The sequence below is a fragment of the Dermacentor silvarum genome, chromosome 8, assembly GCF_013339745.2.
Source record: "Dermacentor silvarum isolate Dsil-2018 chromosome 8, BIME_Dsil_1.4, whole genome shotgun sequence".
In the NCBI taxonomy this organism is placed as follows: Eukaryota; Metazoa; Arthropoda; class Arachnida; order Ixodida; family Ixodidae; genus Dermacentor; species Dermacentor silvarum.
The window spans coordinates 82,677,496-82,789,767 of record NC_051161.1 but is presented as its reverse complement, the minus strand read 5'-3'; the positions used below and the strand labels follow the sequence as shown (position 1 = coordinate 82,789,767).

The 112,272-nt window shown below is 46.0% G+C and overlaps 4 protein-coding genes and 1 long non-coding RNA gene across 7 annotated transcripts; 2 read left to right on the top strand and 3 right to left on the bottom strand.

Annotated features, from left to right (window-relative positions):
- Positions 1-6,655: 6,655 nt before the first annotated feature.
- On the bottom strand, positions 6,656-54,872 carry LOC119461504 (uncharacterized). The gene is made up of 6 exons (XM_037722842.2): positions 54,712-54,872; positions 35,228-35,901; positions 34,538-34,817; positions 26,456-26,486; positions 11,050-11,461; positions 6,656-7,100 (listed from the first exon to the last, which is right to left on the bottom strand). The coding sequence occupies exons 2-6, from the start codon at positions 35,899-35,901 to the stop codon at positions 6,656-6,658; spliced, it is 1,842 nt and encodes a 613-aa protein (XP_037578770.2). The 5' UTR covers positions 54,712-54,872.
- Positions 22,739-29,762, top strand: LOC119461505 (sulfotransferase ssu-1). Of its 2 annotated transcripts, XM_037722843.2 has the most exons (4): positions 22,811-22,940; positions 26,123-26,493; positions 26,906-27,211; positions 28,723-29,762. In XM_037722843.2, exons 2-4 carry the CDS (start codon positions 26,147-26,149, stop codon positions 29,024-29,026), a joined length of 957 nt encoding a protein of 318 aa, XP_037578771.1. In that variant the 5' UTR covers positions 22,811-22,940; positions 26,123-26,146; the 3' UTR covers positions 29,027-29,762. The 2 variants fall into 2 exon arrangements, with proteins under 2 accessions (XP_049529085.1, XP_037578771.1); XM_049673128.1 differs by lacking the exons at positions 26,123-26,493; positions 26,906-27,211; positions 28,723-29,762 and adding an exon at positions 23,854-25,530 and having other exon boundaries at positions 22,739-22,940.
- Positions 33,058-33,702, top strand: LOC125947791 (uncharacterized). Its single transcript, XR_007468484.1, has 2 exons — positions 33,058-33,201; positions 33,460-33,702. It is a non-coding gene; the product is annotated as an uncharacterized LOC125947791 (long non-coding RNA).
- Positions 54,873-59,471: 4,599 nt separating the features above from the next.
- On the bottom strand, positions 59,472-63,052 carry LOC119462729 (sulfotransferase 4A1). The gene is made up of 2 exons (XM_037724015.2): positions 61,731-63,052; positions 59,472-60,753 (listed from the first exon to the last, which is right to left on the bottom strand). Exon 2 carries the CDS (start codon positions 60,647-60,649, stop codon positions 59,699-59,701), a length of 951 nt encoding a protein of 316 aa, XP_037579943.1. The 5' UTR covers positions 60,650-60,753; positions 61,731-63,052; the 3' UTR covers positions 59,472-59,698.
- A 5,054-nt stretch (positions 63,053-68,106) lies between these two features.
- Positions 68,107-87,810, bottom strand: LOC119461503 (sulfotransferase 1C4). Of its 2 annotated transcripts, none has more exons than XM_049673129.1 (2): positions 87,598-87,810; positions 68,107-70,025 (listed from the first exon to the last, which is right to left on the bottom strand). In XM_049673129.1, the coding sequence occupies exon 2, from the start codon at positions 69,953-69,955 to the stop codon at positions 69,002-69,004; it is 954 nt and encodes a 317-aa protein (XP_049529086.1). In that variant the 5' UTR covers positions 69,956-70,025; positions 87,598-87,810; the 3' UTR covers positions 68,107-69,001. The 2 variants fall into 2 exon arrangements, with proteins under 2 accessions (XP_049529086.1, XP_037578767.1); XM_037722839.2 differs by lacking the exon at positions 87,598-87,810 and adding an exon at positions 76,019-76,318.
- Between the last annotated feature and the right edge of the window lie 24,462 nt (positions 87,811-112,272).

The following is a 112,272-nucleotide window of genomic DNA, read 5'->3' as shown; positions in this document are numbered from 1 at the left end:
CACTTCAGCCGGATTTCTGCCGTCGCCGTCGCCGTGAGGTTCCGTATCGACTCTTTTCGCGGAGCAGTTTGTTCTAGAGAAACGAGGTGGCGCTTACGGCGGCGCGCCATACGTCTCCTCAGCGACCGCGCACGAATACGAAACCATTACCGCTTCTACCTTGCTTCTGTGCGATAGGATAGGAATAAACTTTATATGTCCAACGGTTATGGCTGTTGGTGCCCGGGGCTAGGCTGCCAGGGGTCCATCGCCGGAGAAAAATCTCTCGAGATCCTCGGCAATAGCCCTGGCCCGCTGGACGGCCCACTCCTGGTCTTCGGGTGCCTCGCTGACGAGGGCGGCTTGCCATCTCTCTGTGAGGCGCCCGCCTTCAGAGGGTCCTGATGTTGTCTTCTGCCTTCCTCTTGGTGCTTCTTCCTCATGGCGTTGACATTCCCAAAGCATATAGGCCATATCAGCCCGTTCGTGCTCGCACCAGGGGCAGCCGGGCGATGGGTGCCGCGCGGGCCACAGGCGGTGCAGGTGGTAGGGGTTGGTGAAAGTGCCTGTCTGCAACCGCCTCAGGTCGACTGCCTGGGACCTGTCCAGCCGCCCGTGGGGTTGTGGATATTTCTTACGTTCGTTCTGTAGTGACCAAGAACCTCTCGGTACGAGGCCGGAAACTCCGTGATGTCGCGGTTGGCGTCCCCGTGGCCCCCAGCTACGTCCGCCGCGATTTGGGTTGTGTTGGTAACTCCTCCGTTGGGGGGTCCCGCACAACAACGGCGGCGGCTGCCCTCTGGGGGATCGCGTCGTGGCGGGTAAGCTGCCTCGCGACGAGATGGGCGCGCTCGTTGTGGTTGGGCGGAATGCCGGTGTGTCTTCGGCTGTTGGTATTGTTGTTGTCGTTGTTGTCGCGGCTGTTGTCTTTGGTGGTGCCAAGCTCCCCGACGTGCGCGGGGAACCATTTGAGGGCCTTGTTCGTAATCGTGCCGGACACGAAGTCCCCGACTCTGGCGTTGAGCATGCGCGCCACATCCGCGGACACCCAACCTTTGGTGTAGTTCCGGATAGCTGATTTGGAGTCGCTAATGATCAGGCTATCCTCCGTACTTCCGTGAAGTACCGCGAGGGCTATGGCCATCTCCTCCGCTGCCTCGGCCGACGGCAGCTTCGCTGATGCCGTGACTCGTATCCTTCCCTTCGTATTTACGACTGCCATGGAGAAGGCGGGCGCCGACGCCGTCGGCCGGCCGTGTCGTTGATGTTGGCGCTCTTGCTGCTGCCGTTTTTGTCGTAGTAGTAGTAGTGATGGTGGTGTTGGCATCCCCGGTTCGTCTCGCACATTCTGTTGTAGTGGCGGTGGTGGTCGTCGTCCCTCTTCGCCGCCAACGTTAACGGCGGGCCGCGGGTACCTGGCTGCATCGACGAAGAGGACGCCTTCTCGTCTTCCGTGCTCCTCGAGGATTGCTACCGCCCTGCGTTTACGTCGTTGCACGTCATGCACCGGGTGCATGTTCTTCGGCATGTTTTCCGTCTGTATGGCGTCCCTGACTTCCGGTAAAAGCGTTTCCTTCAGTCCCCGTGCCTCGTGATATCGAATCCCGAGCAGGTCGAGGATTCGTCTTCCCGTTCTGGTGCCTGACAGCCTCTCCAGCTGCGTGATTCTCTGCGCCTCGGCGACCTCCTCGAGCGTGTTGTGCACGCCCAGCTCGAGGAGCCTGTGGGTTGGCGTGTACTGGGGTACCCCCAGGGCGGTTTTGATCAGCTGTCGAAAATACAACTGAGTTTTCGATAACGCACTGTGCTCCATTAATGCTGGTGTAAATAATGTGGATTGAAGACGTGTGCAGTAGTTGGCTGCAAAAATAGTGACTGGCATATTATGGAATGTAATGAATATGTGGGGCCAAGTTGGCGGACCGCTGCTGCAGCTGTCCGTACATTTGTGTTCCTCGAGGATACACAAATTTGCTCATCCGCCAGCGTTGTATTGCTAACCTTCCAAGAAAGGGCTTCAGCCCCGGTACGTCGGCAAGAGTGATTACCGCTCGTTAAACATTCATAACGGGAGTAGCGCCGCAGGTTTGGCGCACAGTATCTACACACATCTACCGCAACCAGCACCGAAACTTACACCCACTCTTTCGCCGATGTGTCAAGAATAAGTGAAGGGGCGCACACTTGAATATATGCGCACTATATACGCACAATACGTGACGGTACTACACCGATAGCGCACGAATGGTCGAAGCTGAATGTTTCGTGACGGTCCACAAGAGTAAGCGAGTTAGTACCGATAATACGGATTTGCTGCAAGGTATTACAATGCGCAGAACAGCTACGTTTCAAGCCTTGTACGCAGCAAGAACAAATCTATCGGAACTGAGCACACCTGCGAGCGATTAGGCAGAAAATTATCAGATAGTGACCACACCGAGGAACGTTATTGAGTCAGAAACGTGCCGAATCGTTGCTTCAAAATATTTGCCAAATAAAGAATGAAAATCATAACACCTTAATCCTGATTCAATTCATGAGCTGAAAGTTTGGATAGCTTCGAATACATATTTAGCCCCGCTTTTAATGCAAGCACTATATACGCTGCTCGCGCCGTTTGGACGTAGCTTAATCAGCTCCGAAAGCGCTTTTGCATGTTCTCTGAAGCTGCGGCCAAAGCTTCGTGTCCTCCACCCAGTCACCGTCTACGATATCGCCCGAAACAGCGGATTTTCTAAGCCGCACCGGCGTCATACACATCCATTGTAAACGAGGAGGCAACGGAGGCAGTTGAGGCAAGCAATGGACGCCTCACCGCGTGATCAAACATGGCAGCGCCCATGGGGTCGCCGAGAAAAGGGTCAATAAAGTCCAAGGGCGATAAATCGTCGCCGCGCGCCGTATGCGCGAGTGAAAGCGCGCGGGGGACTTGCGCTATCACGGAGAGGGAACGCACGGCGGAAAGCAAACGCGACCGTCGCGCGAAAGGCCGGGGGGGGTATGGGAGAGAGGGAGGCGGGGCGACGCTGTGCTGCGGCACGAAATGCGTATATTGCAACCGGGCGCAAGGGGAACTGGCCACTCAATCTCCCACGCGAAAGAAAGAAAGCGGGAAGGCAGCGCGAGAGGGAGGGGGGGCAGCTTCTACTCTGCCAACAACTGCGTTTGTACTTTGCCCGGCTGTGGCGGTCGCCCACACCGTCTCTTATCTCCACACGGCTCTGATCTTTGTATGCGCTGTGCATTCGCCGCTCAGTTTCCGTTGAAGCGATAGACCGCACGAACCTTCGCCCGCTACGGCGGCTGCGCTTGCTGCCAGCGTTTTGACAGTCGTTGTCTGCGGTCATTCAGTGTGATCTATTCATGTTTGCTTGTGCGCGCTTACACCACGCTTGTTAATTCAGTTAGTAAGCGAATGTGTCCAAGTTTATGCATCCGATAAAACTACTATCCCTACTCCGAATAGCTCTCTACTAATTTGATATTGCAATTGATGCTTCGCCTTTCGGGCGAAACTGCGACATTTTTTTAAACAGCGTCTGCTGAATCGAAAATGTGGGCCGAACCTGTGGGTAGTGCAGAAAGGGTCCAAGCGCAATGGCACAAACTCCTGTGAACTAGCGAAGCTGAACCTGGCTAATTCTAGCTAAGCATGGTTGGGACTAGTTAAGCTTAATCAGTCATCGATAACCAATCGATAGCCAATCAATAGCTAATCCGGAAAATTCGGGAAAATGCTGGGGATGACTTGGCAGTGCTTAGCCTAGCCCAAATACGTGGCCAATACCATGCAATAGCCAATCGATAGCCAATCAATAGCTAATCAATAATTGATCAATAGGGTGTTTTAGTATAACGGAAAACGCTTACGTTAGCGTTAGCGTGCGACGCAACGCTAACGCAAAGAAAGGCTGCACTGCGCGGTATAAGGTAGTGTTTTAGAATAGCGGAACGGAGCAAAGCGCTAACGCTAACGCAAATACACTTGGGAGCCATCCCGAGGCGGATACAGCAAACATGAGCAAACCCTCTCGTTAAGCCTACTGCGCAGCTAATCGAGAACGTATATCGAAAACAATGCCCATTTGTCACCTGTACGCCGCTGTCGAAGCATCATCACAGAAATCTAAAGCAAACACGAGCATTAGTGGGGAACGAATGAGCCGAACAGTGCAGGCCGACGACTCGATAGATCCGAAGTGGACGGCTCTCGCTTCAAGAGGCGCCGCCATCTTGCCCTACGTACGGAATCCCTTGCGTGCGTTAGCGTTGAACACTAAATTCGGGAAATGGCGTACGTACGTAAGAGTTCTGGCCACGCTTACGTTCTGCGCATGCGTAGTTTGCAGCACACAACGCTAACGCTAACGCTAAATCCTTGCGTTTGATGTTTTCCGCTATACTAAAACTCCCTATAATCAATAAATTCCGGAAAATGCTGGGGTTGACTTGGTGGTGCTTAGCCTCACCCAAAAGCCAGGACTGGCTAGGAGCCCATCAGCTCCGCTGTCTCTTTAGCATTGCTCCTCCAGTGCAAGCTACGCTAAGTTTTTTTTTTTTTAGTAATTTAGCATTTTGTGTTGGGCTGCTGAGCACGAGGTCGCGGGATCGAATCCCGGCCACGGCGGCCGCATTTCGATGGAGGCGAAATGCGAAAACACCCGTGTACTTAGATTTAGGTGCACGTTAAAGAACCCCAGGTGGTCCAAATTTCCGGAGACCCCCACTACGGCGTGCCTCATAATCAGGTCGTGGTTTTGGCACGTAAAACCCCATAATTTAATTAATTTAATTTAACTTAGCATTTTGCTTTGTTTAACAAAACACTTCAGTGATGCAGAACCTTGCTTGAAAGTAACTGAATACTTTTCTGAGTATCTTCTACAATATTTCAGCTACCAAAAAGCATTTGCAACGCCTCTGGCTCGGGTATTGCTCGCAGTGCGTATGAATCAATGAATAAATGAATGAATAAATAAGCTTCATTTTCCACTCAGAAGAGTAGAGGTAACATTACATGTCAAAGTTGTCGCGATCACCAACAAGCCGCCGATTACCGATGGGAATGGTGGATTGGCAGCCGCCGCCACATGACGATGCGTCATCACATGTAAGTGCAGATGTAGATCCTTGGGAAATACTGGTAAGTTTCATCCATTCAACAAGCGTGGGAAAGGCATGACAAGACTTCTGCCCCTTCTTCCTTCTTTATTCAAGACGGTGTACATTGGAAATTGTCTTAGGTGACATGGCAAAAAGTGTACAATGCCTGACGAGACCATGCCACCTTTACAGTAGCGTACGTGAAGCATACATGCAAAACATATAAGAAGGTGTTTAAAGCGAATATATATTGACACGTATACATTTTTATCTTTCACCGGTGGCCGCTTTCCACTGGCTAACAAGTGTTAAACGTTATCGCTCGGCGCAGGACGCGCCTGCATTGGAAGCTTCTCGAACGTTATCGATGCTTCTATCCTTCGTCTGTGGTCACCGACGCTCATGTAATCTGATTGTATGAGCGATGCGAATTGTCTAGAACTTTCTGGAAGACACGCGGGCATCAGGGATTAATCTGGAACCTTCGATGACTCAGGTATAAAAGCCGACGCGTTTCGCCGCTGATCAGATTTCGACGACCGTCGACTGTGTTCGCTGCTTTCGTTGTGCTTCGATGTAGCTTGCTTTTGTGGGCACAGGTTCGCCCAATAAAGAATCAGTCTCGTCATACACAGTTTTACGACTGTTTACTTCAGCGTCACTACTACGTGACAATATATAATTCTAATGTGTAAACATAAACGGGCAAAAGCATGGTATTCCTTACAGCAAACAAGCAACATCGAAATTACAGACGGTAGAAAAACAACTTGCACGTTACCTAAAATACAAAACATGAAGAGGAACTTGAACGAATATTATGAAAAAAGAAGATAGTTGACTAAAACTCTCAGTGGGTAAATTTTTATTTGCATTACGCTCCGGCAAGAAAACATTCCTTCACACATTTGTTATATTAGTGCATGATAATTCCTTCACCTAATTTGTCTAAAATTGTAGGATGCTTGTTTTAAAGGTTTGATGCCTGTGAAATGCCCTGGTCGCCGTAAGTCAACGCCAAGATGGACCGACCATGGGAGAGATTGCCACGGGCCATCGCAGCAAGGGCATGCGCGTGAGACGTGCGTTCGGCTGGGGCCAAGGTTAACCAGCCAGCAGTCGGTGACGACAGCTGGTGGCGCGGCAAGTTTGTTAGCTAGTGTAGACTTCGTTCGTTGTGCCGCGCAGTCTGTGTGTCAGGTTGTAAAGTTCATTTGTTAAATTGCGTTTTGTTTACGCCTGCGACTACCACTGCTGCCTCTTCCTGGAGTTAACCCTCCTGCCTTTCCTTGCCTTTCTCACTCTTCCTAGAGAGGGCTACCGCGTACCATGCGAAGAATAAATCAAGCCGCTTTAAAGCGAAGTAACTCAATGCGCATTACGAATAATGAAATCATATACGTAGTTTATTTGTTTCATTGGGTCGTTATACCTTGAAGGCGACGCGAGGTAAGAGCGCAAGGCATCTCGAGGGGCGCGTTAATGCATACCCTTTCCTCTATGGGTGACCGCAGCAGAATTAGGTGTGTCCAAGAAGTTGCCACGCAAGACACTTGTGACATCGGGTTCTTGTTCAGGTCTTAGGTTCGTCGAAAAGCCAGCCGGCACCTTCCCACAGCTGCGGAATGTCCGTACCGTCCATCTCGCGAAAGAACCTCTCCTCCAGTCTTCGTGACTGCTCCGGCGAGAAATAGTTCCGCCAGTCTCCCACGGTGCCTTTCCTGACGAACTGCAGCGCGAACTGCTTCTTCATGCTGCTGAAGCTCGAGTTCTCTAGGACGGTCCTCACCTTGTCCTCGTCCCGTGCAAGTTCGTCGGCGATGCCGGCGTCTATGAAGCGCGTTATCTTCAGCACCGATCCCCTGACGTCCGCGTGCATGCCTTCGTAGGTGAGGAAGAGCACGTTGGGCTCGTTCCGTTTGGAGTACCACGAGCGCAGGCTCTCGTAGTAACTGCCGAAGGCGTTGCGCCCGTCCAGGAAGACCTCGAAGTATTCGTCAAAGGTGCCGTCTTGGAACCTGCGGGCGAGATGAGGCGCGGGGTAATAAGTCAGATAGTGGTGGTCAATTGCTCATACTCAAGTACACGCGCTAGAATATGCTATAGATAGTTGAATAGCTGAAAATACTTTATCTGTCTACCACTCGTATCTTTCTGTCAAAATCTACTTGCGAATTTACTTAACACGTCTCAATGGGTTGTGGTGTGTCTTTAGAGAAGTGTTTTATTGAAAAAAAAAGAAGTCGCAGTTTCAGGCGGATCATTGATAGCGATAGCAATGTATTAGGCAACTAAACGAAGTAAGAAACGAAGTAATGACTGTGCGGAGCCGTGAGTGCGTGTTACTACGTAGAAAGTACTTGAATTAGTGTATCTGCGTGCACGGAGAGACTATACGTGCCGCGATTGTACGCCAATGCAGCAGCGGCATAATAGTGAACTGCGCGGTGTCGCCGTCTTCTTTTGTGAGAAGCCACGGTGCAAGCAACCCGCCGTGGTTGCTCAGTGGCTATGGTGTTGGGCTGCTGAGCACGAGGTCGCGGGATCGAATCCCGGCCATGGTGGCCGCATTTCGATGGGGGCGAAATGCGAAAACACCCGTGTACTTAGATTTAGGGGCACGTTAAAGAACCCCAGGTGGTCCAAATTTCCGGAGGCACTACGAGGCACTACGGCGTGCCTCATAATCAGATCGTGGTTTTGGCACGTAAAACCTCATATAATTTTTTTTAACGGTGCGAGCGGCTCTTCATTGAATGACTGTGAATGACGAAGCTGCGAGTACAAACAGACAGCTTAAGCGTCGAGATCTAAAAATTTGAATTCAATTTGAAAATTGTGGTGGCTGCAGATCGATTTGGAGCACTTCATCATCATCATCATCAGCCTATATTTATGTCCACTGCAGGACGAAGGCCTCTCCCTGCGATCTCCAATTACCCCTGTCTTGCGCTAGCGTATTCCAACTTGCGCCTGCGAATTTCCTGACCTCATCATCCCACCTGACTTTCTGCCGTCCTCGACTGCGCTTCCCTTCTCTTGGTATCCATTCTGTAACCCTAATGGTCCACCGGTTATCCATCCTACGCATTACATGGCCTGCCCAGCTCCATTTCTTCCGCTTAATGTCAACTAGAATATCGTCTACCCCCGTTTGTTCTCTGATCCACACCGCTCTCTTCCTGTCTCTTAACGTTACTCCTAAGATTTTTTGTTCCATTGCTCTTTGTGCGGTCCTTAACTTGTTCTCGAGCTTCTTTGTTAACCTCCAAGTTTCTGCCCTGTATGTTAGCACCGGTAGAATGCAATGATTGTACACTTTTCTTTTCAACGACAGTGGTAAGCTCCCAGTCAGGATTTGGCAATGCCTGCCGTATGCACTCCAACCTAATTTTATTCTTCTGTAAATTTCTTTCTCATGATCAGGGTCCCCTGTGAGTAATTGACCTAGATAAACATATTCATTTACAGATTCTAGAGGCTGACTGGCGATCCTGAATTCTTGTTCCCTTGCCAGGCTATTGAACATTATCTTTGTCTTCTGCATATTCATCTTCAACCCAATTCTTGCACTTTCTCGATGAAGGTCCTCAATCATTTGTTGTAATTCCTCTCCATTGTTGCTCAATAGGACAATGTCATCTGCAAACCGAAGGTTGCTGAGATATTCGCCATCGATCCTCACTCCTAATCCTTCCCAGTCTAAGAGCTTGAATACTTCTTCTAAGCATGCAGTGAATAGCATTGGAGAGATTGTGTCTCCTTGCCTGACCCCTTTCTTGATAGGTATCTTTCTACTTTTCTTGTGGAGAACCAAGGTAGCTGTGGAATCCTTGTAGATATTTGCCACGATATTCACGTATGCCTCCTCCACTCCTTGATTACGCAATGCCTCTATGACTGCTGATATTTCTACTGAATCGAATGCCTTTTCATAATCTATGAAAGCCATATAGAGAGGTTGATTGTACTCCGCAGATTTCTCGATTACCTGATTGATGGCATGGATATGGTCCATCGTAGAATATCCCTTCCTGAAGCCATTCTTCCATTCGAAATAGTGATGAACCGGATACAGAAGCTCCTTCTATAACTAGCGATGAAGTTAGAAGGGCCTTGAAAGACATGACCAGGGGAAAAGCGCCTGGAGAAGATGGAATAACAGTAGATTTGATCAAAGATGGAGGAGATATCATGCTTGAAAAGCTTGCGGCCCTTTATACGCAATGCCTCACAACTTCAAGTGTACCAGAGAGCTGGAAGAACGCCAACATTATATTTATCCATAAGAAGGGAGACGTTAAAGAATTGAAGAATTACAGACCCATTAGCTTGCTTTCAGTATTGTATAAAATATTCACCAAGATAATTTCCAATAGAATCAGGACAACACTTGACTTCAGTCAACCAAGAGAACAGGTTGGGGCACTTACTACTTTTCAAAATAAAACAATGTTAACGCTAATTTGCACGACGTCAATGAATGGCACTTACGGGACTACGTAAATGCTGACGGTCATTAAAAAGTTACAAATACAATATACTTGTTTCTTTCGAAAGCTGCGCGTCTCTAACCAGCACATGCGCGGCACGCAGCGGTTGTGGAGGTCTAAAAAACCATTTGAAAACAACCGCTGGCAATTGCTGCATCTAATCCCTCTCCGACCGCGACATCCCATTACCGTGGTCATGGGATGCACAGACAATTCACACGGCTATTTCACACACACACAAAAAAAGAAAAAAAATGCGAACAAAAATAAAGGACGGACGCTTGCTCACCTTTCCGACAACAACAACAATTTGTCGAACGGCTGCTGCACCCAGCCGCTCGTCAAATAATTATGGCCTTCCATGGATTTGTATAATTTTAGTTGCTCGCGCGACACAAAACTTGTTCCGTGCACAAGATAGCCCTTGATGTCGGTGAAATCCACGCGAGGCAGCAGCCCGACAACGCGCTGAAGTTCAGCGTCTTTCAGCTCAAGTGGGTCGACGCCACCGCACAAGCGCACTTTTTCTTCGTAGCGCAGTCGCTCACGTTTATCTAAACCGCGTGCGTATGCACTTAAGTGCATTATAGTCACCGAACACACCAATTGATTATAAATACTGAAGTGCAACCTTCCGTTGAATCGTCCGTTACGCTGCTGCCAGCGCCTAGGCCTATGTGCCGCCTAAGGACGGCGACCGCCAAGATGGTGGCAACCGCGGACGACGGTATCGCTCCTCGTGGATGACGTCAAGTGCATACACCCTATATGTATTGTAGATACTTGTTAAGATAATTATTTCATTGTCAAATACTGCGGGGTACAGTAAAGTATGGATACAGCCATTCAGTATGCCTATGTTTACAAGTTTATACGGCCGACAAAACTATCCTTACTTTGTATAACTGTCGACTAATTTGCTATCGCAATCGGTGCCTCGTCTTTTGGGCGAAACTGCGAATTTTTGTCCAAATTCATTAGTAAGCGGGCTCGAGTGTATTTAATAATGCAAAGTGTTAGCATGCGGTTGGCCTAAGCTTTTACAACGTTTGATGTAGCAGCACAAGAGATAGTGTTGCTATCGTTCACACACATATTCGACAATGCAATTTTAACACGTGAGCGTCAGTACAATTTTACCTATAGCTAAGGAGCGCGTAGGACAAAGCTGTGTTGGCTACTGTATTACAGTTACTGTATTACGGTGTTGGCTGCGGCTATCCGCTTTCTACTTTTGTGAAAGCGGCAATTATATTGCGTAGCTGTAGATTATGTAATAGAGGTTATTAGGATACGCAGAGCACTATTAGAATAACCCCGTCCATCACAATGCTCGTAAATTACAATACTCTATAATATCGCTCCGATTCAAGCAGTCTGTTGGGGAAGTGGCAGAAATGGACAATCTTGCAAGCCTGATCGTTGTACTTAATAAAGGCTTCTTTTCATTTCTTTCGTAAAGTCATATACTCACTTGTAGGCTGGATCGGTTTTGGTGTGGTGGTAGAAGGACACACAGCAGTCTTTCGGATTTCTGATCACGTAGATGTACTTGGCCTCGTCTGAAAAAGGCACCAACTGGAACGGCAGGTGCGTGATCACGATCCGAGGCCTGGCGCACTTCTCGATGGCATCGAGCCCGAGTTTCTCCAGGAAGGCGGATCCTGGAGTGATGCCCCTGCAGACTTGGTAGGCGGCCTTCAGGATGCCCAGGACCCAGTGGGTGCCACACTTGGGGAAGGTGTCAAGGACCACGTCTCCCGGCTCGGGCCGGTACCGAAGACCACTGCGATACACTTCTTCGGAGAAGTAATCCGGAATTCGGTGGCCGTCTACGACCTTACAGTAAGGCCTCTCTCGTTCGAGCATTGTGCTTGTATCCCGGACTTGCGTTCAAAAAAGAGTGAGTAAAGGAAAAAGTTGTCGCAGTTTCACCTGAAAGGCGAAGCATCAATTGCGATAGCAAATTTGTAGAGAGCTATACGGAGTAATGATATTAGCTTTATCAGCTGTATAAACTTGGACATGCAGCAGCACCGGCAACACGCAGAACTGTTGTCGACGCCGTCGGCGTTTTGCCCGCGTTCGCTCAAAATGCGTGCGGCGTTGGTGACTGTTGCCGGAGCCTCTGATATAAATAGGCACTTGGTGCCGCAGCTAAACGTCGCCTCCCTTCCCTCCCCCCCCCTCCCCCACGGCCTCTCGCGCATCGGAGGAAGGCGCGTTTGCTCTACATATATGGTGATTGTAAAGGAGGAAAGAGACGCCCACTTCTGCAGCCCTTAAGCGAGCACGGCGCAGAACGCGCGTTTGTTCTCCGCCGTGCGTTCACTCCCCGTGAAAGCGCGCGCCCCTCGCCCCCTTCACTCGCACATACAGCGTTCGGCGCGCGGCGACGATTTCATCTCCATTGACGTCATACGGATTAACCTCACGGCGACGGCGACGGCGACGGCGACGGCAGAAATCTGCTTTTGAGTGTCCATATAATTGCTATCGCAATAAAAGCAAAGGTAAAAGAAAAATTACGCGACTCAACTCCAGGTGACATATAAGTAATACGAAGCATGCTTAATAGTTTGGTAAGCTCTTTCCCTCCCCTCTCACTCCTCCCATGAAGGATGCACTGGAGGTTTTGCTGAATTCAATTCAAATTTCCCGCGTTCGCGCTGCTCTCGCGCCATCTGTTGGGACCTTTTATTACTGTTGGCTTAAAGCCGGCTACAGAGCCGCGGCTTCAGTCGGCTTGTTTTTAATGCGTAGCGTCTCAACGACACCATTTATAACGCGGTATTCTTAATTAAATGAACGCTGCGGCTCACGGTTATGTACATATATTCTGCCTCAAATAGGCTTGAGGTTTCCTTTGCGCTGTATAACGTTGACGTGTATCACCCCGTGCCACCAGTGCTAGTATCTTGGTTGGTTTTGGCCGTGCGGTTGAATCGGTTTTGGCCGGGCGGTTGAATCGGTTTTGGCCGGGCGGTTGAATCGGTTTTGGCCGGGCGGTTGAATCAAGTGACAGACAGACAGGCAAAGTTTTTCGCGTTTAGGTAGCCCAAGAAAGACTATCGTCTTTAAAATCGTTTTGCAAGGCCGCCTCAGCCAAGTGCTGCTTCAATGAGGTGAGTACGCCGACATACGCACGCAAGCACTAACCAACGCATTCGTCTGAGACGTCGTCCAGGAAGGTCGGGAGCACATACATCACCACGGAGCATCGGGCTCTGCTTAGCCTAACGAATTTTTTTGTGTGTGTTTCCAAATCGTCGTTTTCTACGGGAGTGAATTCCTAGATGAGGTCGCAGTCAGAACGCGCATGTCCTTGTTTTATATGTGCTGCTGGCTTCCACGGTGTTTTGAAAGCTGAAACGGGTTGAGGAAAGCTCGTCCTCAGCCTTCGCCACCTCGAAACATAAGGGTTTAATTACAACTCGGGTGCAAGAAATGTAAATAGGCCTTTTCCCTCCGCACTCCGATCTCTCCCGCTTGCCTACTTGGCTACACACGCGGCGACGTACGGTGACATTGACTGGTGAGGTCGAAGAGGAGCATTCATTTGAGGAACGACAAATAGGTATTCCTGAGCTGGTATGCTCCGGCCTGCTGCTGACGGTCAACATCGTAAACATACTTCAAGAGACGCTGTTGTGGAGAGCTCGGGATTACTGTCGATACCACCTTGGATTCCTTGCAATTCGCGCATAAACCTAAAAATACGAGTGATTTTCGCATGGCGCCTCTGTCGGAATGCGGCCACGGTGGCCGGGAATCAGAACATGTGCAGACATCGCCTCCAGCAGCTGATTGACCAGGCTTGTACGTAACGAATGAGATGTAATTAATTACTTGTAAGCTATCACATTTTTTTAGTAATTTGTAATTTTACGATTGCATTTTTTACTGGGCAAAGCTCACTGTAATTCACTTACTTTTTTCAGTAACGAATTACATGTAATGAGTTACTTTACTGACGAGTGGCTTCACTTTAAGTAAAGCCACAAGGACGTCTCAAGCCACGAGGTCGAAGATCAGAAAAGTCCATGAACTAACCGTCATTCCCATACCAACTGAATGACCACAGAGAAAGAGTTCCCTCTAATAAATTTAGTATGAAACTGTGCAATGCACGAACCATAGAGTTTCTTACAAAAATTACTAGATGACATTCGAGTTACCGAAAGCCAGGCGCGCACAACCGTGTAGGACACAAGAAACAACGAAAGGGACAACGCAAACACACTTTATAGTCGCCGTTTGTGCTGTATGCTTTTCGTAACGTGAACCCCTACCAACTTGCTAGACGTCCGGTCGTTCTAAAATACTAGATGGAACGCACTTGTTCAACATCCGTGCTTCTGACTTCAGACGTTCTTGTGTCGTTATGTTTTAATAAGCGTTATCTTCTTTATAAATTTCCAAACGACCATATAGTTTTATAAACACGGCGAGGCAATGTGCAATGCGCACATGCATAATTATTTCTAGTCGTTGAAGCTTATAACGCGATATCCTCTCGCAAATAATCGAGTACTTGCAAAGTTGCAAAGCCAATTCAAGCCAGAAGGAGCGAGTCTAGGCAAATTCATTCACTATACGCATCCTTCGGTGCTGACTTTACCGCCATGCAGTAATTGCAGGTCCCGTATATACACGAGTGTCAGAGCTTACTCTCGTAACGTTTGTAGAAAATTCTATGGCACGAACGCTGTGCACAAAATGCGAGGTAGCTAGCTACGAGGGGCGGTCATACAATTCGCATTATCGGTACCAAAAATTTGGGACACGCGTACGCGATAGGCATTGAAATGAGCGCGTGTCTCTCTAGTTTCAGCCGAATAGGTAAAAATTCTGTTCTACATGGTAACCCGGAACACCCTACAGGCCATCAAAACAAAAATGGTAGCGTCCGTCGGGAAAGTTGGCTGAAGCACGAGCGGTGATCCGCTTTCTGTATTTTACGGGGACTCAATGCCAAGGAGATTCATGCCGAGCTAGTGGTAGCGTACGGTGACAATGTCCCAGCTTACGACACTGTTGGGAAATGACGCAGCCGATTTCAGGGCGGTCGAACAAGTCACGATGACGAACAGCGGAGCGGCCGACCGTCGCTCGACGGCGATAGTGCTGAACAGGATAGTTCGGCGCCTTATATAGCGTAAGTGACGGGCTCAGAATGAACTACCAGCCGAGTCTCATCCCGTTATCTTTGTGGCAACATTACAAACTTTATAAACGCCCCTAGTACATCGCGTTAAAACGCAGAAAACCTCCCTCACCGCGACAGCGCACTGTATACGGACCTATGCGCCGGTGTATTGCCTCTGTCGCTTCCGTCTCGTCGCCACGCCCCAGCAGGCTCCTCGATGAGGACGTCTGGCTGTGCTCAGTGTGTCTACTGCGTCGCCAGCGTTTGTTCCGGTGACAAAACCCACCAGTTGCCTCCGATGTCGCGTCGGGGCGTCCTAAATTCCAAACGATCGAGCGCCGTCGCGTCAAGGACCCTTGGCGCGTGGGGCCTCTGTGGGGGCTCGCGCCCTCCTGCATGTCTGTTGACGCTTTTCGGTGACGCACTGCTCGAGTTCTAATTTCTGGCGAAAGCGAAGCGCATATGCAGGTGCGAAGCTCGCTGCCGCCGATCGAGGCTGTTTTCCGCATCGGTTCCTCGAGCGAAAAATAAATAAAAATAAAATAAATATAGACGATGAAAAACCGGGTATCTGTGTCACGCGTTTGTAGTATTCGCGCGGATAACGCGGAGCTGCTTCCTTTGGTTTTCTTTGGAATCGAGCGATGATTGCGTGACAAGTACTTAACTTTTTGAGTGAATTGGTTAAGTTTTACTCTCTAGCGTCCCTGTCCTGGCCTCTCTCGACTCATAAAATGGCTCAAGCTCGTAAAATCCTCCGCGACTTCGTAGAAAAGTCGGGCCTCCCATCCCAGCTGGTATGCATGGACCACATAGTTTCATACAATTACTAGTGGGAGCTGTTGCGCTTAGTGTCTACGGGAGTGGCAAGTAGGGCAGTTCAGCCAGCATGATAATAATTGGTTGTAGATTTATTTGCCTAAACTTAGACCTGCTGGCTTTAAACGGCTGCGTGATTTTGCAGAACTGATCACTTTCAGGAAAGTACCGAGTTACAAATAATCAAATAAGCATCAATAAAATTGTGCGGCGGCAGGATTCGAACACAGTACCTCTGTTGCAGAAGCCCGATGTTGAAACCATTACGTCGCGGACGCACCGACAAGCGAAACCACTGCAATTAGCAGCGTGACTATGCGTGTTTGCAGTCTTATTACCTCATGTATTAAAAAAATGTCACAGTATCGCCCTAAGGGCGAAGCAATGAATGCGATAGCGACACAGCAATGTCATACGAAGTAACGTGAGCGGCTTTGGTAGCAATAGGAATTCTAGTAAACATGAGCTGATTAAGTAAGCAGGTGTGCTGCGGCGTAAGTAGACCGACATGAAGAGAGACTCGATGACCTCGAGAAGGCGCGTGAGAAACTGTGGTGTTGATGAGAAGCGCTTCCCGTGGGCAGCGCGTGCGAAGGGACACACCTGTAGCGCTGCACTGCCGATCCGGACAGCATTGCATGTGTAGCGTGCGTTGGAAAATGTGGCCCGACTATTACTAACTGAAAGAACAAGCGTGGTGTGAGCGCGCACAAACAAACACGAATAGATCACACTGAATGACTGCAGACAACGACTGCCAAACGCTGGCAGCAAGCATACGCCGCAGCGGGCGAAGGTACGTGCGGTTTATCGCTTCAACGGAAACTGAGCGGCGAATGCACGGCGCATAAAGGTCAGAGCCGTGTGGAGATAAGAGACGGTGCGGACGAGCGACGAGCGCGGTTGTTGGCAGAGTAGAAGTGCCCCCCCGCTCCCTCCGGCGCTGGCTTCCTGCTTCCTTGCTTGCGCGTGGGAGATTAAGTGCGTTCGCTCTCCGTGATAACGCGCGTCCCCGCACGCTTCCGCTCGGGCATACGGCGCGCGGCGAAGATTTTATCTATAGGGAACCTCACGGCGAAGTGTCCATATAATTGCTATCGCAATAAAAAAGTATAAACTGCTTCGAAAGTTAGCTCAACTTAGGCCCAGATAAAGCGTAATAAACGCATCCACAAGAACGTTTGAAGCCTCAAGCGCGAATATACTACGCATCATTCGCATGATGACTGAACGATAGCATCGCCAGAGTTCATTCTAGTAATTGTAAGAAGCTCTGTGGCACGGACTAAACGGTGCCGGTTGGCGGCGCCGGGATAACAAACACTTCGCCAAAGTGGCAGCACAAGCGAACTCTATTTTCAAATGCATTCACGCCGCTTAAGCATTTAAATGCGTAAGCGGCGAGAACACAGCGCACAAGAAGCTATCAGCACTCGGCGCACTCTGCCCCCATCGCAGATCACTTTCAAGATATGTCCCTCGCGGCCGCGCCGGACGCCGCCGCCGCCGGAGTGTGGTTGATCACGGTTCACGTAATAGTTAGACGCAGCGGATGGGTAAGGCGCTAAAGAGCAATAACGGCTTATAATGAATGGAACGTCATCAAGCGCACTTGGCGCTGCCACTAGCAGTAGTTTGCGTGCGTCATCAATTCGGCTTGCATTCGCCGTCCGCAGCAGTTCGTGTCGCCGCAGCGCTGTCGTTTATACTGGTCGGATCAAGCTTGATAACATTGATAATGACACCGGGCTGTGTGGAGAAGAGCAAGTGGCGCAATGCTTACGCGCACTTAGACAACTCCCAGAGTAGCTTCCGCGTGAATTTTTATTCTTTCACGTCAACATACACAGGCGCTTTATTTTAGTTATATACCACATGGTGATGTAAATAGTTTCCTTCCTCCTAGTCTATCATCTCTTCCTGTGCCACTGCGTGTATGTGCCGCTCTGCAATGAGCCTATATGACGTCAACTTGAGTCACCGGACACGTGCCAATTGCACTGGGTGTGTGTCGCTCTTCATAATATAATCAGCATACCATATAAAACATATCATCACCCATCAGAAGATAGATTGCTAATCGCATTGACGGCGCCAGTCATCTCCATAGAATGGATGGGCTGCAAACATTTTTATACATCGAAGGACTGCGGCGGCGTCAATAAGCCTGCCACACTTCACACACAAGGTGTCGCGTCCTATCTCAAATGAGACAAGCATCTTGTTTTGCCACCATGGCCGCACCAGCAGAGAGATTATACGGAAGCTTTGTTTATCGAAATAGAATGGCGCTCGCGAATCGGGAGTCCTTCGGTCGCGCTTGTTCCCGTGGCGTTACAGTTTTTGCAGGCCCATGTGCGCATTTAGATGGCCTTGCTGTGTCGGTATGTGCGGTTATCTTTTTCCCGCGGTTGAAGAGATGCTATGAAGCCCGATAAAGGTGCGAACGCATAAGTATCTCGGGTAAACCTTACTTAAACCCCCATGATTTCTGTAAGTATATATGCTATATTGCGGTGTACGATAGTTTTTTTTGTTTTTTGGTATGATAGTATAAGGAGATGTTGACGCACAAATAAGGCGCTGGCTACTCCTTAGCTCTGGAACGGGTCTAACCTACAAAATACATGGTTCAAGATTACATGTCAAGGAACCTTCTCCTACAAGCACGAGAACATAAAAAAAATACTTGTGAAGCAACGTTTCCACAGTAATACGGCAACGTAAAGAAATACATGGTACATACAATACACAAGTTAAATAACTCTACGGCACTCATCTCCCACTAAAAGAGCAGGATGAATGGATGAACGTTGTATATATATATATATATATATATATATATATATATATATATATATATATATATATATATATATATATAAACATGTATATAGTCGCCCTATATACAAACATGTATATAGTACGCCACCTGTGCCCTTGGCGGGCACAGGTGGCGTCCCCTGGTGGCGTCCCCTGGGCACAAGTGGCGTCCCCTGGTGGCGTCCCCTGGGCACAGCTGGCGTCTCCGCAGCGGCTTCCCCCTGGCCGCTGCGGGCCGTCGCGCGCATTATGGACGCTGCACATTTTGTTGCTCCGATCGGCGAAAACCACGTTTCGTGAAGCACGTAAATAAACAGCTGTTTCATTATGAACATGTGTTACTGTATCTATAATTGTAGGACACTTTTGAACATTTCACCGCCTACAGGTTAAACATCTTGCAGTATACTTTGCAACGACGCTTATCCCTGGCACATTATATTCCGTTTGGCTTCTGTGCCAAGAATCCCAAACCTACTTTTTCATTACAGTGTATTAGGATGCGAAACAAAATGAAATAAAGCCAGGACAGGAAAGTGTGTCTTGTTTCCCTTTGTTAGGCGCCCTAATACGCCGCATTTTTTATGAACCAACTGTGTTATGTGTTCGACCCTCACCAGTCTGATCAGTCGTGAATCAGTCCAGCGCCGAGACGCACGATTCATGGTGTTTGATTACTCTTTCATCATCAGCACATGGCCAGAATTTCGGCTTTAGCATTTTGAGCTTGATCTACCTCCGCCTATCCCTCGCCGCAGTATTGCCCATCATTGCCTCTATCACATGTGCTTATCGTACTTTCTCCTGATAACACGTTCATAACGAGCCCACCACATTGCCAGAACCAGCCACGTGAAATTTTCTTTTTCTTCTTTCTTTTGACTGCGCCAGACTGGAGCACTCTTCACGCTCCAATCGCCACTAAAATCGACCTTGCTTCCTTCAAATACCGCCTGTCCCACGCACAATCATTATCACATAGTTAGCCTTCATCAACGCACGTCTTTGATGTAATGTCACATATTGATACCACTGAGGTGATAACAAAGAAACAAAGAAAGAAAGAAAGAAGGAAAGAAAGGAAGAAAGAAAGGAAGAAAGAAAGGAAGAAAGAAAATAAATAAATTAAAAATAAATAAAATTTAATTATGGGGTTTTACGTGCCAAAACCACGATCTGATTATGAGGCACGCCGTAGCGGGGGACTCCGGAAATTTGGACCACCTGGGGTTCTTTAACGTGCACCTAAATCTAAGTACACGGGCGTTTTCGCATTTCGCCCCCGTCGAAATGAGGCCGCCGTGGCCGGGATTCGATCCCGCGACCACGTGCTCAGCAGCCCAACATCCTAGCCATTACAAAAAATAAGTAATAAATAAATAAATAAATAAATAAATAAATAAATAAATAAATAAATAAATAAATAAATAAATAAATAAATAAATAAACCAACGCCTACATTCTTACATCCTAACAGGTGCGACAAGGGTGCTTCTGATTTTCACATAAACTAGCACATCTTTCCGACAACCATTTCGTTCTTCTCAAAAATTTCAGGAAAAAAAAACACCATGAAAGAAAAAGAACGCTGAAAATAACATTATTATGCGCCGTGTATGATTTCCACAGAGGTCCTTCAAGTCAGTAGTCGTTTTCACGAAGCTTTTAATGTGCTCCCTGCCCGCTGCCACAGCGCCCGCCCGCGGTACCGCAGTTCATTGTAACTTCTGCAACCAATGCAGGCTTTTGAATTTCACCACGTACTCTTTAGAGATCTCACCAATATAGACACAAGGTCTACTCGGTGCCCGCGCTCGATACGTCTATACTGGTCTGCCGTGGTGATATCTGAATATCGTCCGCAGCTGTTGCCGAGGAGCCTGCAGGATGAGACGGGATGCGACATGACAGGCCAGATTTTCGGTAAAAGTGCTGGTAGCAAATGACGCTGCAAAACCTTGCAGGCTAGAAGCGTATACCCTATAAGGTTTCAATACATGGGCGATCGACCTTCCTATGTTGCGGCATGTCACGTTACATTCCATTTTTGATAGCTAGTAGGTGTTGAAGGTTCAAGCAGACAAGCTTATGTTCCGGCATCGTTAAGGTGTAAGGACTTCGGGATTCGGCGTTATCCTTGAGTTCTGCCGCCAGCTTTCCCGTTGGTAATGGTTGAGCTGCGTGTAATGACCCGTGTAATGGCTATGTAATTGTGCCTGTTTCTGGGTCTCGACTATCTCTGAGATACTTTTTCGTTGCTTTTTGCTCTCCCTTCATTTCCTGCCTTGGAGTGGGATGGATAGAACTCATACGTTGCCATTATTAGCGTCTTTGTCACTGTGGTGGAATTCTTGGCCGCCAGCGTCGCCTTCGTTTTATAGCTTGAGGCAATCCATTTTCAGTGATAATCATTTCCTGATTATCACGCTGCCCACAGCAACTGCGTCACATCGCATCACGCACATAAGCGCATACATGACTATCGCCTGGCGACAAGGTCAAGTTGTGCTCCCGACAGGCGCTGTATGGGACCGTTGCGACCATGCCGAACAATGCTGTATAAGAGTCCCGAAAGGCCTTTTGCGAACGGGTCACTTCCAGTACAAAAATTTCAGGTTTCACACGTATACTACGTTGGATGTGGATAGAAAATTCCTTGGTGTATGCCACAAGTTGCATGCAAACACCAAAGAACACGCCCATTGAGATTTTTTTTTGTAGAATCAAGACTCATATATAGGAGGATTACGTTGAATAAATTCTGTCGTTTTACGAGCCAGAACCGCTATCTCATTATGAGGCACACCATGTATAGTGAGGCACTCTGGATTAATTTTGACCGCCTTGGGTTCTTTATTGTGCGCCTAAATCTGTAAGTACGCGAGCGTTTTTGCACTTCGCTCCCATCGAAATGCAACCGCCACGACTGGGATTGAACCCGCGACCTCAAGCTCAGTAGCCTAACGCAATGACCACTGAGCTACCGCGGCGGGCCATATAGGAGGATGGACGAAGGCTCCTCGAAGTATCCAGCGTGATGTGGAACGCGAAACATTGGTTGACTGGTTTTGTGGTGTTTGCCGTATGAAAGCGATTCAGAGGTGAAAGATTAGGGAATAATTTTAGATATATACCTGAGATTATTTAACGTGGACCTAATGCTCGGCACACGAACGTTTTTTTCTTCTTTCTTAGCTATACCTGAGATTATTTAACGTGGACCTAATGCTCGGCACACGAACGTTTTTTTCTTCTTTCTTTATGCATTCCACGCCCATCGGAGTGTGACCGCCGCGGCCGTGGAATCTGAATCGCGAACTCACTCTCAGTAGATTAACGCCAAAGGCAACGCGGTGGGGGCGAAAGTTTGTACAGTGCATGCTCTGAGCTGCACACATTGCAATGTAATGAGCACTTCAACCCAACAGTCGCATCTGTCTGCAAAGCACGGCGTTATAATGGGACCTCGCAAAATGTTATGACCATCGAGAAGCTCGCGGTACCCGTTTTCACTCGCAAACAGGGGAGTTTTGCAAAACAAAAACAAAAACAAAAACAAATGTGTGATAACACAAAAAGGCAAACATGCAGAGAAAGGCATATATAATGAAGTGTAACACGCACGCACACACGCACGCACACACACGCGCAAGCACGCACACACACACACACGCGCAAGCACGCGCGCACGCATGCAGGCGCACACGCACACGCACAAGCGAATTGGTGACAATGACAGCTTCAACAACGGTAGGTAAAAACCATTTGAGGCTGCTAACACCACTGCCGCATTCTACGGCACATGAGCCCCACGTTTGCGTGAATTAAACCCTCAATGGGAATTCCCGCAGCGCACCTATCCGAGTGTTGCCCAACCTGCGTAGGGGCGCGCCGTTTGATGTGCTTGTCAGAGCAGGCTCTGCAATGCAACGTGGTTCGATTCATCCGAAGACTAAAAATATCCAGAACGATTGCTTTCTGCTCGCGACGGTACGCGTACTGGCGTCGTCATGTTCGCGTGCGTTCCAAGTTGGCACTGTGCTCGGGAGCCGTCGCATTAAGCTTTTGCGAGAGTTCTTACTGTGCTTGGCCACCCAATGACACTGGAGATAAAACCTGTCCCCGGCGTCGGCATCTCCACGCGCGTCCTCACCGCGAGGAGTTTCTGCATCAGCCCAAGCGCGAAAGCGTTACGTTGCCAAGCGCGAAGGTTGCGCGCGCCTGCCTGCGCGACTGTTGGCCATCAGCTATACAGCCGAGCGTCGTCGACCGATTATCTAAAGGGTCCGTTGACGCCCTCTTTATTTCTTTTTGCGCATGCTATTTTACGGCTCCTGTAGCGGATCGGGAAAGAGAGAGAGAGAGGGGGGGGGGGGGGCTTCAAGGCCTTCGGAACCGGAAAAGAAAAGCGGTTGCCTGGCGGTTCTGTTGAGGCAAGATACGTCCGCACTGCGTGCGGCTCTCACTTTCTGTAGGCCGGTGTCGAAAGTCGCGCCGTCGCTCCGTCCTCCCTGGGACGCCGTCACAGCTGATACGACGCTCGCGGAAGGAGGACATCGCAGTGTTTGCTAGCGGTGAGTGGACGCTTTATCTTGCTCGTCTCGTGCAACGAGGGTAACCTGTGCGCCGCAGTTTCAAAGTAGCAGCCCCTGCAGTGCAGGAAATCAAGGTATGCAATGTTTTGTGAATGTGACGCGAACAGGAAGCGTACGAACCTTGATGCAAAGGAATTATAATTTGACCCGAAATTAATCTTCTTTAATAACGAAGGTTAAGCAGCAAGGATTTTGGTGGTGTTAAACTGCGTGAACTGCGACAGAATGTAAGGGGTAAACCACTTTAAGTGGAACCAACTTGTTCATCAGGTAACGGCGACCGGTCTGTCGCATCAACCTGCGGCACCTTGTTCAACGTTAACAAACGGAAATGGCGCGGACTACGAGGGTCAATGAAGCGCTGACGAAGCTCTGTGAGGGTCACTGCGCGAATTGAGAATGTTCGGCCTTCTCCATCCAGATGTCAGTGCTGCTGATTAATCCTGGCAAGACGCATGGGTTAACTTGCGCGGCTTGTAAAATTTGAGTACACCTCCTTGTGTTTCTGAGGTGCAATAGTCACATAGAAACATTACGAAGTTGTGATAGTAGTTGCAGCTTCAGTGCAACGACCAATCACGGAGGGTGTGATCAAAACGCAACTTTTGAAATTGCGCCTGCAGGGTATACCGAGACAACTGAGACAACAAGGATACAAACAGCGCTTTGACATCATTCCGATGTCAATCAAACCGTTTGCTACCTGATAAACCGCTTCTTAGCTTGACCTCATCTTTCCAGGAACATGAATTATTGATGGCGCGTTGCTAAAAAGAAGTTGGCTTTTGGAATTAACAGAGTGCAGGCGTAAGTACGAAAGCCGACACTTGAGGCACTTGTCGGACATGAAAGCCTGTGACTGAAAAGAAACGTACTGGTTTGTTTCGCACAGACAGGACTTGAAGACCGAAGCAGCGATGAAGGACAGGGAGAGACCCTTCTATAAAATTTTCAATGGCCACCGGATTCCTGGAGCGTTTTCGGAGGAGGTACTTCAAGGATTTCTGCGCTACGAGCCGGCAGATGACGACATATTCATCGTCACCTTCCCTAAATGTGGCACCCACTGGGCCCACATGATGCTGTCGACTACCCTGCAGGTCTGCCGAGGCCTGCCACCGAGACCGTTCATCCTCGCGGAGAGGGAGGGCGTTGACGCCATCTTGGCGGCTCCGAGGCCTCGTATCGTCTGCACTCATCTGCCTTTTCGTCTTACGCCCCGCAATGAGCAGACGAAATACGTATACGTTGCAAGGAACCCCAAGGACTGCTGCGTGTCCTTTTTTCATCACACAAAGGCCTTCCCCAGCTACGAATTCGCGGACGGCACCTTTAACGAGTACTTTGAGATTTTTGTCGAGGGTCTAACGGACTTCGGCAACTACTACGACAATATCAAATCGTGGTACGCTCGCAAGGATGACCCGAACGTCTTGTTCATGACGTACGAATCTATGAAGCTTGACAGCGAAGGTTCAGTCATCAAGCTGGCCAAGTTCGTGGATGAGCAGCTTGCCGCAGCGCTCGAAGAAGATGGCGACAAAATGCAGTCTGTATTGGAGGCGTGTAGCGTGGATCGCATGAAGAAAAAAGTCCAGGGGCCCTTTGTAAGAAAAGGCGTGGTAGGCGACTGGAAGAACTACTTTTCGCCAGAGCAATCGCGAAGGCTGGAAGAGAGATTCATGCTGGAAATGAAGGGAACGGACATACCTGACCTCTGGAAGGACGTTGATTGGAAACTCAACGGACCGAACTGCGCTTAAAGGCTTTGCCGAATATTTGCTGGAACTTGGTGTTAGAAAGCAAGAGAATGTCATCCAGAAAAAAAAAGCACGTCGGATGTGATTGACATTTCTGAACGGCACTTATAATACAGAAGCGTCGAGACAGATTGTGCCAGATGTAGACTGTGATTTGTGCGATTGTACTGTGTTGTTTGACAGCAAATACTGGGAATAATTTATACTCATTTTATGTGCTAGCGCCCAAGCAGGAAATATCTTCTAGTGTTGTTGGTTTTATAGACTTCTTTTTTTCCGGCTTGTTGCTTTGAGATAGCCCTGCGACACTTGCTCAGCCTAATATACTTGCTCTTGCTCTGTATTTTCATCCAATAAACTTCACTGCTCCGTGCCAATTCGCAAGACAGTTGTACAAGTCATTTTTGTTTTGTATTTAGGAATACGGTTCCGCCTACTAACTTTCTTCCAAGTTCACCTACAGTCTATATTTTGCTTTCGCATATATTGAGGTAATGTTGGATATTGAATGCAGCGCCTTAAAAAAAAGATGCCACGTGACGTGTCAGAACAAAAGGAGAGATCAAAGAAACAAAACTCACTCTGCCGCAAATTCCCGAGACTCGACTCCATTTCTGCCTCTGTTGAGCTCTATAGCTTTGTGATTAACAATGATGCCTGAACAATAAACTGCAGCCCAGATGGCTCAAACGCGCCTCATTTATCGAGCAACAGCTGCTCCTAGGGGCTGCGCTACGGCGTTGCATGTGGGAAGATATGCCTTGAAGGAAGAAACGATTGCTCAGAGAATGTCGAGGGGGGCACACGAAGGCCCTGCCGGCGTGTGTTTGAGACCCCCTGCTAGGCAGTCGCGTCTCAGAGTATGCCCTCGGATATTGAAAATAGGCTTTGAAGAAGACGATCATTCAACACCTCACGCACTCGTTATTATTTTTTTTTGCATTACGATATTTTCTCGTAATAGCAAGAGCCACCTAGTTTAACTTTCCTTTCGAATTTGTGCCTATGTGGAGATGCATGTTCAGCGCCGTGAATTTATGCCGCATATGCTAGCCTTCCTGACACATGCACTGAGTTCAGTTACGATAGGGAAAAGGGGCAAGCTACGATTATAGTTGACGCTTCACGAGTCTTAAGCGAGAACATGCTCATGTACGTAAATAACCTAACAAAACGCGTCGCGCGCATACAATTCGTGGTTCATATTGCAGCGTGACTTGATATATGTTGACTGCATCGTAACGTGTGTCCGCTGTGCTTTATTTCCCCTTGCTGGAAAGCGTCGGCAGCGAATGAAACGTGTTATGTGCGAATCCCTCTAATTTGCCCTATCACATTACCGATCCAAGAAGCAGCACGCGATACTGATTAATCAAAAATTGTTTTTTTTTTGGAATCCAGGCGGAGCCCACAGACATCGGCACCATGACCACTGCCGCCAGCAACAAATTCCAACCCATCTTCCAGTTGATTGACGGCATCAAGATTCCGCTCGGCTTTGACGGTGACAAACTGCGTTCGGCGCTGAAGTATCGGGCCTCGAGCGGTGACATATTCATCGACACGTTCCCCAAGTGTGGCACCAACTGGACCAAGCGCATTGTGGAATTACTGATCGGCGGCAAAGATGTTGCGTCTCAAAAGGACGGCTACGGCCTAGCGACCACATTCTTCGAGATGGTGGGCAAGGACACCATAGCAGCACTGCCCGAGCCGAGGATTGTCACTACGCACCTTGCATACCAGCTCGTCCCGAAGCACTCAGCTGCAAAGTAAGAGATGCCAACAGCTGCTGAAACAGATAGTCGATATTGTGTTGGCATTCCTCTGGTTCTTGTAGCTTGTGTATGTCCTATTTCAATGCATTGTCATAACGATTGGTTTCTACTGATTCAGAGTAGCGCTCGGGAAACGAATAGTGATGCTGCTGCGGCGTTTAGTGGTCATTGGCTGGCGACCGGTCACTGTAGTGATCCATTATGCTGTTCAGCGTTGGACGCACCTGAGAAACAATATGGCTAGAGGGTGGAACTTGCTTTTACCTCTAGGAAAACAGAAATTAAAAAAAACGCGTCAATGAAAAATTACGACGTTATACGCTTAAAGGCTTGTATTGAATTTAGTTTTAGTGTGCTTACAGCATTGATTACTGCCGTTTGATATTATGAAACTTGTTGTATTCAGGTACATCTACGTGGTGAGAAACCCCAAGGACTGCTGCGTGTCCTTCTTCCACCACACTAAGAAGACCAAGGCGTATCACTTCGAGCAAGGTACATTCGAGGACTACCTGCAGCTGTTCATAAAGGGAGAGACGAGCTTCGGTGATTACTTCGAGCACCTGGTCTCGTGGTACCCTCACGTCGACGAACCCAACGTGCTCTTTCTCACGTACGAGGGCATGAAGAAGGACCCGGCGGCTGCCGTGCTCAAAATAGCGAAGTTCCTGGACGTCCGCGACGCAGAGCTACTTGACGCTGACTCAAACAGGTAATTTTTTTGTAGCGCTTCAGAGAGGAACTGTACAGGCCCACGACAAACACCAAGTCAGGATAGACTGTCACGTTTGCCTTCAGGAACGGTCTATGCATTTGCTCGGTGGAAGATGGCTTATTCATCCATCTGCCACCGATCAAATGCTGCGGAAATAGGCCGTCGTTCAGCGAAGAAAACAAACGCGAACCCATTCTTCCTTGAAATTTTCTCCCACACTGCAGACACCGCGACGTCAGTGCGACGTCACGATTTTGACGGCATCGCTTCTTGTTCGAGTCCTTTGAACGCTGAAACAGTTTCCAAGAGCTGTCGGTGGAGCAGTCGGTCGGTCGGTCGGTCGGTAGGTCGCGCAGTCTATCGATCGCTTCACTAGAAGGTTAGATATATAGAAGGGAAGGGTAAACGAACAGATAGGAAGGTTAACCGGGACTACCTTCACTGGCTACCTCATGACATCGGGGCGCTAAAGCCTGCAGTAAACAGCTCGCACGTAATGCAGACACGCGTGCGAAAGTTCGCCACTCGCTCACGGGTATTGACCAAATTATTCTTGTAGCGGCGAACGATGTAATTCTGCCAAGATCCTCTTAGGAGCGGCCTGAGAAGGAGACTCTCTCTCTCTCTCTCTCTCTCTCTCTATATATATATATATATATATATATATATATATATATATAGTGGTTCTTTATGAAGAAGAAAACTGAAGGATCAGGAAGGATGAAAGTATTGCTGACCACGGGGTGGAACTGTCGAACCTTGAGGTTGACTTGACACCTAAACAGTAGGCAAAGACTTGCCGGCAATGACTTCTCCCAAGAGCCGCTTTTGGTCGAAGTATAAGGACACTAAACCTAAAGCAAGCACACAAGACAACGCGCATAAGTTGTTGAACGGCCTGGCATATGTCTACATAGCGCGCAGCTAACGTTTTCAAGTCGCTTAACGCGTTTCTCGCCACATTGATGACAGATACGGATCATCCGCGGACACACGAGTAACAATGCCCGCTGAGAGCTTCATGTCTGACAGAAGAAACAGCGCTTCAGAACAAAACAAGAGCGCTCGTGTGCGTCGTCTCCCCTTGTTCTGTTGTAAAGCGCTGTTTCTTTACCCAATTATGTACCGGCAACCGGCCCAAATTACCACACTGCTTTATGTTCAGCAACGTAGAGGGCGCAAGACCCCCGTTTTCTATGTGCATTTTCTACTCTTATTTTGCTGTAGTGACGTGAATTGACTCGTCAAAATCAATCTAGCTCGTTCTGGAAGCTGTGAAGCTGCGACTTTGCTGCTGCGATTAATTAACAGTCAGTTTCTTCGACTACTCGTACTTTTTCATTGACGGCGGTTGTGCGGTGCACACTGCATTGTTCTACACAGAGTCGTTAACGATCCGCGTTAACGACCGTACCTCTTTAAATACTTTCAATGGTATTAATCAGAATTCATGAGATAGTTTGCTTTGGTATAATTTCGTACTATTTCATGCGCATCCATCTTTAAAGGTTCAAAGAGGTCGTCAGGGACAGCAGCATCGACGCCATGAAGGAGCACTACAACGCGAGCTACCAGAAGGCCCTCGGAGGCAACGGCGTCGATCAATGGATCGAGAGGAAGGACTACCCGCTGGCCCGGGCCCCTCCACCGCCAGACGTCATGGTGCGCAAGGGCATCATCGGCGACTGGCGAAACCATTTCACGGCCGACCAGTCGCGGCGCATAGAGCGCGCCTTCGTCGAGAAGTGCGGTCACGTCGTCGACCACAGGAAGATCTGGAACCCCGAGGACTGGATGGAGAACGTGGCCTAACTCTGGGAGGTCCACTCAGCGTGGTAGCAGTTGAAGTGGAGCCAACCCACTGTTCCGATGCCCCTTGGTTAACCTCTAGCTGTCCAATAGAGAGACCTTAGAAACGCTGGCGTTCGGTCAAGCCACTCGCGAAACTAAATAATAGGTGTATGACCTCTACAGTGACCTTCAGAAATGTGTCCCGAGGCTGCCCTTCTATTCGCTTACTTTAGAGATGGAAGACATCCTGGCAGTAAATAGTTGTGTGGAACAGTCACATGAATTCTGTAGGGAGAACCTAAGCTGTTTGTGAAGGCTCGAAACATATGAATTCGCAAATGTTATTTGTGATTCGCTACTCCTTTCGTAATGTTTAAGTTATTCATTAAGGTGATTGTGGAATTCGTTATCGATTTTGCAATGTTTAGGCTATAACGTAGCGAGGAGTCGGTGGCACTATGCTTAGGGCAAGTCCTTATGGCGTTCGCATAGTTTTTGAGGACGTAATGTATGCATAGCAACCAGAGTATTATAACTTCATACCATCATGCACACTCATAAGAAAATGTGTAAGATAATGTAGCGATGTAATTTTTTTACGGAACACCATGCCACAAAATTCAAAGAACAACTCGTGCTGTGTGTTACTAGCAGCGCTATACCACTCCTTTCCTCCAAATTGTAGGACTCTGACTCGGGTATCTCGAAACTACATAGAAAGAAGAGAGAGAAGAAACTGTAACCTCTTCTTACTCGAGCGAGATACAATGCCTTTTTTTATTAAAAGTAATGAATCCGCGCTCAATACTACTGCAAATGAGTTCTCGCCTTTTGTATTTTCCGATATTACCGCTTCGTTATTTTAGATTTAAAAATATGTAGTTTACTACAATCTCATGGCCGATAGTATGTATTATTTTTATTTGCGGTTGCAATAAATTCATCAAAGTAAATACGCGTTTACTTATCCGTTTCTGTAACGACGCTTGAAAAAAACACCGCATATCCACGGGGTGAATGATGATGAGTGGGCGAAGCTCCGGGCCCGAAATGTTGTAGCGTTGGAACATCTGAGGATTGAAAATCTTCGCGAGCGGAATATGTTGATGCACCACGCAGACCATGGATTGTTTGTTATATATAATAAAGTACGTTAAACAGACAACGACCAATCTCTATCAATGGACGAGATTAAAGGAAAACAGCCTTAATAACTGAGCAAATATACATTTCGATGTGTAACGTGATACGTTAAAATTACCCGCCGTGTTGGCTTAGTGGCTATGGCGTTGGGCTGCTAAGCACGAGGTCACGGGATCGAATCCCGACCACGACGGCCGCATTTCGATGGGGGAGAAATGCGAAAACGCCCGTGTACTGTGCATTAATTGGGTGCACGTTAAAAATCCCAGGTGGTGAAAATTTATCCGGAGTCCCCAACTACGGCGTTCCTCATAATCAAATCGTGGTTTTGGCACGTAGTATTCCAGACTTTAACTTTTATCTTAAATGTATTGTTCACGCTCGGGAGACACCGGGAAAAAAAGCCAGTATTAAAAAGCGGTCGTCTGTGACGTAAACTGTTCAAAAGCACACAACAAAGCATGCTCTTAGCTTTGTAACACTAAGTACCTGGCGTAATGCTGCATCTCGATAGCGACAGGCCAACCTAATACACAGCATCAATAAAATACAAGCAAGAAAAAAAATCGAAGGAGCTCTTCGCAAACGTAGATTAAGGCTATAGTGATCTATAGTTCACTATAGATCACTATATAGTTCACTGTAGTTCCCTATAATTAAGGCACACAAAATAATATACACCTTAACAGGACGATACAGTATATTTATTAGCAGCTCGACAATTTTGAGCATTCACATGAAGAAAGCACAGCGAACAGAGCAGAAAAACTGACGTTTCGCAGTATCTGGGTCAGTCGGGCTAGAAAGAACACTCTTGTCAACGGAATAGCCCTTCGTTACACCTGGCAGACTGACAACTATCTGTTCACATTGACGACATCGGCGCATTGGTCCCACGAGAAATAGCGACAATAAGTTCCGCACACGAGCTATGATAAGATTGAGCACCATTGAAGACATTGGCAAGTACTGGCTGCAGCCATACATGGATATGTAGATATATAGGGACGTTATCACAACAGGCCGAGCTTTAAACTTTGGATAACTATATAACTATAACAGGGGGAGATGAATAAAGCTTGATCCTGTTAGGTATGTTTTATCTTTCGTTCTTTTTCTATCCAGATGTCTGTGCTGCCTGAGACGATGAAATAGAGTTGTAAAACATGGTTGCAAAATACAATCAATTGAAATGGTTGCATCAGTGATGCTACCTGAGCGCCTTACTGAAAGTGCTTACTGAACAGGACAAGGCCGTCTGCTCGGTTTGATATAGAAGCAGTGACCCTCAGCTGGGATTATTCGGAGCGAGCGGGTGATGTTTCACAAAAATGTCATCGATTCAGCCAGATGTCGAACTCGGGAATCAATGCAAGCCTCTAACTGCTTACAGTACGTTTTCTCGGGCCGTATTTTGCAAGAATTCTTTTACACCGATTCTAATAATTACTTACCAACCATTCCACCGTATGTCTTGTTCCCGACCATAATCGGGGGTTCGGCCACTTGCCCAAGTCGATAACTAATAATAAGAACAATGAAAAGTACAAGAGTAATTACAAAGAATGACCCTCGATTTCGATTATTGGCTGCATAAATGGCATCACAATTGCGCCTTCAAGAAGTTCAATTGCGTGTCCCCAAACACCAGCGCTGATCTCTCCTATTGCCATTAAGACTGTGAAGAAGGCTTAATTGGTACGATATCATCTAATTGCGCTTTGTGATGTGTGCGTCGTCCCTGGTTTAATTAAGCGTATGCTCGGAATGTTGCAAACAACGCAATAGCAGGAAAGGACAACGAGGGCCGTTGCAGGTATACTCTTATACTTTCCCCGCCGCAAAAGCGAGCGGACAAAAAGATACTGCGCGCCGTGAACGCTTGAAGCCCACAATCTGAGCGCGTGGCCGGCGACATGTTTAGCGTCATATTTTTGTTTCTATAGGCCAACACTGAATTCACCAATGACGAAAAATGCGGGCTTGAGTTTCCACGAATTTCCCTCTCTGCAGAAGTACTCACGGTTCACGGCACTCCACGATGCGTCGGTGTGCTCAGTCGCGCATTATTTGCTGGCTGTTCACATGAGAGGACGTACAACTGTGACACGTTGTGAAACGTGGTGAACGGACAGCTGCGCAACTTCCTTCGGCGCTGCCATTTCGTTGGGTCACAGGTGGCCGGTTTTGCAAACTTATGCCACCGATGCTACGCATGCAGGTGATGTTCTGATGACACCCCATACAATCTCAGGTTAGATTAATGTGTATGTCATGGCCAGCAAAATCTTCCTTTGCATTAGCGTTCCGTTTCAACTGCAACTGCAACGAAACTTTGGACCGCGTAAAAAAGCCTAGTTTCAGATAGTGTAGATTATACAGTAGCCTCAACGCGGGAATTTTTCGCCTGGATTACGAGTGGATGCGTCCCAAAGAGCTCGCACGAACAGACGTTTTTCATAGCGAAAGCGCAAAAAAGATGATTGGGGATGCAGCACTCATATGGGGACGAATTACTAGCGAAGCTGTTTAGGCTGCATACATTCTGAAATCTTCCTTCTGGAGTTTTACTTGCCGAAACCAGTTCTGATTATGAGGCACACCGTATTGGAGGGCTCCAGATGAATTTGGACCACCTGGGGTTCTTTAACGTGCACTACAACGCAAGCACACGGGCGTTTTTGCATTTCGCCTCCATCGAAATTAGGCCGCCACGGCCGGGGTTTTGATCCAGCGCCCTCGGGCTAAGGAGCGCAGCGCCGACGTCCCCACGGCGCGTGCGCTGTTTAAATAGAGGCTGCTAATAAGAAAAATTAAGCAATTACCAGCCTTGCAGCTTTGCCAAGATTGCTTGAATAGTGAGCGTAGACTTCTCCTATATTACCTATTTAGACAAAGTGATGTTTTGTTGCAGTCGGCCTTTTAATGACGCCTAGAAAAAGCTATTGGCCTTGATAATCGTGCCGACTTATGATATTTTGACAGAGGGAAGGCGTAGTAACGTATTAATTTTGGAGTACGGCAGATGGGCGTAATAATAATATTTAGCTGTTGTGCGACTGCTCATTGCAGGACCCGCCGCGGTAGCTCAGTCAGCTAAGGCGTTGCGCTGCTGAGCACGAGGTTGCGGGATCGAATCCCGGCCGCGGCGGCCGCATTCCGATGGAGGCGAAATGCAAAAACGCCCGTGTGCTTGCGTTGTAGTGCACGTTAAAGAACCCCAGGTGGTCAAAATTAATCCGGAGCCCTCCACTATACGGCGTGCCTCATAATCAGAACTGGTTTTGGCGCGTAAAACCCCAGAAAAAAAGACGAAGATGCTCATTGCAGGGTTAAGGTCGATCCTAGTGATTCAGCTCGCACAGCATCACGTTTAATGTGTGTGCTTATTTAGCGGCCATCTACAATTTCATGCCGAATGTGCCGGCTCTTGGCAGACCATCATTGTTCTCGGTAAGTCGTCGGGTGGGGTACCAACCATTTCTGTGAAAACATAGACTCTGGATGGCTTCCCTAGTGCCGCAAAATAGTTCGTCTCCTAAATGAGACTGCAAATTATTCTCATAACAAAAAAAATACCGTTTTTCCATTCCCATCGCCAACACAGTTCTTGCCTAATTTCACGAACTGCGCGCCTAATTGGCATAGTATAAATGCAAGCCCATAAAACGCCTCTGAGGATGCACTCGAGAGTCGGAATTTAAATGTAGAGGCATATGTTTGGTACTGCGTTCCTGCCGTTGTGGGAAACACCATTCAGGAGATGGTTGTTGCTGCACGAAAGGCATTAAACGACAACTGTCGTTTGAAACTTTCCGTAGCAATTTGCACAGAGCTCAACACACTTGTCTAGAACACACCCCTGAGGGCCAACGCAGTTACCAAAGCTTAAGCCGACGACCAGGTTGAGAGAAATCAAGGAAAACTGTAAATGTAGTAACGCAACCATACATACAGCAGATCTTGAGAACGTGGTTCGCGCTTTCTAGGGAAGTGTGTTGACCTCCGTACAAGCACCCGGTGATAATGATAAAAAAAAAAAAAAAACTGCCAAAGAAATCACGCAGCTCATCGTCGCAAACCTGTACAACGGGCAAGGGTGCCGTGAATAGCATAGAACATTCGCTGCTGCGAACCTTCCCCTGTCTCTTCCTGGCTTTCACGTGGTGCCACAACAGCGTATGGAATTAGCGGACCCGTAAATGCTGTACTGTGTAACTTACAATCCCCAAGCACGCTGTATATTGACCCTACAGAGTGTCTATGGAGGTTTTCCTATGCTTACATGCAATTGACACGTATATGACAGGCAGTCAGCATAACATCTCTCGCGAAGTGAATGAGGGCACCGCAGAGGAAGCGTTTTGAGGTCAAACCAGCTTATATGACGCCGTAGCCCTTCCAGACCTCTATAAACTCGGTGCCTGCGAGTCTCTCGTGGATCTTTCTGTTTAGCCTCTCGTTCATGTCTGGCGTGAGGTGCGACTTCCAATCGCCCACGATGCCCTTGCGGACCAGCTTGGCTTCGCCGGGTCGGTCGTGCGTAGCCTTGTGAAAGAGCTTCAGGCCCTCTGGCACTTCATCCTCGCCGTCGGCGTGCAAGGGCTTTGAGAAAAACTGGACCAGGGAATCGTTCGTGTACTGCTTCATTGCAGATACGTCGCTGTACCTGCACGGAAAAAAGAATTGCCGTTTAATTTACGCAGCAGGGCAAGTGATATGTCAACCAGTCGGGTAACCAAGACTATTACTCGGGAAAAGGGGGAAGGGTTTGCGTTGAGCGACTGCTGTGAACAATATCATGTCCAAGAATTGCTTGCATGGAATGCATTGCCTGACCAGTGCCTATTACGATTGTTCAGTTAGGTCACATTTCCCCCTCTCTGCTAAACAGCACTGCGGGGAATTCTGGTAAATGTACGATTTGATATAGCACTTCGTATAGTTAAGGGCGACTCATATTCACAAGCGCAGGTGGATCTCGATAGCGAGCATGCTATCGAAGGCGACCTGCCTGCAGCAATCTCTCGTGAACAAAAAGATTTGTGAATTCGGTATCAGTTACGTGGTTTCACATACCTGAGCACATTCTCCAGGTAGGTCGCATCCTCCAGCAACCTGTCGTGATACGACTGGCCAAGGAACTTGGCGATCTTGAGCACGCTTTCTCGTGGTTGGACCTTCATGTCTTCGTAATGTAGAAATAGAACGTTGGGGTCGTTGCGGTGTTCGTACCATCCCAAAACGTGATCAAAGTAGTCACCGAAGTCCGTCTGGCCCTCGCAGAAGATGTCAAAGAATGTTGAGAACGTGCCGCGGGTGAATTCGTAGCCTGGAAATCCTTTGGTGTGGTAGTAGAAAGACGTCACACAGTCTTTAGGGTTGCGGCACACGTAGATGTACTTTGCTTCGGGAGACTTAGGCATCATGGAGTACGGAAGATGGGACTTGATGATCCCAGGCCTCTTCATAGCCAACAGGCAACCGACTCCGGTCATCTCGAGAAACGGGCTATTCTTGAGGAAGTCTAGACCATCCTTTGGTTTCTGGCCATCGTTGTAAATCAGGTATGCGATGTGTTGCACCCACGTCGTGCCGCACTTGGGAAAAGTGACGACGAACACGTCATCTGACCTGGGCTGGTACTCCAGCGCCGACTTGAGCAGATCCGCGTGGAACGCGCAAGAAAGGCGATAGCCGTCGAAGTCGACATAGTAAGGTCGCTGGTCGGGGTCCTCTCCGGCGGTCGTCATCTGCATTAATTAACGCAAGCCACAACTGAATTTAAGCATAACATGAACACGAATAAGCTAACGGACATACGGGCATAGCAAAACAGCGCCTGAGGCGTGAAAGAAGCAAGGTTTGAGGCAACGGCGGTTATTTTACGTGCCGAAGCCACATCGGAGATTAGAACCACACTTTTTCTTCGCTCTATGACCGCCGTTTGGTTCAGCTGCAAAATTTATCAGTGACATAAGGCGAACTTATTTCATACGTTACGATAGTAAGGAGGTACTATCGAGTAAAAAAAGTTTACGGACCGAAGTATCTGACAAAAAGCTGAATATTTCCGCAGCCTCAAAACGCAGCCAGGTATTCCCATTTCGAGCCTCTACTGGTATATGCGAACAACATTATGATGTACGGTTTTACTGGCTACTTATAAAGGCTGCTCGGATATTTAGCGTTTTCTGAAATCCCGTGGTCCCTAAACTTTTTTGGTCGATAGTACATCGCATTCGAAAAAAAAATGTTCGTCATCTCAAAAACCTTCCCTGCAAGCGAAATTTCTTTTGAAAAGGACGTACATGCAGCAATGTTTACGATAGTATTAATATAAACGGCTGTATCCTATTTCTCATTTCTTGATATGTTTTGATGATGTTGAAACAATCTAGCGCCATGCAGCTACGCGAATTTCACTGCACGAAGGAGTGCCGTCACATACACCTCAAACGGCTATATACACCATGCGTAGTACACGACATTTCTGTGCGCATATTTCCTGTGCAGAAGTTTTTGCGCCGGAAACTTTCTTTCCGTTCTATTAAGCTAGTCTGTCCTTCGTTGTCCTCTTCCAGCGTTGCTCGGCGCTGCAGGAACAGAAGGCCAAGGCTAAAAGGGACAGGGCCGAAAAAATCCTGCAGTTCAAAAAGCGCGAAGCGGACACGCATCGCGACCGCCGTGAGCATCTGTATACATGCAGATGGTACACAGGCAAGGATGTTACTCGACGGACTTGATGGAGTTGGAGAAGTTGAAAAGGAAGGCGGAATTTAAGATTGGGGTGAATGAGCCAAGGGTTAAGGTGTCAAGGATTTTAAGAGCAAAAAGTGAAAACTGAGCTTGAAGACGATCCAATTCAATTCGAAGGGGGAGAGCATGGGCGAGAACCTGAAGGGAGGAAGTGCGGGTGGTGCGAAACGCGCCAGTCATAGTTAATAGGAGAGTGCGCTGGATAGAGTTTAATTTACGTTTAAACCGCGAAGTAGGCCGGCCACCAGACCGGGGTGGCATAAGTGATAGATGGAAGAAGCGCCCGATTGTAAATCAAACGGAGAACAGAAGAAGACAAGGTATAATGCATGCGGATGAAGAAAAGGAGACGGGTGGAGAGAAAATCGGATTTGGTACGGAGGTAATTTAAGTGTTCGTTAAATGTGAGATTGGTATCGAAAATAACGCCCAGAATCCTAATACTAGTTTTTGATCGCAGGGAGGTTCCGTTGACACGAACAATGGCTTGACGGGTGCGTGATGATGATGATGAATGACTGTTAAGAAAATAGAGAAAAAAAAATGATTTCTCGGTGCTGATAGTAACCTTACACCAAGACGTCCAAGCAGAAATAAGAGCTAGAGTTTGAGAAGCTTTGGCTTCAAGCTCTAATCGACTGGTGGCGGAAATGACTAGCACCGTGTCATCTGCATATGCTTGTGCGAAGACATGTTGCGGAAAAGGGATTTCAAGCAAGCCGTAAAGAACAATATTCCACAATAGTGGGCTGATAAGGGAACCTTGGGGGCTGCCCAATGTGGGAGTAGCAGACGCCTTATAATGGGATCGTAGTTTTGACATGTTAAATCGCGGAAATTATTTAAAATTAACACATCATCATACCCCGAAACGTGGGCCGACCCCGAAGATATTGCAATAAAAAAATTGAGTCCGGAGCTGCTCCTAACGCATTCACGCGAGAGGTGACGCGATAAAATGCGGTGCACAGTGACTCCGCCACTATGTCACCCCGAACTCACTCAGGAGGACTAGTCTGATCCACTTCAACTGGAGATTGAATCGCCTTTCAACTTGTTCCTTCTATTCTGTTACGTCATTTCACTCTCACCACGTTGTCTGTGCGTGCCGGCCTCGCAGGTCCAACTAGTCTGCCGCATACCGCACCATACTCTTCTGTATGGTATGGCATGGTTGCCCGTTGGAGCGATATTGTACGAGGCTGGAGAAATGGTCGATGAGGCTGTGTTTTCTGTTTCCCTTGAAGTGTAGGAAGTGGTTGCGCAGGAAGCGGCAGTGGCTCGAAGAAGGCTTTAAATACGTTCATTGACTGATTCAATGCTTGGGCGCTTAGCCTTTTCTGTAAAGCTGTCGTCCTCACTGCAAAGTGCCAGGAACTGCACAGGATCGGTTACGATTGTCCTGACGACTGCTTTTGCCATGACGGAATCGGATAAAATGATTCGTACTTGTCTCAAGTATCGCATTAGTAAGTACAACAAAGAGTGCTTGGAAAACATCGCCGATAAAATAGAAAGCAGCTGAACTCATTCAAAGGACAGTCTGAAAATGAACCAGTGCTAGCTTGACAAGCTTCTATTCGAAAAGAGGGCAGCTCTAAGGTCTCTGGCTTTGACAGTAATGGTAACATTTTACGAATGCAACTATCTGCCAGAGACGCTTCACAACTTAGATGGAGTATCGCGAATAGTGCGTTTCGTAGAGAGGATCGACTCTGGCTTTGGCAAATGTGTTTCCAAATTATGGCATAGAAACTTCACGTGTTGTAGCATTTGGCAGATGTTTACAGTTTCGGCAGATTGGTTTCATGGTTTCGGGTACGACTAGGAGGCACCAAGAATGGTAACGTTTGCCAGAGATGCGTCATTGCCTTTGTAGAAAGGCTCAACAGGTCATAATACGAAGGTTTCGCTCTGGTATAGCGTATAACAGAGAAGTTTTAGAAGATTTCGAGGCTTTGGGGAACAGGCTTGACGGATGTCATATACTCGTTCGTGAAAAATGTTTCGCGGTTTTCACTGAATGTTTGTACGATTTTCTGGAGAATGTTAAAGCGAGGTAGACTGAAACTTTTGTATCGTTTGAAGTTTTGCGTTGCTAACAATTTATTAATTCCCTGACATGCGCGATACTTTGATCATTCGTTCATTGATAATATTTAGTAGGATGTTATAGTAAACAGTTTCAATTGTTGTTATCGTTGTTTTCAAGCGATTCTTGCTATCGTGCACAAGAGGCCCCATTTCAGTTTCTACCTACGGACCTCCTTCTGAATGTATATCTTTTGTAATTCCTAGTTCACTACTGACAATAATAAACTGATTCTTATCCCCAGCTTTGGCAGAAGGGTATAACGGCTGTCACTGAAGTCTCGCGGAGGCTCACGTTCACAATAGAGGTTTGGCAGCTTTTTCAAAGATGTTTCATGGTGGGCAAGGTTTGCCAGAGATGGTTCATTGCTTTTGCAAAGATGCGGTTTTATATTTTGATAAAGAATGTCTTAAATATGGCAATATTCGTCGTCGTAACTTCATGGATTTGCTTGGGAAATTTCACTACTAGTAGAGTTGTCCACAGGGGCTTCAAGACATTGGCAGAGCGATTTCACAGTTGAGTAATGTTTTGCCAGGGAGACTTTCCAGCTTTTACGAAGAGACCTGGCCAGGCACTTGTTATGCTTACGGTAATAATGTCTCAGAAATGTTGGCCTTTAGCGCTCGCACGGAGATTGCCAACACGGCAAACACATGAGAGAGAGAGAGAGAGAGAGAGAGAGAGAGAGAGAGAGCAAGGAGAGGAAAGGCAGGGAGGTCAACCAGACGATCGTCCGGTTTGCTACCCTAAAATAGGGGTAAGGGAAAGGGGGAATAGAAAGAGGGAGTACTGAGTTCACGTGGGACGATGCACAGGGACACTATAAGCGGTCTCTTGAAACCGGCGCACTTCAAGTAGTGTACTCGTGCCCATGGTGTTCTATCGCACGTGCTACCTGCCGCGGTAGCTTAGTGGCTACTTGGCGTGGCTTTTCTGAGCTCGAGGTCACGGATTCGATCCTCACCCCGACGGCCTGATTTAAGTGGGAGCGAAATGCAATAACGTTTGTGCGCTCAAAGTGCACGTTAGAATTGCCCAGGTGGTCAGAATTAATCCTGAGTCTCTCGCTACGGCGTGCGTCATAATCAGATCGTGATTTCGGCACGTAAAACCTTACAAGGTAATTTTGCAGCGAAGGTGTTAATGCGACTAGAAGCGCTCAGACGTTATATGCCAGTTAGCACGGTCATGTGAAAAAAAAAAAAAAAACTACATCACTCAGGAACATTACATTTTGAGAGAATGAGGGGAACGTTAGGGTCAACATGGAGACAAATTTTGAAGTGTGTGTGCTAATTAGGGGCTGAATGAAAATGCCTATACCCTCGTTTTCGGTCCATTTAGAGGCGTTATATATAAAACGCTTACAAAGTTTCCTCACTTCCCTGAGAGGTTTCATATTTAGCAGAAAAGGGCGCTGTTTGATATGTAACCTGTGCCAAAAGTTTGAAGCGTATAGGTGAACTATGTGCTTTGAAACAATTACTGAATGCACGTATTCACAGAATTTTTAAGCTTTATACGAGGTATGTCTCTAGTTGTTTTTTACCTATCTCCTATGTGAGCTATGTAAGGCACGTTGTTTATATTTCGTTGAAACAGGAAGTATGCTGTGAGTGACGAACGATACACCTTTAATGTGTGTAGGTTAATTACAGCCTTTTTAGAAAGTTACTGAATCAAGCGTTCGTGAGTGTCATACTGCCATTATGTGCAATGTTTCCCACTAACACAACTGTACAGGGAGCAAATTAAAATTCGGTGAAAATGCGAAATATTTCATGTAGTGTGCGGCGAAACTTTCACGTTCCTGTTTTAATTAGATGCGTTGCAAATTATTACTGAAACCTCGTGTTTTGCCTACAGGGTGTTCATTTTTAAGTTTTACGGAATTTTTCAAGATCGCCTGTGGCAGGTAGCATAATTCTTATCGTTGAGCTGGGTTATTCGAAGTGGCGCACATTAGTAGCACGAGAAATCGAGACACATATTCAACTAATTAACAAAAATTGACCAATGAACTTCTTAGTTAATTACTTTACGACCCATATTGCAATTTACGAATTGTAGCCGGTGAGTTTGCAAGACGCATCCACTTCAAATGAATTTCCGGGATGACACCAGTTTCGAGATATTCCACAAAGTATAGGACAAAATACGTGGGCGTTCCAGTTACTTTCGTGCTTCAATGAATAAAATAGCGTTTTGGTAAAAAAGTAAGCTAGTGGAACAACACTGCATTTTTACGGCGAGTTTGACGGTGCATATCTCCAAACTGGTGTCATTCTGGAAGTTCATTCCAAGTGGATCCGCTTGACAAGCTCACCGGCTACAATTCGTAAATTGCAATGTGTGCCTTAAAGTAATCAACTAAAAGTTCGTTAGTCAATTCTTTTTAATTAGTTGAATATGTGTTTCGATTTCTCGTGCTGTTAATGTCCGCCTCTTCGAATAACCCAGCTCAACGATAAGAATTACGCTACCTGCCACAGGCAATTTTTTAAAATTCCGTAAAACCTAAAAATGAACACCCTGTATATTTCATGCGTTATACGAAGCTCGTTGTTGGTTCCTCCAGTGTCCTCGGTTAACTAAACATGGCAACTTGTTTAAATTTAGAGAAAATAAGCGACACTATATGGGTAATGCATATATGCAAAGTTCAAAGTGTGTGGGTTAATTGCGGCCTTTGCAATCAATTACGTATACCAGTGTTGCGGAGCGTTTGCGGAGTGTTTTTTACGAGCAGCGCAATATTTAGCCCGCCGCCATGGCATAACTACAAGTGCCACCGAAATAAAATTTGGCGAACGTGGGGGAAACGCTATTCAGAATTCGTGCGCTAAGTTAAGTGCGTGTCGATCAAACATGAATTTTGTAAAAAAATGTCTCGAGTGCTTGAAAGCGTTATATATGACCATTTTACGCCATGCTTCCTAGTGTCTCTAGGGAACTCTACGCTATGCAAGCTTTACATTTGACGGAAATGAAGGACGCGTCATTGGTTATGCGTAAGCAAAATTCAAAGTGTTTAGTTTATTATGGCCTGCGTAATAAATTACGAATGCCAGTGATCCAGTGCGTACCTACATTATTGTTTTGAGCGCGGCGCAATATTTAGCAGACAGCCTTGGCACAACAAATACCACCAAAATCAAAGTTAGCAAAAAAAAAAAAAAAAAAAAAAATGGGCAGCTCACTATGGCAATTTTGTGTGCGAAGTTTAAGGCGTCTGCATTAAAGGTTTTGTAGAAAAGAAATGACAAACGAGTTAAGAAAAGAAATGACAAACGAGTTAGTATTCGAATGTGTCTCGATGCCGTTTTCAGCTACGTTTCCCAGTGTACCGAGGTGACTCTGCGTTACACGATATTAATATATAGTAGAAATCAGAGGCCCTATAAATGCAATGTGTCGCGAAATTTTAATGTTTCTGGCGTAATTTGAAAAAAACAACAACAACAAAACAGTGGTTCAAGACAGTGGCGCACAGACGGAGGGTTGTAACCCCCCCCTCTCTGACGCCGACTTAACCCCCCCACCCCCCTTTTGTTTAATCCCTTTCCTTTCCTTGCGCATTTGAGTACTGCAACTAAGATGTAAGGCGCGCAATCGTCGGCACACTCGCAAAAAGCATATTTTTGACAATATCCCGTGAAGAAATTGAAATTAGTGCTGTTTAGATGGTATTGGCAAACTGTCACCCCCCCCGCCAGAGATCCTGGGTACGCTACTGGTTCAAGAAATATTTGTAGTGCTCCTAATTAAATGAGCATTACAAATATTTCTTGAACCCTTGTTTTTTCAGTATTTTCTTGCGTTATACGAGGTGTAGGCCAGTGCCCTCGGCGAACTAAACGAGGCATCTTGCTTACGTTTAGTGAAAGGTGCCAGGAAATGCGTGATATGCAGGCAATGTGCAAAGTGGGTGGATTAATTACGGCCTTTGCAGTAAATTACGTATGCAAGCGATCCGGAGCGTTATAGGTGTGCGTTACGAACAAAGCGGAATTGATCCCAAGGCCGTCTAAAAACTGTGAACGCAACAGAGATCAACTTTAGCTATCACTGGTAAGGGGAGGAGGGGGACACACAACATATACACGTGATTTTCACGAGGACGGTGCGCATTTGTGTGAGATATAAGCTCGCAGTCAATAGATGATCGCTCGGCGGCTAACCTCTACATGGATCAGAGACAAGACAATCGAACTGAACCGCATGCCGCTTAAAGGTCTACGTACCCGCTCAACTTATACGGCTCCAGATGTCAGAGTGTACTCGGTGTTGCTTAGCGTGCACGCACTGTCGAACTGACGAAGTCACGTGTAAACACATGTTTTCATGACGAATTGCTTTCATTGTTCTCGTCTCAAGCTGCTATTGCTTCCAGCTGCCATGCACTTTTCTAAGCGTGGGCGAAGCATCGCGTGCGGGCTAAGGCAATTGAAAAGCCATCTAGAGTCAACGGTACAAATGCCGAGCTCCGCGCAAGCAGACGTCCGTAATCGATACGCAAGTGCAGAACGAATGCATTTTAACTCGCGAGTGTCATGAATTGAATAACTCTTCGCGCTGTCAAGATGCTGCTGTCTCAACGGGCACAGAAGAAACTTTTTCGACTGCACTGTACAACGATGGAAGAAACTGCGGCAGTGGCTCCCTCTGATGAGGATGATGAGGATGAGGCTCGTGCAAGTTCTATAAGCATGTGATTTGTGAAGGACAGCGGCAAGACCACAATACCATAGAGTTTCACACTATGTGTTATAGTGAGAAACTCTATGCACAATACTGCTGAGAAGAGCTGCGTATACGTAGAGAGAGTTGTGCTACTACTAGCAGTTATATAAATTAAATGATGTTTTGTATGCTTGAACTGATAAGGTGTGTCACCACCTTCAAAAACGGATTTTCTGAAAAAATATCAGTTTTGTGCCATTTACTATTATAAGCTCTCTGGCTATTCTAGAATATGTCGCAAAAAGAATTAGGTTTCCGTCTTAAGCCGTTGAAAAAATAACGAACGCTTTTCGAACCCCTCCTGCGTGAATCCTAAACCGAAACTGTAAACTTCTTTTATTTCAATACACGAGAAATTTCGTCAGAGATATCGCTTTCTTTGAATATTAAGCAATGTTAATTTGTTTTAGTACGGTATAAAACATTTGCTGTTTTCGAATCAGTTATAAAATTTCTCTATATAGAGGGCTTTCAATACGTAGACATTTGCTTATTCACACTCATTTTTCTTAAAACGTTTTCTCTGCATTTTTATAGTTACGCGAGCAGTGATAACTTTTTCAAATAAATATTTTTGCATGAAATTTTGCGTGTTGTTTCTTTATAGATTAAGCTGCGCAATGAAGAAGAATCACCAAAATGGTGCGGTGACTTTTCATACTATGGGCAATTGTTTCGGAAAAAGACCTGCCACGAGTTACATTTTTTCAGTCTTTAGATGATACGGCACTGTTGCCCCAAGATATGGCTATCAGTGGTGGCTGGTTGCACAGTTCATTGTCCCCATTACGTACCTGCCAAGTGGCATTTGTTTCGTAGCTACCATTTCATAGTTATGACGGCTGGCGCAACACTCATATTTCGACAAATTTTAAAGAATAAAAAAATGCTTTCGCAGTTTTCGTAATTCAATCACCTAAAAGGTTCCTACCACATAGCTTTGCAAGATAAAAATGTAACGCCAGCTTTGTGAGTAAAATTGCAAATTCTTTTTTTTATCGAAGCTGATGACATATACTTTAACCCCTCGGGGTATTTTGGTTCGCAGGATGCAGCAATGCACGCATCCTGAGCGACACTCGACCCCGTACATGCACTGTGTCCCAGCTAACTTTAGGCAATGTTTAAAAAAACACGCCGCACGACTGTGGAAGGATGCGACCAAATGCACGTTTTGGCTATGGCACGGGCAAGTCGAAATATGTTGAGTTCTGCTTAATTGTACGAATGCTGAAGAAAACCAACTACGCAAGTATTAACTCTAGGGCAGAACTTTCAATGAGAAAATTGTACGGCGTTCTAGGAAACGTCTAATCTAGCAGCTTCTAACTTGCTACTTCCTACGTGATCGTTTTTTCTGCGCCCTAAAGAAGGCCGAGAAATATTAAAAAAAAAAAAGGCACGTGACATACCCGCTGGCGCACCGGGATTGCATGCTCTCAAACGCGGCGCGTATAAACGAACAGCGAATTTAACCTGCTGTGCTGCTTGGTACGCTTATCGATACCATGAACCGTAGCGAAGGAAGCACATCACTGGCGTTAATCGCGCTGTAAACGCCTGTTCCTCTGCCCTGTCACTGTGGCAGCACTGTAATCGCGGCGCGCAAGCGAGCGTGTCACGTGCTTTTTTTTAAAAACTTCGCGAGATTTCTAGGACGCAGAAGAAATAATTATGTGACAAGCAGGAAGTTAGAAGCTACGGAATTTTATGCTTCCAAGAACGCTCTACAACTTTGTAATTTGGAAGTTTTGCCCTAAAGTCATTACTTGCAATGTGGGTGATTAATTTTGACTGATTATGCAATTGGGCAGTACACAATAAAATACTGTGACTTGCCCCGTACAGTAGATAACAACATGCCTTTGGTACTGTACTCCTACAGTGCTCGGACATATTTTAACACTTTGGCTAAAATTAGCTGGGACACCCTGTATTGAACCTTCTTGGACGTTCGCGTCATGTCTTGGTGACGTAACGTTTAAACTGGTCTTGATTCAGTGATGCTATCACGTCGACAAGGCCTGAACAATCAGCGACTTTGACTGCGGAATTAAGACTTTGCGCTGAAGTTATTAGTTAGAACTAATCCATGAATTGTAGTTGACGAAACATTGAATTCGCGATTCCTGCACATTTCAAGGCACCCACTGCACCGAATGATGCACTGCTGAAAAAACATATGAGCTTTTTTACTTTGACTGCGCTGTTTTCGACCACTATAGGAATAACAAGAACATCTGCGATACTGTGTGGGGTCCATATAGTGTTTTTGTTGTGATACTTTGAATTTCGCGCGCTTTATATAGTTACGGGCATTGTGTGCAAGTGAAGCGTATTGTTGGTTCTCGGGATGCGGTGTAGGCGCCCTGCGCAGCAGAAAAGTGCCTTGTAGCATCTTGGCAGCACGTCCGGTTCGAACGCGCGAGTACATCGGTCGACGCCCATTTGCATTCGCGTCTAGACGTTATCATTTGCATTTAATGTACTACAGGCCGTGATTAGCACAAGCGCCGGAGGCGCGCGTCGACATTGAGCGTGGCACGAGACAGAGAAAATAAAAGCCGCATTTCATGTTTGAAAAACCAGTTTCTCTCACCGGTCTCTCCAGCGAACGAAGGACCGCCGAGACCATTAGTTCTAGCAGAACGACGCGGAAGTGTAGGCAAATGAACGAGGCAACGCCTACACAGCGTGGGGCGAAAGGACGGTTGCGCTTGCTTGCGCACTGCCTAACCAACCAGCCGCGTTTCTAAAGGGCGATATTTAGCAGACGGGGAAAAACGAACAATTTTGAGAGCACTTACTTTTTCTTTCTTTCTTTTTTTAGCAGTATGAATAGAAAAAAATACCCGGCACGCGCGGGGCACGAGTGCCAAGAAAGGTTTTTGTGGCCAAAAAGGGGGACCATTACAGCCCTGTTTTGCACCAAATGTTTTCCCGACCCCCGGAAGGCGAGTGCTAGTTTCGGTTTCAAGGAACATGCGTACTCCTATAGCGGTTGCCGGGCGTCCTAAGATCTGGTGGAACGAACTAAAGTAGATGTGGATATTCGCATTTCTTGTCATTCAGAAGTTCTTAGAAATAAAGAAATTTGAGTGAACGTAAAACAACTCTTCTTTTGTTTAGACATTTTTTTATTTCCCTTTTTGTTAACTCTAAATCGGGCAAAGCACGGGAAGCGGTTGACTTCGCGCGTCCTTCGAGCTTGCCTCCGCTCACCCTTGCCACTCGCTCAGCGATAACATAAGTCGGACAGCGCTCGGTCATCTGCTTCGGTTGTTGTGCAAAGCATGAAGATGACAAAGATAAGACAGAGAAGCTTGATCGGGCGTGCGAGGAATGAAATACGCAGGAAACCAGGTCAACCATGCATCAGACGAAGATGGCTAAATCGGGGATCACATGTCTTGTGCGGCTATGTGGTGTTCTAACACCGCGATTTCGAGTTCTGCGAAGTTTTTCAGGTTTCCTAATGGCCACAGGTAAGCACAAGTATTTCACGCTAATTTCTGAGCAGGTATTCATTTTGCATGTGCAAGCCTGAGTGGACCCACATAAGAGCAGTGTCGTGACGGCAGCCCGTTTGCTGCCGGTGAAATGTTTGTAATGAAGGGCTTGATGGCGTGTTTGTTGGGCTATATATTTTGTTCACTCTTTACTTTGTCGGCATGTACAGCCAAGGCCAAAGTAAAAAAAAAAAAGACACAGCCGTAATGTTTTATCGAATTTCAAGAGTACTCACGGCGAAACGATGCACGCACGTAATTCCTTGTGGCGCTTTGATGCACCACTACTTTACTTCTAATATTGTCAGTGAAATACATGTATTGTACTCAACCTTCTATAAGATACCAAATATGTGCGCCGTCATAAGACGTGACAGAGTCGAGTTACGTGTGAGCAGCTACTGAGAGTTAATAATTTTCACATTGGTTTGGATCTTCTGGAATATATGTTAGCTCATTATGTACAAATTTCAGTTGTGAATGAAACTTGCTTCTGCAGATTGACACTTTCGCACTGCGTGGAGACGTCTTTTTGTGTCTCCGTTTCTTCGTCCCTGTTTGCTTGCGCACAAAAATGTAAGAAAATGAGTCTTTTTCCAGTACGAAAGCAGTGAACAATAACAAAAACGTTTAACATTTACTTGTGTTGAGTTTTGGCTGACTGAGGAATTGGCCAGCTTTAGTTGGTGCACTTCCCAACACACGGACAAAATTAACGAATGATGATGCCAGGAAGTTTATTTCCTTATGCTAGCCCCCACTATATCTGTGGACTAGTTGAACTGTAGCCCTAAACTTAACCACAACTTAGGAATTTCAAAGCTTTCACGAAAGGACGAAATGTAACATTTTAACAGCGAATATTGATAGTTAATGACGGTTTGCTATATAAATATTTCTCATTACAATTGCATGGCGCTGGTGTGTACGAGCGATGCCCCAGTGTATTAAGAAAATTAATAGAAGCTTGCAAGGTAAATGCGGCAGAAACAAAGGTAAGAAACCAAGAAAACAAAGAATCATGCGAGCAAGCAAGTAAGCAAGCAATTTGCAGTCTGTTGTGAATGCGAAAAGTCATGCTTTGGACTACAAATTCGAGCTTTTCGAAAAACTTTGACCAGAGTTCGGTACCTTTAGATAAAAGACTTACTCTGTACACCAAATGCTCTCACAAGATTTCTTAATTGGCAAGGCTGCGGCGCACTGTGACAGCTGAAAAATATTAGTCAGGAAAACAATCAGAGGTCGGGGTTTGCTTAAGAGTACATACAGGCATGAGATACGCACTCTTGGCTCGAATTACGGACACGATCTTGCGTTGACGTAGACCTCCAAACTTGAAAGAGTGCATGAGCCGCTCTCTCCGGTCGAGAATACTTGGTTTTCCTCTAGTTTGAGGGGCACTGCTGTATTATATGGATGGTCGAACAATTTTTAAATGCGAAGCATTTCTTGGCGAACTTTGCTACTTTGACAGTATCTGTTTATCTATCTAGCCGCCTACGACTTTGTGCTCTCATGGCCGTTTCGTTAACTTGGTATGTACCAAAATTGGCGTACTATGACAAGAGTATATGACGAACATAAATTATATGTGATGACATGAATGTCATGGCATGCGTGTCATGTAGGGCATGAAACAGCCGCCTACGTCTTGGTGCTCTCATGGTCGTTTTGTTAACTTGGTAGGTACCAAAATTGGTATAGTATGACAGGAGTGTATGACGAACATAAATGACAGAAGTCATGACAGTGTCATGTAGGTCATGACAATGACCCAGCGAAAAAGATTAACACTCAAAAACCACTGAAATGGGTTCTGACGTGGGTACTAAGTGAAGGAAACACTAAAGCATGATGGTAGAAGTCATAGTCATGAGCATGACTCAGCAAAATGACAATGACCTAGCGAAAAACGATTGACACTCAAAAATTACTGAAATGGATTCGGACGTCGGTACTAAGTGAAGGAAACACTAAAGGATGGTGGTAGAAGTCATAGTCACGAGTATGACTAGGCTTTCTCCCTAAGATCTCTTAGGTGTAGCTAAAGGGACTCCTGAGGACTCATGACATGAATGTCATGACATGCGTGTCATGTAGGTCACGAAAGAGCCGCCTCCGTCTTGGTGCTCTCATGGTCGTTTCGTTAACTTGGTAGACTCCCCGTACACTGCTTCGCATAACATCGATTCCCACAGGGTGTGGGATCTGCCGGCTTTCTAAGCGGAGCTTTATTTGCTCACAAGTTTCGGTGGCGTTGTTGTCACGCAAAACTCACGTGTGGCACATACCCGTATTGCATATGCGGCTATGAGCCAGGCGAAGGAAAGAGGGTTGGCGCGCGCTCCGCCGGGCTTTCCTTGCCTCAGATGAGTATCGGCGGCCGGACGGGAAGACGCGCGTGGTGCGTTCCGCCGAAGAGCAGGCTGCGTTTGAGCCACGCCGGCGGCACCGGATTGTGAGTCATTAGCAAGGATTCAAGCTACATAGGCGCGAGCTAACGCCACGCGTGTAATCAATCAGAGCCGTTTCGTTTCGCTTCCGCAGGGGAGGGAAAGGGCAGGAAAGGGTGTCGCGCGCTGCGCCGGCTTCGTTTTCTTTCAGTCTCGGAGAACGGATGGGACGGCCACGCGTTGTGCGTTCCCTCGAAGCCCAGGCGAGACGTCAGCTCCGTCTTGCCCTCCAGGAACCAGACAACGGTGGTGCACGCCTCGGCAACGCTAGCGCCAACTTCCCCGGTGCGACGGCCAGCTTTCAACGCAAGCTTCTCAACCGGAACTTTGGAGCGAGCTGCAGTGCGTGTGACCGGTTGTGGTTCGAGCCCGACATGGTACTCGTCAGTGCAATTTGTTCCGAGGAACACCGAAGAAAAAGCCGGCAGATCCCACACCCTGTGGGAATCGATGTTATGCGAAGCAGTGTGCGGGGAGCCGACCAAGTTAACGAAACGACCATGAGAGCACCAAGACGCAGGCGGCTCTTTCATGACCTACATGACACGCATGTCATGACATTCATGTCATAAGTCCTCAGGAGTCCCTTTAGCTACACCTAAGAGACCTTAGGGCGAAAGCCTTAGTCGTACTCGTGACTATGACTTCTACCACCATCCTTTAGTGTTTCCTTCACTTAGTACCCACATCCGAACCCATTTCAGTGTTTTTGAGTGTTAATGTTTTTTCGCTGAGTCATTGGCACTTTTGCTCAGTCATACTCATGACTATGACTTCTACCACCATCATTTAGTGTTTCCTTCACTTAGTACCGACGTCCGAACCCATTTCAGTGGTTTTTGAGTGTTAATATTTTTCGCTAAGTCACTGTCATTTTACTGAGTCATGCTCATGACTATGACTTCTACCAGCATCCTTTAGTATTTCATTCACTTAGTGGGCACCTAAGAAGCCATTCCAGTGATTTTTGAGTGTTAATCTTTTTTTGCTGAGTCATGCTCATGACTATGACTTTACCATCATGCTTTAGTGTTTCCTTCACTTAGTACCTACGTCAGAACCCATTTCAGTGACTTTTGAGCGTTAATATTTTTGCTGTGTCATTGTCATACATGAGACGCATGTCATGACATTTATGTATCATTTATGTTCTTCATACATTCCTGTCATACTATGGAAATTTAGGTACCTACCAATGTAACCAAACGACCATGAGAGCACCAAGACGTAGGCGGCTGTTTCATGACCTACATGACACGCGTGTCATGAAATTCATGGCACAACATATAATTTATATCCGTCATATACTCTTGTCATAGTATGCCAATTTTGGTACATACAAAGTTAACGAAACGAACATGAGAGCACAAAGACGCAGGCGGCTATATATATATATATATATATATATATATATATATATATATATATATACTGTCAAAGTAGCAAATGTTCGACAAGAAATGCTTCGCATTGAAAAAAAATGAAGGGTATGAAAAAATAAATAGCCAAAACGCACATATTTGAGTTAAAATCCAATTGGAAAAATAAAATGTGGGCACGGTAACTCCTAATGTCCTAAGGTTCGGCTTTCCCGTAATCGAGAGTAGATGTAAGCATGAAACGGCCATCATACGGCGTCTTTTGCTGCCTGTGGTGCCGCCACCTTCAACCGCTTTTGTTCTTCCAAAAGTGCAGCGCGCTCTGCGTCTGTCGCTACTTTTTCTTCTTGTCACTTCGAAGTGATCGCATCGAAGATCTGGGGCTTAACGCCACAGAGCAACACCGGGGCTTTGATAGACGACGTAGATATATGGCTCGCGAATAATGTTGAATACCTAAACGATTCTTTAACGTGCGCTTCGAGCGATGAATAACCTCCCACCGTTACGATGGAAACGAGGTGGACCGCAGTGCTATCGGGGCGCCGTGGGAGAAGCACGAAGGAGCGAGCGGCCCTTTTTTAAATGTACACGTTGCGCGTGTAAATGGTTTGTCAACCTTGTGGGTAATTCGAAGCCGAAATAATATTGAATGCCTTGTCATTACTCGCGTTTTCATCACTGTCGCTTTTGTTGGTGCAGCTTGGTGCCTTATCTCTTATTCGCACCATTGTAGCAACGACGCAATTTCCCTGCCCATGTACGAGGGGACGCGTACTGAATGCAATGATAAACTATTTTTTTGTATACGCAAGTCTGTAAATGCACAGAATGGACGTTTGGTGGTACGGGGCGCCATGTTTCGTGCAATCACGACTGGCGATTCGGCATCAGAGGGTAGCATAATGCAGCCATGAGTACGCTAAACAGTATGGCAGCACAAGTTGCATCGTACTTTTTGTAGGCTTCATCTTGCGTGCACGTTAAAGATCCCCAGGTGGTCAAAACTATTCCGGAGTCCCTCACTACGGCGTGCCTCATGATAAGATCATGACTTTGGCACGTAAAACCCAAGAATTTAATTTTAATTTTGCATCTTGCGTATCGTGACGCGTGAATGAACTCAAGCAGTGCGAGAAGGTGCATCAGATATCTTAAAGATGCCAGACGAGCATTTAAGATTAGACTCGGAGCGGTCGCCTTCGGACAGCCGCGGCTGAAGTCAACAAGGAGACCGTACCAGATGCACTCACCAAAGAAGACGGACGAGTCACAAGAGACAAAATAGCGGGAATGCTTGAAACAGGGCACAGCGAAGTTCAGTAGATGGTTGAGAGTTAAGGTTACTCAAAAACATTCACGCAGGAACTCCTCGGGGAGTTTTCTAAGTATGCGCAAGCATTGCGCCACTTGCTAATTTCCACGCAGCCCGGCGTCATTATCAATGTTATGAAACATGATCCGACCAGTATAAACCCTTATCAACCCTTACGTCTTTATCAACCTTATCGGACATCACCCGACCCTTATCTACTCTTATGGGTCCTTATCGGCCTTATCAGACTTGATCCGACCCTTATCGACCCTTATCGGTGCTTATTATTAACCTTATCAGAATTTCTACGACTATTACAAGACCTATTATTATGAGGCCACGTGTTATAACCTTTCTGGTTCGTTTCGCTATGCTTAGATGTGTATAGACCTCTTCACTGATTACAAACGTAGGCCCCTGCGCGGTTTCCGGTTTTACCCACTGACGTAGATGCTAAATGTAACTGGCAAAAAAGCAACCATGCGTTAAAACAAAGCAGACTGATAAGGCCCGTGACCGGAAGTTTCTTGGGGGTGGCATGCTCGCTGCTTATTTCGCGAGCATGAAAACGTCTATAGGTTTCTTTCGTTGTGGACAGTGCAGCACCCATTTACAGAGTATATTATGGAGGCTGTTCGCTTTTCGGTATGTTTAAATGTATTACGTAGGCAGTTTGTGAATTTTGTTCGGTTTCCGTAATAAGTTTGATAATTTTGTTAGTTCTATAATTTAGTCTGCGACCTGTTCAATTGACGGGTTCCCCTAAATCGGCACATTATAAGCTGCGCCGCAAGTGCTCTGTCGGCTACATATACACAGCAGACAACTGAATTGTTGCTAACGAATTCATTTCAATTTTTCCCTATAATTTCCTTAGCTCCTCAAGGTTTCATGCATGTTTTTAGTTATCACGACTTCCACGTGCTGCTGTGTTGTTCGTACGCCAATAATATGCCTTCGGAATAGAATACTTGCGACAATAGCATGGAAATTTTAAAAGTGCGTTATATTTGAATAAAACATTTCAATAAAGCTTATTCATGCGGAGTGTATACTCAGCGTATACACACTTTATTTTGTTATCGTTTTCCTTGTATTGTGCATAAGCACGTAAAAAAAGAAAGAAAAAAAAAACATTCTGGCGTCATCCTCAGAATTAGTTTCAAGTGGATACGAAGTTCAAGATCACCGGCTACGATTCGTGAAATGAATTATGTGCCGTAAAGTCACTCGCTTAAACGTTATTTAGCACACATTTGTTAATTTGATAAACTTTAATTTTCATTTCTAGTCTAAGTAACGTCCGCCTCTTAGAGTAATCCAGCTCAAGAATTAGAATTGTCAAATATTCCACGGGTGACCTAAAAAAAATAATTCTGCTAACAAGAAATAGCACCCCGTATATTTCTTTCCCCGAAATTAGGCGCGTGCACCGCACGAAACATACTAAGTGTTTCATTTCGAAACGGGCCGCGGCCACTGAGCAGCTTAGTTGCCGGGGCGGAAACATGAATACACCGCCAGACACACTATGTCGCCAGATTCCTACAGACGCCCGCTACGAGGACGGTCGCCGCAAAAAGTGGGCGTGTCTGGAGCTTCTGCCAAGTTCTGCCAAGGCGGTACTCAAGGCGCCACATAGCGTCAGGTCCCCGAGTTGATACAAGCATGCATGCCGCCGGGGCCTCCGGCGGTCGATATACGCTTAGCGTCGCGATCCAGGAAGGATAACGTAGCCGGAAGGCTCCAGGCCGCGAAGCCAGCCTGTATATATTAGAAGCACGTGGGTGCTTTCCTCGAAAGACGCTCGCTATGACGCGAACAGGCCCTGGCGCTAGCCCTGGGTACGGTTCCCTTAGGCATTCGCACGGCGGCCTTTCGCTTTCCAAGAGCCGCCACGGTCGAATGGCACGGTATTCGAGCGCTGACAGTAGTGTGCAGAATGAGACGGTTAAGGCAGCGGAGGAATTTCTTTCGATTCGGCTGCTGCGTGCCTGATCACTGCGCACGGGACAATCGTTGTACTTGCCAGGTTTGTGCTCTCTTGGTTCGCATAGGGCCAGCTAGACCCAGTAAACGGCTCGAACCAGACCGCCGGCGAAAAGCCGAGGCACGGCCTTGGATATAAACTTTGAGGCCGGTACGTACGCAACGATGCGCTTGGCGAGCGTTCGTCGCGGAACTTGGGTCGCAGGGAACCGCGTGACGGAAAGCAGAACCCCAGAGTTTAGCGCTAGTAACGCGAAAGGAAAAAAAAAAAGACAGAAATAATGAAGAAATAGGAAACGGAAAGACGGCGGTACTCACCACTGTGCGAATCAAGCCTAGCGCCTTCTAGTCGCGAACAGTGTAAACAAATATCGGTGTCGCACGTCCTTCGGGGGTCGTTGGGCTGTGAGTCCCGGCTCGCCAACTCGCTTAATTGGCGCGTGTCCAAGGAGGCAACGATGCTTGCTGGAGTGGATGGCGAAGGGGGGAGGGGGGGGGGGGGGGGGGCTGTCGCCTAGCAGCGCCGCCGCCGCCGCTTTTCGCTGGAGTAATTTCTTCGCCTACATTTTGACCCCTTTTCTTTTTTTTTTTTCGCTTGATTCTCGTCCCAGTTATCGAACGGGCTTTCCAGTTCTCAGCGCTGAAGGCAGGCGGCGGCACCGCAGCACAACGCCGCATCGCGCGAGCCGTCGTATAATACGCCGTGCTGCAGGAATTCGCACTGTTCAAAGCGCCGTGTCAAGACCCAATACGGAGGGAGTGCTGGAGAAAACACGTACGATGGCCTGGTTAATCCAAGAAGACGGCGCACTTGTGCGACCCTGCACCATCATAATCCGATTTCCAGCGAAGCTGTTTCGTTTGAGCAGGTGCAGTACGAATTTCAGATGCCTGTAATAAAACCACATATTTTTGAACGACTTAAACAGGATAAGACTTGTCCGTTTGAAACATTGCTCTCATGTAACGCTTTCGGGCGTTTGTTAAGAAATTTTTTCGAAGGTCATTCATCCACACGGATTTTATTTCGAAAGAACACTGGCCATAATGGTGGCCTCTTTCCACTAAATTCAGTCTTGGTGGCATATATAGTTCCCTTATAGGGCATAAAGTTATATTCTGAGCCTTTCGTAAAATACACTTCTAATGCTCCGTATCGTTCCCATACGCAATTTTCTGCTAAGGACGTAATTAGTCCAGGCACTTCGTTCTTCGCCTACACATTACACCAACGTGCACCTAATTTTACGCAAATATAAAGAAAGGGCCTTGTTTAGTTCACAGAGGCCACAGGGGAAACCTACTACAAACCTCGATTGACACATGAAAATGGAAAATAAAAACAAAACGACGGTTTAGTCATTATTTAAAGGCTCCTAATTACGTTATAAGCAGTAAAGTTTCTTCGACCATTAGATTCGTTTAACACCCCACCCCCCCTTACCGCCGAACTTGAACTTGGTGTCATAGAGAGTTGTTTCAGAACTCGGGGAACATTGCGGACAACAGCAGTATATGACACTCTGTAACGCTTGAATAAGTAATTTTCTACAAAGGCTGCAATTAACTTACACATAATGAACATGTATGGTAAGTTACCCACATCATGCTTCCTATTTCAACTAAATAGAAATAATGTGCCTCTGATGAGACCGGGACAATAAACTATACACGTTTTGCATAACGCATGGAAATTGGGAGAAAGCGAGTACACAGTAATAATTTTAAAAACTCCCAATTGACCTATGCACTTCAAACTGCGCTTCAGCCACGGCATATCCGCCGTTTTCTCTAAATGTGGAATTACTGCGGCCTTTGGTCCGCCCAGGTCAGCGGAGAGACTTGGTAAGCGTTTCATATAACACCGCTAATCAGGTCGTAAACGAAGGTTTGGTGATTTTCATTTAGCCCCAAGTTATCCCCCACACTTGAAAATGTGCCTGTATATTAGTCCCAACATTTCTCACCTTCACTCAAAGTGTAAACTTCGTCAGTTATTTGGGTTTTCAGAAAACAGTGAAAATAGGCGTACCTTTTTGAGCGCATCGATCGCCAATAACAGCTCCACCGGAAAATCTTGCACTTTGTTGTGAAAATACAATTTGTTTCTGTAAAAGAGAAACTTAGCAGAGAGAAACAATGGCGCAGACAGAAAGTCATTCACCCGACGCCCAGGCAAGAACAAGCACCGTCGCAGGGCTGGCATTAAAGAAACAAAAAGGAAAATCCCCAGATTTCATGCTTTACGCAGAAAAACAAGTTTGGCGAAGCTGTATTTTGTTTCTTTACTTTAATTTATTATATGTAATACCCCTTTTATTGGGAGTCTTTCACGTAATGAAATAAGTCGTTCACTGACATAAAAATTTACAGCTTTGCCCGTAATGCGTAAGCACGCAGTGACGCGATAGTTGGCGAGGCAGATTGACTGAGATGTAGAATACTGGTGTTATGAATATTTGGGTTCCGGTTTCGAACTGAAGTGCACGAAGTAGACGGAAGGTGAAGACGGCGTCAGTGCGCGGTGGCAACAAATTATACTTCTTTTTAATTCTTGCACCACCCGATTCATGGCCGATCTCCCAGAGTGGGTTGCGCCATTTCTCTGGCAAGCAAGCAAAGCAAGCAAGCAAGAAAGCAAAGCACAGGGCAGGGCAGGGCAGGGCAGGGCAGGGCTTAGGCTAGCTAGCTTGAACTGTGTTAGCGTTATATGTGCACCGTGTGTGCTCGACCAGGCTAGCCGGGACGGCGCTGCACTCCTCCGCGAAGCTGCCCTGTGTTCAAAGAGCGCGCCGGAAGTCCGCAAGATGCTTCTGCCGTCTGCGTACCGCAACGGAAAGCTGTTCCACGCCTCAACGCTTGACGTTTCAGTCGTCGCAACCCTGTGTATACGTGCGTCGCCGTTTATATCCCCAAGAGATACTCCTCTGTCTTCGCGAATCTCCAAAACCTCCACAAGTGTCGCTTGCCCACGTCATCCGCGCGTGTCACTTGTTTTCTACGTCCTGCGACCTGTAAAGTCAGTGTTTTTCGTGCAGCGCTGCCCTTGCAACATAAAGTACCGTCTTTGTGTGTGCCGATTTGACGCGTTTAAGATCCTGCGTCCCCGAACCACCACACCTGGACTGCCAGCCGTTGGTCGTAAGTACGAGGTACAGCGGCAATAATCATCGAGGCACAATGAGAATCTTTCTTTTGTTTTTTTTCTTCTGTTGTTGTAATTTTATCGCAAATGACTTTGGGATATTACAACGACGGACGGCCGGCGGACACCGGCTGACCACAAGCCAATGAGAGGAGTGAGCCCAAAACACCTATCGCTTTAAAAGAACCCAAGAAGTGTTGTTTCCTCATGTGGTTTTCCACTGGAATAGCTCACCGCGTGTATCATTAAAATACTCCAAAATGTTGTAAGATGTAAGATATAAATTCACACAAAAAGTTTGTCTGCTTTATATGCTTTAACGCATGCAGTTTACAGAACTGCGATATCTGCTGCTGGTGCAGAGCTACGAATTTGTAAAATCCGTGCTTCTGTTTTTCTCGAACTTAAGAATGTTGAAAATTCCTTTTAAAAAATTGAGTCCTTCAATAGAAATTATGCTTCCAACAGTCACTAGAATTTAACTTTCTCTCTCAAATGCAACACATTTCAAAAGGTGCAAGGGTTATCCCAGTTTTACATGTCTTTGAATAGGCAGCATCGGAGCTGGGCCGGAGCTAAAACTTCCTCTTCAGCACCGTTTTAATGCTACCTCAATTTTTTGCGCGCTCAAACATGTGCCTCTACATCTATCTATCTATCTATCTATCTATCTATCTATCTATCTATCTATCTATCTATCTATCTATCTATCTATCTATCTATCTATCTATCTATCTATCTATCTATCTATCTATCTATCTATCTATCTATCTATCTATCTATCTATCTATCTATCTATCTATCTATCTATCTATCTATCTATCTATCTATCTATCTATCTATCTATCTATCTATCTATCTATCTATCTATCTATCTATCTATCTATCTATCTATCTATCTATCTATCTATCTATCTATCTATCTATCTATCTATCTATCTATCTATCTATCTATCTATCTATCTATCTATCTATCTATCTATCTATCTATCTATCTATCTATCTATCTATCTATCTATCTATCTATCTATCTATCTATCTATCTATCTATCTATCTATCTATCTATCTATCTATCGATTTTCGAGCTGTTAACGACTGTTGCAGTAAAGAGCAGACCTTGTACTATCGTAGCAACAAAGAATTCGCACAACATGGACACTATGCATCCTGGTCCTAGAGTTTTACTCTCCTCGTTCACTGCCCAGCGGCGTCCCAGATCCGAGAACGCGCACATAAACGAAAACTGGGGATACTCTACCCCGCCATCTTAACCTCAAAACAGATACACCTTCTGCAGTTTAACCTGTGGGATTTGACGTGCCAAAACCGTGATCTTATTACGAGGCATGCCGTATATAGGAATGCCGTATGCATGCCGTATGCGCTTCCCTTCTCTTGGCACCCATTCTGTAACATTAATGGTCCACCGGTGGCCTGCTCAGCTCTACGTGGGCTTATACTGAACCGTAAGTGCAGATAATGCATGGTTGAAAAGCTCCAGAGAAAGTAGCTACCCCGGACCGAAATCCATTATAGGAATTACGGTAACGGCCAAGGCGATATCGTTGCAAAAGTCTATAAGAGCCGATTATCGTGAATTGCCCGGGCTAAACGTGAAAGCGGAAACACCAGCATCGGAAGTTACGAACGCGACAGGAATCACGCGCTTATATTGCGGCATTAAGCTTTTTCGTGTGCTTACGGCCTATTAGGGAACACACATCTATTACCAAGATTGATTTTGTTTAGCTAACTCTGAGAAATTACAGGATGTAATTTTTATAATAATTCCAAAATTGTAATTTAATCAAGAGATAATTGAATTCGGATGACTCAAAATGTTTACATTCAGTTTCATCACTCCTACTTAACAAAGTGAACAAGAAGTTGTCCTCTGGGGCTTCTTTCCACCTGGTACCTTCAAGTCCCTTTTATTTTTTCAATTCCTCATACCATACATGACAACCTTCAGTCCTGTTCCTGCATGTGAGTTTTGTGTGGGCTTTATTTAACTGCGAGACATCATCTGACATCAGAACTTCCGTTCCGGCACTTTTTCTCGCGCATCAGATCACACGTAGCACAACACCACTTCAGCAATACGGTTGCATCATCCCAGCGTTCGCTGAGATTCCACCAATATACGGAAATCTTCGTTGTCACCTGTTATAAAACACAGCATTCGCCACGTCACGTCCCAACTGTTCCGTTCGGTCGACGACTCTCTTGGCATCATCGGCAGTGATGACATCTTTCCAGGCGCCAACTTTACCACTGCGTACGCAGCGAACACTAGACATTGCGTCCAAGAAACCTGAACACTGCACTGAGGCGTGGAAGGACTTGACCCCTTCGGAGAACCTCGTGTCCGCTGCCAGATTCTCGAATGGGATGTAGAGGAACTCTTCCATGTATTTATTGGTCTTGGACTTCATGTAAGACACGGTGCTCTTCTCCTGACACTTCTTGAATACGCTTCTGCTCTTGAAGAGCTTGTGCTCCACTCCCAGGAATGTCGAGAGGCGTTTCACGGCCTCCTGAAAATTAGAATGCAGTTCTTCGTAGTTGAGCCAGAACACATTGGGGTCGTCCCGGTGGTCGCACCAGGACCGCAAGTGGGCGAAGTATCCTCGGTAGTCGACGGCGTCGCCGCAGAAGAGGTCCAGGAAGTCGCTCAGCAGGCCGTCACTGAACTCGTACGCCGGGTACGTCCGGAGTCGTCGAAACATGCCCGCACAGACGTCGCGAGGATCGCGCACAAGCACGACGTACTTGGCCCGCAGGGACTTCGGGATGAAGTCGTACGGAAGGTGAGACGTGATGACTCGTGGACTGAGGGCGTCCTCGACGGCTTCCGAGCCTTCCAGCTCCAGTAAGGGAAATGTCCGGAAGAGGCTGGCGGCTTCCTTGGGCGAGGAACCATCGTGAAGAAGAACGTACAGAATCTGCTGCATCCACAGCGTGCCGCACTGGGGATAGGTCACGAGGAAGATGTCGCCGTCCCTTGGCTTGTACTGAAGGCCGGAGACGACCGCGTACGGTGGGTAAAAGTTGGCGAGCCGGAGCCCGGATATGACTTCGTAGAACGGCAAAACGCGCTCGTCCTCCATGGTCGCCTAGGGATCTTTATATGACGATTTACGCAAGGTGCTGCTTGCGGCCTTTGCTGATTTCTTGTTGGCTTCCAACGCCGGAGTGCTTGAGTACCGGTTCCCTGTCGGCGAAGGAAGATGCACTTGAGATAGGATGACGTCTGTGCGTTAAATGAATTGTTTTTGCGTGCCTCCTGTTCATTTGCTAATGCGGGCTAATATTTGAATTTTCGATAAGTCTGAACAGGAGTTGGAAAGAGCGGGTGGTGGTTCTAACGATTTCTGTTGTTTTTAAATGGTTAGTATAAAGAATTCCCAATATGAATCAAGAAGTAAGCGCACATGTCGTTTATCACAATATTCGAACTACTGTTACGATAACTTTGTTTAGACTGAATGTTGTTTGTTTCGAACCTGGAAGGCCGGCTGATACTGTCATAAAATATTACTGTCCCCACAGCTGCCACTGTTCGACCATAACAGGAAAGCTCGAACAGCGAAAAATTCTTGTTTATTTCCTTTGTAATACGAGGATACCATTGAATCTCATTAAGCTTGGAGAGAGAGAGAGAGAGAGAGATAGAGATGAAAGACGGGGAGGTTAACTAGAGGCGTGTTTCCGGTTTGCTACCCATATTGTACAAAATACTCAAACGTCTAAAATGTAGTACTTCCTTCTTGGGAGAACTCACAGGCGAGCTTACTGACGCCAGAAGTGCCTTCTTTCCTACCTGTTTTCTTTTACGGTTTACTTATTGCAACGCATTCATGCACTTATCGCGGAACATATGGCAACACAAACGTGAATAAAGAAACCTTGACGTAATGCTGGAGAACATGCAAAATATAAACAAACTATTTGATTACATTTATGTATACATGCCACTACAAGCGTAGATCAACGTCAGTGTCTCTCAAGCGATGTTCGCGCGCGCACGCTAAAAATAATGACGGGCATTACCGAAATTCCGACAGGAGGTCTACAAGCACCGCCAAGACATTGAGATGACTTTTTGCAACAACCAATAGCGTTGGGGACTTTAGCGAAAGTGGATACTTTGTGGTCCGGTGCGACTGTCCCAGAATTCCCCCCACTTACCTTTCGTATATCCAAATAACAGTCCCTCTTGCTGAAGCACGCCGTCGACGACGGATAGCCGGGCGAAGATTCGCGGTCTCTGGTTTAGAACGACTTCGTAGCCAGCCGCTTGCAGCAGAGCAGCCCAGCACACACCGATGCGAGTCCTCCTTCAGAGCGCACTGCGCTGGCTTGTCAGGGTACCTACGCACGGAGCGATGACCTATACGCCTAGCTTTCCGGCAGAGGAGTAGACCACGCGACGGAAGGTGAGCGAAACAAGAAGGAACCCCGTACTAGAGAAAGCGAGAAGTCATAATCAGACTGTGACCGAATATTGCGGGGTGGGGGGGGGGAAAGGGGGGGGGGTAGCGAGGAGAGAAGAGGAAAACAAAGCACACTGAGTCACGCAGCCAAGAAAGTACGGAGGGCGAGAGATGTGCTTGCGTGTACAAAATGGCAAACGAACGGTTCGAGGAAAGGACCTCAGTCGGCTATAACGCAGCGGGACCATTTTTGGAACCGGTGAAGCAAAGAAAGGACGACGGAAGGAAAGAGAGAAAGAACGCAGCAATAATAATAATAAAAGAAGAAGAAGGAGCGAGAAAAGCACACCATAATGGTTTCTCTCTCCTTTCGCGCTCTCCTTTTTTTCCTCTGGCGGCGGGCGCCGCTGTAGCCTGGTTCCGCATAGCTGTGCAGCGGGCGCGTAAATATTGCGTCGGCCTCTTGATGGCTTATTTCCGCCGCGCGAAGTAAAACGCCAATGAAACAGACTGGCGCGGCATCAAGTGGTGAAGCGTCGGTTCCGTAAAGGCGCCGGTCTCGACGCCATTTTCTAGCTCGCGAGGCGGGTCCATTCTCTGCGACTCGCGATGATCGCGCAGAACGCGCATGGGGGCTAACGATGCATTCTGAGGCCTACGGCAGGAAGCGCTGCACCCTCTTGGAGAACGAGGTCACCCCCAAAGTTTGACAGTTCAATTTCGAAACGTCGATGTAGTAAAAGGGCAGGCGTACTCATAAGAGGTACAAAGACTGCAGTACGGATTAGAGAGCGGGTATATAAATGACACTCTAGTTGAGATCTAGAGGAGAAGGAGAGGAAGAAGACTCACCTCGTGTCTCCATGTCTGAGTTGGGACTGTTTTGCACTAAGCTTCACCAAAATACGCGCCAAATACCCCATATTAAGCTTGAAGAAGACATGTGCTTTGCTTGGGCACATCTTTGCATGATGTGCTCACACTTGGACACACGATGATGTGTTAATGAATTGAAAATAGTTTCCGCGATTAAGCACGTCAAAACTACGATCTGATTATGAAGAGCACCGTTATGGAAAAAAAGCATTTGTGGCGCAATGGTTACAGTATTCTGTGCTGCCGTATTACAGTAATCTGTGCTAGAGGTCCTCTGTTCGAATCCCGCTAAGGACAATTTAATGTATTTGTTTATAAAGGAAATCACAATTTAGCCAGAAGGGCGAAACAATAACTAAATGCGATAGCAACATGTTAGAATATTACACGCAGTGTAAGATTCCTAGCTGCAGTGGCAGTATGAACTGAAATAAATGTAGGCCGATTATGTAGAAACGAGCTCTTGTGCTAGGGGTCCTCTGTTTGAATCCGGCCCTTCGCACAATTTCATTTACGTTTATTAATTACAACCAACGTCTTTATTAGCGACGTTACCACCACTTTTCTGTTTCGGGTATGTTTCGAACCACTTTTCTGAGCCGATCCTGGAGGTAGGGGAGAGCAGTGCAACAAAATTACATCCTTTTCAGATTTGAGCTCTCTTATTGTTTCGCATTTTTAATATTTAAGTCTGAGAAGATTTAAGATAAAATACATGAGCTGTCAATGTTTTGTTTCCTGACATTTGTTTGTGGGACTGCCAATCTCTAAATTCTGAGGAATAGCCTTTTCAAGAATGTAAGACCTGGTATGGGCAACTTAAGTGATAGAATGGTAGGGCAATATAGCCCGCATATATACCGCATGTCACATAGCATGGCATGGCATATAACATACATATACCTACATATACCCGGAGCCTCACGGCGACGGCGACGATGACGGCAAAAAATTCGCTTAGAGTGTCCACATAATTGCTATCGCAATAAAACGCGACAAGCGCCTGAACGCACAACCGATTGTGAGTCAAGACGAAGACCCAATCATGTGAATACATTTAGTTGTACACATATAGTATAATAAATAAATGCCGCTATTTGCTGTCCCCCTCCATTGGCCGTGGTTTCCTTGGTAGTAGAAAATTTTTTTTACTTAATTTTTTTTCTTTCAAAATTTATACTTTGACACATCGTGTCCTATTCGTTTTATTTAAATTCGGCAGCCTGCGATACTTCGGTGCAGCAGGCAGGGCTTAAATCTTTCGTTTCTTTTCCGAACTTTTACTCGCCCAACACCATTTTCTGTCTTGCACGTGGGAAATAATTAAGGATATTCTATTCCGCGGGATGAGGCATGGGTTTATGGTCTAATTGTTAGAGCATCGGTGTGCTGTGCTAGGGGTCGCCTGTTGGAACCCTGCCATCGACCACTTTCATTTATGTTTAATTATAAAAAAATATTGGGTTTTACGTGCCAAAACCACGATCTGATTATGAGGCACGCCGTAGTGGGGGGACTTCGGAATAATTTCGACCACCTGGGGTACTTTAACGTGCACCTGAAGCTAAATACACAGGTGTTTTCGCATTTCGCCCCCATTGAAAATATAAAATATTTGTATAAATACATATAAATATATATTAGGAACATAAGGGCGACCAGTGGTCTCAGGGGCACATACCCAATAGCGCATATTGGCTCACATTTTTAGGCTGCACTATCCCCGGGATCGGCCAACTATAAGAGGCTGGAAACATACCCGATACAGAAAAGGGATGGTAACTTGCTACGAAAGACCTTGTCTTCAAAAAAAAAAAAGGAAATTAAGGCCGACGCTCCTCCAACTCCCCTAAGGCAAGGAGTGACGCGATAAAGTTCGGTGCGCAATGACTCCGCCCTATATCTCGCTCCTAACGCGCTCAGGAAGAATTTATCTTTCATCGACATCCATTGGAGATTGAATCGCCTTCCAACTTTTTTGACGGTTGCGTTGAGGACCATCCAATGTAGTTGTTTCCAAGCATGCAGTAGCTCACGTAATTAGTGTTTTCTGGTTCTAAATAAAAACGCCGAAATTCGAAAACAACATTCATGCGCACTTCTGCTCCTTGAGTGCAGCGCTAATAATGACTTGTTCAGCGAGCCATGCCCATAAGCTTGGGCGCAATATAGTGGGAGACCACTGCACGCAAAGAAAGCTCCAAGGTTAGTTTTTCAAGGATATAAGGTTATGTATATACCGGGTGGTATACTTAACTTGGGCATCACCTCCACTAAATCTTAAGTGGAAGCGCGATACACAAATGTATATACAACTATTTACATGCGGAAAATTAGCGGTAATCGCACAGGCTGGTACAAAGGTCAGAGCTCGAGTAGTCATTCTACAACTTTCTCTTCATCTCTCTCTTGCGCGCACGGTCCTGTCCGAATGCACCGTAACAATATGCGAATTCGGCGCAGCTGGAAAGAAACAAGGTAATGTTGTTTTTCGTCGCTTGGAGATACTCAGATTACTTTTTGTATTCAGCCTAATTAAATAATTAGTCCAAATTAATGAATCGCCTTCTCAATTATTATAAGCAGATGAAAAGTGTCAGTGAGAAAATTGTAGAGCAACATGCGAAACTCCCGATACAGCTTTCTGTTGCTGAATACGTGCTACATAAAATTGTTTTTCCGAGCCTAAAAGAAGGCTGCGAATCTACGCATAATTGCCGCGCTACTTTTATGAGCCACTTTTGTGTAGCACATATTGAGCAACAGAAAGCTGTATCGTGACTTTTTCACGCTGCTCTAGAATTTTGTCATTGACACTTTTCATCTACTTATAATAATTGAGAAGTTGATTAATTATTTAAGAATAATTATCTAATTAGGCGGAATGCAAAAGTAATCTGAGTATCTCCAAGCGACAGCTCAGCAAACAACATTACCTTGGTTCTGTCCACCTACGTAGCATTTGCATATTTTTAAAGTTTGGCCCAAGTTAAGTGAAATACCCTGTATAGTGACATGTAGAAATGATGAGATAAATAGGAACGGAATTGGGCGAAAAAACAACTTGCCCAACCCACAACCTGCGTGCGTTGCACTAACAAGTGCGCTACGGCGTCGGCTGTTCCGACGTCCACATTCTAGGGTGTTTATGTATGTTTACAAGATCTAACCCTAATGATGATTATGATGATGATTTATTGGCATCCATTTTTAAACGGGTAGTGAGAAACAGTCACCTAGCGCGCTTGAGCTAATAAGGTATGTTATACATACTTATCAGTCTAGCATTTTGCCTTTCTCTCCTTAATCTTTTCTCTCTTCCTTAAAACCTTGTAGCGTTACCTATACTCGGCGACAAGTTTCTGTGGCAGCACAGCCAAAGCTACGAAGCCGAAGCACACATTTTTTTTTTACTGCGCATCGGCATGTAATCCGCAAATGCAAGCACCTGGAAGCTGCGCAGCGTAAAACAAATCTTACAAATTCATATTTTTTTGTTCAACAGTTATTTCATATCAAATAGAAAGCTTGCTTAGGAAAATGATTTCCGTTAATTGCCGTTATTAGTTTTCGCTTTCTGGTGTCCATGTCTGGTTTTCGCTGGTCCTGTACACCACCAGCAAAACGTCGGCACTACTTGGCGTAGTAACACAAAAGCAGAAGCTCCGTGCGCATAGCTTTGACCTGTCACAGAAAGTTGTCGTCAGTTATAAGCATGTAACGGATCTGGTCCTTTATCAATATCTTCCCTACTTTTTCCCCACCAGTACTTAACCGTCACTTGCTTATCTCGACTGATCACCGGTTAATGCTTCAATCCGCTTTAAATCCTAGTGCTTCTGGGAGGTACCCGTTTCCTACGAGTATCGTTAGGTGAATACCTTCGCATTCAAATAGGATGTGCTGAGTTGTCTCCATATTTTTGCTGCAGCCGACACACGCCTCGTCATGTGGCAAATATTTACTCGGGTATGTTTTTGCCCTTAGGCAATCAGCTCGGGCCTTAAATAGCAAGGCGCTGCCCTTTGTATCCTCATACGGGTTTCCCCTTCTAATTTCTTTCTTGCCATCGCTGTAAACATGGTCTTCTTCCCCCATCATTTTGCGTCCAATTTACTGCCTCTGTTTTTCTCACTTTCATCTTAACTCCTGGTTGTCTATGTACACTTTCAAATACCCTGTACTTGGTTACTAACTTTCTTGACCTCTTCCGACATTCTGTGTCTACGCTTCTGAGGTACAGTTATTTGTGTGCTTCAGCCGCCCATTGATTTTCATCCATGTTCCCGAGCCTTTCTTCAAAACCAATTTTGATCTGTGCTTCACTGACTTCAAAAGAGGCTCAACCCATGTCACCCTGCACTGCCTCGTTTGCGTTTTTACCGTGGGCTCCCAAAGCCAACCGGCCTACCGATGGCATTTGTGAACGTTAGCACTGGCTCCATTACTGATTTGCAGATTCCACGCACCACCTCATATTTACTGTAGCTTCAAAGAGTTCTAAGTTTCATTATTGCTGCATGCCGCTTCCCCTTTATTTTCAGATTATCTTGGTGGTTGCATGAGTGAGTCTTTCCTTCGTTTATGTATACGCCGAGGTATTTATATTGCTTGACTATCGGTATGACTTCGTGTTGAATTGATACCACGTCATTGCTCGTCTCTTCTTTAAAGGCCAAGTTCAAAGGCCATTTTTAAGGCCTAGATTTGTCGTGGCATTGTCAAGCATATTCGCAATTCTAAGTAAATATCTCGCATTGCCCTCTAGTAGCACCATGTTATCCGCATGCATACGCCCAGGGGCCTTCTGTTACACACTTTGCCCATTACGAGTGTAAAATAAATCAAAACCTAATTCACTGCTTTACAGTCGCCTTTCTATGCCCTTAACATAAATCGTGAACAACAATGGGGACGGAGGGCATCCTTGCTTAAGTCTTCGCTGAATTTCCACAACTTCATTGCATGTCCGGCCTTCTCATACAATTTTTACTTGGTGTTCTCTACATATCTCACTCAGCAGTTCCAGGAAATCGTCATCTGTGCCCTCCTGTATGATAATATCCCAAAGCAACTCCAGAGCTTGCTGAAAGTGGACGTTGCCTATTGTCCGTTCTGGGTGAATATTTTGGCATTCTATTACAATGTAACTTAGAAGGGTATTGGTTTGGGACAGTTGGTTTTCCCGTAATGTTAAGTGGTGCATCGCGAAGCAGGACAGAGGGACACGAAAAGACGAGGACGAGCGCTTACTGCCAATTGAAATTTTATTGTTTGACAAAGAAGTTTATATAGAAAAACAGAAGAAAAGAAGACGCGAAAGTGCGACATAAAACAGAGATATCATCGTCGCCCACTGTTCGCACCGACGTTGTCTAGAAATGCAAACTCCCTTTGCGATAAGACCAGACATGGCTTACTTATATGCATGGGTATCTTTCACGTACCATGCTAGCTGATTCGACAACTACGCGCGTGCGGTCGTCCACGTGCTTAAAAAATTCTTTTGTTTGCTCAAGCACGGGGGCGCAGCTGCGTGGGCTACAATGTAGGGCTAAAAATCTTCCCTTCCGTTCCTATAACATTGTTGGCATGCTCTCGCAGGAGATCGTTTAAGCACCTGTTGGTCTGGCCCACGCAGCATACGGCACAGGTCAAGAGAATTCTGTACACGACGTCCTGCGTACATTCCACATGTCGGTTACGGTGCGTCACTTCACACTGGGCCTTTTGTATCTTGGTAAGGGATGCTTCTCATTGATAGTGAACAAAGCTTGTGTGGGGAAGAAACAGACTGCCCAAGAAAGTCCTTGAAGTAACATAAGAATACTAATCATATTAAAACAGCTCTCTTGCTAGGGATGTAATGCTTCAGCAGCTCAGCTGCCAATTCAAGATCTTCGTTTGTGACCGATTTGTTCGAGGGAAGTGGCCTAACCACGTCTGCTGGAAGATTAAGAAGGTGTTTTTGAGCTACACTGCAGTTATGAGCGCAAAGAAAGTGTGTTCCTGAAAGTAAAGACGTCTGACCTAGTTTTACGAGATGAGGGAAGTTCAAACATGGGCGCTACTTCGAGTGGGAATTCTGCTACTTGATAAAGCACTCGTGGTCACTGTGAGCTGACGCACTTTGTTATTGCCACAAAACGTCTACATAACACCATGCTTTCGCCAACAGTCCACCAAATTCGTGTCGGATAGTCGCTCCATAATCTTCTTCTCCAGCCTGGCGTTCTGTTCTGGCGAGAAATGGTTTTTCCAGTCTCCGACGATGCCCTTGCGGATGAAGCTAGCAGTAGAAGGATTCTTCTGCGAAACCTCGTGGAAGACCCTGAGACCCTCGGGCGCTTCTCCCTCTATTTGCTTGGTGAAGAAATTGGTGAAGTTCTGCAAGGCGTAGTCCTTCATGGATTTGACGTCGCTGTATTTGATCACGTTCTGAAGGATGTCCTCGTTGGCCAGCAGCAACTTGTGGTAGGTCTCGTCGAAGAACTCGGCTATCTTGAGCACGCTCTCTCGCGGCTGGGCCTTCATGTCTTCGTAGTGCAAGAAGAGGACGTTGGGGTCGTTGCGGTGCTCGTACCAACCCAGAACGTGGTCGAAGTAGTCCCCGTAGTCGGTCTCACCGGAGACGAAGATCTCGAAAAAGTCGTCGAACTTGCCGTCGGCGAAGTCGTATCCGGTGAAACCCCGTGTGTGGTAGAACATGGACACGCAAGTGTCCTTAGGATTGCGGCAGACGTAGAGGTACTTGGCCTGCGGATGCATGGGCATGAGGTGGTAAGGGAGGTGCGTTTTAATCACTCCGGGACGTGTCATGTCACGCACACTGTCGGCACCTATCATCTCGATGAAGGGGCTCCTGTTGAAGAACTCCAGGCCACTGGATGGAGGCACGCCTTTGTTGAAGATCAAGAAGCCAATGTGTTGTGTCCACGTTGTTCCGCACTTTGGATACGTGACGACGAACTTGTCGTCTGGCTGCGGCTTATAATTGAGCGCGGAGCGCAGCATTTCGACAGTGAAGTTTCGGCTTAGCCGTATTACACCGTCCATGTCCTGGTACAGTGGGCCATTGGGTAGGCGTACGTCGACGACGGCCATGTTGGACTTGTCAGAAATGGTCAGGTGCGAATTTCGTGTGTATTGGGAACCTGAGGTGATGGTTTGTTGCCTGCAAGGCAAAAAAGTGCGGACAACAGCTTACTTAGTAGAGAAATATATATAAAAAAAAGAAAACAACGCAAATACAGAGGCATCTTATTTTTGGTTTTGTTTTGATTAGGGGACTTTCCGGTCTAACTTGGTTGGTATTTTGCACTTTTGACTTCATGTTTCAAGCGTGTAGCTTCTATGTGGGTCCGAAAATGCTCCATATGTAATTCAAACCTTGCCTTTGCATTTTTGTCGAGAGTGTTAGAGGGCTTGTTTGTAATTTTGTGTCTCATAACGATGAATATTTATATGATCAGCGGTTTTATGAATCTCTGCAATAAATAAAAAAACAATTCTGTGGCTCTTTCTAACACTGTTAATTGCACGAACACTACGCTCTCTAGTAAATAAGATATCTTGTGGTAGGTATATTCAACTTTTTTTGGGGTAATACCGTCAAACGTTTTCGGATAAGCCCACTGAAAGCTGTGTATTCTGACACAAAAGTGATAGGTATTTTATGCGATGCAAAATTAAAAACGCAGAAAACAATAATACGACCCATGCTGGAACGCGAACGCCTATCTGAGACCCACACGGGCGAGTGTCACAGACTCGAGGGATGGCATCAGCTTGCTGTTGGATGCATTTTAATGACGCAGTCACGACGACTGGCTTGCAAGGCCGCTACTCTGAACGCTACTTAACTACAAAGGCATAAGCAAAGTAAATTTTCTTGGAGGTTGGTTATAAAAATGTATTGTCTGTAGTAAAAAAAAAAAAAACAGGAAAAGAAACCATGTCGTAGTTTCGCCCGAAAGGCGAAGCATCGATTGTGATAGCAAATTACTGGACAACTATACAAAGTAAGGATAGAAGTTTTTTGGCCTTATAAACTTGTTAACATAGGCACACTAACTAAACTAACAAGCATGCTGTCACGCGCGCACAAGCAAACTGAACGCGTCTCACTCGATGACCGCGGAAACTATAGCACGCTTTCGCTCGGTGTGCGTTTGCAGTAATACCTATCCAAGATACGGCCTCTGTCTTGTTTAACTTGTCGTGTGGCGGCGGGTATTTGCGTCTGCTTAGTCTGTGATGTTGGGTGATGTCCCTGAACGTGGTCAGCCGATCGTTCCACGACCATTCCGGTTGTTGTTCCTGATGTTCTTCTGATGTTACGTCCTCCCCCGCCGTCGCCACCACACCGCTCTCGGCGGTGGAGGCGGTCACCCAATCGGCCGCGGATGGGCGAGTGAGACGTCGAGCCGCGGCGTCGGCTGGCTCGTTGGCCGCGAGCGGGACGCCGGCGCGGGCCGGGGTCCACAGGAGGAAGACCGTCGCGTTTTCGGCCTCTTACTTTTTGTTGTGCATTGAAGCTCAAAAACAACTGAAACGCCCATGTATTTCGTGCCATACTTTGCGAATTATTATTTCGAAACAGGTGTCATCCTGGAGATTCATTTCAAGTGGACACGTCTTGCAAGGTCACCGGCTAGAATACGTAAATAGGAATATGTGCCGTTAATTAATTAATCAAGAAGTTAACAAGTAAACTTCGGTTAATCAGTTGAATATGTCCTTCGATTTCTCCTGCTAATATTGTCAGCCACTTCGAATTACCCAGCTCATCGATAAGAATTATGCTACCTGCCACAGGGGACTTAAAAAGTATTTCAGGAAACTTAAAAAATAATCACCCCGTATAATGAGAGGTGCATGCACTTCTCAACATTCTTTTTTTTTGACAACAGTTACAGTAAGTCTGCCCTCGCCAAACATCATACATTGCCTTCACCCTCGCAAGGCCTTGTCGTCCAATCCGCTATTGCTGCTATCTCGCTAACTGAAAAAAAAAAAAAAAGCTCCGCGTCATTCAGATTCCAACATTGCGTTGTATCTACGTATTTCTTTATGACGCTAAAGGGAAAGAGAAAAAAATTGAGCAGAAGTCGTAGACGATCATTGTCACTGTAAGCGAATGGCCGACTTCTTCGAGAAAGGCACTCGCTTTAATATAGGAAGGGTGCGCTTGACGACATATTTGTTGTGGTGAGGATGTTCAGGTAGCGTTTGTTGTCCTATTGCGTAATACCGTAGAGAACAGAGCCGTTAACCAGCACATCTCTAGCGGTAGTATAGGTAGACAGCCCATAGGTCTCCAGGACGAGCTACGACAGGTTGGCATACGGCAACGAACGTGGCCCGCTACGCGAGCGCGCGCGCGTTTTGCATCGCCAATTTTGTTCCAGCCTTCGACCACGAAAGGGACGAAAGAACCAAAGAAAGCTATTCTCTTCGCTGTATAGGACAGGAATGTTGATTAGAAAAGCCTCCACTACATTGAAAATAAAGCTTAAGTTCTTTTCTCCTTCCACTATACCGACTTTATCAGTATGAACAAAATTAATCCCGACACCTTGCACATTGGCAAAGACAGAAAATATCGTTAGTGGGGACACGACCGCTACATAAAAAAAAAAAAAAAGGTGCGGCCTGCTGCATTGCGTCGCCGTCAATGGGCGAGCGCGTCTCGGCTAAGTTGACAGTTGCGGCCGGGGGTTGTTTTTGGTGAGGACGCCACTGCTCCGGCACGCAAGGCAGACGATGCCGGTTCGTGCTACAATGTGCTTGCCTCAGGATTTATGCGTGTTGATGTGCTTATTCGTGCGCATTCTCGTGTGCTTGTTTTGTGCGATCGTTTGTGTGAGCAGTTTGCCTCATGTTTCCTGTGCATGAGTACGGTTCTTTGGTGTGCGAGTGTGTGGCAGACGGATTTTTCTAGCGGTGTGATGCCGCAAAGCTCTTGTGTGCCGCTGTGCAACTCGAACGCGAGAAGAGACGCTATTGTGTAGTACCACGAATTCCCCTGCGATCTACAGCGTTGGGAAGCGTGGCTGAAGAATATTTTTCGCCAAGGGCCGTCAGGGAAAGGAAGCAAGTGGGAGCCAAGCGACAGGTCGCTGATATGTTCATTACATTTTACTGAGAATGACTATAAAAAGAACACGAAGATTAGGCTTTTGCTTCCGACTGCGGTCCCGACTGTTTTTCCCGCGATTATATATTAAAAAAAAAAAACTGGAGGCAGAAGGAAGAAACGTACACAAACAACCGCTTGTCATTTTTGCGTATCTTATTTTGCCACCGTTTCCTTACGCGCTACTGATTTCAAGTCATGCATCTTTACCAACCTGCCCAACCTGCCGCACTTGTCAGATTACAGAGATCAAAGAGAGATAGAGGAAAACTTATATTTCAGGAGAAAAGGCGTCAGGGCCCTTTGGCCACCCTCCTCAGTGCCTGTATCACTCACTGCTTCGTCTTGAAGTAACACGTAAATCCACTCCCGATTATTCGTTATAGAGCACTTCTTTTCATTTCAGGTGAGTAGAGTGGGCAGCCTTCATGGGGAGCATTGAGGCCCACTCTACAAAAGATTGACATTCCTAGGGTAGACTTTCCACATATGTGGGGTAATCGGCACTTCTAATAACGACTTCGATATTCAACCCGTAATGGGCAACTATAAAACGCGTATTTTCGGCCTGATTAGAGTCACTGTCGCGCGTACCAACGCAGCTGTGGAAGCGCTTCTCCGTGAACGGCTGTACCTATAGGGAGCCTACATTCAAGCGCTGTGACTGCGTTGCATGTAGGATCCCTAGGTGTACCCGAGTAGTGGCGCCGGAGCGGGCGCGAGGAGAACTAGGCCCGAGACGCCGTTTCGGCGCCACGCAGCAGGCCGCACTTTTTTTTTTTTTTTTTTCATGTAGCAGCGTGGTGGGGACATCAAATGTTAAAGAAAGGTACCGCCGGCAGTGCTACGCGCTTGGGACATCGGCAGAAGCAGTGAACCTACGAAACGTCAAACGTCTAGACCGTAATGAGAGCAGCCCCTTGTCAGGCTATAAACTCAACCTTGCAGAGCGCGATAAATTCCGCTTATTATTATTTTTTTGCGTTGTCTGTTTTACTTTCTGTGGCGCCGACTTTGATCTTGTTGCTCAAGGTAGCTTTTCTTAGGTTGGCGCTGAATTAACCCGGTTAAACTCTGCTGGTTTCTGCAGGTGAAACGCGTATAAGTGTGCTTTGAATGGGGCCCCAAAAGCATCACAAACAATTGTACGCATAATTTGAAACTTCGATGATATTGCTTAATTTTGGTATGGTAAATATAGTCGGCCTTAAAGAGTCCTATTGAGCGACGATTTAGTAGCGCACCCTGACAGAATATCAGATATAAAATACTGAGGCACTACCACATACTCTTATTAAGAGTGGGGACTTGGTTAGCCAGAGAAAACGAAGAAACGAAAGGGTCGAGGAAATATAGCACTCTGAAATTTCCAAAGCCTGCAGTCATGCTGTCATATCTCTTGAAAGAGTTATTTCGGGGCTAGACACTTGTTTATGTACGGGCATATAAGAATCAAATCGTATTCTAGACTACGTGAAGGCTCAAACTGCAAATGGTTCCAAACTTTTCTTTCTGCGCATAAACGGCACAATGTGCAACTTGTGACGTACGACACACAGCTGTCATGAGCACCGCTGTTTGAGTGTTAAACTATACTTCCGCAGCATAATCAGCGTTGCCCCATCAAACAAACCGTAACAAAGTTTTGAAACGGTACTCAATACGCAAGAAAAAGATGTTATTATACTGCTGTTTCTCAGTTATTACAGAACGAATTCAAACAAACTATCAGTTCTTGAAACACAGCGCTCGTCCTGTGTTCTCTCCCCCCCTCCCCCCTCCCTCTTTTTCTTTGGTTTGCCGCCGTTTTCCGTGCTGATACAAAGAATGCATGAATTTCAACTGCCCCAGCTTTCCACCCTACTGCATTTCGGTTAAACTTCTATATTATTGCGTGTGCAATTTGCCTAGTCGAATTATGCGATAAATAAAGCGGGCTGGAATGAATTGTGAAATTGTATTTGCCGCTTGGAATAGTTGAACCCCTCAGAGCCCGAACACCGTTTCACATCAAAGAAAATTAAAACAACTTGTTACCACGGTCTGATTTACGTCCGGTCTGAGACCGTGCTGAACCCACGGTCTGATTATGAGGGACGCCGTATAGTGGGGTATTCCGGATTAGAAGAGATTTTCTACTCTTGCCCACGCTGTGGTCTACTTCTCGCAGCCACGCACCTAGCGTGCAATTTGGCATTCAGAAGCGGAGCATGTGAGGACATAAGGATGCGCGTGCTAAACAGCGAACTGAACAGATTCTCCCACAGTTTTTGAGAGTAAAGATGGCGAAAGGACTCGTACTCCTAGGCAGCTGCACGTTCGTTCGCAGTGCTCAAGCAGTGACCAAAGCTTATATTAGAGCAGCGGGGCTAAAAGTGATGTGCTGGCTCTTACGTTGCTTTAGAGCTACCGCAACCGCTGACGCTGACTGAATCTGAACGTGCGCACTTAATCAGAAACCCTCGAAACACTGATACCGCCTTCATCGTACCGCGAAAGGGCGTGCTCCACACAAATGTATGGCTATCTGCCAAGTCTGCTACGTGATGGCTTAAGGAGTGTAAAGCAATGTTTTTTTATGCGAGACGAATATGTTTCATCTGAGAACTACGACGTTATGTAACTACAACGTAACGTTGCAACGTTGCAACGTTACAGCGTTTTTCATGGAGGCTCCAATTAGATATTACACAGCATTATCGATGTGAAAATAATTATTGCAATTTCTTCACAGGCAAGCAGCGTCACCGTTTCAAAATGACATCGTGACAGCAATGACTTGGAAGCGGCCTCCGCAACTCGGGTCATGTGCAGTTAGAATTTCATACCTGCAAGAACTGTGCAAGCTCACCCTAGAACTCACTTTACGTCGATAGCTCCGAGTATAGCGCGTTCCGTGATTCAAGATAATCTAATACACGCAAGGCAATCATCGCAAAGCACCTGCAGCAGACGCTTGTACACGGCGTCGACGCGGGACAACACAGTCTGCTGGCCGGCAAACTGGACCTAGGCGTCCTTGTACTCACCTTCGTAAGCGTGGATACTACCTCCGTTCTTATCCGAGTGGGGTCCGGCCGGCAGTCGTCGCTGAACGTGTACGACTGTTTCTGCTTTAACGGCAGTGCGGAGTTGCCTGTCGCGAAAACGTGTCAGCTCCCCACAAACTCTCGGCACGCTCGAAGGGACTTACGTCGAGGCCGACGGAGGCCGCTCGCGTCCAACGTGATTATTACCTTCACTCTCCACGTCTTACGAGCGGCCCCAGCTGCAAGCAAGCAGAGCGAGAGGGCCTCTAAACGCGGTCGCTGGTTCAGTACGTACCGAAGGCTCCCTTGAGTGGTTCTCTCTCTCTCTCTCTCTCTCGCTTAACGAAAGCGAAAGCGCCCAGGATAAATTCCTCGCGCCAGCCGCGTGCGTCAGTGATGATGAAACCGCGACTGTGTCAGACAATCCGGCGAGAGTATTCAAATTGCGTCATCGGCTGCGGCGCTTGTTGGGCTGCCACGGTTCACTGCGAACGGTATCACTTTCGCGGGATTCTACGCTAATACGAGCCGACGGCGTGCAGCTTCTTAGTTTCTCTCGAAGGGTACCGCCATATCCGGAGGACGTTTTACATCCGCTGGTAATTTCGATGCGTACTTCGGAGTCTGACCTGGGTTACCAGTTTATCTACACATCTGTATAGATGCTTCGTAGCACTTCTCTTTGAGCACACGAAAAGCGCACTAGGACACCGCGCCGATCAAAAACGAACGCGTCAACATAGCCATGCATATCTGCTGACACATGTATAACTACCATCAATGCATGTCAAATATGTCGATACACCTGACAGTTAGTTCTAAAGATGGGACCCATTGTGAGCCTTAAGATGTGGCAGGTGCATTATATACAGTGTGTCCCAGCTATCACGCAGCACGATTAAAAAAAAAAGAGGAATGGCCTTACGCGAAGCAAACCTAGTGCGTATTGTTTCCAGTACAGTGGAGTAGCCGCCAGTAATTGTTTAGTTACTGAGATTTAATTAGGTAATTGTAATTAATTATCCAACTCGAGAAGTACTGTCCTAATTATCAAAGTGTCAATGAGAAAATTCTAGAGCAACGTGAAAAACTCCCGATACAGCTTTCTTTTGCTCAATACGTGCTACATAAAAGTGTTTTTCCGAGCGTGAAAGAAGCGCGCTAATGCACGCAAAGAGCCTCGAGCGGCCAGTCGCGCGGCACTTCTGCTTGTATTCGCGAGCTTCTTTCACACTCGGAAAAGCACATTTATATAGCACGTATTGAGCAAGAGAAAGCTCTATCGGGAGTTTTTCATGTTGCTCTACAATTTTCTCATTGACACTTTGATAATTAGGACAGTACTTCTCGAGATTTTTTTTTTATTCAAGTACCCTAAAGGCCCATAGGGCATTACATAGGGATGACACAATGAATCATTCTTCTTCTTCTTCTTTCTGGGGTTTTACGTGCCAAAACCAGTTCTGATTATGAGGCACGCCGTAGTGGAGGGCTCCGGATTAATTTTGACCACCTGGGGTTCTTTAACGTGCACTACAACGCAAGCACACGGGCGTTTTTGGATTTCGCCTCCATCGAAATGCGCACAATGAATCAATAAGTGACAGTAGACGCATTCAAACAGGTAATACATGTTAAAATAAAAACAAGAACACAAGCGGAAGAAAAAATCAAAGAGAAACAGTAAAAGCTGTTACAACAACACATCACAAACCTTGAAGACACCTACAACCATTAAAAGGGGTGTAACACAAAATCAAGGTTACTCTGAATGAGTAATTAAAAAAAATTCTTGTTAAAATAGGCACACATAACAGCAGATACAGCATGTTACAATAAAAAATATAAATACATGTAAAATAATAATAGAACTAATAGTAATTAAAAATAAGCAGTACAAGGAACTTGGTGCTCACCTAAAACAAAGCCAAGTGCTCAAGGAACATCAAAATATATTGATGAAAAAAATGAAGTGACAAAAAAAAACAAAAAAAAAAAACACTAAACCACAATGACGCCTTGAACGATTGAGCAAGAAAAGCCTATGGTACTTCAAAACAGTCTTTTAGTTTTGCTAGGCAATCATCATGACTTAGAACGGATACGATTTCATTTGGTAACTTATTCCAGTGATATATTGCGAGAAAGAGAGGCGAATGACTCAAGAAGTTAGTGCGCGCCAGAACGGGCTGCACTTTAAAGGGATGATCAAGGCGCGGGAAGACACGAAGGGCGGGCCTGATGTGGCATGCGCTGAAAGACGACCTGCAGTGATGAAGCCTGTGAAAATGGGAAAGAAGTGCTACGAGTCTACGATTTTCTAGAGAGGGAAGATTTAGAGAACTTTTAATGGTCGGTGATGCTGGACGTTCGTGAGTAATTTTATGCAATGGAAGCGGGCTGCTTTGTTTTGGACTGACTCGAGCTTGTTAATGAGGCACGACTGATGCGGGTTACAAATAAAGGACGCGTACTCCATTTTTGAACGAACCAGCGTCGTGTACGCTAATAATTTAGTGGACTGGTTTGCCGAGTAAAGGTTACGCCTGATGTAGCCAAGGGTTTTGCACGTGCTGCTAGTAATCGGATCAATGTGTCGATTCCACGAAACGTTTGAAGAAAAATGAATTCCTAAGTATTTTATTGTGTGAGCATGAGCAATAGCAATCCCGTTCATCGAGTAATGGGTTAGCTGTGGGTTAGAAGTTCTAGTGAAAGCAATAGCCTTAGTTTTTGAAACATTTATTTCCATTTTCCACTTTCGACACCAGTCCGTAATTTTCGCGAGGTCAGATTGCAAAGTGTAAGCGTCGGAAGGGTTAGTTATTCGTCTATAAATTACACAATCATCTGCAAATAGACTAACTGTAGATTTAATGTTACTGCTGATGTCGTTGACATAAAGCAGGAATAAAATAGGCCCCAGTACAGAGCCCTGCGGCACCCCTGATTTAACTAGGGATCGCGCAGAAGAAAATTTATTAGCAGTTACAAATTGGTACCAGTTCGTTAAAAAGTTGTTAATCCAAGTAGTGGTCCTACTATTTATATTAAAACAGCTAAGTTGCATTAATAAACGGTTATGAGCTACCTTGTCGAACGCCTTCGCAAAATCAATAAATATGGCGTCTACTCTTGATGAGTCATTAATAGCTTGGTATAAGTCGGAGACTAGCTCGAATAACTGCGTCGCACATGAACGACCCTGCTGAAACCCGTGTTGGTTAATGAAAAGAAGATTGTGCTCTGTTAGGTATTTCATAGTTGCTGATGAAATAATGTGTTCTAATAGTTTACATGGAATGCTGGTCAGTGAAATGGGTCTGTGGTTAGAGACAGATGATGGGTCACCGGACTTGAAGATTGGAATTATTTTGGCTATTTTTCATCCGTCAGGTACGCATCCTGAATCAATAGATTGTTGAAAAAGACAACCGAAAATGCGGGATGTCACTGGTTTAGTTATTTTTAATAGTTTTGGACAGATTCCGTCAGGACCGGTAGCCGAGCTGTTAAAAAGACGATCAATAGCAGCTTCGATGCCCTTCTGAGTGATTACGATATCATTCATGATGGAGGTAACAGAACCGACGTAAATATTAGCGGGAACAGGAAGTTCACTTGTGAAAACGGAACAAAAGAAAGAATTTAATGCAGTAGCGACCTCTGATGGTGGAAGGAACTCGTTGTCTTTCGTTATGGATATGAAGCAGGATGATGACGGTTTGGGGTTTATTACTTTCCAGAATTTTTTTGTGTTGTTTGCTAACATGTTGGAAATATCATGGTTAAAAGATTTGTCTTTAGCTGCTTCAATTTCGGTTTTGAATAACTTTGACTGCTCCAAATAGCACTTCCAGGCATCATCAAATGTCGACAGCTTAGCTTTTGAATAAGAACGTTTCTTTTTATTAATACAGCGCGTTACATGAGAGGTGAACCACGCGCTTCCAGTAGACAGAGTTATTTATATTTTTGGGATGTACTTTTCTTTAAGTTCAGTCAACTTGCTACAAACAATCGTCCATTTATCATAGCTATCACGATCATGCCTGTCACTCAGGAATTCACCACAAAAAGACGAGAGCTCGCTGGTGATCATTTCGACATTTGCGCGCGCATAATCATAAATTGTTTTCTTTGCTTGTACTCTTTTTTTTACGCTTTAGCTCGTATTCACAATGGAGGACGTTGTGATCACTGATGCCCTCTAACGCATGAACAGACACGTTGGCGGGTTCAGTGGTCAGCACAAGATCCAAGATAGCACCCCCCCCCCCCCCCCCCCCCCTTGTTGGCAAGGAAACTATTTGGCTTAATCCGTATGCAGAAATCATATCGACGAAATCCTTACATTCAACTTTCCTTGGGCCGCCTTCGGCTGTGCCCGTCCGCCAGTTAATTTCGGGGTAATTAAAGTCACCCGCAAGAATAATAGGTGAGCCAGGAAATTTGTTACACACAAAGGTTAACGACTCGTTTAGCAATTTAATAAATGTGTCCTGTGAGTCAGGCGGGCGGTAACAAACCCCAATGGCACAAGTTACACATGAAAGCTGGAGCATGACCCACAAAATTTCAATACCGGAACCCGTGTCAAGTAGGCGCGCTTGAAATTTATTGTTTACTGCAATTATAACACCACCGCCTCGCGTTTCAGCCCTGTCTTTTCGAAACAAAACAAAGTTTTTAGAAAAAGATAATTCTTTGTCGGACACATCGCACGACAGCCATGTCTCTGTTCCCAGTATTATATCAGTACAGCAGGACTCTACAAACGCACAAAGGTGATCCTGTTTTCTGAAAAGACTTCTAAAATTTGCCACAATTATGGACAGCATTTTGTTTTCTGCAGTGATGTGACGTCAGTTGCCATTCGTGGGAGCATCGTGTATAGGAATGGGGACCACTTCATTGCTTGAAGGGTCGACCGTGAAAATACCGTTATCGATTATAAGCTTATCAAACTGTAGTTTATATTTCTGCTGGCGATTAGCACGCGCGAAATCACGGGGCGTTTTCCTGATCAGTTGCATTCGAGGTGAAAAATCTTCCTCGATCCAGACGCGCGGGGTTACCAGGTCTTTTAGTTTGAAAGCGCTTTTCAGGATATTGCTTTTATCTTTGAAGTTGAGAAATATTACCACAACAGGCCGAGTGCGATCGGGTTTACGTTGGCCGACTCGATGAGCTCGCTCTATTTCACCTGGTTGAATGCCCAAGTTTGTCGTGACAAATTCAGAAATCAGTTTATCCATATCGCTCCCCTTTTCAGCAGTCTGCTCAGGAACACCCTCGAATACGAGGTTGTTTCGCCTCATTAGATTATTCGAATGAGGCGAAACTCATTCGATTATTCGAGCCTCATTCGATTATTCAAGTTAGATAATTATTTACAATTGCCTAACTAAATCTCAGTAACGAAAACATTACTGGCGGCTACTCCACTGCACTGCAAACAATACGCACTAGGTTTGCTTCGCGTAGGGCCGTTGCTCTTTTTTTAAATCGTGCTGCGTGATAGCTGGGACACCCTGTGTATGACTGACTGAGTCACAGCACTGCATCATCAGTGAACTTGAAGCGCGAATAAAAAGAAGGAAAAATGTTGAGATGCGAGGGCCGCCGCTGGAAGCGCAATAGCTTTCTTTGATCGTTCTTGCGGCGAAAGACGGATCACGTGACATCGTTTCGCCGCGGCGAGAGCGCACGCGGCATAGAAAGGACCATTTTGATTGTCACTTCCTCTGTCCGCAAACGTTGCTCCTTGCATAGTTGAACTGCCGTTTTGTTAGTAGGCAATAAGTTGCTCGAGGCCTTCTAGAGATACTTCTTAACAGCGAAGCTGTTAAAGCTGGAGGAGAAGCGTGCGAAGTCCGCAGAAAACTCCGCACCGTTGCCTAGCAACAACCAAGCCACAGCTGTGCACCACCTGGCCCAACCTCGCCTAACCGTGCATGCGACGATGCAGTTGCAACGCAGCAGCCGCCGCCAAGCCATGCCCACCGACGGCAACACTCCGCGCAGCCGCTGCGCCGAGCTACCGCAGCAGCTGGTAAAGCGTTTCCCGCGACGCCGAAGCTACCGAAAATAGCTGGTACGCGTCACCTAGCAACCGTCTACGTCATAACTGACGTAAATACCCAGTGTGTATGCGCTTGGCCTCGAAGTTCGCCATAAAAGGGGCTGCGCCTAGTCGTGTCAACTCTCGCTAGACATCGAGCGGCTAACCTCCAACGCGTTCGGCGTCGGCAAGCAACAGCGTTCTTGGCACTGTGCCAACCTTGGCTAGCTTGCTTGCGTTTGTGGCATGCCAGGAACGCTGCCGCTCGTAGGCGCCGTCGCGTCCAGCGCTAGTCACGCGGAATGTCGCGAAAGGGAAGGTACCTCCGAAAATGATCGCTCGAGAATACCTTCCCTACATGCGTAGGTAAGTTAAAAAGTATGCTTGAAATTACAAAAAGAAACAACAGCTTGGCCTCGGAGTTTACAATAAAAACGGGCAAGTTTGCACGAGGTCGTGAAAAGCTTAGGCACAGCGAGACTGTCGATACTCAAGTCCAGTAATGGAAGTGATAGCAAAATAGTAGGCCAAGCAAAACCTACTTACAAACTTAGCAGCAACCAAGTTAATGCCTAGCAGTTAATACCTAGAGGATCGACAGTTTCGCTGTACCTAAGCTTTGCAGGACCGAGTGAAAACTTGCCCGTTTTTTGCACGTCAGGCCGGAGTACACTTATGCCCATTTCATCCAGTGGATTTCCGGCGGCGGCGAGAATCGAACCCACAACCTCCCGCAGCTCAGGCGGCGCTCTACAACGTGCCCACTTCGTCTTTTTGGCAGCCAAACGCACTGCCTGTCTTTCGCGTATCTGATGGTTTAGGAAGTTCTATGTCTGGAGGTTTTCTAACCCTCCACGCGCGGACCACGCATGCGCCGTTGTTAGCGGGATAGCAAGGCGACGGCACGAACGCACCTCGGGTGTCCATATTGCTACGAGGCGCTACAGTAGCGAACGATCATGACAAGACCAACGAGTCGCCGATAGTCGCGCGCACGGGATTCATCTTGTATGCCTGTCTCCTGCCCATTGTATATGTTGCGTAAATATATTGTTACGCGTCTTTTCTTCCCGTAAGATTTTGGTGGAGCGTGCGGGGTTTCAAGACGGATTTACGCAGCGGACGCTCCTTGGCTGCATCTACAATGCCAGCTCAAGGCGGGGACGAGCATGCTTCGGGCAAGCTGCCAACCGTGCCTCAACCAACCACCGCCAACCACCCCGCTGTCTTCACACAACTGCGTGACCCAGGTGCCTTTTCCGGCTCTGACAACGCCGATGTCGAAGATTGGTTTCACCTGTACGAACGGGTGAGCACTAGCAACAACTGGGGCGCGACTCTGATGCTAGCGAACATCATATTTTACCTGACGGGCACGGCACAAGTGTGATTTCTGAACCACGAGCAGGAAATTATGAGCTGGGAGGTTTGTGCGCAAACGCTCATCGATCTGTTCGGCAAGCCCATCGGACGCCGTCGTGCTGCGCAGAAGGAACTTGCATGCCGAGCTCAGACTTGCACTAAGTCCTATGTGACGTACATTCAGGAAGTGCTCGCGCTTTGCCGCAAAGTCGATGACCAGATGCCAGAAGCGGAAAAGGTTGCGCATATCCTCAAAGGTATCACGGATGACGCGTTTACACTCCTGGTTTTTAAGAACTCATCCACAGTGCGAGACGTCATCAGTGAATGCCGACGATTTGATGAAGCAAAAAGTCGCCGCATTACTCCGAACTTTACCCGTCTTCCGAACCCGCCTGCGACGTCTAACTGCGAGGACCTTCGTCTCCCACCCGTTCCACCCTTTCCTACTGCATCGGACAATATTCTGCGTATATTCTGCCGCGAGATTGAAGCTGCCTCCCCCAGCATAATTGCTACCACATTTGATAACCACGCAGATCCAATGCAATGTTTGAGTCTAAACGATGCGAAGCTTGCTCAAGCATGACTGGAAAGCGAGCTTTCCAGTGCGGCCATCGTTCAACTTATCGATGTAGCAGCGGTACGGGATGACGCACGCATGGCCTTGTCGCCTATAGCTCTTAGCCTTGCGTGTAATGAGCACACACGCGATGTGTGATTCTTGTAGACGGAAGAATGTTGATGAGAGGTGCATCCACAGAGAACTACGTGCGACACATATGTATATACATCTATATACATATATATATACATATTCCCTGCGTCACAGAGGCACACACCCAATCTAGAGAGATGGCTAATAATAATAATATCAATCAATCAATCAATCAATCAATCAATTAATCAATCAATCATTTATTTATTGTGGCCAGGAACAACCATGCGGTCTGAGTGCTGATGCTCGCATACAGAAAAAAAATGGCAGGGGAATATCAGTAAAACAGACCAATGAATAAAAGTGACAATCTTGAGAGGAAGAGTGAACATAAAAGGCGCAAAATGAATCCATAAGAGAAGGCAGGATAAGGGTAGTTGAACAATATGTGAAACTATGAAATTATGACAGAGCAACGCAAAGCTCAGAAAAGAACAAAGACAGAGTTGTGAAAAATATCAAGGGCGTGAAAGTGGGCGTTATAAAGACTCTGTATTCTATGGACGGTTGAATGTTTGTGATGACAGGCAAGAACATGAAAAGTTCCATGTTCTCTGGTGATCTTGAGCGGAATACGAAAAATTATACAACTGAGGAGTTCGGGGCACATGAGGATACCGTGAAGGAGTTTGAAAAGAAACAGAAGGTCAGCGCGATGACGTCGGCAGCGAAGTAAGGGCAAGGACAATAATCTGACAGTGCTAGAGCAAGGCCAGCGTCCGTATTAGCAAAGTGGTAATGATATATATGCTTAGAAACATTTTTTCAGGATCCAACCTATAATGTGACTGTTGGATCTAGAAATGCTGTTCCAGAGGACCGACGCGTCTTCGAATTGAAGACAGATGGTAGTGTACAACTTACGGAACGGTGTAGGAGAATTGAATTCTCTCAACAGTCTGCAAACAGAGCCAAGAGCGCGCATGCCCCGCATTGCAAGGCGTTTAGTGTGAGCTGAAAAGTGTAAAGTTGTATCAAAAAGTACATCGAGATCAGTGATCTCGCGGACCTTACACAATGGTACAGAATATACTAAATAAGAAAAAGACAAGCTTGCTGTTTTGCGGGTGAAAGTCATGACCGTGGTCTTAGCAGTATTCAAGGTGAGGTTATTGTCTGTGCATTATTTAGAAAATAAAAACAGATGAGACTGCAGGATGCGACAGTCATTAACAATATGAACTGCCTTAAACCTATTGATGTCATCGGCATACCGAAGGAATGATGGCGAAAGAAGGAATTCCGAATGGCGGACAGAACGTCATTAATAAAAATTAAAAAACGGAGTGGTCATAACACTGATCCTTGAGGAACGCCGATAGTTGCCATGTAAGAAGATGTTTGGCCGTCGACGTTAACCAAACATGATCTATCACTAAGATAACTCCATAAGAGATTTACAAGGGACGAGTCAACACCTAATTGCGTAAGCATGATTAGAAGCAGTGAGTGGCTGACCACATCAAAAGCTTTGCTGAGATCTCAATAAATGTTGACTATTTGCCCGCTTTGAAGTACCGGCGTGGAGATATGTGTCATGAAGCTTGCGAGACGTGATAGTGGAGTGGCCGGTGAGAACTCCATGCTGATTCGGAATCAATGCGTTCTTTACAGTAAAATACAATATATGTTGTGAAAAGCAAGCTCAAAAACCTTAGACGTTGCACAGAGAAGAGAAATCGGGTGATCATTCGAGACATCGGTTTTACAGCCAGACTTAAATATAGGAAAAACACTAGCAGTTTTCCACATTTAAGGGAAAGTGGAAGTATTCAAAGACTTATTAAATATAGATGTCAATACTGGGGCGAATATACTGCCGTAGGCTTTTAAAATTGCAGAGGGGACGCCATCAGGGCCGCAGGATAGGAAAGGCTTTAGGCGCTTAAGGCATTCGCCTATGAGCTTTTCATCAAATAACACAGGAGTATATTTAGGAGCCGTCGTCTGCTGCTGACTGACACCAGCGTTGAAACCTGAAGCTTTATATAAGGATGAGAATTGGGCAACAAAACAATCCGTGACTGCCTGGACTTGCACTCTTCAAGAGTCCGAGCAGGCGAAAACACTGTTCGCGATTATTAGAGCGCCTTGCGGATATACTTCCAAAATTCCGCCTGCCGGTCGGAGGCGCTCTTCTCGAAGAATGCAATATATGAGTCATGATCCCGCTTATAAAGGCGTTTGCAGAGAGTAAAAAAAAAAATAAAAAATAAAAAACGGAATTCTTCTTTCCGCTCACTAGGCATAGGTCTTCTGGATTTACGGTGCGCGCGATCTTTATACTTTAGGGCCGTTATTAGTTCAATGAGAACCAGTGGGGATATTTAGAGCGTTTAGTACTGTACGGACTAAGGTATTTGCGCATACTGTTCAATACAAGCCTCGTAAAATGATCTACTTGATCATCGACATTGGTTTTATCTGTGACCAGTGACCAATCGGTGGTGGACAAGAAATCGCATAAGCCAACATAAGCTCTACGCTTGAAAGCAAGGCGAGAAGATTCATTGATGTCAGGGGCGGAGTTCTGCCTCAACGCTGACACAGAGGCAGTTATCTTTAGTGATGGGTGAAACTTATCGGAACGCACAAGAGAAATGTCAGAAAGGGAGACATCTATAACTTGAGCATTCGAGAGGCAAATGTCTAAAACGTTGCCACAGGAATAGGCGATCCAGTTGTGCTGCTGAAGAGAACAGAAGGACAAAGTCCTGCAACAGGCTGCATTTGTTCTCTATTTAATGATTATAATGAGAATATGTAAGAGTGCCCCATTAATTCTTGGTGTGTTAAAACCCCAAGAAGGATCACTCTGTGCTTGCTATGGGAGGATAAAACACTTCCAATAGAAGAGATAAAATCATCAAACAAGACAGGTGAAATATTCGCTGGTACATAGAAATTTCCGATTAACAATTTTTCACAGCGTGCTAGGCCTGACTTCAAGCCCCCCAAATTGATTCCTGTACACTTTCTATGTAATTGCACCTTACACATCTCAGTGAACTGTCAACAGCAATCAGTACGCCACCACCTTTTTGTTTCAATCCACGGAAGTCCCGGACCCCGGTCACTGCAGAAGACGTTCTAATGTGGTGGAAAAAAAAAATCTGAAGACAGAATTTCACTGCAGAGCCAAGTTTCGGGAATAACAAATATAGGAAAATAAGACGAAATGACATTGAAAAAAATTCACGCGCCTTGGTGCCAAGTTCCCGAGCGTTTTGGTAGAAAATGTCCAAATTGCACACCACTTTGATCTTTGGGGGTTATCTCGGAAGCATGAAGCATGCCATCGTGTAGCACCCCACGGAACGGCTTGACGGACAAATACATAAGCAGCTGCCTTGCCACAACATTTTGGGATCTGGCGCCGACATGGCTACCAGAAGTTTACGCCTACTTTTTATGCAGATGATGTCCGCTACTTACGTGTTCGCCAACTTGACGTGTCCCCGGCGCGACGAAACCACCGGATTGACAAACAGCTGCACGGCCCTTCGCTTTCCGGTTCGACGCGGAACACTGGACACGACAGCTTTCGACTTTGATGGCACCTGCCCAACACTTCGCTTCTCGAATCGACAAAGAACACTGGATGCAACAGCGACACCTACGGTCGATCAACTCGCCTGCTGGCAACAAGGGTCACCCCTGGACGGGAAAATACATAAGCAGCTGCCTCGCCACACCACTCTGGGATCTGACGCCGACATGGCTACCAGAAATTTATGCCTACTTTTTATGCAGGTTATTTATTCCTACCGTTTTGTGAATGGCAAGCCATGTAAAAAATCGGCGTCAGATCCCATTGCATGCTTACTGTTCGCTGCAAGCAAACTGTCTTATTTTGGGTCAAGTTGCATTTTCAGCCCTGGATGTTTGTCTAAGATTTACTTGCTGCTTTCTGGAGATGCACAACAAAATCCAGGACCCCTTTCAGCTGAACAAGAACAGCAAATGTTTCAAGCTATTATGAAAATTCCATTGGTGATGCAATGGCAGTCCGACATACTAGATAAGATCCGCTGCCTTCGAGCATTAGCAGCAAGCTATGGAACAAAAGATAAACGATTTTAGTGTCAAAGTTCAACTCACTGAGGAAACCGTGTCACGGGTCACATCACTGCATCACACGATAGAAAGGATTTCATCTCCTGTTGACTCGGCCACTTCTGCACTTGCCTCAATGCGTGATAGCCAACACGACATAGAAAATAGGTCTCGCCGGAATAACTTGATTTTTTTCGGCCTTCCCGACACCGCGGGCTGAATGGGCTGAATCAGAATAAAATATTGCGTCCTTCTGTACAGAGAAATTAAACGTATCACTCGAACTAACATCTATGGAGAGAGCACATAGAATAGAGCGGTATTTTGAGCACAAGAAGAGAGCATTATCAGTAAAATTTATATCCTTTAAAGAAAGACAATGTGTCCTTGCGGCCACCTCGAGGCTAAAAGGAACAGGATTTGGCATTAGTGAAGACTGCTCAAAGAAGGTTCGTTTTGAACGCAAGAAGTTGTTTCTGTTTGCTAAATCACGTGGCGGTGACTTCAAACGTATCTTAAATAAGCTCAAAATAGGAAAAAAGACCTACAAGTATAATGCTGGTACTGATGACGTAAACGAGTTAGACGGATAGCCATCACAGTTCGCTACATCTCGGAAGACAGTGCACAACCTGAATTTCATTGTTGTGAATTGTCAAAGTCTAAAAAAAAAAAACATGAGTTTGAATCTCTTTCGAAATTCACAAGACATCTTGTAGTGATTGGCATAGAGTCATGGCTAGATATACTTCAGTCTACAACGGGGAAATACTTCTGTCAGACTACACTGTGTACAGAAAAAACCGCAACAGCCACGGTGGTGGTGTTTTTGTTTTGATCCACAGCAGTCGGAACAGCACTCCTATCAACGTAGAAAGCTGCCTTTGTGAAACGGTCTGGTGTAGGGTGATGCACGCAAACAGCCACTTCGTAGCAATTGGATCGCTCTATACAGGCCTCCAGTGCAGGTCACCGGAGCCTTTCTTTCAAACGAATGACATCCTGCTCTCGTTAAACACGACATATATTATTCTTGGTGGTGGCTTTAACTTTCCCCATATTAAATGAGAAAGCTTTCAACCGCAAAATAATTCATCGTCTCTTATTTCCACGGCATTTGGCGAGCTGCTAAAAGCCAACTCTCTGTTCCAGTTCGTTGAGCGCTCAACAAGGTTAGAATCAGCTAATGAAAGCGTACTTGATCTGTTTATCTGTAACGATCGAGATCTTGTGCCCAGCGTCATCGTAATTCCCGGAATAAGCGACCATGAAGTCGTTAGTGCAAAATAACGTATACTGCTATGCGCCGAAAAAAAAAAAGCCCTCCGCCACGGAAGGTGTTCTTTTATAATAAAGGAGCATTACTCACCCCTATCTCTGGAACTTGACAGCTTTCTACCAGAATTTCGTCGACACACGTCAAGCCTTGACGTTAATTCTGCCTGGTGTTTGTTTAAAGCTAAGCTACTGTCATTAGTTCAAATTTACGTCTCATCACGCATCGTATCTTCCCGACGACAAACTGATAAGCCATGGATGAACCACAATCTTCGATCAATTATTAACAGAAGGCACCGATTGCATCGCAGATATTGTGCATGCCCGGATTCCAACACGTATCTTAAGATGAATGATCTTAACAAGACCATAAACAAAGAAATGAGAAAAGCTGAGGCTACATATATCTGCGCACATTAGGTAACCAAATAAAATCTAATCCGAAAGATCTCCGGAAGTATGTCAAAAGTAAAAGGAACGATAAAGTAGCTGTCCCTGATAACATAGATGACGTAAATTATGGTGATGACGTAACCAGCAAAACTGAGCACTTTATTCACAACTTCCAATCGATATTTTCCAGCACTGCTGCTATTGTGGAATCCTTAACAATTTCTGCCGACTTCGAACAAATGGAAAACACAGAAATAACAGAACAGGGAGTTGCTTCACTGCTCATGAACGTTAAAGTTAGTTCCGCATCTGGTCCTGATCAAATTCCAAACTATGTCTTAAAACACTGTGCTGCATCCGCCGCCCCATTTCTAGTAATTCTTTTTCAAACATCTATCGGAGAGGGAAAATTGGTAACATAGTACCGGCATTTAAAGGTGGCGACAGGACAAAGACAATAAATTACAGACCTATTTCACTAATTAGCCTCTCATGGAAGCTACTAGAGCGTATAATTTATACCAATTTAATGCGCCACCTACAGAGCAATGGATTCTTCTGTCCCAAGCGACATGGATTTCGACGGGGGTTCTCGTGTGACACTCCGCTAATCGAATTCACTCATGATATCGAATCATAAATAAATAACGGACACCCTGTTGACTGCGTATTTCTGGATTTTCAGGAAAGCTTTTGATTCTGTTGGACATAATATTCTACTGATAAAACTGTCTGCCCTCAAAATTCCAGCATCACTGATGAAATGCCTCGAGGCGTATCTGACTGGTAGAAAGCAGCGCGTTGTCAATGAGGGACTGACCTTATCAGAGAATGAAGTCTTATCGGGCGTTCCACAGGGGTCCGTCTAGGGCCCCCTGTTATTTCTGATATTCATAAAAGACACAGGAATGCATATTTCCAGTCACATGCGCCTGTATGCTGATGATTGTTGCGTATACCGCGCAATTACGTCCCCTGCCAATTCAGATTAGATTATGGGGTTTTATGTGCCAAAACCACGATCTGATTATGAGGCACACCGTAGTGGGGGACTCCGGAAATTTGGACCACCTGGAGGTGTTTAACGTGCACGTAAATCTAAGTACACGGGTGTTTTCGCATTTCGCCCCCATCGAAATGCGGCCGCCGTGGCCGGGATTCGATCCCGCTACCTCGTGCTCAGCAGCCCAACAACATAGCCACTGAGCAACCACGGCGGGTTCCCTGCCGATTCAAGTGTCTTACAAAAGGACCTTCTAACAGTGTCCACGTGGTGCGACAGCTGGAGCATGAAATTAAACTCTGCCAAGTGCAATGCCATTCGCTTCACTAACAAGAGCTTGTTAAAAATTACTTTCTACACACTGAAACATTGATTGAGGTAAGCAGTTAGAAGTACTTAGGCGTTGTCTGTAAAAATGATCTTTCTTGGAATGACCATAGAGAGAGCGTGGCGTCTAAGGCTAGTCGTATGTTAAATTTTCTAAAACGTAATTTCTGAGGAGCCCCCCATAAGGTAAAGGAAACACTTTATTTAACAAACGTCCGTCCCATGTTAGAGTACGGTTGGTCTGCCTGGGACCGAGAGACAAACTGGAACGAATACAAAATCAACTGGAATCAACTGGAACGAATACAAAAACGCGCCGCCCGGTTCGTTACCGCCAACTATGATTTCACTCGGAGCTCACCACAAATTCGTGTTAACTTGGGATGGCCACTTCTCGAGAACCGACGGAAATATTTAGGACTTAAACTTTTCTTCAATATTTACACAGGCAAGACTGGTTTGTGCAGGGACATATACACGAAGAACCCAAGTTACATATCACCCAGAACCGATCATCCGCTAAAAGTACAAGAGTACGAATGCCGTATCAATCTTTATAAGCATTCCTTCTTTCCAGAAACTGTACACGACTGGAGTAAACTGCCGTTTGAAATTGTCACAGCAATGCCATCTGTGTTTGAAAATTTGTTGTCGAAACATTTGTATGTTTAGTTCAAAATCTGTTTTGCTTCAGACAGAATAGGAGATTAACCTTTCCTGTCCACGGCTTTTATTAACCTGAAGTGCCTATTGCCTCAATCGCTGTACTTTTTTTAATAATATTGTGGTATATTATGTCACTACATTGTATTTATATTGTATTTCATAATACCCTTAGGTGTAATGCTGCATTAAGAACTGTATTTTTCAATACTTTCTGAAGGATTATGTATTAAATGTATTTTTCTGTACCATCAGCCATCTGTATTTGAACATATGTATAATATTCCTTCCCCCTACTCTAATGCCGAACATTGGGCGCTGTAGGTATGTAAATAAATAAATAAATAAATAAATAAATAAATAAATAAACAACAAACAAACAAACAACAAACAAACAAATAAACAATAAATAAATAAATAAATAAATAATAAATAAATAAATAAATAAATAAATAAATAAAAACAGGCATCCCATTGGCCACATAGATGCGTCGTTCAGGCGCTTAAGAGCTTCATTATCGACGGCTTCATCAGCGCAGACGAGAAACAAAGCATACGAATTACGCCTCGTCTTGAGGCATTTGCAGGAAATGGGCGGTTACTCCGACGCTCGAGAGGGGTGCAGTCAGATCAGCAGACGTGGCTGTATGAGAGAGCCTGGATTAAAAAAAATGGCTTTCGGTCGCGGGGCGCGTTTCGCCACAATTATTCCCCTATTCCCAGCTCCAAAACAGGCAGGCCGACGTTCACTCCGAGTTGCCTTGAAGAGATGGTCAACGGTGGCAGCACACGGCGAAGCAGTCCTGACGGTCGCAGCATACGTTTTCTTGGACGGGTGGAGCGGCAGCATTGTCGAGCGGCGTGGTCAATAATAATAATAATAATAATAATAATAATAATAATAATAATAATAATAATAATAATAATAATAATAATAATAATAATAATAATAATAATAATAATAATAATAATGTCAAGGTGTTTATTGACAGGATACGCAAGGAGTGAGAGATCGAACTCGATGCGGTAGTCAGGACCCTGCGAGCAGTCAGAACCGGCCCCGTGCGTAAAGCGCTGGTGATGCGCCTGACTGACCGGCACTTCTTCGTTACATTTCATACGCTTGAGATGAGCCGGGCTAACCGGCGCTTCTTCGCTACATTTGTCCTCCGGAGAAAAAGGCGCCATCCTGGTGATCTAAGCATAAGGTGGCATATAGAGGGACCGTAGAAGGGCTTGAGCCTATCTACGTGAACAGTTTCGCGACCGCGACGCCGCTGATCAGAAGACGGCGACACAGGCTCTACGACATAGTTCACGGGGGAAGTTCGCGCAATAACGCGGTAAGGTCCATGATATCGTGGGAGCAGCTTAGAAGAAAGGCCGGGAGCTAAAGGTGGAACCCACAGCCAATCCAATGAATCGGAAGGGAAGCTTGGGGGGTCTGAGCCACCACGACGAAGCTTCTGTTGTGTCTGATCTGCGGTGGTAAGACAGCGGGCGAGTTGTCTGCATTCTTCAGCATGCTGCGCAGCTTGAGAGACAGGAACACATTCTGATGAAGGAGGCTGGTAGGGTAGAATGGTATCGATGGTGCAGGAAGGTTCGCGGCCGTACAGTAAGAAAAACGGAGAAAAACCAGTGGTGGCTTGAGTGGCAGTATTATAGGCGAACGTGACGAACGGAAGCACAGCGTCCCAATTGGAATGGTCGGACGCGACGTACATGGCGAGCATGTCGCCAAGAGTACGGTTGAAACGCTCCGTCAACGTGTTCGTCTGCGGATGGTATGCGCTAGTGGTCCTGTGGATGATGTGACACTCGTTCAGAAGCGACGTCACGACTTCAGATAGAAAAGCGCGGCCTCGATCACTAAGAAGTTCCCGAGGGGCTCCGTGAGGAAGAACAAAATGCCGCAGTATGAATGATCCAACATCTTGGGCAGTGGCAGATGGTAGTGCAGCGGTTTCTGCATAGCGTGTGAGATGATTCACTGCAACGATAATCCAGCGGTTGCCAGCCCCAGTACAGGGAAGTGGACCGTAAAGGTCGATTCCGACGCAATAAAAAGGACGGGACGGAGAAGGAAGCCGACCATGTCGGGATTTCGGATTCGTGGTTACAATACCACAAATGTGCAACGTTGCTCAAGTAGAAAATTACCTTGTTGAGCGTTTCCCTATCTTCCCAGTGGTTGTGCGCGCTGACTCTGTCGTACGAGGCGAGCCAGTCCTCGACGTCCCGATCCCCGGTACCCGCAAAAATCGCAGGATCCCGCTGACGCTGTACGCCAGGACTGATGACAGTTGGTGCCATGACTGTAGCTTGTCGGGCTGGATCGTCAGGCATGGTTCGAGAAGGCTGGGCGGGATCGTCTGGCATGGGCCGAGATGATGGAAGGGTTCGGCTTCGAAGTTCCAGCGTTGATGGAGTCGTACCCAGCACATGCACCAAATGTCAAGGTGTTTATTGACAGGATACGCAAGGAGTGAGAGGTCGAACTCGGTGCGGTAGTCAGAACCCTGCGAGCAGTCAGAATCAGCCCCGTGCGTAAAGCGCTGGTGATTCGCCGGGTGATGATGATGATGATGATATCCTCAGCACATGGCTCGTACCCACTCCGGGGGATTGGCCAAGAATTGGGCACCTGAACTTTTAGGTACGGTTTTTGAAACTACTGTTACAGTGCAATTTAGTAATCAGAACAGACAGAATAATTTTCCTATACTGCACTTTTATAATATAAAATGTCATGCTATATCTCTAGGTGTGAAAGTATGTATTTAAAATTTTATTCGTTTAGTTGATTGAATGAAATTACAAACGGCATCAAACACGTCCCTGTGGCTAAAGCCGAATACCGAGGCACCGAAAGAGAGTACTATTTCTGATGTTAAATTTACCCCTAATTTAGCGAGCGGAATTTCAAGAAGTCTTTTTCTTTGTAATTTATACCGGCGACATATTAAAAAGTAGTGTTCTATGGTTTCTATTTCTAGACAGAATGGACACAGCGGCGATATCGCCAGACCAGCCCTGTGTAAATATAGGTTTAATGGTGGGACACGGCAGCGTAATTTTGTGATTATTACTTCCGATTGTCTTGATGGACACCAATGTATTTTCCACGGAAATTTTAGGTGTTGAAATTCAGTCCATGATGTTATTGTTTCAATTATGTCTCTACGAATTGAAAAATTCCGATATCTGATCGCGGTTATTTGTGCCACCACTGGAAGGACCGATATTATTGGTCCATTCAGGGATGCTCGCGCTAATGAATCGGCCATTTCATTTAAATGTAATCCGCAGTGTCCTGGTACCCATAATAATTTTACAAGATTCAGCTGGGGGGAACTAATGTTAGAAACGTCTTAGAGCCGGCGAATTTGTTGAAGCTGTAAGCGCAGAGCAGACAGAAAGGGAATCTGTTATAATTACCGCGCTGGATTCATGTAAAGGGAGTTTACGCAGTGCAAGAATCATTGCTAAGAGCTCAGCTTCAAATACGGGAGTAAAATCTGGCAGTCTCAAGGAGAATGACCAGCCAAGTGACATCGAGAAAATGCCCACACCCGCCTTATCGTCGTTCACAGAAGCGTCAGTGGCAATTATGTTAATTGTGTGTACGTGTGCAAGGTAATCTTGCAATAAATTATTTAATAACCTGACTGAATGAAACTTAGGGTTCTGTGGGAAAATTTCATCGAATTCAATCTTTAAATTCTGATTTGAGTCATACGATGGAATAACGTCTCGAATTTTTACATTTAAACTGTCTAATTGTTTTTGTACTAAAATAATCTGTGGGGTGTGAAAACGTGGCCAATGAGCTAGAAAGAAGGAGTTTGGATCGTTTATAAATACATACTCGGATCGTCTAATTGAAAAACTGTAAAATTTTAGAAATGTTTGTATCGTTAAGATGCGGAATCTGCTGGGCAATGTTGGTAGGCGCGCTTCCTGATAAAGAACATTGTTTGCTACAAACCTAGGGAGTCCCAGGCACAGGCGCAGGGCTTCACGCTCCAAAAGGACCAGAGGCTTAGTTTTATAAGCAGGGCTTCCTGAGAATAATACACAGCCGAATTCCAATATTGGACGCATGTACATTTTGTATATCATTATGAGGGCGTCCCTGCGTAGCCCATACTTTCGGTTGCTCAGTCTGCGTAGTAAACCTAAAGCACGCTGTGCTTTAGATGCTACATTTTCTATATGTGGACTCCAGTTGAGTTTTGCATCATAAACGATACCTAAATATTTAAGAGTCTCAACCTGGGGAATTGGTTCTTGATTGTAAACTATAGAGACTGAAACCGGATCCGTTAGTGGGAACACCAACATTGCGCTTTTACTTACATTTAATGTCATGCAAATTGATTGAAGCCATACCTCAAGCACACTCAAGTATCTCTGCAATTTTTGGTATAAAGAATATATGTCGTTATCGGCCGCGAAGAATGCAATATCATCTGCATAAACGTAAACTTGCACGTCCTGATTGGCTGGAATGGAGCTCATTAATATGTTAAATAATATTGGAGATAAGACTGCTCCTTGGGGGACACCACGAGTCTGTTTGAATTTAGAGGAAGAGCAGCCATCCTTAAAGCAATAAAATTCTCTTGATCTCAAAAATTCTGCCAACCACGCAATAATATATTTTGGGACATTATGATTCCGTAGTACATTCAGTAAAACTGTATGTTCCACGGAGTCATATGCTTTAGCTATGTCTAATGCCACTAAAGCAGAATATTGTCTTCTTTTTCTAGCGAGTTGTATGCGGCTCTCTAAATCAGCATGGGCACACCATATAGAACAGTCAGCTCTGAAGCCTATTTGATTTGGATTCAATATTAAATTATCCGACATCCAGACAGTAATTCTGTAATGTAGAATCCTCTCTATGATTTTGACCATATTAAAAGTAAGAGAGATAGGTCTAATATTTTCTATGGTATAACCTAATCCTTGTTTTTTAGGTATCGGGATTACTTTAGCTAGTTTCCAATCGTATGGTATCCAGGCGTTGTTTAGAGAATAGTTTATAATGCTTAGGAGGTCACAAGGAGATATTTCGAATAAAATTTTTATCATATGCACTGTAATTCCATCAGGACCTGGAGCTGACAAGGGTAAGTTTTGAATTACTTGAGCTAATTCAGGCACAGTAACTTCGTTGAAGTCTGACGTTAGGGCTGGTTTTTGCAAGTTTTGTGACATAGACGACATGAATCTACGCTCAAGGCCTTTGCAATCTATTCTAGTGATTTTATCATTTCATCTGATGATAGAGTTACAAAATCAATATTAATTGGTGGTGGCAGAATTTTTCGATTTCGCATATATCTAAACAGCGCCTTTTTGTTTTTGGGATTTGAAAGGAAATCATAGTGTTTCCTATCATAATCTTCTTTAGATTTAGCTACTGTGCGTTTAAATACAGCAGCGTAAAATTTGTAATCAGCCCAATTTTGGGGGGACTGGTTATAAAGTAGTTTCTTCCAAGCTGCTTTTCTTCGTCTGTAGTCGCGTGTACAGTCTGGATTCCACCAAGGACTATGAGGGGCTCTCTTGGCAGACTCAACAATAAATTCAGCTTCTTTGTATGATCGTTTGATTATAGCACAAATTTTCATAGGTTGCGTTTCTTCGCGCTCTTCAGAATGGTGAGCCAAATGTGCTTTTAAATCATTTCTAAATTTATTGTAGTTTACGAATACTCGGATCTGAGAGCACGATGGTATTAACGGGCAAGCAATTTCAAATATTATTGGACAGTGATCACTGTTGGTGGCACAGTCCAAGGCTGCCCAAGATGAACTAGTGAGAGATGAACTTATGAAACTTAAATCTAAGGCTGAGCGCGACCGATTGCAAATAAATGTAGGAATTCTGGTGTTGAGGCAAGTCATATGGTTATCTATTGACCAATCCTACAAACGTTTGCCACATTGATCTGTTCGGAAACCCCAACACGTGTGATGGGAGTTGAAATCTCCCACAAGGATTTTATCCTTGCACCATGACGACACCGCGGAATCCAAACATCGAGTGTCTTGCACACCCGCAGGGAAGTATACATTTACTAAAGTGAATGGTAGGCAGCCCGGTAAGGTTACATCTAAGGCAAAAATTTCACTTTCAGGGGACATATGTTTATATGAAATCTTCACCTTAAGACTAACTTTATTACTAATGAAAAATGCTAAGCCTCCGCCTTTCGAAGGACGGTCTAATCGGAAAGATCGGAAGTTATTTATATGAAAAGATTGATGTGTTGAAAGCCATGTTTCTTGCAGTGCAATAACATCCGGGAGAATTTCGATGCCAAATACAATAAATCTGTTACGGCAGCGTGAATGGATCGGCAATTCCAATGAAGAATTTTGAGGAATCCTATGGTTGCGAAAGGATTGACTCAGTAACTGCTTTATTTAAAATGCTGTCTTTGAGGAAATCGTTCTTTGTAAGGTTGTCTTTGAGGTATTTTTTCGTCTTTGAGTGAATAAGTGAAGTGGATGTTTTCGACAAAGGGGATCTAGATCGCTTTAGCGATCGTGGGTCCATGTCCATTTCATCTGAGCTTTCTGCATCCACATTGATGCCTTCACTGTGGTTCTTGCTTACATCAACAGATGGACCAGCAATTTGATCATCTTGGGACGTGAGTTTAGGCGCTACCTCTTCATTTGATGTTCCTGGACACTCAGTAGTTTGCGAAGTCATGCTAATAGCTGCTGCTGTGCCGAATATCTGCGCCATCTGGTTAGTTAGGATTTGTGACAAGGACTCACAAAGGTTTCCAGCTAGTCGCTCCATGGCCTTCTCCATTGCCCTTTCGACTGCATCAGCAATAGCAATTGACAGAGACGCTTCCGTGGCGATTGTATGACGGGCTGTGACAGCTGCGTATCCCTGTGTTCTAGCCTGCATTTCAGATATGGCTTCTTGACGAGAACAACGTCTTCGTTCAATGATTTCAAGAACTTGTATTTCTCGTGCCCTTGCCGAGCAATTCATATCATCAGCAGAGTGACCTTCATTGCAGAGGCAGCACTTTTCTTCCTTGCTGGTGCACTCGCTGGAATTGTGTTCCTCCCCACAAACTCGGCACCTAGGAGCAGACCTACATCCTCTCATAGTGTGTCCATAGCGCCAACATTTGACACATTGGAGAGGACGAGGGGATAGAGGTTCCACTCGATAGATTAGGGGCCATGCCTTAATTTCTGTTGGTCTATCTGTTCCTGCAAAAGTTACAATGACCGATTCAGTAGGAATTTTGCTCTTGTCTACCACACGTCCGCATCGATAGACTGAAATTGCCCCTGCTGGAGAAAACATCTCTAATATTTCTGTTGGTGTCATGTTAACATCAACACCACGCACCAGCCCTTTCACACACGCCAAGTGAGGTGGAATGAATGCCCTTACCGGATTTGAAGCAAACGTGGAACACTTAAGAAGGTCTTGTACACTGGGCTGGTCTGGGGAAAAGCATAGAACACCTCCTCTGCCAAACTGGCGGACCTCTGTGATATTCAGGAAATGGGCTGTCGCCGATCGCAGTTCCGCCTGAATCGCTTTCGGATTCTTCATCCGTATGAAGCCATCATTGGTTGGGACTATAGCCACGGGAACTGATCTGACGCCGTTGCGCAGAAACAAATCCACAGGTAAATCCTGCGAGGGTATAGAGGCGGACCAGGGGGAAGCCCCTGGCCCTGGTGACGAAAATGACATCTGTCTGGTCTGATTGGCAAAAAAGCACTTATTAGACAACAAGTACTCTACTAAAACGGTTAACAATCAAAATAGAGTCAGAAACTACTCAATCCTTGGCCGCAACCCCCAGAGCCGAACACGCAGCACCGACTGGCCGAGGCTGAGGACTCAAGAACCGGAGAATCCTGGTAGTTGTGCGATCAGAATGACGCACGCTTCTTCAGAGCGGTGCTACTTCCGCACGCGAGTGTTGGTGGTGATTCGCCGGGCTAACCGACGCTTCTTCTTCGTTACAACAACAACAACAACAACAACAACAACGACGACGACGACGACGATGACGACAACAACAACAAGAATAACAGCAACAATAACGACAACAATAACAATAACGACAACAACAACAACAACAACAACGACAACAACAATGACAACAATCACGACAACAATAACAATAACGACAACAACGACAACAACAATGACAACAATCACGACAACAATGACAATAACGACAACAAGAATAACAGCAACAATAACAATAACAACAACACCAATAATAATAATAATAATAATAATAATAATAATAATAATAATAATAATAATAATCAATCCATCATTTATTTATCGTGCCCAGGAACAACCGTGAGGTCTAGGTGCTGACGCACGTATACATAGAAAAATAATTAAGTACAGCAGGGGAATATCAGTAAAAGAAACAATGAATAAAAAATAACAATCTTGAAAAGAAAAGTGTACATACATGTAACCGAAGGCGCAAAATGCATACATAATAAAAAGGAGGAAAAGGGAAGTTGAAGAATATGTGAAACTAAGACACAACGGAAAGCTCAAAGCAGAACAAAGACAGAGAGTTGTGAAAAATATCAAGGTCATGAAAGTGGGCGTTATAAAGACTCTGTATTCTGTGGACGGTTGAGTGTTGGTGGTGACAGTCAGCAACATGGAAAGGTCTGTGTTCTCTGGTGATCTTGCGCGGAATACGAAACTTGATACAACTGAGGAGTTCGGGGCACATGAGGATACCGTGAAGGAGTTTGAAAAGGAAAAGCAGGTCAGCGCGATTAAGTCGGCAGCGAAGTAAGGGCAATGGCAATAATCCAACAGTACTAGAGCAGGGCCGAGAGTCCGTGTTAGCAAAGCGGTGATGATATATGCTTAGAAACTTTTTCTGGACCCGATCTATAATGTTACTTTTGGATCTAGAAATGCCGCTCCAGACGACCGACGCGTATTCGGGTTGAGGAAGACAGATTGTTGTGTATAACTTGCGGAACGATGCAGGAGAATTGAATTCTCTCGACAGTCTGCAAACAGAGCCAAGAGTGCGCATGCCCCGCATTGCAACGCGTTTAGTGTGAGCTGAAAAGCGTAAGGTTGTGTCAAAAAGTACACCTAGATCATTGATCTCACGGACCTTACACAATGGTACATAATCTACTGAATAAGAAAAAGAAATGCTTGCTGTTTTGCGGGTGAAAGTCATGACTTTAAGTCTTAGCAGCATTCAAGGTGAGGTTATTATCTGTGCACCATTTAGAAAAAGAAAGCAGGTCACACTGCAGGATGCGACAGTCATCAACAGTGTGAATTGCCTTAAAAATCTTTATGTCATCGGCATATAGAAGGAATGAAGAATGCCGAATGGCGGAAAGAACGTCATTAATAAAAAGTAAAAAAAAAGGAGTGGTCCTAACACTGATCCTTGAGGAACGCCGCTGGTTACCATGTACGAAGTAGACGTTTGGCCGTTGATGTTAACAAAACATGATCTACCAATAAGATAACTCCGCAAGAGATCTACAATTGACGAGTCAACACCAAAGTGCGTAAGCTTGATGAGAGGCAGTGAGTGGCTTACCACATCAAAAGCTTTATACTGAGGTCGCAATATGTGGTGTCTACTTGCCCCCTTTGAAGTACCGGCGCGGAGATATGTGTCATGAAGCTTGCGAGATTCGTGATAGTGGAGCGGCCAGTGAGGAATCCATGCTGATTCGGAATCAATGTGTTCTTCACAGTAGAAGACAATACGTTGTGAAGAGCAAGCTAAAAAACCTTAGACGTGCCACAGAGATGATGATGATGATGATAATAATGATAATGATAATGATAATAATAATAATAATAATAATAATAATAATAATAATAATAATAATCTACTGATACGACGCGCTGTGGAAATCTGTTTACACGATGCTATCATCGGTGTGCGAAGAAAGCTCTTCTTGCATACTTAGCGACCATTTGCAAGTAGAGACACCACACCCACCCAGTTGGGCACGTTCCTCTTGGAAGTCCAACTTCTGAGCTTTTCTCTTATAATAAATTTCTCTACCTCTTTCCTGCAAGCACTTACAGATGGCCTTCATAGGCGGTAAGAGCTGCTGGTCAATTCTCCTTCGCTTAATGCAGCTTACGAATTTTCTAATACATAATGAATTGTTCGGCCGTTAAACCCATATGTTTTTATCGGTTTGATATCACGGGACTCCTGTACACCTATGTTTGTGATTGTAACGCACGAACAGTACTTCTAGGGCTGAATAAGGTACAGCATTTTACTACCTTCAATTACTGATTTGGCCACCAAGGATCTTGAACGTTTGCTGGCGTCCTTTACAAATAGTAATAATCATCATGATCAGCCTATATTTATGTCCACTGCAGAACGAAGGCCTCACCCTGCGATCTCCATTTACCCCAGTCTTGCGCTAGTTGATTCCAACTAGTTCCAACGCCACCTAGTTTTCTGCCGTCCTCGACTGCGCTTCCCTTCTCTTGGTATCCATTCTGTAACTCTAATTGTTCACCGGTTATCCATCCGAAGCATTACATGGCCTGCCCAGCTCCATTTCTTTCTAATAATGTTAGCCAGGTTATCTGCTATCCCCGTTTGCTATCTGATCCACACGGCTCTCTTCCTGCCTCTTAACGTTAGGCCTAACATTCGTTCCATCGCTCTTTGTGCGGTCCTTAACTTGTTCTCGAGCTTCTTTGTTAACCTCCAAGTTTTTGCCCCATATGTTAGCACAGGTAGAACGCAATGATTGTACACATTTCTTTTCAACTACAGTGGTAAGCTCCGGAGCTTGACTGGGCCTGACGGGGCCCAGTCAAATCCTGACTGGGCCCAGTCAGGGGGTTGAATTATTTTTTTTTGGGGGGGGGAGGGACCAAGCACTTTGCATAATATGCAATTTCCTTGCTTTATCCAGAGGAATCCAACAGCAAATAAAATATCCAGTAATTATAATAATTATGACACCAAGGATGATGATGATGTTTTTTTAGCATTTTACTCAAAGTACTTTAAAAGTGAATGAATAAATACAAGACAGTGATAGAGTGTTTTTGTTCATCAGGATAATTGGACCTCAAGCCACCTCCTGAATTGTAATGACAATGTGAAAAGAGCACTGAAGGTACAGGTTGGACTGGTTGGGCTGGACGCGTGGGGGGCGTGGTATAACTCGGCCTTAGGGGGGGGTTGCAACAACCGAACCCCCCCCCCCCCCCCCCCCCCCCTTTGGTGTGCCACTGACGGACGGCAACACGCCACCTGCTCATCCACCCGAGTTCGCAAGACCATTCTCATTTCCTGGGCTACGCCGGCAGAACCCTCTTGTCACGTCAGACCATGGACACCACAACCCGCGACGACGCCTCGACAAACACCACGGCAACTAAACCCTGTCGTCGCCAACATCAAGCTACCCGAATTCTGGCAGACCGGCTCAGAACTCTAGTTTCGGAGCATCGCACCACTTTTTCGATGGCACCGCGTGGCGTCACAGGCCGCGAAGTACGACCAGGTCATAGGTGTGTTACCGCTTCCAGTCATCGCCATCGTCAGGGATATTCTATGCTCCCCGCCTGCTCAAAACCCGTACGATGTTCTCAAGCCGGAACTAATACGCCGGACATCTGAGTCAGAACAGCGTAGACTGAAGCAACTGTTCACCGCAGACAAACTCGGTGACCGAAAGCCCACGGAGCTTCGGCGTCGCACGCAGCACATCATCGGAGATCACGCTCTTCTGCACGGGACGCCTTGATCCTGCGCGAGCTGTTCCTGCAGCGGCTACCTCAGCAGGTACGGATGATCTTCAGTGTATCGTCATCCGAATCCCTTGACTCATTGGTACAGATGGCTGATAGCATCATGGACGTTGGTTCACCCATATTTTCTGCCATCGACAGACTTTGCGCTCAATTACTCGACACGCCGATCCGTGACGACCGATTAGACCTTTACCTTGCCGCCAACGAGATGCTAAACCGAAAGGTAGACCAGCTGACCGCCCAGTTGAACTTGCTCAAGGGCAGCCACCAACGTAGCTCATCACGAGACCGACGCCACTCCCACAGTCACGGCAGTTCGCCGAGTACCCACCCCGGCATGTGTTGGTACCACCGCCGCTATGGAACACACACTCGTCAGTGCCGCCAAGCTTGCACGTTTGAGGGAAACGCGCCTGCCTCGCACTGAAGGCGGCGAGTGCTTTCGGCCACACACCCAGCCACGTCATCTATTCCACGTCATTGACAGCGTCACTAAGGTGCGTTATCTCATCGACACAGGTGCGGAAGTGTGCATAATCCCTCCTACGCTGGAGGACCGCCGCCGACGCCTCACAACCCCACCTGTTACCGCTGTTAACAGTGCAAACATACGGACCTACGGACAGAAGTCTGCCACCCTTGACATCGGCTTGCGAAGGACGTTCAGATGGATCTTCTTGATCGCCGACGTCCGTGTGCCAATTATTGGTGCGGATTTCCTATGGCATCTATGGCGTTTTAAGCTGGTGATGAACCTCCGCCGTAGCCGTCTCCTGGATACCGAGACCAACCTATCGGTTCAAGGTGTCTCATCGCGTTTGCCATCCTTGCGTCTTGTACAAGCAGTTGCCAAAGTCTCCCCACCGTGGTCTTCACTTCTCGAATAGTTTTTAGACGTCTTCCGTGCGCCTTCTCTCGAAGACCCGGTCCGCCATGACGTCACCCAGCACATTGTGACTGATAGAGCACCGGTTTTTGCACGTCCTCGTCGTCTTGCTCGTGACCGTTACAAGATCGCGCGACAAAAATTCTGGCACGTGCTCCTAGCTCGGCTACGTCCGCCCTTCATCTGGTCCATGTTCATCACCGCTACACATGGTCCCCACGCTCTCCGGTGATTGGAGACCGTGCCCTAAACAAAGTGACCATACCTGACCGGTACCCCATCCCACAAATTCAGGACTTTACCGCGTTGATGCACGGGTGCACAATATTCAGCAAGACAGACCTAGTCAATTACTATCTTGCTCAATTCCTGTGGGGCCTTCCGACGCACTAAAAACAGCCATAATAACACCTTTGGCATGTTTGAGTACCTCCGGATGCCATTCGGTCTGCGAAACGGCGCACAAACGTTTCAACGATTTGTCGATCAGGTTTTCCATGGCTTGAGCTGCTGTTTCGCATACATCGACGACATTGTCGTCTTCAAAAGAGAGAGAGAGGTCAATTGAATGCGCAGCAACAAATTCGTCGTGAGAAGCGTCCTACTAAATAAAGCTTGCTAAACTACAGGAGAAATCGTAGCACAAAAAAAACATTAATAAAAAGGCAGCCCAATTGTATACTTTCTAGTAGCAACCTGTTCTAAAACTTTAGAGAAGAGAGTGATGGTAGAATTTTCTTTGCATAGAGCTGCACATTACAGGAAATGTGGCGAGAGTTTATTTACACGCGTTAAGAAGGGTCTTGCAATTTTTGGAAGCCACCTTCACATCTTCGTAGCGAAATCAGCAGCGCATGTGTCAGAAATTATACGATATACTTGCGTTGAAGCCCTTTTGCTCGAACCTTGGATGCCAGTTTTGCAATTCGGTGATCGTATACTGGCACTTCAAGTGTAAGGTTTGGTAACCATTCAAAACGTGACATTTCCAATAGAAAGATGAGGAGGAGGAGGAGGCGTGTGGCTAGCTTCAGGCGTATCTATCCCTGAGAAATCAACCGGTAATTGCTCCACCTGAACGCCACTTATCAAGCGCCGTAGAGTCTGAATGGTGCACAGCCATGTTCAAATATGTCCTTGCCGTTAGTATTCCAAATATTGTGTTGTTGTGGTGAGTTTAAGTTGTGACGGTATAAGGTGGCGGTCTAAGTTGTGTTGCGACCGTTTTGTTTCCTTGGGTGTTGGAGCGATCAATGTTCAATGAGAGTATGCTGTATATTGTGGGTGATTTGTAGTGTAAATACGGAACCTAATAATTACGCTACTCTTCTTATGCCTTAGTAATTAACTTTGTTATCAGCATTTCATGTGATAGCGAATCGAATACTTTAATCAGATCCTACGGTTCAGAAGTGTAACAATACTTTGTGTGGCTTGGTTCCTTCTCATTCTTTGGCCTATATTTCTTAGCACTCTTTGCTTAAACCCTACAGGCATTGCTAGCTAACCAGACACTATCATTGGTTTAACCTCCATGCCTTTCCTCTCGTCTATACTTTACTTCTTTGGGTCAGCAAGCATACTACAGCTACATATATATATATATATATATATATATATACTAAAGCTATTCTAATGATGAAGAACACTGGTCAATCATCATCCCCAGCGCTAGGCACGGGTTCGCTGCTTGTGCTGGGACTCTAGCTTCTGTTTTACCGCCGCGTTAGCCGCTCTGAATTCGCAGTCAATAAACCTCTTTACAATTGGTGGAGGAGCGGGGTACTTTGAAAACGTCCAACCTGGAACTTCGATACCGCATGCTAGCGTCAACCATGCCCGACGACGCATCCCCGCAGGCGCCTACTCCTCCAACGGGTCGTGTACTTTCTTGTGCCCCGCCAAAGAGACCCTGCTGTGTTCAGCGGCATTCTTCTGCGCGCCTCATTCTCTCTCCTGTGCAGCGCCTCGATGAGCTCTCGGGCCGCTGCCGCGAAACCATCTCCCGCTCAAGCTAACCATCTCCCCGCTGCTTCGCATCCACACATGGTTCCCTTTAGCGGGAGATGGAGTAATATTATATTAAATTAAATTATGGGGTTTTACGTGCACCTAAATCTAAGTACACGGGTGTTCTCGCATTTCGCCCCCATCGAAATGCGGCCGCCGTGGCCGGGATTCGATCCCGCGACCTCGTGCTCAGCAACCCAACACCATAGCCACTGAGCAACCACGGCGGGTAATATTATATATATATATATATATATATATATATACGCATTTGATGCCGCAGCTAAACGTCGCCTCCCCTCCCTCCCTCCCGTCCCCCCATGGCCTTTCGCGTGACGGAAGAAGTCACGTTTGCTCTCTATATATAGTGATTGTAAAGGAGGAAAGAGACGCTTAATTCTGGAGCCCTTCAGGGAGAACGGCGAAGAATGCGCGTTTGCTCTCCGCCGTGCGTTTGCTGCCCGTGAAAGCGCGCGTCCCTGCGCGCGCGCTTTCACTCGCACATACAGCATACCGCGCGGCGACGATTTCATCGCCGTTTGACGTCATACGGAACCTTACGGTGACGGCGAAACCGATGGCAGAAATACGCTTTGAGTGTCCATATAATTGCTATCGCAATAAAAAACTCTCATTGGCCGTATGCTGCATGTGTGAGTGAAAGTGCGCGAGTGACGCGCGCTTTCACTCGCGACATCATCCGTCGCGCGAAAGGCGATGGGGGGACGGGAGGGAGGGGAGGCGGCGTTTAGTTGTGGCATCAAATGCGTATCTTGCAACCGGGCGTTTTCTTTCGCACTTTTAATATATCAGTCTGGGCAGATTTAACATAAAATGCATGCGCTGCCGGTGTTTTGTTTCATTACATTTGTTTATGGGCTGTCATTCTCGAAATTCGGAGGAGCTGTATAAACTTGGACATGTAGTAGCACGTGCAACGCGCAGAACTGTTGTCGACGGCGGCGGCGTTTTGCCCACGTTCGCACCGAACGCGCGGGGCGTTGGTGACGTGTTTATGAAGAAAGTGCCAACCTTTGCCCTACACCCTTAGGCGGTGTACCGTAGCGACCATAAGGCCATGGTCTCTGTGGTCACTAAATAAATGAAAGCCACCGGATCATATATATTTCTCATTCTTTAATATTTCAAATACCCAATTACACCACCACATCTTAATAGTCATAATTGGAAATACATAATTCCCACCATAGTATAGAGGCTACATTTGCTTTAGAAAATAGAAGACTACAGCATAACCTCTAAAGCTACGTCTTTTTCAAGGGTAAGAATGTACCTTATATTATATTGGTTACAATGTACCTTATAATATATTAGTTACAATGTACCTTATAAATGTGAATTTGTGCACCTATACTAAGGGTTACCCAGCTAAGGGTGTACGGCTTCGCTCGTCTTCCATCTCCACCCCAGTGGAAGGGCTGACAGTCTTTAATATGATGCTAGCGAAAAATCTGCTCTCTGTGGGAGTGCCCAGCACAGTACACACACAATAACACCACGACTCTCTCGTCGAGGTTGCGTGAGGCTCTGCGGAGCTCCGCCCTCGACGACCAAACCTGGTTGAGCCAGAACGCCCCTGAGGCGGCGGCGAGGCAAGCCCTCGACGTCCCCTCATGGGAGGCTTAGGCCCGGCCATCATTAAGTGCTGGTTCTACAATAAAAGTTTATTCCTCCTCCTCCTCCTGTGGCAGAAATCGTTACTGTGTGCCAAAGTTACGAGGAGCTGCGAAGGCAGCTATCTTTGACCCGTCGCCACGTGCCCATCGACCTTCTTCACACGACCAACATCTCGCTGGATTGGCTGCCGTTTTCAATCAGTGAACGCTGATCGCAGAGATAAAGGCGTTTGTGCATACGTCTGACGATCGACCAAAATGATTTTCGCATGGCTCCGCCGGTCATATCACCCGCTATTGTCGACGCGCTCAATTACCTGGTGTCGCATCACCCATGAGATCCCGTGATGCAGGCGTGCCAAAGCCATTTATCAGCTCTTACGACTCATCTTTGTCCACGTCAGCTGTTCGACTGATGCCCGTTACCCGCCGTTTGCCTTCTCCGTGTCGCCGCTCACCATCGCCGATGCGACCTTGTGCTTTGGCTCGAGAAGAGGAAAAGTGATTGTCGCTGTCCACGGGGCAACGACTGCAGTGCCGTCCAACTACAAAAGTTCTCACCGTCGCCCATGAAGTGTTATAGAAGTTTGTGTTGAAGGTGTTCACGCATTTGCTCTCGTGGACACTGGAGCCGCCCTCTCTGTTATGCACGGAAAACTATGTTGCTAGCTTCAGAAAGTTACGACGCCACTTTCGCGGTTGTCCCTTTGCACAGCAAGCACTCAGCATGTTCACCGTATCGCAGTACGTGCGGTGCGTGTGGTCATTGAGGATGTCCTGTATATCATTGAGTTTATTGTTATTTCTTCTTGTTCTCATGACATTATCCTCGGTTGAGAATTTCTTAGGCGCTATAACGCCGCCATTCGTTGCGCACCTGCTGAAGTTGAACTATCACGGATGGTAAGTGTGTCTCTAACCGACGTTCCTCCCATTTCCTGTAAACTGCTCGTGTAGGGATACGAACATTACCCCCAAGGCTTCAGCGCTTCTGCCTGTGTGCTGCAGAAGCCTCTCCGACGCAATCGCACTGTTCTCTCCATGTGACCTGTTCCTTACAGAGAAAGCTGTTGTGCTACCCTTTGCTGCTATTGACATTACGCAAGGCTGCAGTACTCTCTTCGTTCTGAATCCGCTTCCATATCATGTGACACTGTTTCCAATAGAATGCCTGGGCAATGTGGAAGTCATTGACGACATGCAAGTCATCTACGTGAGGAATGACGCAGCCTCTGCCAGCCACCCTCCCTTCAGTGCTTTATCTATGTCTGAAAGATTGTCCACAGATGTGTTTGGTCCTTCCATCGCCGAAGACTTTACACCGGTTCAGCGTTAGCATCTTCTATGTGTCTTTTTGTCCGAAGTTGTTCAGGCGACACTCTATGTGTGCCACGTTGTTCATCGGACAGCTACTGCTCACCACCCTCAAACGAACGGGTTATACTGAACGCGTCAACGGTACGGTTGGCTACATGTTTGCAATATATGCCCCCTCTGACCACAAAAATTGGGATCTCATTGTGCCCTTTGTCACTTACGCGTATAATACCGCCACCCAGAGCACCACTGGTGTTTAGCCCTTTTTCTTATTGTACGGCTGGCACCCGTCACACACTATCGAAACAATGCTCCCGTTCAGGCCGGATCCATCCGAGTGTGCACCCGTTTCTGCCGCTGCGAGACATGCTGAGGCGTGCCGCGAACTTGCATGGGCCTTAACTTCAACTGACCAGGAGCGCCAGAAGAGCATCCGCACCGACAACGCCGACGCGCGCACTTTCATTCCTGGCACACTTGTGTGGCTGTCAGTTCCTTCCAACTACTACCCAAGTGACCCTTATCGCATCATCGAGCGCACATCTCCCGTAAACTACGTCATCGAACCCGTCGCGCCGTCTTCGGACCTGTGACGTCGGGGACGAGATATCCTCCATGTGCAGCGCCTCAAGACATACCACGATCCGCTCACCGTGGTGAGCTCTTAGGTAGCCAGGACTACACACTAAACATTTTAACACCCTTAAGGGTGTAAATCAGTTTGTCACCAGACGGACACCCTAAGGGTGCTGTTTCCTACACCCTACAGTTGGGGTGCTATTATAGCACCCTAGAGGAAGGGTGTCCAGCAAAAATTATGAAGGGTGTTAGTCCTCATTAACACCCATTTTCATAGGTGTTGAAAGGGTGTACACCCTTTATTTCTACAGTATAGGGAAGGCAGGCTCAGCTGTACATACCTTGAATTATGACTATATAGAGCGATCCAGGCATAACTCGTGTGTGCCAGAAGGTTCAAGTTCAGCTACCAAGCACAGCGTCCGATAGCCAAGCTTGAAGATTCGATAGGCGTACACAACATGCATTTATACGTGTGGATGAAAATAAATATTAGTAATTCAGGGCCAAACCTGTCTTCACTGCACAAATGCAACCTAGCAAACTATAACTTCTGAGCGTGTATATCTACATCATGGTTATTACGCTTTACATATCCATATAAAATGTAATACGAACCAGCAAGACATATATGATACTGCATTTTCAAGGAAAGTAAATATATTTATTCCATGCTAGAATACATAACTACATAATACATACATAACAACCTAAAATGTGCAATCACCAAATACATTTGTAAGTACATGAAAATTTACATTTCCTACAAAAATGTTTTTTTTTTAAATATAACTGATCAAATCTGTCCTATATACAGGGTGTTTCAGTTAAAACTTGGGACAAACTTTAAAAATATGCAAATGCTCCGTAGGTGGACAGAACTAAAGTAATATTGTTTGCCGTCGCTTGGGGATACTCGGACTATATTTTGTACTCTGCCTAATTAGACTTAATTATTTCTTCAACTTCTCATTTATTAGAATTAGATGACAAGTGTCAATTAGAAGATTGTATAGAGAAACATGAGAAACTACCGATACAGCTTTCTGTTGCTCAATACGTGCAACACAAAAGTGTTTTTCCGAGCGTGAAAGATGCCCGCGAGTACACATAAAGTGCCTCGAGCAGCCAGTCGGACGAAAATTTTGCGTATATTCACGGGCTTCTTTCACGCTCGGAAAAAACATTTTATGTTGCACGTATTGAGCAACAGAAAGCTGTATTGGGAGTTTCTCATCTTGCTCTACAATTTACTCATTGACATTTTTCATCTAATTATAATTGAGAAGTTGAATAAATAATTAGGTCTAATTATCGAATTAGGCCGAGTACAAGAAATAGTCTGAGTATCGCCAAGCGACGGCGAACAACATTACCTTGGTTCTGTCCAGCTACGTAGCATTTGCATTTATTTAATGTTTAGCTTAATTTAACTGAAACAACCTGTATATATGGTAACCCTAAAACAGCCTGTTTGGTGCCACTTAAAGGAATAAATTTTCAATACTAAATTTCAGGTACAAAAATTCTAGTTTTGGTGGCCTTGAAAAAAATATATAGTATATTGCAAAAGTCAATTAGGGAAGTAGAGCACGCACACAATAAACACACCCTGTTATTTTGTACACCAATGTCATGGCAAATCATTGTGAAAAGCTGATTTGGAAAGTCGATATAAAGCTTGACTGGCGCACATTTTTGATATACTGAAACCCTGTATGTTTCACACATGAACATGCTTTAAATAAGGTTTGATCCAGGAGCATCACGATGAATTTTCGCTCCTCAACAAGATTCCTTGAGCAAGAAAATTTTTTCCCACCTAAATCATTTTTTTTTCAAATGTAAATAGAGTTCTCTGAGCTAAAAATGCTGTGTAGCAGATTTTCCGATTACAATTCTGGTTTCCTTAAATTTTGTAATGCGAAGGCAACGCATGGTGTGTTATAAAATATGTTGCTTGAAAATGTTTTTTTTTCCACTGCAAGACAGCCTAAATATGCCAGATTTATTACTGTTTAGGTGCGAAGTGCCGTATCAATGGCGGCCTTATAAAAACAAACCACTGTTCATTAAGGTACTCTACTGGCCACATGCGGATGATACATTGCGAATTTCTAAATTATTTGTACTTGGTGCGATAA

Excerpts from the sequence above, each read along its gene's own strand:
- LOC119461503 (XM_049673129.1), bottom strand. The coding sequence starts at position 69,955 with ATGGCCGTCGTCGACGTACGCCTACCCAATGGCCCACTGTACCAGGAC.
- LOC119462729 (XM_037724015.2), bottom strand. The coding sequence starts at position 60,649 with ATGGAGGACGAGCGCGTTTTGCCGTTCTACGAAGTCATATCCGGGCTC.
- LOC119461505 (XM_037722843.2), top strand. The coding sequence starts at position 26,147 with ATGACCACTGCCGCCAGCAACAAATTCCAACCCATCTTCCAGTTGATT. Across the intron at positions 26,494-26,905 it reads CCGAAGCACTCAGCTGCAAA|GTACATCTACGTGGTGAGAA; the intron begins GTAAGAGATGCC and ends TGTTGTATTCAG. Across the intron at positions 27,212-28,722 it reads CTTGACGCTGACTCAAACAG|GTTCAAAGAGGTCGTCAGGG; the intron begins GTAATTTTTTTG and ends CCATCTTTAAAG.
- LOC119461504 (XM_037722842.2), bottom strand. The coding sequence starts at position 35,901 with ATGACGACCGCCGGAGAGGACCCCGACCAGCGACCTTACTATGTCGAC. Across the intron at positions 11,462-26,455 it reads GGGACGAGCTGGTATGCAAG|TCCGGGATACAAGCACAATG; the intron begins GTGCGTAGTGAC and ends TTTGAACGCAAG. Across the intron at positions 7,101-11,049 it reads AAAACCGATCCAGCCTACAA|GTTCCAAGACGGCACCTTTG; the intron begins GTGAGTATATGA and ends TCTCGCCCGCAG.